This window comes from Halichoerus grypus, chromosome 7 (genome assembly GCF_964656455.1).
Source record: "Halichoerus grypus chromosome 7, mHalGry1.hap1.1, whole genome shotgun sequence".
NCBI classification, from domain to species: domain Eukaryota; kingdom Metazoa; phylum Chordata; class Mammalia; order Carnivora; family Phocidae; genus Halichoerus; species Halichoerus grypus.
The window spans coordinates 143,477,196-143,621,374 of NC_135718.1; the positions used below are offsets into that span (position 1 = coordinate 143,477,196).

General features: G+C 38.5%; 4 long non-coding RNA genes across 6 annotated transcripts; 1 reads left to right on the top strand and 3 right to left on the bottom strand.

Moving 5' to 3' along the window:
- Positions 1 to 11,260: 11,260 nt before the first annotated feature.
- Positions 11,261 to 20,612, bottom strand: LOC144382511 (uncharacterized). 3 transcript variants are annotated; one of them, XR_013449520.1, is made up of 3 exons: positions 20,591 to 20,612; positions 11,805 to 11,880; positions 11,261 to 11,494 (listed from the first exon to the last, which is right to left on the bottom strand). It is a non-coding gene; the product is annotated as an uncharacterized LOC144382511 (long non-coding RNA). The 3 variants fall into 3 exon arrangements; XR_013449518.1 differs by lacking the exon at positions 20,591 to 20,612 and adding an exon at positions 20,506 to 20,578; XR_013449519.1 differs by lacking the exon at positions 20,591 to 20,612 and adding an exon at positions 20,367 to 20,472.
- A 21,666-nt stretch (positions 20,613 to 42,278) lies between these two features.
- Positions 42,279 to 106,121, bottom strand: LOC144382512 (uncharacterized). The gene is made up of 3 exons (XR_013449521.1): positions 106,054 to 106,121; positions 96,170 to 96,219; positions 42,279 to 42,864 (listed from the first exon to the last, which is right to left on the bottom strand). It is a non-coding gene; the product is annotated as an uncharacterized LOC144382512 (long non-coding RNA).
- A 24,011-nt stretch (positions 106,122 to 130,132) lies between these two features.
- LOC118538306 (uncharacterized) lies at positions 130,133 to 134,212 on the top strand. Its single transcript, XR_004918549.2, has 2 exons — positions 130,133 to 131,427; positions 133,587 to 134,212. It is a non-coding gene; the product is annotated as an uncharacterized LOC118538306 (long non-coding RNA).
- On the bottom strand, positions 132,474 to 135,213 carry LOC118538308 (uncharacterized). Its single transcript, XR_004918552.2, has 3 exons — positions 135,000 to 135,213; positions 134,048 to 134,178; positions 132,474 to 133,032 (listed from the first exon to the last, which is right to left on the bottom strand). It is a non-coding gene; the product is annotated as an uncharacterized LOC118538308 (long non-coding RNA).
- Between the last annotated feature and the right edge of the window lie 8,966 nt (positions 135,214 to 144,179).

Sequence of the window (144,179 nt, forward strand, 5' to 3'; positions counted from 1 at the left end):
ATACCTAACTTTGTCAAGCCTGTTTCTTCATCTTTAAACATTAGAGTAAAAACATCTACCTCAATATTTTTTGTGACAAATAATTGAGATTATGTAACTGGCACATGGTGAAAACCCAGTCAGTGGTAATCACCATCATCATTACTTTCATCAACATCATCATTAATATTGAAAATAGACCTAAAGTTGCTTCATCTTGGTAAATTGTGGAAAATGCTACACATGCTATACTGAGCTCTTCCTATGGAAAGTTCAGTAACTCTCTTAGATTTTTTACTTGCAAAGTAGGGATAATTAATTCTGGGTCTTTCTTTTAGATAGTGTTTTGAGAATCAAATGGTATGTTGGATACAATCATTTTTAATAGTGTGAAGTGTCATATTAACCTTTGCAATAAATCTTTGCAATAATCTTCACAATAAATGTGTGAATGCACCAATTAGACCAAATTAGACCAAATAGGATTAGGCCAAATTTCTAGGTATGTGCATATGCTTATATGTTAATTTCACTCAGCTGCCAGTAAGGTTGCCTGACCCCACATGAAGGTTAGAGATATCCTGGCAAAAGAGACTGGCACCTTGTCTGTCCCTGTCACTAACAGGACCCTTCATGAGGCTCCTATTGAGTTCTGGGCACTGGGTTACCCATGCTGCCTTGAATCAAGATATTGTCTGTGTGAGCCACAAAGAGACATAGGCATCACTATTTGTCCAAAGAGAATCAGTTTAGAGCCAGGAGGACTGGATTCCAGGTTCTCTCCTGCCATAAAACCCCTATGTGCTAAGGGAAGGTTACTTGATTTCTCTGGGCCTCAGTTCCCTCAAGTGTACAATGAGGATGGATAATAACCACCTTATTTATTTCATAAGATTTTGGTGAAAAGCAAAGGTGATAATAACTATGAGAAAATTTTAGGAAAAAGTAAAGCACCATGTTGTTCTATTCACTATCAATAAGAGTTTAATCCTTTTCCATGCATTTTTAGAAAACAATCTTTTGCATCTAAAATTTGCACAAATAACAGCTAATTGTACTGAGTCAGCAGCTGAATGGTGTCTCTAGTTTGCCAAATTTAAAAATAGATGCTAGTCTTCTACTTAACACTGGGTTCAAGAGAATTTAGGTTTGGCAAGTGTACCCTTTGCATCTATTCTCATTTCTGTTTAGGGGCCTTCTTAAGACTGTTTAGAAAAACTCTGGGCAGAGAATACTTTTACAAAACAACATTTGATGAGTTGGAGTAAATGAATTAGAAACATATGGATCAAATTTCCCTGAAAATACATCAGGGTTGAAAAATTAAGTAGAAAAAAGCACTTAGCTTTATCCAAATATGTAAAGGCTAGCTTGGGAAACTTGACCAACCCAAAACCCCACTGCATTTTTGCACTGTGTATTGGCAGGATCTTGGGGTTCCTCTCCTTTGACTTTCTGTTTTGCTAACGAATTTCTCCCTTTCCAGTGCAGGAATTTACATCTCTTTCTCCAGGAATCTCAAAAGTGTACACATGAGAAACCTAACCCACTTACCATGAATATTATGTGTGTTGATGAAAAATATGTAGCGTGTAACTATCTTGCAATAAAATTAATATAATTCAGTGAACAAAATGCACAGCTTACATTTTATGCAGAATATTCTGTAACTAATAACTAGCATTTTGGGTATTAACAAAGTGATGGAAATAGTTACATGTATAGTGTTCAGTTCTGCTAAGTCCTTCTGTGACAGTCTGAGTAGCTCCACTATTTACTTGAAAATCCCAAAAGTAGATCAATTCAATCCTCCAGCCCCAGGGTCTCTTTTGGATTTAACCTGAAACTCAAATCATGTAAGCTGCCTAAATCTTTCCTCTGTTTTTATTCAGGGATCAATAAGAATTTCCCCAGTCGTTTATATCCAATAAGAGTGGTGAACACGAGCTGCCAATTAAGAGGGTGGGAGGTGACATTAACATCTATTCCACTTTCATGATTTCCTCATTTAGTCTAAATTCTTCCTTGGTCTTTGAGAAGTTGAGTCAATGGCCACATTTTTTAATCTATTCCTTCCAGTAACTTTAATGCGGTTCCCACATACACAAAGAGTACCACTGTGAGTACCATCACTGTGGTTAAGCTGAGATAGGGGAAAAAAGAGGATCGCCAATAATCACTGGTCTGAAAATCATCAGCAAAACTGTCCCTAAAACTTTAGATCTTCCTGCCTGAATCTTTATTTGTATGAATAGGAAACTCTATTGTGTAACAGGATTGGGGTAACGAGCTCTTCATCTCACTTTCTACCTATGCGTTCTCTAGGTCTAGGTCTGAAGGTCTATGGGATCTTGAGATCTCAGGATTTCCTCTGAACACAGTAGCTCTTGTGTGAACTCATTTAGCATTTATCTTAACCCGCAAGGTGCTATTTACTAATGTTCCATATGCATGTATCTGCCCAATCTGGCCATCAAGTTGAATATTCCAAGGACAGGAACCGTATATGCATCACTAAACCCACGAACAATGCACAGGGAGTGCATTCAAGATACAGCTTTTTAAATTATCATTATCCTTTGCTTTTTGTCTTGTTAATAATAGATAGCCAGCTTGTCTGATATATTTTCCACCAAATCGACTCAAATACTTCATAGAGAGTTTGAAGTTAATAATTTGAAGATACATTCCCAGATTCCACTACTTTTTAATAATATGATAGCTCTATACAATTTATTAATTTTATTACATTACATTATTTAAGAACATAAGATATTCAATTTCCCTCAAGTCACTTTATTATAATTTTTTATTCATTTATATGGTTCTTTGTTTTTTTTCTTTTTTCGTATTTTCTCTTCCTTATGATTTTTTTACAATTTATTTTTAATTGAAGTATAGTTGACTTATAGTATTACATTTGGTTCAGGTATACAACATAGTGATTTGACAATTATGTACATTGCAAAATGCTCACCACACTAAGTGTAGTTACCATCTGCCACCATATAAATTTATTACAATATTATTGACTATATTCCCTATGCTGTCCAGATGGTACTTCTAACAACATATTACATATGCTAGTTCTATAATACACATACCTGAGGTGTGTCCTCAATCAGAAATTCTTTCAACTCTGAACTTTTACAAATTTTCTCCTTCCTTAGATTATATTGATGTGGGTTGTACCATAAGCAACATGGTTCTCTTTTCAGGAAAGGTCCAATTTTATTTCATTTTATTTTCTGAAAGTAAGGTCTATTATTTTGGGTCAACTTGATAAATTGTCAGATTCAGTATTAGACAGTTGGGTAATGTATGTTTTATTTTGTTTTAATGTGCTGCATTTATTATACCCTTCTGTCCTGAACCGAGTGGCCTTTATATTATTAAAAATCTAATGAAAACAAAGTTCACAAAGAACCATTGTCAAAGAATACACTTATCATTTCATTTTTTTTCTATTAGGTGGACTTATAAGAGCTTATTTTTATAGGTCTGAGCATGAATGACAAGTTGTTTGCTTTAGATTTATGTAGAATTTATAATAAAAATGAATAAAATTTATTTTAAAACAAAATCTAAATTGAGTGGATTCATAAACCACTGCAATAAGAAGTTGATTGAATCTGAACCTTGACAATTTCTCTATGAGGTACATTTGACATCTTTCTAGTAGATTTGATTTACTGAAGCAAAATTTTAAATTAAGGTCAGGCAGGGAAAAAATAACAGCACCATTTTTGATACTTTTTGTTAGAAAATTCTTTATGTCTACATTATATATGTTCCAATTTATTTCAATACTTTTTTTTATCAACATGGTCAACAATAACAACTCATTCACACCCTCTTCTAGTTAACAAACTTGGGGATATTTACTAGGTTTCACTCTTCTCTTTGAGTCTATAGATCAGTAATGAACCATCTTAAACTTCACCTCACTCTTGTTAAATAGAGCTCGCTCATTTTCCTTCTCTCTGGTCTTTGCCTCCATATACCTACCCATTTAGTCATTCCCTCTTCCATCTGTGACAGGAAAAGACAAGTCACTCTTCTTTTCTAAAGCTGATAACTCCACAAGTCATTTTGTTTTTAGTTACATTTTCCTGTCTATGCTTTGTCTTTACCAGTGATTTCCTCCAAAGTCTGGAGCATCTTAAATTCTCTCTTCCTGCAGAAAGCTTACCTTCTACTTAAGTTTCTCAGGTCAGTCTGGAACAAAAGCAGGTTTTTGAAATCTGCTACCCCCTCAAAACACACACCCATCCATTCCCTTCTCCTAATTATCAAATTCCTAACACGATGGACTCTGCCTTGCCATTGCACTTGCTTACTCATGAGCGAACCCATTGTTGTTGGTCTTCCCCTTACCACTTGCCTGAAGCTGTTCACTCAAAGGGAAGCAGTGGATGCCTATTTTTTTCTCAACCTACATCCAGTTTTACTTTTTATAGTACTTTGAACTGTAAATGATCTCCCTTTCTAGAAATGGCTCCTCTTTGCCCTCTGCGTAAGAACACTGTTCTGGTCCCTCATCTCTTCTACCAATTGAGCCTCTCCTTCATTGGCTGTGTGTCCTCTTCCATTCACTAACTGGGAGCCTAACCCTAGGGATTTTGTTTTGGTTTGTTTTTTAAATCTTTTATTTTATTTTTTATTTTTTTAAAGATTTTATTTATTTATTTGACAGAGAGAGCGAGAGCACAAGTTGGGGGAGCTGCAGGCAGAGGGAGAAGCAGGCTCCCCGTTGAGCAAGGAGCCCAATGTGGGATTCAGTCCCAGGACCCTGAGCTGAAGACAAAGACTTAACCTACTGAGCCACCCAGGCATCCCCTAACCCTAGGTTTTGTCTTTATATACTTTACATCTATTTTAAACGTACTTTATCAGAATTCTTACTGTTACGGCCTTAAATAGTTTAATTGCACAGATGTCTCTCTGCTGAATATGAGCAGTCTTAACATCATGGCATCAGTTCCAAATTCCACTGTCTCCTGAATATTACCCCCTCAATGTCCCATCCAAATCTTCACCTCTCTATGACTAGGACCAAATTTATCATATTTCTCCCCTACACCAGTCCTCCTTTTGTCTACATAGCTTCCAGAATAAAATACCTTGACTCCTATTTTATCTGCTCTGATGAATCTATGAATAAATTCAATCAGTCGTTCCTTTGACATTTTTCTGTCCTTTCTTTTCAGACCCAGTGTATCCTTTACAATAAAAGCATTCCCCCTCAGTGTCTTTTACTGCTGGACCTTTCCCTGAGATGTCTTCTTCATAATATCCCCTACATATGGTACCGATCCATGTTCATCTTGTCCATGCTTCAAAGCTCTATTCATAAATTATCTTTTCCACAATATTTTTCTTAATCATGATAGTCAAGAGTGACAACCTTCTTTATAACACTTAATTGTAAAATATAAACTTCAATTACTAAATAGGAATATTTCCTTTTATATATATATATATATATATATATATATATATATATATATATATATAGCAACATAGATTGATTACCAAGTGTCTTCACATACAATGCATCAGGTAACCCTTACTTGTTTGTGAGTATTAGCTATTTGTATGCATATGTAGTCACCTCTATCGTAAACTTTCATGAAGATTTATAGCTTCTAATTCACCTCACAGTACCACATAGTGTCTTCCACCAAGTAGGCGTCCTATAAGATTAATCTGATGTATGAATAAATGAAAAAAATGGCAGTGAGCCATGCACCTGGAGAAATGGTAACATGAGGCTGGCTCTATTTTGCCCTCCCCTTTACCCAGGCAGTTTCTGCTGCCCACGACTAGTAGGATTTTGTTTGTTTTTGTTTTTCATTCATAGATCAACTTGCACTATCAAGTATAATTAAAGAACTCTAAACTATAATTAAATATCAAGAGAAAGTATGTACATGTGTGCTGCTGAAAACACATTTCTTTTTTAAAATTTAAAAAATTTATTTTTAATTTAATTATTTTACATTTTTATTTATTAATTTTTTCTTGAAGTATAATTGACCCACAATGCTACATTAGTGTCAGGTGTACAACATAGTGATTTGACAAGTTTATAGGTTATGCTGTGCTCAGTTCAAGGGTAGCTACCATCTGTCACCATGCAACACTATTACAACAACATTGACCATATTCCCTATGCTGTACCTTTCATTTCAGGATTCATTCATTCCATAACTGGAAGCCTGTATCTCCCCTCCCCTTCACCCATTCTGCCCATCCCCCACCCCAGCCCCTCCAGTAGCCATCAGTTTATTCTCTGAATTTATGGGTCTGTTTCCTGCTTGAAAGCACATTTCTAAGGTAAGTTGAGATGAGAACACCACTAGAGACTTCTGCTTGATGTCCTGCATTAGGTGAGCCCTCTTTAGGTTAGGAGAGGCACTGGGTAAAAGGAAAGGAGAGCAATCCCATCCATTTCCCTTCATCTGCCCTTCTTCTGCTTCCTCCAAACACACAAGGTGGTCACTACGGTTCAGAGGAAGAAAAGGAGGAAAAGTAAAAGAAACAAACTTTGAAAGGGCATGGCTCTAGTAGACCTCAAAGACAAATTTTGACTGCTTCATGACCACAATGTCTTTGGGTCCCAAACCGCTCAATCGTGTTCTTACACATACACTCTTTGTTCTGCCTCAGCACTGTGAAAGTTTGTACATCTCAGTCTGTATGTGTCAGTCCCTCTGGCCCGTGGGACCAGGGAGAAGCAGAGAGGGGTAGAGAGAAAAGTCTGAGACACAGGGTTGTGCAAGGCAAGGCTGCTCCCTGGGGAAATCAGAGAAGGTCCACAAATGTTTGGTGCTGAGCAGCCACTTGGTACACAAACATGTACACAAGAAATGAGTAAGAACTGATAAGGCTGGCATCAGAAAGATCTTTGGTTGGACCCCACCCCCAGGACATCCCTCAGGAGACCCCATGAGTGGGGGGAGAACCTGTAAAAGCAGGTGGTGGGAGGATCCCCGAGATTAATGCATTTGACCATATCGGTATTCCTAGGCGGGTGGCCACATAGAGGAAGTCCAGAAAAAAGAAGAGAAGTTGTAAACTAGGAAATAAAGGTTGACTAGAAGGGGCTGACCCAGGATATCAAATCGGAAGAGCTTGATGAGAAGGGAAACAAAGAGCAAACAGGGCAGAGGAAACAGAGGGCTGAGCCTGGGGAAGGCAGCCATATTTTAACAAACACTTTGTTTCTCTTCTTTAGAGTTTGGCAAGTTGTATTTATTTTAGCTAAGATGTATTCACAAACCACAGAAACACCCTCAGATAATACTTATATTTTCCTTCTTGTTAATCATTTTCCCTCTCTTTGTCCTCCTTTATATCTTTCATTCACATTGCTCTTAAATTGACATCATCATTTTCGTTCTTATGAATTATGCTTTTTCAAAAATCTTTCCTAGTGTTTGAGCTTGTTAACACTCTTTCTCTTTCTTCATCCCTATTTCTGGATAAACTTGTATGCCTGGATTTTTATTTAATCCACTTTTTGGCCATTCTTAAAAGCAAAATAAAGTCTAATACAGATATTCTTCAAGTCGGCATCCCTGATACTCCACTCTTGGTCACAGACATCTGTAAAGAAATGAGCATGGATCCTGATAACTTCCAGAATCACCAGGGCCTTGCCCTGAGAAACTCACATAGGCTCAGCCCTTGCTCCTCATTAGAGCTAACATAAATACTCATCCTTGGGATTCTGCCAGTTTTTATTTTCCTTTTTATTCACAGTTAAAAAGAGAGTCTGGCTGCCAATAGGTGTGATCCACGAAATATTTGCACAGCATAAATTATTTTTTCTAAACAAGAGGTGTGGCTAGAATGATCCAAAAAACCCATCACTTTCTCTCAGATACTGCCACCTTCCCATGATATTAATGGATTCAACTTTACCCTTGAAGCCTGGTTTACTGGAGGAGACAAGTCAATTAGGTGCATGAGGCATCTTTCCTTTCCTTCTTCTTTTTTTTTCTTCATAAAAGGGTCCAGCTTTCCCTTGATGCATCGTTAAAAAAAAAGAAAATCACCATGCCCTTGAACTTTCCCCCCTGGAGCAGTCAAAAGAAAATCCTAAAATATGTCCTTTGGCAGAGAAGTACTCTTATTCCCATGGAAGAGAAAAATATAAAATAAGAAATTTGGGTTATTGTTCATCTGAGGGCTGTATGGGTCTCCCAAAAGACTTTGTAGCAAATGTGTGCTTCCTGCAATCCAGGGGTGACCACTGTGAAACTGGCCAAGTCAGCAAAGAGGGGAAAGTCCAATTTCATATGGGAGGCCTGTCCGTAAAACAAACTTGGCTTTGCTCTCTTGTGTGTTGCCCAGCTGTTGCCTTTATGTACAAGTTGGGCACATCCCACCTCCATGGGGCAGCCACCGCCTCTAGGCCATGGGCCAGGGGTAATTTCCAGCAGCACAAGAATGGAGACAGGATGGGTTTGGAAGGAACTGCCATAGTGAATGAAGTGAGAAGATTGGCCAAAGTGGGGGAAAAGCAGCAAGCCAAGGTTGGGTTGGGGTCAGTTCCTGTGGATCTGTAAATCTCCTTCATGGATCATTAGTGCTGAAAAGAGCCTCTGGAGGTCATTCAGTATATCCCTCTTCTTCCCCTGGGTCACTTCAACACATGGTTTTCCTTCCGGGTCTGATAGATTTTCAAGAAAGAACATGATTTTTGCTTTTTCTCTCTCTCTCTCTCTCTCTTTTTTTTTTTTTATCTCCTGAATTCTCCATTTAATTCTTCTTGAGTACTGATATACTCTACTGATCAGGTCAATAAGCCAGAACTTCCAGGGAATAAAATCATCCTCTTTGGTTACTGTTCAGACCATGGTATTGTGTTAATCATCCAGCCAGCTGTCCTAGAAATATTCAGAAGAGCCAGAGGGTGTGAACAAAGCTGTACAATTCATTCACCACTCTTGGGAAAGCAACCTGTATTCATGAATTTATTTGGCAAATATTGATTAACGTCCTGCTATATGCCAGGCCCTTCCTAGGCACTGCCTCTATAGGCTGGGAATGAAAAATGACAACAACCCTCACTTTGTGGAATTTACATATCCTGGTGGATGGAGAGAGAACACCATCTCCAAAGAGACTATAGCGGGGCGCCTGGGTGGCTCAGTTGTTAAGCGTCTGCCTTCGGCTCAGGTCATGATCCCAGGGTCCTGGGATCAAGCCCTGCACTGGGCTCCCTGCTCCGCGGGAAGCCTGCTTCTCCCTCTCCCACTCCCCCTGCTTGTGTTCCCTCTCTCGCTGTATCTCTCTCTGTCAAATAAATAAATAAAATCTTTAAAAAAAAGAAGAGACTATAGCATCTCAGCTATTGTTGGCAGCTTCTATAAATGAATTATTTCATTTTAGCCCCACAACAATTCATTTGATAGATAACATTTTATTTTTTTAAAGACTTTTTTTTTGAGATTTTATGTTTTTATTTATTTTAGAAAGAGAAAGTGCATGAGGCGGGGGAGGGACAAAGGGAGAGGGAAAGAGAGAGAGAGGAAGAGGGAGAGAAGCAGACTCCCCACTAAGTGTGGATCCCATGACCCAGAGATCATGACCTGAGCTGAAACCAAGAATCAGATGCTTAACTGACTGAGCCACCTGGGTGCCCCAGTAGATAACATTGTATCAATGAAAAAACTGGTGTTCAAAGAGGGTAAGTGACTTGTGCAAGGCTGTACAAAGGTGAAAAGAGGTCTGCCTCGCTCATTAGCACTAGACTGAATATACAAGCATTATTGACCCAGAGAGTCTCCCAGTTTTGATCCTTGGTTCTCTTGAAAGTGCTCCTGGAGTAACCCCTTCTTAGAATAATTGTAATTTTATAGTTTGTTCAGTGCAGCATTGACTGAAAACCAACTGTGTGATAGGAACTAAGCTAGGGGTTGAAAAGGCAGTAAGGTGTGGCCCCTGGCTTCACAAAACTTTTATTACAATAAGAGACTTGGACAGTATGAGAGGGAAATGCCATGAGAAAGGTGTGAACAAATGCTAATGAAGCACAAAATGGGGGAAGTTGAGCCCATCCTGTGATATTCAAGGAGGGCTCCTCAAACATGACACCACCAGGGAAGAAGTGAAGTGTGTGTGTGTGTGTGTGTGTGTGTGTGGTGAGTGAGAGGGTAGCATGACAGCCAAAAGGAGAGAATGGGAAACACCAGGAATAGTCCAGAGCCCTGGAACAATATGACATGTCTGAGGAACTTCAAGTGGCATCTTTTAAACCTAGACTAGGAAAAGCCCTCCATATCTGTTTTTACTCTTCTTAATGTTTTTATCCAAACCTCTCACTGGGTAGGTTTGTTTTGCTTTAATCTCTAAAATGACATGGAAGAAAGTTATAACATGATTTGAGAACACCCTAACCTCCTTTCTGTTCAGGTAACAATTGGAGTTTCGTTGGAGAAGAATAAAATTGATTATTTCATTATCCAGTGATACTTTTGATGTCACTGCATGACCTCCAAGGCCAGAATTAGAGTGAGATTCCATCGTATACCAAAAACGAATATTTTTTCATAGCAGAATTTTTACATGTAAACTGCCATTCCTTCAAGCTAATTTGTGCAGATAGGGACAGCTTCTACATGCTGCTGTGGAGGAATTAAAAGAGGTGTCTATTTTTTAAGTAATTATTTTGTAGCATCAGATACTGATGTTTTCTGTTCAAATTGATGAAGCCACAGGCTGAGATCCACAGGCATGCTCTGCCACACTATATGTTTTCAATCAGTTCTACAAGGTTGTTATTTTTTTTTTTCAATGTCAAAACTTAACCCACACATGGTCTCACGAGGCATGGAGATGCCTAAGCCACAATGCTGGGTTGTAGGACCTAATATCCGTGTAATGATGGGATTGGCTGCAGGGCACATTTGGAAATAATCTTCAGCTTTTGGGATTGAGACTGAGGGCAGGAAATAATAAAACTGTGTGAAGCTACACTGCCTCCTCCTTCTGCTCCCAGCATTCTGCATTTTGAGTAGAGAATATCAACATTCCACCAGAGTCTAGAAAACATTAAGACTTGCCGAAAGATAGCAAAGTGTAGAGCTGAGCAGGGCAAGTGAGCACCTTGGAGAATGGAGTAGAGCCAAGAGAAGGGCATTTGGCAACAGTGGAACAGGGAAAGACAGGCTGCAACTGAAATGCAGATGTTGGAGGTCTCCAAACATCCCATCAAACAAATAGACGAAGGGAAATACTTTTCTAAGTAGCATGCACTTAACCCAGGGAACTCGATGACACATGATTTTTATTGAGCCAAGGAACTCTGTAACGTTTGTCAAAGGGCTGGACACTGTGATGAATATGAATAACATCTGTAGCTCTGCTAAGTGGGGTGAAAGGGATGAGCCTGACCCATCTTCTGGCATTGACTGTGGAAACTGACTCCTGGCAGGGCTTTTTCAAGAGGGTGAAGAGCCCAGTGGGTCAAAGGCCATTTTCTGAAGTATTTGGTCATCTTGCTCTGAAATATCACAACAAAGCATAGGTAAAAAAGAATTAGATCAGGAACCTTATTCAGACGCTACTGTGTCTACCTAAGGCCTTCACGATCTCCCTGCTATATATGTGAGTGCATATTCTATAATATCATAGCCACTGATTGATATTGTTATCTAGTATTCAACAAATTCTTCTGGTTAACACTTTCAGACAGAATATTTTTGACAGTTATTGGTTTAAAGAAGACCTCTGTAATAGACGCACTTACACACAGATATATTTTCTCTCAAGGCCTTTTCATTTGTGGGTTTCCAGCTGTTGAAAGTACTTACCATTAGCAAAGTGTTGGGATGAGGAGGTCCCTTCTGACCCAGCGTACAAGTGGAATAGAAGAAAGTAGAGGGAATACTAGGGAAGAGAGGGCAAAAGAGTAGTCAAAGGTATAAAGTCAAAGAGAAGTCCCTCTCAACTTCATCAAGATAAAAAGCTTTTGCTGGGGCGCCTGGGTGGCTCAGTCGGTTAAGCGGCTGCCTTCGGCTCAGGTCATGATCCCAGGGTCCTGGGATGGAGTCCCGCATCGGGCTCCCTGCTCTGCGGGGAGCCTGCTTCTCCCTCTCCCTCTGCCTGCTTCTCTGCCTACTTGTGTTCTCTCTCTATCTCTCTGTCAAATAAATAAATAAAATCTTTAAAAAAAATTAAAAAAAAAAAAAAAGATAAAAAGCTTTTGCACAGCAAAGGAAACAGTCAACAAAACCAAAAGACAACCAACAGAATGGGAGAAGATATTTGCAAATGACATATCAGATAAAGGGCTAGTATCCAAAACCTATAAAGAACTTATCAAACTCAACACCCAAAGAACAAATAATCCAATCAACAAATGGGCAGAAGACATGAACAGACATTTTTCCAAAGAAGACATCCAAATAGCCAACAGAGATATGAAAAAGTGCTCAATATTGCTCGGCATCAGGGAAATCCAAATCAAAACCTCAGTGAGATACCACCTCACACCCGTCAGAATGGCTAAAATTAACAAGTCAGGAAATAACAGATGTTGGCAGGGATGCAGAGAAAGGGGAATGTTCCTACACTGTTGGTGGGAATGCAAACTGGTGCAGCCACTCTGGAAAACAGTGTGGACGTTCCTCAAAAAGTTGAAAATAGAGCTAACATACAACCCAGCAATTGCACACTGGGTATTTACCCCAAAGATACAAATGTAGTGATCCGAAGGGGTACATGCACCCCAATATTTATAGCAGCAATGTCCACAATAGCCAAACTACGGAAAGAGCCAAGATGTCCATCAACAGATGAATGGATAAAGAAGAAGTGGTATATATATACAAGGGAATATTATGCAGCAGGATAATTTACAGGCCATCAAAAAAAAAAAAAGAAATCTTGCCATTTGCAATGACGTGGATGGAGCTAGAGGGTATTATGCTGAGCGAAATAAGTCAATCAGAGAAAGACATGTTTCATATGATCTCACTGATATGAAGAATTCTTAATCTCAAGAAACAAACTGAGGGTTGCTGGAGTGGCGGGGGGTGGGAGGGATGGGGTGGCTGGGTGATAGACATTGGGGAGGGTATGTGCTATGGTGAGCGCTGTGAATTGTGTAAGACTGATGAATCACAGACCTGTACCTCTGAAACAAATAATACATTATATGTTAAAAAAAAAAAGAAGAAGAAGAAGATAGTAGGAAGGGAAAAATGAAGGGGGAGGAAATCGGAGGGAGAGACGAACCATGAGAGACTATGGACACTGAGAAACAAACTGAGGGTTCTAGAGGGGAGAGGGGTGGGGGGATGGGTTAGCCTGGTGATGGGTATTAAAGAAGGCACATATTGAACGGAGCACTGGATGTTATACACAAACAATGAATCATGGAACACTACATCAAAAAATTAAATAAATAAGTAAATAAATAAGATTTTTTTAAAAAAAGAAGTCCCTCTCTATGGAGTATCACTAAGCCACTTGGGTGAGAACCAGTCTAATTACTGGTCCTGTGTTAAAATAGCAGGGTCTTCATCAAAAAAAGCTACTGGTTTATATCTGATAATAACCAATTTCTTCACAGAGAATGCCGTGTTGGTCACTTTATCCCCAGCCAATCCACAGCATTGATGGTTAATGTTCTTGAAAAGAAGTACAAACATATCAAAAAGTTGTTGCTGAGTCTAGCAAAATAGCAAGCATGCCTCTACTTTCTCTTTTATTCCCAAAGTCATTCTGAGGCTTTTAAAACAATACAGAAGATGGTTTTGATATACTATAATGAATGAAAGAGTCACCTCCAAATTCGACTTGGGTGGGGCTTTGTAGGAGCTTTCAGGGATTTGTCTTTTTTACTTCTAATTTTACTTGGATAGAAAGCTTTAGGTATTAGTACATTATAATCCCAATGTTACTAATATTCCTCCGCTAATATAAATATAGCTTCTAAAAGCTACACCTGTTTTATTTTGTAGAGAAAGTATTACTGAGGGGCGCCTGGGTGGCTCAGTTGGTTAAGCGACTGCCTTCGGCTCAGGTCATGATCCTGGAGTCCCTGGATCGAGTCCCGCATCGGGCTCCCTGCTCAGCAGGGAGTCTGCTTCTCCCTCTGACCCTCCCCCCTCTCATGTGCTTGCTCTCTCTCATTCTCTCTCTCTCAAATAAATAAATAAAATCTTTAAAAAAAAAAAAAAAAAAGAAAGTATTACTGAGGAAAGAGCTTGAATTCTACAACCAGATCTGAAGCTGAATGGTGCTATCATTTCCATCTTGTTTGACTTATCCCAATTTCTTAATCTCCCTGATCCTCAGTCTTTTCACTTGTAAATTATAACATTCACTTAGAATTATAACATCCACAGGGTTGTTTTGAGAAATAAATAAGATAAAATATGTAAAGCATCAAGAATACAGTAGGCACTCTGTAAACTTTACTGCTTATTAATATGCTCCCTTCCTTCAGGTGTCCTCCCAGGAACATAACAGGTATACAGCCCCAGTCCAACTCCTGTTGAACAATAACCCCAGAGACAAGTTTTCTTATCTATACCTACATGTTCATTGCCATCACCAGGATCTCAGTGCAAGCTCTATTCATCCTATGCTTGACTGACCACTCCCTAAATGGCTTTCCTTATTCTAGTTTGTCAACTAAATAATTCATCTGTCTTTCTCAATACTGAGCTTTCTCAAACACAGTATTTATCATGCCACTGTCTTTCTCAAAAACATTCAGTTATTCCTCATTTCATACAGTATCAAAACTAAATGTTGATTTCTGATTCCAACCATGATGGAGTAATTGGTACCAACTAACTCCCCTGCTTTAAACAACTAGAAAACAGGCGCCCAAGTGGCTCTGTTGGTTAAGTGTCTGACTCTCTGTTTCAGCTCAGGTCATGATCTCAGGGTCATGAGACTGAGCCCTGCATTGGGCTCCACACTGGATGTGGAGCCTGCTTAAGATTCTATCTCTCAACCTCTCTCTGCCTACCAAATATGTAAAACAACAGTTTTAAGAGATTGAAGAGCCATCAGCACAAGAATATGTTGTCGAAAAGTGAACAAAGAATATAAGCCTTTCTATTACCCCAGATATTTTTCCTGGAGGCATTTACTATATCCTGGCACAAAAGGGGGAAACCAAGGGATGCCTGGGTGGCTCAGTTCGTTAAGCGGTTGCCTTCAGCTCAGGTCATGATCTCAGGGTCCTGGGATTTAGTCCTGCATCGGGCTCCTTGCTACTCGGGGAGTCTGCTTCTTCTTCTGTCTGCCACTCCCCCTGCCTATGCTTACTCTCTGTCTCTCTCTCCCTCTCTTTCTGACAAATAAATAAATAAAATCTTTAAAAAGGGTGGGGGGGGTGGACCAAGCAGATCACTATGGGCTCTCTGAACTGAGGAGACAAAGATTAGAGTTCAGAAAGGCTGAAGCCGGGGCGCCTGGGTGGCTCAGTCATTAAGCGTCTGCCTTCGGCTCAGGTCATGATCCCAGGGTCCTGGGATCGAGCCCCACTTCGGGCTCCCTGCTCCGCGGGAAGCCTGCTTCTCCCTTTCCCACTCCCCCTGCTTGTGTTCCTTCTCTCGCTGTGTCTCTCTCTGTCAAATAAATAAATAAAATCTTTAAAAAAAAAGAAAGGCTGAAGCCACTGGAGTTTGTGGAACAGAGTACCAGTTAGGAGGTAGCTAAGCAGAGATAGAGCCCCTGAAATCCATATGGGGGCCCTTCAATGTTGGTTGAATACCAAGCTTGAATGTCATGCACAGGATGAGACTCCGTAAGTCCTGGCAAAGAACTACTAAAGAAAGAGAAGCTGTTGGAGAGTTGAGCAACTTCGAAAAGTGGCATGGTGTTAGAAAATGTTTATTTTCTGACAAACCATAGTAGAAGTACCTTGTTGGACACTGATGACACCTGCTAGGAATCCCAGAAAGGTGATGCTTCAGAGTAAGCTAAACTAGGTCTAGGGTAAAGGCTTTAGTGGACATACCGAAACAAAGTTTGAAAATATACATCAAAAGGATAAACTGGTCTCCCCCAAGGGACTTAACTGTCTGCCAAAATAAAATTCAACACTGTTTGAAGGAAGAAAATGAAATCCAAACTCTCAACAACGCAAAAATCACTGTATCTACACCTAAGTAATCAGACATTACCAGACATTTGAAGAAACAAGAAAATATGACTCATAAACAAAATGAGATAAGAGACAGAAAACCAAAAAAAACCCAAAAGATTTAAAGCTAGTATTATAAATATGTTTAAAGGTTTAAAGGAAAGCATAAACATAAAAAGAGAAAATGAAAATAATAAAAGAATCTCTAGAATCAGGGTAGACAACATTTGAAATTTAAAAATTCACTGTGTGGGCATAAGAGTAAATGAGACACTAAGGAAGAAAGACCAGTGAATTTGTAGATAGGGCAGAAGAAACATCTAAACTTGGGGCACCTGCGTGGCTCAGTCAGTTAAGCATCTGACTCTTGATTTCGGTTCAGGTCATGATCTTAGGGTCCTGAAATCAAGCCCCATGTCAGGCTCCATGCTCAGTGGGAGTCTACTTGAGATTCTCTTCCCTCTCAGTCTACCCTCTCCCTGCTCGTGCTCTCTTTCTCTCTCTAAATAAGTAAATAAAATCTTAAAAAAAAGAAACCATCTAAACTAAGAAAAGAGAGAACAAAGACTTAAAAGAAATGAATGGGGCATCAGTGACCCATGGAATAATATCAAAGTCTATCATACAGTTTCAGAAACAGGGAAGTGAAGGGAAAGATATTTGAAAAGAGTGGCAAGAAATTTCCAAATTTGATGAAATCAATAAACCAGAGATCCAAGAATATCAATGCACCCAAAGAGGATAAAAACCAGAGCAAACTACATCAAGGTGTATCATAATCAAATGACAAGAAACAAATATCAAGGAAAAAATTTAAAAGATCGCTAGAGGGAAAACAACACGTTATGTTCTGGATAAAAGGGATAAGAATAAGCACATATTTTTTAGACTAACCAAAGCTGAGATCATTTGCGGCCAGTAGACACAGACTACAAGAAATGTTAAAGGATGGTTTTCAGGCTGAAGGAAACAATTACAGATAGAACTCGAATTTCCACAAAGTAATGAAGAATGCTAGATAGGCAAATGTAGATTAAATAGAATATTTATTTCTCATTTATTAATTTTTAAAGAAGAGATTTGACCATTTAAAGCTAACTTGATAACTTGTTGTTGGGGATTAAGACATATGCAGAAGTAAAAGCTATAACAAAAGCGCAAAAGACAGGTGTGCAGAAATGGAAGCATACGGTTTGAAAGTTCTTATATTAAAGGTGAAGTGGTATAATGCTATTGGAATGGAGACTGTGATAAACTAAAGAGGCATACTGTGACTATTTCATAGAGCAGAACTATTTCATAGAACTTTTTGTGGTGATGGAGATGCTCTATATCTACACTAACCAAGATGGTAGTCTTTAACATACTGAGATCATGAGTACTTGAATGCGGCCAGCATGACTAAGGAACTGAGCTGTGTGTGGCTAGTGGCTACTGCATTGGACAGCAAAGCCTACAATAACCACTAAAAACGAAACAAAACAAATATACAAAAATCTATTCGCTAATAAGCCAATATAGGAGATAAAAGGGAATACCAAAACTAATCAAGTAGTCCCAAAGGAGAGAAAATACAGAATAAAAAGAGAACAATAATCAGATAGGGTAAATAGAAAGCACATAAACCAATCATGTTGACAATTATTTAAATATAAATGGATTAAACACTCCATTAAAAGGCAGAGATTGTTGGACTCTAAAAAAATGAAAACTCAAGACCTGACTGAATTGGCTATATTATTTTGGAAAAAGTAGACATCAGAGTGTGGAATATTGCCAGAGATAAGGAAGGACATTAAATAATAATAAAAGAGTCAATCAAGAAGATGTGTAGAACACTGCACACAAAGCAGCAGAACATAACTTCTTATAAGAGCACATGGAACATTCACCAAGATAGACCATATGGTGTGCCATAAAATATGTCTCAATAAATTTAAAAGGATTGAAACCAGACTGTTTTTTGACCACAATGGTATTAAATTAGAAATCAAAAACAGAAAGATATCTGGAAAATCCCTAGATATTTAGAAGTTAAACTGCATACTTCTAAATAACCGTAGGACAAAGAAGAAATCAGAAAGAAAACTGGAAAACATGTTAAACTGAATGAAAATTAGAATTCAAATATATTATAATTTATGGGATGATGTTAAAGTAGTGTTTAGAACAATGATTCCCAAGCTTTTTCTTCTCAAGATCCCTTTGCACTCTTAAAAAATCACTGACAGTCATAGCAGGTTTGTTTACGTGAATTATATCTATCAATATTTGCCCCCTAAGAAATTAAAACTGAGAATTTTTAAAAGATATTTATTTTGTAAAATAAAATAATAAATCTATTGTCTACTAACATAACTGAAATGCTTTTATAAAAACCTATATCTTGGGGCTCCTGGGTGGCTCAGTTGGTTAAGCATCTGCCTTTGGCTCAGGTCATGATCCCAGGGTCCTGGGGTCAAGCCCCATGTAGGGCTCCCTGCTCAGCACGGAATCTACTTCTCCCTCTCCCTTTGCCCCTCCCCATACTTGTGCCATCTCTCTCATTCTCTCTTTCTCTCAGATAAATAAATAAAATGTTTTTTTAAAAAAACTGTATCTTCCAAAAATTGAGAATGGCATTATTTTCTTTTCACAAATTTCTTTAATGTCTTGCTTATTAGAAGACACCAGTTCCCACATCTGCTTCTGCATTCATCTGTTGCCATAGGCCATTTTAATTGAAGTATATATATAAAAAAAAAAATCCAGCCTCACAAAGCCTTGTAGTTAGAAAAGGGAGGGCTATTTTTATAGCCTTTACAGATAATTGTGGATATTTTTCTTTGATAGTATGCCAGAACTTGAAAAATGGTAGTTTGAGCTTTTCTTACACCAGCTGCATTAAAATCCATTAACCTATTTTGCACTTTGAATGGATAATTTACCCATATATAATTTTGCTAAATTATACATTGGTCAGTTGGAAAATTTTTGCTACACTGAATTAAGGAGCTGTTCTGAATGTTGATGCATCATCTTATATGTTATCAAAAATTCCATTTGTTAATATCACTACCAATGTCATCACAAGAGAAGTAAGTTTTAAGCCCACCATGGCAGACAAAATTTTCCAAAATTCTAATTTTCACTTGCAAATTCAAATGTTATCATTGGCAACAAAAAAAATAGCAGCTGATTTCTTGAAGTTACAAGTCTTCTCCATTAATTTTTGTAATAATGACTGCCAATTATGCACATTTTTTACCAGTTACTTTTTTTCCCCAAGTGAAACTGGTGTTCTCTGAAAAAAGCAGCTAGTTCAGCTTGCAACTCAATCATCCAAGTGCTTTGCCTTGAGACAGCCATTGTACTTCAGTTTGCAGAAGCAGTGTGTTATATATGCTTCCCATTTCACCACAAAGAATATTAAAAAGATGAACTAGGCACTAAGAAAGCAAGCAACCCAATTTAGAAAAGACAAAAGATTCAATTTGACATCTCACTAAGGAAGATGTACAGATGGCAAATAAAGCCTACTAAAAATGTTCAGCATCATATGTCACCAGAGAAATGCAAATTAAAACATGAGACACCACTGCCCACTATCAGGATGGTTAATTGTCAATTGCTGGCAAAGATATGGAGCAACAGAAACTAATGCGTGGCTTATGTTGATGGGGATAGAAGATGTTACAGCCACTCCGGAAGACAGTTTGGCAGTTTCTTACAGAGCTGAATAGTTTTATCATACAATCCAGCAATCACATTTCTAGGTATTTACCCAACTTATTCGCAAACTTAGGTCTCCACAAAAACCTGATTATAAATGTTTATTGCAGACTTATTCATAATCACCAAAACCTGGAAGCAACCAAGATATCCTATGATAGGTATGATAGGTGAATGAATAAACAAAACTTGGGACATGTATGACAAAATACAACACAAATTCATGTTAAAAATACCTTCAGCAAATTAGTAATAGAGGTAAAACCTACATTTCGGTTAGGTAAAAACTAACATTTAGTAGTGAAAGATTGAATGTTTCAACCTAAGATCGAGAGCAAGTCAAAGATGTCTGCTCTCACCAACTTCACCTCAACATTGTACTGGAAGTCCTAGATAATGTAACGGGACAAGTAAAAAGAAGTAAAAAGTATCCATATTGGAAAAGAATAAGTAAAACGGTCTTCATTTGAAGAAGGCATAGATATGCACATAGAAAAATCTCAAGGTAGTTACAAAAAAAACTATTATAAAAACTATAATTAATAGGTGAATTTACCCAGGTCACAGGAATCAAGGTGAATAATCAAAAATCCATTGTGTCCTGAGTACTCCTGTTTTCATTCTTTTCCTCAGCAACTGAATTCCTATAAAACTGAAAGTCCACATGAGCCATACCCAAAACCACTTCTGTGTACCATGCAGGTTGCTGCCATTCTCTGCGTGTGATTTGTAGGCATGCACCACCAGCACCCGTCCTCCAGGACTGAAGCCCTCACTCACCCAGCTCTCAGCCAAGTCCTTCTCTGGGACTTCTTTTGGCTGAAGAAACTTGCCTTGCCCAAGGTCAGGCCCCTTTCTGGAGACAACCTGCCCCAGAGACTGGTTGATTCGCAAGCATGAAGTCCTGGCACTCTCGTCCCAATATGCAACAACCTTGCGTGGCAATCCCAGCTCTAAAGCTCCCCAAACTACTAATTAACTGAAGTCTGTATTGCAACTCATGTCAATTCACCCTCTCCCTCTGTCCCAGTCTGATCCTGCTTTCTTCACTCCTACACAGATGTTCTTCAGGACTCTCCTTGATAAATTTTCTGCCCAAATCCTAGATTCTGCCTCGCAGGGAATCCAAACATAGACTGTAAGCCAACTGAGGGCAAAGAACAATAATTATGTGGTTTCTAGACCCCTTAAAATTCACATTAAGCCCCCAGTAAACAGTATCACCGAGAGTCCTGAGCTGAGTGTGTGCCCACTGGGTGTGCCCTGGGTCAGGAGTTATGATACGTGCTTTAGGAGATGCCATAGATCTGGGTTCCCCTGCTCTATGACTCCCCCCCACAGGATGTACTGCCCTGGACAAATGCATGGGCTGCACCTGTGGCTAAGCTGTCCCTGAACTGAGTTTATTTCTATGGGTCATACCATCCCTTTAGAGCCAATGCAAAGCAAGTGGAGAGGATGGGAATTTCCAGCAGCAATTATAAGGTAGTTCACTCCACTCTCGCTAGTTCATTTTTTTCTCTCTGACTACACTATTAAACTAGCTTGTTTTGTTCGTATTTTCATTGCACTGACACTTATATGTCTTTCACTTTTATGGGGACCTGGTGGCATCAAATGGATTGTAGGAGTTTTGTGGGGTTTTTAGCATTCTTTTATACACATGTGTGCTCATGTTTGGTTTCAAACACAGTGGGCACTTCCTGAATGCCACGTCTCAATATGTTTTTGCCAAGTTGACACGTGAAACATGAATGTCACAGGAGCTCTTTAGGAGTGAACCTTACTCTGTATAACCAGAGAGATGTGCTTGTTTCTTTCCTGGGAATAATATGCTGTTTCTTTTCTGAGTACCTACTGAAAATTGGGACTATGGATTCCAGAAGCAAACAGTAATAACCTGCTTAATGTCCCAAAGAAAAGTATATTCGTACAGATGAGAAAGGCTTGCCCTGGAAGTGAAGAGACCAGAAAGTGCAACTTTTATCCATAGATTTGACCAATTATGATAGTTTTAATTTTTAAAAGAGCTTTCTACTGGGGCACCTGGGTGGCTCAGTCGGTCAAGCATCTGACTTTTGATTTTGGCTCAGGTCATGATCTCAGGGTCTTGAGATCAAGTCCCAGGTCATGCTCTGAGCTCAGCAGGGAGTGTGCTTGAGGATTTCTCTCCCTCTCCCTCTGCCCCTCCCACCACTCACGCTTTGTCTCTCTCTCTCTCTCTCAAATAAATAAATCTTTAAAAAATAATAAAAAAATAAAATAAAATGGCTTTCTACTAATTCCACCTGTATATGTAGACAAAAAGGGAATAAAATAACCTATTAGAAGGAGGTAAAATGCATATCATTAAACCCTTATTGTAAAATAGCATCTATTAAATTAGCATACTCAGTTGCTGCTCAAGAGAACGGCAGAGAACACAATCATTAGCAATCAGATTCTTCGTGTCCTGTGAGATGTGGTCAGTTATCTGGGTGATCCTACCTCGGCTATACCAAGATGGACCACGTTGGGTCTTGTCAGTAGTTACAAAATGAGGATTTTATTGATAAAGGCAATTTATCAATGGCACAACGTAGGAAACAAGGCCAAAGCTCAGGCAACATTAAAGTCCATATAAGTCAGCAAATAAGGGATTTTCCAGCTGGAGAAATCTTACATCATACTTAAGAAAGCAAAAAGGCAAAACAAACCCCTGGCAATTAAACTCACTTTTAACATAATAAAGAGATTTGCTGAGCTACCATTTACATTTCTGGCTAATTACCAATCATGCCGTGGGTGTCACAAGATCATTTTAAAGCGTTGTGCTTACCTCAGCAGTGTGGCAAATACTTCTGAGCATCACCATAGTCTTAACCTCTTAAAAGATATACAAAGTGAACTGTGTTTTCTTACATCGGGATTTATCCCCTTTTGACTACCCCGAGTTACATCAGCCTCATTATTTGGAGGATTGGGTTCTTGTAGAGCATAAAATAACCACTGCTTTGGAGATTAGACAAGCAGTTTTCTTGGGAACAATGGGGAGAACATCAGCAGATACTGGAAAATTCACCCAGTATGGGCTTTCACAAAGCTTTCCTTTCTTCTTGAAAATAACAACCCTCACCTCATTTAATACTTGAAGGTCATTTGCTAAAACATGGGATGTGGATTTAATGATCCAGTTTCTTAAAATAAACATAGGGTGCATAACAAATAACATCCCATGTACTTAGGGAGGGAGAAAAAAATCTGCAAACAGACACACAAAAGTAATGAAAATGTCACTGAAGGGATATAAACTGATTGTAAAGAAAAAATGCAAGTCCAGAATTTTCTGTTACCTGACACACCTGGAATCAAAACCTTCATTTCTGTGGCGTGGTGGTCAAAGACGGCTTTCTTTCAAACTTTACACATAACACATAAAAGGGCTGGTTATGAAAAGGCCACAAGACTGGAGCAGGGCATGATATCCGGTTATGTAATGCACGGAAAGGTAAGTGTGTGGGCATCTACACAGAGCAGCTGCATGAAGCCTTCCTCCTCTGAGAGTCAGGCATCCCTGTTCACCCAGGGTCTTACAAGACTCAGTCAGAACTTTCATGGCATCCGAAACAACACAAGACAATCACTTTGGAAAAGCCAACCAGGATGGTCAACCTATCTCCTCTCCACATGGAAAAAAAATTCCAAGGGAGCATTGTTAATAATGGGCTGTTGCCAGCAAGAGCTTTGCATAGCAACAGGGAAACCACAAACCATACCAGGTTCAAGTTCAGAATCTTGAAAGCTTATCTAAAGCCCTTCCCAACTTAGCGAGCTTTCAGAATAGAGCTGGAAGACTTGCAAGACAAGACTTTCGTGGTGATAAATTTTAGTTATCCCTGCTTCTTATTAGAAGCTAAATTTATCGATTAGACTGTCTCTTCTTAGAGCTTGTCATTTTTCTCTTTAGATTCATAAGTGCTGTGAGGCTTGCCTTCAAAACATTTCTTGCAGTTTGCACTGATAGACTGACAGAAATTGACAAATATCTGCCCCCAAGTAAAAACAGAAGGTCCATGAGAGACAAGATCGTGATTATTCTCATTTTTCCTCATAGTCCAGCTCCCAGAGAAGTCCCAGGCAGGGAATGAACTCTCAACGGTGTTTGTTAAATAAATGGAAGTGAAAAGAAAAGGATTTGTGTATGAGTGTTCCTACATGTGTACATGCATAGGCACACACGTACTCATGCAATATATATTTCAGAACTGGAAAGGGAAACCCAAGAAGACATTTTCTGCACAAATTCATACCACGTCTAATGAAACAAGATCCACGGACTCCTTATCTTCACATAAGTGCATGATAAGCCTGTTTTCAAGAGCATGCTCCATGATAGCCAAAGGAGAGGGGTCTTGTGGAAAAAGAACAAGCAATTGCCATGTCTGGGCAGGCTTCTTTAGTGGGGATGACCTGCTTCTTACCTTGTTCTTTTTGCCTTGTTAATGGAAAAGAAGCAAAGGATGATGAAAATAGAAAATGAGAATTTATGATAAAAGAAAAGAGAAATGTTCTAATAAGACTCCTTAAAAACTGGGGCACCTGGGTGGCTCAGTCGTTAAGCGTCTGCCTTCGGCTCGGGTCATGGTCCTAGGGTCCTGGGTCTTCAAAAAAAAATTATAAGACTCTTTAGAAACTAAAATCTGGAGTGCTTGGGTGGCTCAGTCAGTTAAGCATCTGCCTTTGGCTCAGGTCATGATCTCAGGGTCCTAGGATCGAGCCCCGTATCAGGCTCCCTGCCCAGTGGGGAGTCTGCTTCTCCCTCTCACTCTCCCTCTGTGCTCTCTCTCTCTCAAATAAATAAATAAAATACTTTAAAAAAAAAAAACCTAAAATCTATTTCTTTTCTCTTTCTGCATAGTCAACAAAATACTCAGAAAAGAACATTTCTCTCATAACAGCTGAACTTGGGATATGTGCAAAGTGCGTGTGCATGTGTGCATGTGCATGTGTGTAATATCAGTCCTAACTCTCTGATACGATGTCAGCTAGCAAAAGGTCCATTTTGCACAGGCTGACCGCCATCAGCCCTCCAGTGCCTAAGTTAGAGAACACACCGAAAAGCTGTCAATGCCTTATCTTTCATATGAGGACTGAGAAGGTTTGAACCAATGGGGCAAGAATGATCTAGCTGACCCTTTAACTGTCCAGGTCTCTGGTAGTATGGTTTATTTTTTCTTTCATTGCAAGAGCCTAACTGGGAAGAGTTAATGCTGACTTTTTTTTTCAAACCACCTATCAAAATAGCTTTATTTGTTGGAGAGTATATTCATCTTAATATTTCCAGTTGCTGCACATCTCAAGCCCTTTCCGTGTTGAGAGCTCAGAGAATGCAGGAATGTGCTTTACCAAGCACTTCCTCTTCAACTTTTAAATCCAGGCTTTGGGGTCCTTCACACTCAACTTAGCTGCAAACTTGTAAAATACATGCACAAAAAGGGTTGGTCTGGCATCTCAGAAGTCCAAGGAGCTTTCTCAGGAAAGCCTCATTTCTTAGAAATAGGAAAAGTTGTTTTTCCAACAGTAACATGCAATGGCTCCAGAAAAAAAAAAAAAAGGTGTTATCACAGGAAAATTATTATCCGCATTATTTATGACAACAGTGAGGGGAAACAAGAACTTGAATCTTAGAGGGATTGAGCTTGGTGAGAATCTCTGATTTTAAAAACATTCTATTTTGGCAAATGCGATCTTTCAGTGTCAATTTTTATATTTCTGAGAAGTAAATCATATCTTCCTAAAACAGTTAATCTCTCTTTCATTTAGAGAGATGAGCATGCATGCTTTGTCCCTCTATTTTGGCCAATTTTCTCAAACCAGTAACAGAATGAGGGATACCAAAATGAAATGTTAATCCCCTTGAAACCTCTCACTTCTCTGTTTTGATAGACTAAGAGAATGTTATAGTAAGTAGAAGACTTTGAGATCTTTTACTTCAATCTCCTCATTCTGATACCAGAGATGTGAAGCAACTTGGCCAAGATCACACAGCAAGGCAATCGTGTGTATATTTCTAATCCAAGTCCCCTGCTCCTTCCATTAAAATAAGCCACCCTCCCCACTCCACCTCACACATGAATTTTCCACACAACTCAATAGCCAGTTGCTACACAACAAATTAAACTAGACACGTAGGAAACCAAAATAAATATAATTTTAAAAGTATTTCATGTTCAAAAGGAAAAGTTCCAGGGACCTGAAGACGAACATGTATGGATAATGATTTCCCAACAGTGCAGGATAAATCTTATTTTTAAATCTTTTTTGATTATGTATTTAATACTTGTGTTAGATATGTTTATTTTGTTAGCTTGTGTAGCCTTTAACTTTTGAAAACAGTGAAGAACTTGGTGTTATATAAACAGAATGGAATTCTACAAACAAGTTTGGACAAAGGAATAGAAAACAACACAGCAATAAAATGTTTACCTGTAACATTTTTGCATTCAACTCTCCACCCCATTCTCATACTGTCTCATGCCTGGATGATCACAGCAGCTTCTTGGTTAGTTCTCCTGAGTCTACGGTTTCATTTCTTGAATCTCTCCTGAGCATGACTGAACTCAATGATGTTACTAAAATATCATTTTGAAGTCACTCTTCTGACAAATTAGAACACAATTTCTCGCTACTTAGACAATAAAATTTAACTTCTTAACTGAGATTCCAAATATTCTACACCATATCCCTCTTCAACCGTATCTTCCATCATTCCCTTATACTCAACCTTCATTTGGTCCAAATCTAACTACCTGCCATTTCCTACATGTACCTTGAGAATTGCTATCTCCACACCTCTCCTGATGGCACCTGCTTCTATCACACCTGCCTGGCTCAAGTCTACTTATTCTTCAAGGATCTGTTTAAAAGTGACTTTCTTTGTTCTGGTTTCATAAACACAGAAAGTATACTAGTGATTGCCAAGGTGAGGGGCAGGGAGTGGGCAAAATAGGTAAAGGAGGTCAAGAGGTATAAACCAATTTTAAAAAAGAGAATGTCAAGAAGGTAAATGGAGAACAAATATGACTTCAATGTATTAAAAGAAAAATGACTTTCTTTGATTACTACCTTCAGCAATACTCTCTGCCTCCTCTGAGACCTTACAGTTCTTCATTTACACCACTTGTGTTTTAGAGAGCTGAATCTGTTCCAGCAATTGTGATAAGAGCTTTCCATGGATTATGTCATCCCATTCTCTCAACTGTGGGAGAAGGGTACTATATTATTCCTACTTGACAAAAGAGCACACTGGTCTTCAAGAGGTTATTTGTTTAAGATCACACAGCCAGTAAATGGCAGAAATCATAGCAAGCCTAATTGCCTTTATGTCCAAATGTGTATATATCAAAGTCATTGACTTCGCTTCATATTCACTGACCCTGCCACAGTCCAAGACACCACTGTCTCTGCCTGGGACTCTTGCCAGGATTCTCTACTCCTGCTTGCTTTCCTGCCTCTTCATATTTCATTATCTGTACTTGTGCTTTCCAATACAGTAGCTGCTAGTCACATGGAACTATTAAGCATTTGAAATGTGGCTAGCGCATACTAGATTTTGAAGACTTAACACCAAAAAGAAGTATGTAAAATATTTAATTGATCATTTTTTTCTGCATTGCTTATTTTTTCAGCTTTATTGAGGGATAATTGACACATATAATTGTAAGATATTTAAAGTATACATGGTGGTGATTTGATACGCAAACACCTTCAGCACTAGATGCCTCCCGGCATCTGGTTAATTAACACTTCTCTCACCACACAGACTTATTTGATTGTAGTTATGTTTTGGTGAGAACATGTAAGCTCTACTCTCTTAGCAAATTTCAATGATAAAATACAGTGTATCAACCATGGTCACTGTGTTTGACATTAGATCCTTGGACCTCACTCATCTTATAACTGAAATTTGTACTCTACCAATCTCTCCTAATTTCCTCCACTCCCAAGTCCCTGGGAATCATGTTCCTATTCTCTGTTTCTAAGAGTTTGACTTTTTTATTTTATTTTTTAGATTCTACATATAAGTGATAGCTGTGAATTATTTGTCTTTCTCCTGCTAGCCTATTTCACTTAGCTCACAAAGGGGCCTCCCTGAAGAACAAAGATGACAGACCAACCTAGGTTCTTGATAATGTCATTGAACACCTGAGTAACTCAACTTAAATTCTATCTTCTCCAGTGTGATAATAAATACTCCTTAGTGTTTGAATTGGGTATTGTTACTTGCAGCCAAAAGCACCTTGGCTCCCATAATGCACCTACCCTCTACTACCTAATACATTCTCATTCCCACTTTGTGATCTTTGCACTCTGGCCTCTGCTCTAGGCTCTCCATAGCTAGCTCCTTCTATCATTCTAGGATCCAATAGGCTTTCCCTGAGAGGTCTCTCTAAAGTAGCCACAGCTTCCCAGCCCATCTTTATCTCATCTTGCTGTTTGTATTGTCTTCAGAGATCTTACTAGCATCTGATCTTGATTTTGTGATTACTTTTTAGCTTTCCCTCAATAAAATGTAAACCCCACAATTTGCCAGGCACAGAGAAGAGATTCAACAAATATTTGCTGGACAAACAAACAAACTGGAATTTAAGTAAAAGAAAGCAAATATATCACTTTTGCAGAAGAATCACTCTTAACCCTTCTCATGGACAAGTGTAAACAAATGGTCTCTATTTGGATTTATTCATATACAAATTTGTATTGGAACCACATAGAATATGTTGAGTCTTTAAAGTTAGGTTTTTGGGTTAATCAGTGTATCATTAAAAAAAGATTTTATTTATTATTCAGACAAAGTGCAAGTGGGGGGAGGGGCAGAGGGAGAGAGAGAATCTCAAGCAGACTCTGCTTTGAGCATGGATCTGACAGGGCTTGAATTCACGACCCTGAGATCTTGACTTGAGCTGAAATCAAGAGTCAGACACTTGACCAACTGAGCAACCCAGGTGCCCCAATCAGGGTATCATTTTTGCGAATTCCACCAAGAGTCAAGTTGCCTATTTAAGCTATATCCATATGAAACCACTGACAAGTAAGAAGTTGGAAAATTCAGTTAAACTCTATGCTTCTGCTTTCAAAGAGTGGTTAAACAACATATTTGGATTCTTTTCCATGTGTTTGGTGAAAAATCTAATAGTTGCATCAGATATCTGATTTATTTTTATTATTTTGTCATGGTATTATTATATCCTATATTTAAAAACAAAGCAGCACAATACAATAGTGCTGTAGTAAAAGTATGATGAAGGTAGGTACAAAGTCCTAAAACAACCCAGAAGGATGCATCAACTGACTAAGAATTTGGAAAGGATTCACAGAAAGGTGCTGGTGGAATCTTGTCATATAGGATGAGTAAGTGACCATCCATTAAACAAGGTGGAAAGAAGTCAGTTGGGTCTCTATGTAAGTGATTTCCAGCCAATTCTTAATGATCAGTACACTTTCGTGCATGAAATTATGTGATTAATTTATATCTTTCAGATCTCAGTGATTTAGAATCTGTTATGCTAGTTTATTGCCTGAGCTATCTGGCAATTGTGCATACACTTCCTACTTTTCTAGTAGAAGTGTTAATAAAAAGCAAATGACACAAGAGAAGGCATTGAACAAGAGGAAGAAGAGAACCTGAGTTGCCTGGGACTTGAATAAACCGCCTTGGATCAACAGGAGTTGACCTGTTTCATTTGACTGTCAATGTCAATTAATAACAGCTCTTCCCTGGATGCCTCCACAAAGTTTAGACCTGGGAACAGTGCCCGAGCAGAATCCCCTCTTCTCTTTTCTTGACAGTACTCCACAAAACCAAAATTCTTTCCATGTTTAGTCATAAAAGAAGGGTTATCAAACAAGTCAGAAGCATAAATATAGCCATGGTAAATGGGAATCACGAGCAGCATCTTCCAGGACAGCAGTGAAATTTTGACTTAAAATTTTCTCCCTATTCTTAGAAAATTGTTATCTTGATAGCATCTCTGGAAGCCTCAAATTTGATCTGGTGAAGCCATAAACTTTCAGCCAATATGACTGAGACTTCAGTATCTGGAGATTGGATGTGTGATAAAAAAAAAAAAATCAGGATGATTGACTACATTTTAAATATTAATCTAGATTTTTAATTTTGTGCATATGGCTTTCTCTCAATTCTGATTAGTTATTCCTCCAACTGAAAAGGCCTCATCTAGACATTTTGGCCTCAGGCTGATTCCATATTATGTTGCTGTAGTGAGAGTGATCTATCTAACGATATAACCCATTTCTCACTCACTCATATCCTGTCTAATAAAGGTAATAACTGTGTAACTCACTAACCTGCCAGCAAAAAGAAATGAAATCTAACCCAAAAGATTGCAAATGATACTGAATATTTAAATGTCCACTATGTGTTATAGTTTGAGAAACAATAAGTCTGATATTAAAAAGGAGTGAAAAATACGACAAAGTTGTATGGTAACAGGAAAAAAAAGATAATTGTAAAGAAATCAGAAAGATTCACCATAAATATCAACTTTATTAATTACTTTTCATGAAGTTCTGTTTTGGTAATAAACAACTCTGAAATTTAAGTGACTTACACTACAGAAGTGTATTTCTCGCTCCTGTGACCTGTCATCCGTGGACCAGTTTCTGTTTCATGTGTCTTCATCACTCTAGAATCTGGGCTAAAAGAGTGATGCCATCTGGTACATTACATTCTCATGAGAGAGAGGAAAGAATGATAGTGAAACCACAATACTCTAAAGCTTCAGCTGGGGGGTGGTACACATCATCTGCTTATATTCTGTTGGCCAAATCAAGTCATATGGCCAAGCTTGGTATCATTGGGGCACGAAGAATAACCTTATCACAGAAAGGTTACCAGGGAAGGAACCTGCATGGATGGGTCTCATGAATAGGGGATGAGAGGTAGCATATACTTGGGACCAATAATACACTCTATTGCACAACTCTTTCAGTTAAAGTGTAGGGTAGTCCCTTCCTTTGTGAACATCTTTACATCCAGAAAAATGGGAAAATAAAATAACAACTTCTTACCACTTGGTGACGACTTTGGTAATGTGTATATAGGAAAACAACTTCTTTAAATTCAGTTCATTTTTTTAAGTTAAATGTATTATAAAGTTGAAACACAAGATAATTGGTTTCACTGAGCTTTTTAATTTTTAGCCATTGAACAAGTTGGCACTGGGCTTGAGTATGTAAGTCATGCTGATTCTGAGAGCCTAATTCCATGAAAAACAATGTAAAGTGTCATATTTAATTATACATCCTTCTAGGGTTCTGAATCTGAAAAACTTCTGAAATATAATATTTTGGGGAGCCTATTATTGTACTTATTTAAAAATATTTGTCTGAGAAGGACATAGACTTCCCCAGACTGACAAAGATGGACAAAAACAGTTAAGATCCTCTACTTGATCTATGACTTTATGTTTTTTCTTCTTTCATTTCCTTTTTGGATTTACTCTCTCTTATTAAATTATAAGATGAAATATGAACTATATCTTTCTTCTTTTCCTATATCCTTCATTTTCTAGGTCAGTTAACATCCCTTTGGCAGTAAATAATAAAAACATAAAAGCTTATCTGTCTTGGATAATAAAGTGTCTTCTTCATCTCACCTAGCATTTAGTGCTAATGTGGAGTGACCTGAGGACTACATAATTTGGTGCTCAAAGACAATACCAAGGATTCAGTTTCTTTCCATCTTTTTGTTCTGAAATCCTCAGTATGTCAGCTTTGTTCTTTGGCAGTTCCAAATATCAAAACCAGGCAGTATAAGGTGTAAAGATAGTTTTGTCCTTTTCCATTTTTACTACAACTTAGAAGTAAAGGAAACCTGGCACCTGGGTGGTTCAGTCGGTTAGGCATCTGCCTTCTGCTCAGGTCATGAACCCAGGATCCCACATCGGGCTTCCTGCTCAGCAAGGAGTCTGCTTCTCCCTCTCCCTTTGCCCCTTCCCCTCTGCTCATGTGTGTGCTCACTCTCTCTCTCTCTCAAATAAATAAATAAAATCTTAAAAAAAAAAAAAAGAAGTAAAGGAACTAAAGGAAACCTTTCCCAGATACCCTCCAGAATACTATCCCTGTGTCTTCTTGGCCAGAGTTTTATCTCTGACCCATACCCACATTGAGATCAATTATTATTGGTATATCCAATATTGCTTTACTCCTTGACCTGGAGAGAGTCATTCGTTGTGAGTCTAATGGAAGAGGGTAGATTCCCAGGTAAAACATGGGGTAGGGGTGGGGTATTGGAGGGCTTTGTCAGCATGAAAAAATGGGATTAAGGTTACTGGCTGAAATACCATGTCTGCTGTGGTCCCAAAGACAAGATTTTCAATCATTCCAAATAAAGAGTATAACTGAAGAAATCATGTGTATAATTCAAACTGTAACAATCCTGAAGTATCTGCATCATTAAAGTAAAAACAGACTTTGGATAGCAGTAACTATAATGATCTGGTGAATCACTTCATTTTACTATCACAAACCCGGTACCACACAAATATTTTTCCAAGCAAGAACAGAGAGTGTACTCCTTCTTTCTTTATTTATATTTCACTTAGGCCCCAAAAGGATTTGAGCAGGCTCATTTAGCTTTGAACAAGGGTGGGCAGACAAATCTGAAGAATGAAACTAAATAAAATGGGACAATATTGACAATATTTTGTAAACACTGTTTTGTTTCTTTTACATAACCTTCCCAAATAACATACATGTATGAAACAGAAACAATAAAAAAAGACTATTTCAGACTTACAAATTGTCACATCAGCATTCTGTCTTCTTGTGGATAGAATGAAAAATAAATAAATAAAAGTAGAATTTTACTAACATCCTTTATTCTAGTTGTATAAAATGTTTTAAACCTTGTACGTCAATGTTAGTACATCAAGACCAGTGTACAGGACAAATTTGAATATTTGGATTGACTGGAACCAGATTGAATGTTGATTTATTCAATTCTGTACAGTATGTCCTGGTCATATGCAATATTCACTGCACCTTGTGAGATACTAGGGATACAAACCTGATCAAGCCAAGACATATGAAGAAAACAAATGTATCTCCATATATAATGTGACAGACTGTGATAAGTACTATACTGGAGGTAATTTAGAAAGGGATTCTGGAGTGCTCAGGAAGGAGTGATTGCTTGGACTGAGGAAGAACGGTACAACGTGAACTACTCCAGAAAGATAATGAACATATCCTTGAAGGAAAAGCAAACTAATTCTTGGCAGAAAAAAAGAAGGGTATTTCATGCTGAGCAAAGGCATAGGCAATGGCAAGTATGGTGCTGTTGCAGCTGACTCAGTGGGTCAGTCTTGGGGTGAGTCACACTCAGAGGAGTGTGCTAGGAGAAGCAAATTTCATCTTGATTTACAGCTCTAAAAAAGCATTAGAGGATCTCTAAGTGCTTGTCCACAGCATCTCTCGTCAAGACCCCCTGGGTTGCCCAGTTCTCAAGCTCCTACAACGTGAAGAAGTTCCCATTCTCCTACCTGAAAAGAATTCTGTCTCTGTCATCCATCCCACCCTGTTCTCACTGTTCCATTTTCTCCATCCTGTCTCACTCCAAGCCTTATGAATGTTGACCCTCTCTAGCTCTGGTTCCTTTTCTCCTGGGACCTGATTCAGGTGATTTGGACCTTTCTTTTCATCCCCCTTTCTTCCAACCACTTTGATGCACTTTTTTATTGCCCTATTTCCCAATTCTGCATTCCAAAAATTCAGAAACAGAATAATCCTCCAAAACTGGGGAGAAGGAAATGATATTAAGTCTCCTCTGTGCCGGAAGGCTGTGGACTCCCACAAATTAAACCTTTTGTCCCATCATATAAGAAGCCTAAAAATACCAAGCACCACCAAGCAGTACAGGGAGAGGGAAACCTGGAAATGAGATTTGGAAATTGCTTTGGGGCCAAATTGTGAAGAACCTGAGTCTAAAGCTGGCCCCACACTTCTAAGAAAGTGAACAGCCTCTTAGATCTGTGCTTTAGAGAAGTAATATCATAGCTGTATGGAGTTCAGGGAAGCAATAATTTCCAACACCCATCCTTCTGGGCTTCTCTATAGGGCATAACTCCTCCAGCAGATGGGCTTCTTCACTAATGAAGGATGTCCTTGTTAACTTTTCCAAGCACTTAAAATAAAGGGCCAAGAAATTAGGTTTCAACTAAGGTGGTTGTCCACTCTAACTTCCTGGCCTCTCTCTCAGGCTTCTAGTAATGAGAAGATGTATAGAATACAATTCGTTCCCATACAGTCTTACTTTCATAATGCAGAAGTAATAGCATGGTCAATTAATGGTTCCATCAGCTCTTGGCTCTATCATCCTAGGCAGGTTACTTAATTTCTCTGGCCTTAAATACATACTGCAAAACACCTAGAACAGTTCTCGTCAGAAAGGTGTTGGTCAACTAATATGTGTTCCCTTACTTCTGCCTTTCTTGCAGTACTGAACTGCAGGTATACATTACCTGGTGCCACAACTCAAGGGCACCAAAAAGAGGCAGGATTCATGGATCCTAACTGTTTGTCTCCCTACCAGGTTTTGGTCTCCACCAAGCACTTGTCTTTGGTGTCCCTTAGGAAAGAATAGCCTTCTTCAGATAGTATGGAAATCTTCATATGGAAGGGAGGACTGTCTTTCTAGAGGCATGAGGGATGTAAATTTCTACTGCTTTTCCTGAGAACAAAACAAAGTCATTAACTAATGAAAAACATTCTATCAGTAATTTTTTGTGTCTTTGGATGGACACTATTTAATTCACAAAGAATGTCTCAATAATGATAATAAATGATTTTAATGTACTCTCATTTTCTCAGGCTTCTCCCACCCCTCTGTCTGAAGCCAACTATCTGGTCTTCCCATCAATATCCCTGTTCTTTGAATATTGCTACACTTGGTTCCTTAGTTCCAGTCTCTGAGGATCCAGTTCCATGTTCATATATTAGTAGGATATAATGACTCAGTGCTACCCCACCTACATAGCACAATTGCATTTCCAATCAAAACTTCTGAAGGCACAACACCTGTTTTATTCCAAAGGTCTACTCTCCTGACCAAATCTCAGGCAACACAACAGGTGAAATGGTAAGAGCATAAAGGTTCTGGGACAGGGAAAATTTGTAATCATATTTATACAAGAAATACTTCCTATGCAGAGTCTGTTCTGATTTGAGGATTTTTAGAAACATAAAATATTAGTAGCAGAGGAGAACTTAGAAATCTTGTCCAACTTCCTCACTTTCCAAATAAGGAAACGAGATCCCCAGGTGAAGTCACTAGGATCTCAACAGAAATCTCTTAGCTCTGAAGGCCACTTTTTTGACCATCACTAGGATTCTTCATCTTTGGTTTCTATATGAACTCTCAATTCTGAGATATCCAAAGCAATTTCACACACAGTGGTTGCATAGTAAATATTCTTTGATGATGCCTGAAAGTACAAAATAGCAAAAATTATTCTCACCCATTTTGTTTTCAAAAAAGTAATTAGCTCTACCATTCACAGACTGATCACTGAGAATTTGCAAGTAGTGCCCCCAACATTGTCCTAAAGGCAAAAATCATTAGGCAGTCTGGAGCCATGCAAACCTTTACATTGGCTATACTTTGGGTTAGTCTGCTGTTTAACCATCAGGCATTCTGATGGCTGACAAGTCATTCTGACATAACAGTTGGGTATTGGTGAACATTGGTGTGTGTGCACAGACATCACTGAACATAGATACGTAACCAGGGTATGTGCCAGTGTATCCATGGTAAATGAAATGGTAGGGTGCAAGACTTTGAGAGCTCACCTGCACTCCATGTAGGACATTTGAGAAACAATAGGAAACCTCCCTCATCACTCCATCAGGAAGTAAAGATAAGTTACAGTAGCTGACAGCATCTTGAGTTGTGGGGATGCGGCTTCTCCTCGTAATGGGAATTACATGAATACCATGAGGGGAGAAACCTGGCTCCTGCTTGCTGAGTTATTTTAGCACTCTCAGAAGGAGTCTCCTCGTCTCTCTTGCTGTTAATTATGTACACTGCAGCAGCTTAATCTAATTATGACTCTCCAGTGATTGCATGATAAGACATTTGCAGGCCCACCTTTTTAGTTCCCTTTTTCCTCCCTCTGCCTCAACTCTCCTTCAGAAGTTACACTCAGAAAGCTTAGTAACAATTGGAATCTAACTACATTCTAACATAACACTTACATTCATGCTTCTGTTCACACTGTAAAAGGTAATCTTTGAATGGTTTAAGCATCTGGATTCTATTATGGCCAAGTATAGCACTTAAAATGGAAGAGACTTTTTACATTTGCGTGGAATTCAGGCAGCTGCCTGAGCCACCCTTGGGCCTAGTTGTTTCAAAGAGATTTGCAACAGGCTTAAGTCAGAAATGATAAAATTGTCAAAAAACTCTGGAATTCCTTTTGGAAGGCAGCTAAAAAAATAAAACCAAACCAAACCTCCAAAAGGAAAAAGGAAGAGATTTCTGCCTGCAAATTTTTAATAATGCAGTTTATTGGGTCAAATACTGAAACTCCAAATAGTGGCTGCTGTGCATGTCCAAGAAAAGTTTCCACTTTTTTCCTCTCAAATATAACACTGGTTTTACAGTCTTGCAGATTACAAATCACATGGGTTGGTGTTTTTTGTTTTGTTTTGTTTTGTTTTGTGGTTTTTGTTTTTTTTTTTTGGTAAGGATATTAGATTTTTCTTCCATTTGTCCTATTTTATTTAAATAGTCCAAACTTCTGCGGTTTGGTCATTAAAATCCAGTTGGCAGAAAAAGGCTGAACCTTTATGTTTTCCAGCTGCGTTCCTACCAGCTACACACAAGCATTATTAGCCATATGACCATGTTTACATCAGCCATGAGTGAGAGTTTCTCATGACCCATCCTGCAGCACACAAAAATGTGGGGTGCCTGAGTCTCATGGTCTCTCTGCACAAAAAGAAGGCAAAAACTTCCAAAGAATGATATTGACCCAACTGAGAATTAGCTGCCCAAATTGAGTGATTCCAACCTTATCTCTGGTGTGCACCCCTCTAATTTAGACAAGGCAAGGCACAGGGAATACACTGTAGGCAAATAAAAAGGTCTGGTAGGGCGAGAGAGAAGCAGAACAACAACAACAAAAAACACTCAAGTCACCACAGTGAGAAAGATGGGAGAAAAGATTTTGGTTCACGTAGTAGATATTCTTTCAGAAAAGTACATTTGACCCAAAAATATTTTTTTACAGAAATAGAAAAATCCATCCTAAAACTCGTAGGGAAAATCAAGAGACTCCGAATTACCAAAACAATCTTTAAAAAGAAGAACCAAATTAGAGGTCTCTCACTTCCTGATTTCAAAACTTGCTACAAACTAAAGTATGAAAAAACAGTGTGGTGCTGGCATAAAGACAGCCATATGGACCAATGGAGTTGAACGCAGAGCCCAGAAATAAATCCTCACATATATGGTCAAATGATTTTTGACAAGGGTGCCAAGACAGTCTTAAAATTCAATGAGAAAAGGACAGTCTTTTCAACAAATTGTGTGGGAAAACTAGATTATCCATTTACAAAAGAATGAAGTTGGACCCTTACCTTATACTACATACAAAAATTAACTCAAAGTGGATCAAAGACTTAAATGTAAGAGCAAAAACAAAGAAATAAAGGGAAAAAGCGTTATGACATTGGATTTGGTGATTATTTCTTGGATATGACACCAAAAGCCCAGGCTACACAAGAAAAATAGATAAATTGGACTACATCAAAATTAAGACCTTCTGTGCATCAGTGGAGACTATCAGTAGAATGAAAGGGCCACCCTCAGAATAAGACAGAATATTTGCAAGTCATATGTCTGGTAAGGAGCTATTATCCAGAATATATAAAGAACTTCACAACTCAACAACAATAACAACCCAGGTAATAAATGGGCAGAGGACCTGAATAAACATTTCCTCAAAGAAGATAAACAAATGACCAATAAGCATATGAAAAGGTGCTCAACATTACTGGTCATTAGGAAAATCCCTATCGAAACCACAATAATATACCACTTCATACCCACTAGGATGACTAGAATTGTCATCATATGGTAACAGAATTACCATACGATCTAGCAATTCTACTTCTGGGTATATACTCAAAACAATTGGAAGGGACTCAAACATTTGTATACCCATTTTCACAATGAAATCATTCACAGTTGCCTAAAGGTGAACGCAACCAAAGTGTTCATCAGTGGATGAATGGATAAGCAAAATGTGGTATTATTCAGCCTAAAAAGTGAAGGAAATTCTGTCATATTCTATGACATGGATGAACCTTGAGGATGTTACACTAAATGAAATAAGCCAGTCATAAAAGGAAAAATACTATACAATTCTATTTACATGAAGTACCTAGAGCAGTTGAATTCATAGAGACAGAAAGTAGAATGATAGTTGCCAGGGTTCATGAGTAAGGAGTTTCAGTTTTGAATAAAGAAGAAAGTTCTGAAGATTGTTGGTGGTGATATCTGCACAAATATATGAACATACTTAATGTCACTGAACTGTACATTTCAAAGTAGTTAAAACGGCAAATTTTATATTGTTATGTATATTTTATCAAATAAGAATCTATATTCACACAATTTTAAAGTCTCTCCAGATATCCCCAACTGAATAGAAAAGACAAAGTTTCCTATAATAGTAAAAGCTGGGGGCTGCCTCTTCTTCATTCAATATATAGCTGAGCTTATACAATAGATATTTCCCTGAGATATTCATTGTAAATTAATTTATTGTAAATCAGATTTTATAGTAATAATTTTTCTTTTTATTAAAAAAATATGCAAAGTAAAAAATTTTAATGACCCAGATCATCACCTCTTAATCTCCATTATAGATTTATATTTTTGCATATAATGTTTCCAAACTCAAAGACACCTAGCTTCCAAAAGGGATGAACCACAGATTGGCAACCATCTTCTATAAAGGGCCCAAGAGTGAATATTTCAGCTTTGCTGACCATTTGGTCTCTGTCTTAACTATTCAATTCTGTCATTGGAGCAAAAAAGTAGAAATAAACAATACATAAACTGATGGTGATAACTGTGCTCCAGTAAAACTTGCTTTACAAAAACAAATGGTGAGCAGGATTTGGCCATAGTTTGCTGACCAAGTAAACGCTCTGATTCATGCTAGAGGTTCTAAAAAAGCTGCTCAAAGGAAGTGGTAACTGAATGGAGTCAGGAAGGACAAGGAAATAAGGAAATGTTATTCAGGAAAAGGTGGTGGGGGTGGGGTGGGGATAAGAGTACAAAAGAATGGGGGAGACAAAGGGTTTTGGGGCAGAGAAAACTTCCCATGTGAAGACCTGGAAGTAAATGGTGCCTGGCATGTTTGAAGAAGCATACTGCTACTTCTGGAACTCACGGAGGGCATGGTGAAAGATAAGATGGTGGAGTCAAAATACTTAAGAGTATATGCAAAGGCCTTTCAGCCAACTGAGACCCAGAGGGTTATAAGGGCTAAGGGAGTGTTGGGTGAGGTAAAGCTGGACAATCTATTTTAAATTAAAACTTTAAAAGAGTTTTTGAATGTTAAACAAATGTAATAAGCAGTTCTGACCAGCCAATGTCCAGTGAACCGCCTCACCAAAAATAAGGTGTACCATTAAATATTGATCTGTTGAAGGGAAACACAAATTCTTAATTCCAACCATTTCCATTTTTGCTTGGAGGTCAGCTAGCAACACAGAATACATTTCATTTTAATTTCCCAGTATATATAGTATGTATTATATAGTTTGTATGTCTGTTCTATACTTTAAGCCTGACATTTGCTAGTAAATGACATAAGTTCTTCTGCAAAAAATGTCATGGGGGACATTTTGGTGACTTCCTTTAACCTCTAAGTCACTATTCTTCAAATTTTTGATCAATTCTCAGCAATGTGACTGCCTCAACTTGATTGCTGAGTTGCCTTAGACAAAGGGTAGGGTAGCAAGGCATAACCCTTGGGTTATAGTCCAACCTGGGTATGAAGGAGAGAACATGGGGAAGGACAGAGACTCCTGGCGCAGGCTGCTTCTCCACCTCTGACCAGATGATCACTGTCCCAGTGTAGAGAAAAGCAAACTGTCTGTTCACTTGCCTGGGATATTCAATCACCCTTTGGCAAGGCTTCAAGCATTTTTCGCTGTGATTAACTGTAAAGGGGGCATGGGATTTCACGGTCTGAAACTACAAGCTTAAGGATGTTCTTGGGAGGCTCAGGAGTGCCTCTGTTGGGTCTCAGGAAATGTGTCATCAAAGTTACTGTCAGGAGTTCCAGGACAGGACTGCATTTTTGTTCCTACATTACTCCACCCTCTGTGTTGTTAATTCTACTGCTTAAACAGGGAGAAAAGATATATATAGATATATAGATATATAGATATATAGGGTGATATATAGAGAGAGATATATAGATATATAGATATGACAGATATGTGTATCTATATATATATGTATATATATATGGTGATAAGTCTCTTTGAATTCCTGTTTATTGTTTGTTTAGACACATAAGCATCTGAGGCTAGATTAATGGAAGTGTATACCATATAAGTCAGAAAACATTTCTTGCATATCAATTGTGTCAGGGTGTTATGCTCACTGAAAAGACTCATTGCTAATTTTGAAAGGAGTTTGGAAGAGAGGAAAGAATGCCCACACCCATAAGATTCAGAGTGAAAAAGAGGTAAAGAGGGGCTGGACAGGCAGTAACTTGCTGGTGGCCATCCCAAAACCCATGGCAGTAGAAGGTGTGGGTGGGTGGGTGGGTGCCAAGAACTGCACCAAAACTGTGCCAAAATTGTTGCCCACATTATTTACTTAATCTTTATGAAAATTCTGGGGTATAGTTACCATTTTTAGTCTTCTTTTTCTTTCTTTCTTTTTTTTTTTTTTTTTGAGAGACAAAGAGAGAGCAGGGGGAGGGGCAGAGGGAGAAAGAGAGAGAATCTCAAGCAGGCTCCACACCCAGTGCAGAGTCCAAAGCAGGACTCGATCTTATGACCCTGACATCATGACCTGAGATGAAATCAAGAGTCGGATGCTTAACCAACTAAGTCACCCAGGTGTCCCTAACCTTCCTTTATAAATGAGGAAATTGAAGCCCAGAGGAGTTCCTGTTTCAGTGTGGGTCCTCCAAGAAGTAGAAGCTGACATAAGTTTAGATGTGCAAGAGATTTATTGTGGAAAGGCTTGTGAAAAATAACAAGAAAAGAGCAGAAGCAGGAATGGAGAATCTTTAGCTCACGAGGCAGGCTGGATAGTGAGAAAAGAGAGACAGAAGGCAGGACCGAGTAGGAAGAACTCAAACTACAGCATAGTTCTGAAAGTTTCTGCCAGGCAAATGGGGTGCCCCAAGTAAACATGCTCACTGGAAGATCCCTGGGTCAGGCACCATTAACCCTGTCATGTACAGTTATTGGCTGGGAGCACCCTAAGGGAAGTGTGTCCTCAGCACCAGCATGCTCCTGGATCTAAAGGTACGGTATCTGGAGGCTGCCAGCCAACTATACTCCCTGCAACAGGTTCTCTCGGAAAAGGTCTGAGCAGACATCCCCATGATGTCTGTGTGAGGTCATACAGATCACAAGAAGTGGAACTAAGACTTGATCATAGGCTGCCTGAGCCTTCACTCAATAAGCATTACACTTTGCTCTGAACAAGGTCAAAGAAATAAAAAATCAATACTTTTATATTTTAGATGGCACTTGACGCTATATTTACTATACATCAGGTTTGGCAAGTATTTCTTTTAAAGGGCCAAGTGGTAAATATTTTAGGCTTTGAAGGCATATAGAGTCTCCATCACAACTACCCAGCTTTGCTATTGTAGGGAGAAAACAAATGGGAGTGGCTGTGTTCCGATAAAACTTTATTAACAAAACAGACTAGGTCAGATTTGGCCCAATGGCCATAATTTGCCAACCTCTGCTTTATATGACAAAAAAACAGAAGTCAAATCAAAAAGAAAACAAAGGGTAGTAAGCTGAAGAAGATTAAGACATGAGGCTCACAAATATATCAGCTTGTTTCCTTCATAATATTTTTTGGCTGTTATGTACACTCACATACAGTCTCTATTTCCAGTCCAGAAGGAAACTAAGATATATACTTCTAATGGAGACAAAATAGAAAACATCCTTTTCACATTCCTGGCATATTCTTTCCCGGGCCAGGAAAATAGCCAAAGTGGGCTTTGGGTGACTTAGTGATATGGATTGCGAGGAGCACTCACGCTGGGGTGACTGTAAGGGGTGGATGCAAAACATGAAGTAAGAGGGAACTTTTATAAAGGTATTTGAGGAGGACTAAGAAGAACTCTGTCTGAAATTGGTGTAGAGATCATTCATTCATTCATTCATTCATTTAAATACTAATGAAGCCCCACTTAATCTTGACTCTGTGCGGATACCAGAAATGCTGAAAAGACTAAACATGGACCCTGCCAGTAATGAGCTTATAGCCCACTGGGGGAGAAGACAATACAGTATAATAGGAGTGTAATATAAGAAGGCACATAGCCTCTATGAATCCATTTCTTGGATGGCTCTCTTCCAGATGCTCTTCTGACCCCTGGGACAGGGTAAACAGATCTAGCTTCCACCAGTTTGTCTAGGAATGGATTTTCAGATCACCTTTCCTTTCCGACTATATTATCATGGCACATGAGGAGCATGTTGCTGAGCTGGTATTGATGCACAGAAGAGGCACTAGAAGGAAGGTGGGTCGTCTCAAGGCAGGTGACATGCTTCACAACTTTGCAGAAGGTTGTCTTAACTGGATGGAGAATCTGACGTGTATTTACATGACATGTATTCCCTTCAAAGGGAAGACAAGATCCAGGAAAGGAACTACAGAGCCATAACCTGTTGTAAGACCCCTTGGGATGGATGGCCACTCCTCATGACGGGGGCTCAGGCTTGTGGTGAAAGAAAGCTTTTCTTCATTTCAGACTGTATCAAGTTGCCTTCTGTAAAAACAAGAAAATATGTACTTAAAACTACTAACCACTTCACTGCACATAATGCCTAAATAACCAGTCACCCATAAAACTGTATATGCAACTAAATTTCATTTTTAAACATGATTACATAGCTACATGTTTACTCCCAACTGCACATCAGAGAAATAGAAGATACGTACATGCAAGAAATAGATTTTTTTAAATGTGGCCAACTCTAAACAAACATGGCACAAAAATGCCTAATTCAGTGCAATATTTTTGCTGTCCAGATCACATGTTGCATCAAGATGATAGTATTGTGAAAACATTGGTTAAAAAAAAAGTAAATCACATATGTTTCTTAAATTTTGTATCTCGAAAGACCATCTGGACTGTTGACTAAATTAAACAACAACACAACAGTCCCTGGTCCCATATAAACTGAGTCTCAATCTCGACTGTCAGACTATTGCTTTCTAATCTAGGAAAATTTTGAATTACAAACTATTCCCACTAAACTGAATTCACCTGTCTTTAAAGAATATATGCTTCCTCACTTTATTCTCTACCCGAAATTCAAGTCAGCCCTTTGAGTTCTGAAATATGAAAAGAATCAAAGCCATGGGTAGTTTGAGCTGTGATTTCAAAGTTCTGAAAGTGGAATGTAAGAAATTGTATTTGGAATTATGATAAATGAGAAATGCAACTGTATATGACACTTCAATTTTGGGGGCTGGTCAGTGTGTTCCCCAGTTCAGATGCATTACTGTACATACTACTGTAGGTCAATATGCTTTAGGTGATGCTCTCAACTCAGAAAAATGCACAGGACACATCTCTGATGGAGTTCTTGGCAAATCACTTGATTACATTCCCTGATATTCAACAGATGGCTTTAACCCACATGGCAAACAGATCTATTCAGTCAGTAGTTCACCATAACATTAAATTGAAACTAACGTAAGGACCCATACATGATATTTAATAGAAACACAAAGAATTATAAATGGCATAACTCCAGAGTTTATTATTGCCCAGTCAATTTTTGTGGTAGCATATATTCCACTGGCCAAATCAATGTGTATTTATTGTCAGATTCTCTCTTACTCTTTGGAACAATAAGCCAGTGGAATATTCCACATGAGCTTGATTTAGAATAGATAGAGCAGCAGACAGACCCTGTGGCTTTGGACATTAGTAAGAAGAGACATGATTTATGATGTCATTCCTGTTTACTATGATTCATTTTCTGTTAGGACTATAGCATTTTCTTCAAGTAGAAAGTCTTCTTGGGTTGGTATCTTACTACCCCCTTCTCTTCCCTGACAACTTTTCCCTCTTCTTCCCCACTGTTTCCCTCTCCATCACAGCCTACACATCTTACACAAACAAATTTCTCTTAAAAACTAACAAGAACCCTATGAAGAAGTGAGACCAGAGTTATAAATGGAAACATCCATCTTTGTCCTTACCAATGATTCCAGAACTTGTTTGTGATTAACTTACGGAAAAGGTAGAAGAAAGTAAAACAGATGGGAAAGTGCAGAGAAATCTTCCTTAGAGTGCCATTACTCCAATGACAAAGTTTTTAATAGATAAAAAAAAATTTAAGACATGATGCTCTTGCCAATTCTTAAAATTCTGCTTGTACTGTAATTAGTAAAGGATATCCACCTGCTGTTTCAATTACACAAAATAATCTTCTCCTTGGAGTTCCTCAAACTGTGTGAATAATGCTTCTATTGGCAATCAAGAAGCATTTAGGAGGCATCCCAGCAGTGGCTTTTAAGAGAAGATATTTTATTCCTCTGATTATATATTCTAGTTTATTTCAAAAATTCTCAGATCAAAGGGGATTTCAATTGATAAAGGCAAAATATACAAAGCTAAATCTACAAATCAAGTAAACTGCCTGATTATGATCTTTGGTCAAAAAGTGCTTGAAATACATTTTATAAATGTTTTAAATGGCTTCAAATATAGTATAATACCACATTTAGTAAGGAGCTTAATAAAATGAATGGGTTCAAACCCTACAATATATTCATATTTTATTATTTATTTTTGTATCATAAAATATGTACAAAAATGATATATATGGAAGTCCTAAATGATACTCCTAAGTGACCTGGCAGTGATAAAGAGAAATCCATCAGAAAGGAATATGTATAGCTCATCCCAAGATAGATCACATTCTGATTTAAATATTATTCCTGTTTCATCACTAAGAGATGAAGAAAGAGACTACATAGTAAATGTCTATACCCACATACTGCTGGTGATATAACAAGTCCAGATGAGATCGTACTTATCTTGGATGGTCCAGGCCATAAAACCTGGCTGTCACTTTGAATGGTGTCTTCACTTGCTCTCCTCTGTAGTTCCCTGAAGATAAAATGGTCAGCGAGGCTGTGAGTTGATACTGAATACACTCTCTAGAGGTCTGCTGGGGATCTTAAACACTCTAGTTCCAAAGTAGAACCAACTCATTTTGAAAAGAAAGCAGAAAAAGACTCTTATCTCACTCTATGCCTAGAGAACCATCCTTTCTTAGAGCAAAGAAGAATACACAGCCAGAATCAAACTCCTATGCCCAGGAATCCCACAATGTCAGGCTAGTAGGTACAGTCAGAGATGGAATAGAAAGGGCTGCCTCTTGCAATTCCTCCAGTCCCATACCTGAGTTTGCCCCAAGGCCATTCAAAAATTTATTCAAAAGCCTACAATAGATGAGTTCCAAATCTAGTGCATTCTGAAGTGTTTGGCCTATCCTTGAGGAATTTGGGGGCGATGCATGGTGACAACATACCTCACTTTAAAAAGTTGTGTTCCATTGTTAAAGCATGAGTCCTGATTTGGGACTCTGAAAATAACTTTACATTATGGTCCTATTTATTAAGGGGCATTTGGGAAAGTGTTTGTTGTAGACCAGCAGGACAGGGTCAGAAAAGAGCAGAATTTCCCATATTCCGCTTTAGTTTCATTTCTTTTTTCTCTTTGCAAACTTCATGAAGGAAAGATGAAGTTGTTCACAGGAACGAGAGAGTAAAGAAACAAAGACAAACAGAGTTAAGAAGTAATTGTACACTATAATTTGCTAACAAAGAATTTTGTAGGTTGCCAACCTGTGTAAATTATATGCAGTTGGGAAAAGACCTCCAAGCAGAGGGAAATATAATCACTTCATCTATTTTTTTCTCAGTCAGTGTTTCTAACACTAACTCTATTGTATGAGTGAAATGTACAAAAATACATTAGTTTCACAGATAGCCTTTGAACACACTGCTGTAAGCCCTGGGAATTCTACACCGATCACCTGTGTGGTTGGAGCCCTCTAGTGGCCAGGTGGACTCCAGGCATATGGTTTCCTGAACTCTGTTCCTGAAATCATTTAATCTTCCACTCCCATTGGGCAACCATGGGAAGATTGAAGAGCCTCTTGGAACACTTCTATAGCTCAAACATAAATTGGGAATTCTGAAGCCTACCTTCTCTGCCAACTGGCATTTAGCATTTCCACTCTTCCAAAGTGTTACCCCTTTTCACTGACTCTGACAGAATTTTGAGTAGAACCACGAAAAAGTGGCTCTCACATTATTGTAGAGAAGAAAGAGTTCTCCACGGAGAGAAAGGAGAGATGTATTCTAGCACAAATCTTCCACAAAGTTAGTTGTGTGGATGACTGATGGATGATTTGTCACAATCAATGTATTTCCCTATAGTTGGAAGAGAAATTTGAGATTCCTCAGAAGTTTTCAGGGATTATTTGAAAATCTGTTTCACAAAGTATTTTTGGACATACAACCAGGTTTCTCCCAATGGCTTCTTTCTCATTCTTTGGTTATTTCTTTTTGGGCTCCTTTATTAACTTCCTTCTATACCAGACTCTTAAAACTTGGAGCAAATTGGGACTCTATTTCAGGCCTCCTCTCTTCTGACTTTGTGCAGTCTTAAGAATCTCTACTATATCCAGTGCTTCAATATCACCTATGTACCAATAAACATTACATTTAAAGATTGTACACAGATATGTTTTTTTCAGTTCCAGACCTGCCTACTTGTCCTCTCCTTTTAGAGGTCTCACAAGAGCTTCAAGCTCAATATGAACAAAAGTGAATTTGACCCAAACCTGCTCCCTCTTCAGTGTTTCCAGTCAAAGCAAATGGTACAACCTACAAATATCACCCACCATCTTTTTTGAATTTTCCTCTTTTCTTGGGACACATTAATCAGCAAGCCATTAAATTCTACCTCTTAAATCTCTTTCAAATCCATTCCCCCTTTCTCTGTTTTAACCACCACGACTAGCTGAGTCCAAGCCATACACACTAATGCAATCACTTTCTAACAAAAACTTTCATATCTGCTCCATCTAATCCATTGTCTTAAAATGCACATCTGATTGTATCATTTCTCTGCCTTAAACCTTTTGATGGCTTTTATGAAAAATTTCCAAAGTCTTATTATGGCCTCAAAACCCTGCATAATCTGGACTCTGCTTATCTTTCCAATTTCTCTTCCCACCCTCCCCCTCATGTTCCTCTGTCCAAATATAACAACATTTACATTCCTTCCTGCCTTGGGACCTTCACTCAGCTATTCCTGCCTGACATTCTCTCTGTCTGCACTTACCTGGTTAATTAGAATACTTATCTAGCATTTTAAAATGTGTCTTTTTTGTTAAAACATTATGTGTATATGTCCTTTAGCTGAGCCATAATTAAAAGGAAAAAATTAAGCAAAACTCCTGCACAAAGAGGAGGCTGTCTCCCCTCACCTATAACTGCTGTGTTTACACAGATGGTGTCTTCTGAAAGGTTTTTCTTTGAGTTGATAAGGAAACTAAAATTAAACAAAGACATTTGATTAGCTGATTAATCAAGTTGAAGCCAGGACCCCTAAAGACAAAATTTAATTCTTACTCTATATCCCGTGTGGCAAGCTTCAGTTTTCTCTAATTTCCTTTCATCCAACATAGGGAGATAATAACTCTGCTGAGGTCAATTTGTTTTTACTAACTAAGTTGTCTTAAACACCTTACATGTTACTTTAACCTCTGGGTTTGGAAGAAATTCTCAGATGCTTACAATCATGAATCATTGGGAGAGGAGGTAGAAAATATGTCAAATGCTCTTCTCTTTCATTTTAAGTGATATTTCCACATTTGGTTTTCTTTCTTTGTTCTTCAAACTGTACAAATTACCTGTGAAAATTTCTGAGAGAGGGAAAACAGTTTAATATGTTTCCTACCCAGCAGTATTTGGTATTTACCTTTGGGAAGCAAGGTTGGCTGGTTTCTAATTCACACACAGATGAAGCCTGTTACTTCCATAATTTTCACCCATTAGCTTCAGCCTAAACATCACTTTCTCACAGAATGCTTCTCCAATATCTTCAGACCAGGTCAGGTGTTTCTTTATGCCCACAGAAATTGTTATACCTCCTCTACTAATCATCATCATTAATTTCTGTCTTTCAGATGATGAGCTCTACATCATGTCTATCTTGTTCATTTGTTCATACTTTGCACAAAACACAGTACTCTGGACATAGTCAGCATTCAGAAAATACTCGTTGAGTGAAAAAAAATGCAGTGTTTCCTGGTATGGACAGTAGTCTACTGACAAGACCATACAATAAGAGAAGAAAATTATTGTAAGAATGCAGTGTTTCTCACAGATACCAAATGCAGGGAGTGTGGTAGAGCCTGAGAAAGGGCAGGAAAAGTATCAGAAATACCACCAGGAATCATGTGTCTTGTCTTAGAGTCTCTTTCTCAGTCTCTGATTTTGCTTCTCGTCATACTTGTGCTTCGCCCATATTTCTCTATAGACTTATCCCTCTGTCTCTCTAAGTGTAGGGTATAGGATATTACCTCATAGCTCTAGGGTTTATGTGCTCTCAGTTCAAATGGCTGGTAGAGTCTACTACTCTTTATCCCAGTTTCAAACGCTAAGGAGAGGGTGTGTCTAGAATGGCTCAGAACCAATGGGATTCCTGTTCCAATCAGCTATGGCTGGAAACATAGTCTCATGGAATAGACATGATTTCAGGGGTCCGTGTATGTATGTGTGGATTGTGAAAGAGGCATTGAACATGGTAAATACCTCCAAAGTTGTCTCTACTACACCATTTGTATGAATGTTTGAATGCTTTTGGAATGCCAGATCATAAATGAAAAAATTAATGAAAATTTAAAAAGTGTGAAATATCATTGGCTTCTCTGCAGATGTTAATGAAACTTAGAGGAAAATATACATTTTACAGAGATGTATTGACAAATGTTTCCTCTCTGTTAAATAAGAAATGTGTTCATTACTACTTGCTATTACTCTTTCATTAAAAAAATCTGTAATTTTTTATAGTTTTCTTTCAACTTGTCTGGTGGCTTGTAATGTTTTCATGGTATTATGTACTAGTATATCCAGCTACACAATACTTGCAAAATATTGCTAACCCTTCCAAGCCATGTAGAAATTAATTTATATTTATCAATCTAATTTCTCAACGTGCCTTCCAGTGGACAGATGGTAGGCAATTTATGGAGGGACACTTTCCAAGAGTTTGTGCAAAAGGTGTTAAGATTTTGGTTCCAATTCTCTTCATCATGAATTGGTAGAATTGATTTTTCTCTACCTTGTCCAATTTTACTTGAGTATAGGATTCATACATGTCCCCTTCTCCTCACGACTTCTCTTGACATTATCCAGGAGAATTTCTTTATAATTCTCAAATAATTAAAAATATTGAATCTTGCTCATTTTTTTTCATTCTGGCTATATTTTCATTCAGATGTGTGGAAGATATGTGAAGGTGGGTTTTCAAGTCATTAATTAACATGCATTTATCAGACTTTGCTTGAAAAAATATGAAGTCCCTCATTTGATGCATTGTTTTTTTGTTTCAAAGACTCAGTTGTATTTGTCAAAGTCATGTAAAATGAAATAATTTTGGCCCAAATATTCCAAGAACTTCTTTTATTTTCTACCCATAATAAATTTTAGAATAAACAACCTAAATAAATTTGGTACTAGAATTGATGGATGTCTTTGGAAAGTGACTAGGATATAATTCCTATAATGTCATGTCACCATTTCAATAATTCATACTAATAGGACTGACAAATAGAGTATATTTACTTACAAGAAAGTTTAAGATTTCAAAAAAAAAGCCTTCAAAATAAAAATTTAGAAGAATTTTTAAATTTTGAAAGTGTAAATTTTTGAAATTTTAATTTTTAAAGTTATAATAATTTTTAAATAAATATAGAATTTGTTCTAAATTCAATTTAGAAGCATTTATCCCAATGCTGAAGATATTTTCAAGTTTGAAGCTTAAATCTCTATCACAGGAAAAGACTATAAGAAAATAAAATATAACTCTTATTATGGTTATTTTTGAATGTAATTCTCTAAATTCTAGGCTGAAATATATTTTTAGTAGTTTAGGTCTTGCGAATTACATGATGTGCCTTAATCATAACGTCAATATAATTTGTTTATAATTGTTAACCCAAGAGCCACACTCAAAACTGAAGAGCCAGCCACAAAGAATTTTACTGAACTGGAGCATCTACAAAATCACTTTATATTTTAGTATTGTGAATCATGTTATATAAAATTGTCAAGTTCTGGGCCAAGTTATGATCTCTAAATAAAACTGAATTTCAGTGAAAATAGTTTTTAAAAATCCAACACAAAAATATAGAATGCCAAGCATTTTAGATAAAACTTTACCTTTCTTATCTTTTTGGTAAATGAAGGAAAATGGAATAGGTTGAATGTACTACTACAACCACTAATTCCAGACATTTCTATTTCTATTATTTAATATATAAATATAAATAATGTATATATGATTTAATTGTTTAAGGTATTATTTAATCTTTACAACAGCCCTATAAAGGACATTATCATCATCTCTATTTACCTACACACAAACTGTGAGACAGGTAATAATCTCTAATTACATAATTTGTCAGGGTCACACAGCTAACAGGAGGCAGAACCAGGATTTGAACCATTTACCTTTGCTCTGAAGAGCGTGTGCTCTTATCCACTTACCCCCTTTTCCAAAAATAATACGCACAATGTTTTCTGTAACGATTTCTAACTTGGATTTTCAAATCAAATTCTCTCATCTAATTATTTCTAGCTACTTCATTGTTTTCTTTAAGCCTTGTGATTATGTCCAAAGACCTGAATAGCTAAGGACAAAGTGAAATATTTTTCAATATCCTCAAATAAAATTTTAGTGCCACAACTTCTTTTGTCAATATCATTTAACTCATTTTCAAAAATATCCAACGTGTTAATTTTTATTAAAACTTACAGGACTGAGGACTTTCATGATAACTATTTTCATGAACTTCATGTTTTTTTTCTGATTTTTTGAGGCTTAAAGAGAACAAACAAATCTATTTTTACTATTACAGAGGTGATGTTTATCTACAAGAAAACCAGCAGTAAACAGGTGAAATATATCATCAACATGTTTGTTTACTTCTGGGGTATACTGACCTTAGGGAAAATCTTTGGTGACCATTTTTCTAGTAGCTAATTAGAATCCTTTGTCACTTTTAGAACATTTTGCTGGCATACACATGAGCTCATTATGCAAATAAGAAATGAACACCAAATTTTGCATCAGATATTAAAACAGGGTGTTAAAATTGAGAAGATGAAAATCACCATCCCGCTTGGTTGGGATGACAGCCCCGAGCTATTACAGTACTTACTGTACCACCTGCTCTGAGAGTACAGGTTGGTGGACACATATTATTTGAATCAGTCAAGCTTCCTTCACCTGGAACTACCTCTCTTACCCCATGCCTCTGCTCTCTGGTTGAAACATGAAGCTTCATGTTTGGACAATGTGTTCCCATCACCTGGACAGAATTGGTTAGTCCAGAGTGAGCTCTAGAGTAATTGCAAGTCCTTTCCCAAGAATGTCAACTTTGGAGCTAGCAGATACAGAGACTGTGTTGCTTGGAGTGAATCTCATTAATGACGATGCTTGTACCTGGAGCTCATTTACTTTTCAGATTCTATGGCAGACACAGTCCTATCAAGATATTCTTTTTCTTGACAAGCCAGAAAGATTTGCTTCTTGTCACATGCAACCTAAATACTTTAATAAGTATGGAGCTAGACATTTGTGCAAGCAAGCAATACAGTCTGGTTCAAAATTCAGACTTACTATGGACTCTGAGAAACAAACTGAGGGTTTTAGAAGGGAGGGGGGTAGAGGGATGGGTTAGCCCGGTGATGGGTATTAAGGAGGGCATGTACTGCATGGAGCACTGGGTGTTATACGAAAACAATGAATCGTGGATCACTACATCAAAAACTAATGATGTATTGTATGGTGACTAACAACATAATAAAATAAAATTTAAAAATAAATAAATAAAATTCAGACTTAACAAAGATCACGTTTAAAACTTGACTTTCTGCAAGTGAGTTCGATGTGGAAGCAGCTATTTAAACAGTGGAGTCAGAACTGAAAACTAGCATTTTCCATTTTGCATCCTTCTGAACTATTTGTTTTGATACATGTATTTTTTTATACCATGAGCATACTCTACTTTTATAATTTAAAAATGAAAATAGAGTCACTGGGATTCTTGTCTAGCTTCACCACTTATCAGCTATATGCCCCAAAATGAGTTGCTTAAACTTTGTGAACTTTAATTTATATTCTTCTATAAAATAGTGATAGTCATAACATCTGGTCTATTTACAGTATAGTGCTGCTCTTCAGAAGTAGGAGACTAGAACCACTAAACTTGGCTTTGCTGGGGGAAGAGGGGTGACCCATGGACCACCTAGAGTCGCAGGCAAAATTCTATATACATGAATGTAAATTTTTTTTCATGGAACCTCTGAGTCTCAAATGGACCTGTAAACCAAAAGTTTCTATACATGCACAATAGACTGTAAGCTCTGAGGGAGCAGACTGTGTGATATTCATCTTTGTGTTCCTAGACATGTTTCCTAGGGCATGTTTGACTATTAGAGAATATTTTGAAAGCATGAATAAAGAAATGAATGAAATGAGATTTTATTGTGAAAATACTTTATAAACTAATAAACTATATGTAGTATGCAAGTATTATTATTACCATTTTCATTTCCTGGGCAATTCAGTACATAGAATTTCCCACAATTGTGTATTTAATTTGCTCAATTAAAGTCACACTTGTGAAAGATGTTACTAAACCCTGCTCTTTGAACCATACCCTTGGATTATGAAAGTCTCCATCAAGCTATCTCAAGGAAACTAGTGTATCTATTTGGTAATACTCATCAACATCAAGTTAGTCTAAACTCTTAACCTAAACTCAAAGTCTAATATATTAGCTAGATTATTATCAAATGGCAAAGAGTAATCTACCATATAGAATTGATGTTTGCTACACATAATCTCTCTGAATTGGTTATGAATCAAGAATGAGTGATAAAGGCAACATCTGTAATAAAATTAATAGCAACATTCTCCACTGTACAACACCCTATATGCATAAACTGAAAAGCAGTACACTAGACATTAGAAGGACTGGGTAATCCTTAGACGTTATAATTTTATTTTAGTAAACTCGTTTAATTCTCCATTTCTTCATCAGTAAACTTTTGAGCATTGGATTAGATAGTTTCTAAGAATTTCTTGCTCTATGTGTCACAAAACACTTTCTAGTCTCTAGCCTTTATTTTGTTTGCTCAATAAGCCTGGAAGATAAACAAGCCTGAAAAGATAAAATAATGTAGACTATTATCTATATTTTATAAATGATAAAAGTAGGCTACAGGAACGTTAAAATATTTCCAAAAGTCATGCAGCTAGAGCTCATCACACCTTGATACTTACTGTACAATAACTCTTTCTCCTAAGGTTAAGAGTAAGAAATTGAGTCTCCAGGGGACATAGGTGTTGGTTACCAGGAAACAGCAAGGAGGTTATTTTGTCAAAACAGACCTGGACTTAAATCTCAAATCCTTCACCTACCAACTGAGTCATCTTTCCCTCAGGAATTAGCCACCTAAGCTTCCATTTCCGTTTCTGTAAAATAAAACAAAAATATGTGTCTCCCAGGTTTATGGTAGCATTGAATGAGGCAATGTGTATATATAAAGCACCTGCCTTGGCTTAACAAGTGGTCGTCCCAGTCCCTCTTATCCTGGGTTAACTAATCACTCATTGTCTCATGGGTGCAGATCCAGCCTCCTCAATTAAAGGAGGAGTTTTGAGAATAGAGGGTAGATTTTTTCTCTCTTTCATATTCAAGCATAATGCTTAACTTCTAAAATGTGTCAACTTGGCAGATATCAGCAATCAGCATTCTTCTTCTTCTTTTTCGTCTACTTTTGGTAAAAGTGTCCTGATTCCAAGAAATAATGTCCAATAACGGAAACGTTTTTGAGGAATAGTCACAGGATCAAATCCAAGGGTCTTAGCACAGAGTGTAGAAAGACCAACGGGTTAGACCTGGAGATTTTCAGCCACACTGTACCTATGGATGACACCATAACCAGCATCAAACATGAAAGGCAATGAACTTTATTGTCATTTAAATGCATTCAGACTCACTTTATCCATTAAAAAAATAACCCATTCATAGGTACTTTATCTTTTCCAGCAAGTTCCCTCTACTTATACTCAAATGGTCCATGTTTTGTTTTTGTCTTTCATCTTAATATTTATTTTGCTGTGTTCTGCCTAAGGTGTTGCTGCTGAAATCCCTTTGTGGTGACACCAGATGTGGGCCAGTACTAATGAGAATGAGTATCCCCAGGGAGAGGTGCTCCTCTCAAACACCATTAGGAAAGCTGGCCCCACAGTAGTCAAGAAAAAGATCTACATGAGAGGTAATGACTCTTTGGCCAAGGATTTTGAAATTGGACCACAATTAATCATGATAGAAAAGCTCTAAAAATGAAAATCTTAATATAACAAGATGATGTATTTTTAAAAGTTGTCTTTTTACCCCCTTGTTATATGACTTCCCTGAAGCTCTTTGTGAATAGAAGACTGTTCTCCTGTGGAGTGATGGGAGATGGAAAAAGTTAGAACTATCCTTAAGACAATAACGCTCCTAAACAGAGCCTGGTTTTATCCAGCTTGGGGGAGGAGTTGGGGGCCAACACTTTGAGGGAAGGACCAGCTCTATCCTAAGGCTGATCGCATCCCCAGAATAGGAGAGAATTGAGGTTTGCAAGTTTTCCCCCCCTTGGTACTTTCCTGAACTGAGCTGGCGTTAAATCAAATCAGACGTTATTTCTGCTCTACCTCCAAACTTTCTTGGCTCTATGGATCAATAAATTCTATTTTTACCCCTAGGGGTCCAGAGACACTTTCCAAGGAGGTATATAATGATGGATGGTGTTAAGGGAGACAATTTCTAGATCTTGAAATTCCATATGTTTACTGTTCCTTAAAACTGATGCCTGAGAACTCGCCTGTGTTCACATCAGCCAGGTTCTCTTATTCCCAGGTCCCCTTACAGAATCATTATTTTCCTTGTGTACCAAAAAAAAGTGTAATTCTCATCCATCTTGAATCACATTGTGGTACATTATACTGGGATGGAAAACTCTTCAGGGCAGGAACTAGGAACATTTATGAAATATTTGTGTCTGACAAACCTCCTTTAATGAGGCACGATCAGCTCACATTAGAGGTTCATATCTTTTCTTGTCTAAAATGTATTTCTGCTAAGGGCAAAGTCTGTGCTTAAGAATTGGGGTTATCTGAGTCCTTGTTGAGATATTCTGAATTCAGAATATTTGCCGAATTCTATACTAGGGTCAAGATGATGTTAACTTTTGTTTAAAGACTTCCTCCTCAATTACATAAATATTGTCAAAAAATGCATCACCCAGATGGACAGGCTTTTGGAAGCAAAGAAAATGTCATCAGTAAGAAATGCTCAAGCCTGCAATTCCTGATGTCATCAGGCAGCAAACTCAGGGCAAGACTCTCTGCCTTTATCTCTCTCTCTCTCTCAGAATTAAAAATAGTCAAGGTTTATTAAAAATTTGCTGGTAAATTCCATTCTACTGCAAAACACACCCTCTCTTCATTTTCCCCATTCCCAATAAAAAAAAGAGCTTGGTGAATATTTTTATTCATCTCATGTCTCAGTTACATATTTTGCATGATTTTAAGGAGGAGATAAAAAGTTCCATAATCATTTCTTACATCTCAGCATTACACTTTGAAATAAGGAAAATAAGTTTAGAGTTATTTCACATTTTACCTCTTCTTAACCATTTACTTAGACTCATAACAGAAACATTTTCATTGATTTTTTTCCAAAAATCCCTCTCATTCATCAACTTTTTGATATGCTTATTTATCTCTACTGTATATTTGGTAGATTTGGCATAACTTAATAGGAATACCTTATGAATTCTATAAATAATACTCTTAACGAAAACCAATTAATTATCTTTTATAAAGCCCCCATACTTTTCAGTGGTCCAATGTCTTCTTTCTGTTATTGGCTTTCACTTAACCCTGACTCCCTCTGATGATAAATCATATCCATCCCTGTATCCATTAAACAATTAAGTGAGGGGAATCCTGATACATCTACATGGAGATGCATTTCCGATAACTTATTCCTTTTTATATTTGATAATTATTAATAAAAATATATTTCAATTTTTGTGATCAATTGCATAGAATTATTTTATAATAGTAATATTTACAATGAGAATTTTATCTTTGGCAACTAGTTCAGATTACAATGAAATATTTTATACATTAAACAAAAATTATAAGAGGATTCATAATTTTTAAAAATTCTTTTAGAAGATATACCAGCAAAATATTTTAATGTCCACAGTTCTAGCCCATGTGTATAATGATTCAGAATCATTAAATAAACAAATACTAAAATATTTAATATGTAGCTTCTGTATACCAAGATAATATTGCTAGTACTATTGCCAGTAGGGTGTATGTTTTGAGTTGGTATTGTTTCTCTAGAAATAGGGATGAATTTGAATAGAGTGATTGGTGTTTTCAATCTTCTGGTGACCAGTGCCTTCATGTATTTACATATTTGACAAATGCCTAGGGTGGTCAATTGTTCAGCAATAAGGAAAATCTTACATGATTATATAAGCATGCTGCCCTAGAACTTGGTCTCTTATTGCACAGTGAGGCTTATTTCTAAGAGAAATGTACCCACTGGGTCTTTCCTGGACAATTCATCATATATTATTATGCAAAGTAAAAGCTGGCAATAAAAAGCTCAGTTAGAAAAAAAAATGGAAAGAAAAATAGAGAATTGGATTAGTTTCAACTTTTTTTTATTTAATTTGTATTCTGTTATTTCCAAGTTTCTGTTTGGAAAATATGAAATGCCAACATTTTATATAATGATGTCATTGCTATAAAAATCATCTTTAAAATTTTTCCTTTGAGTTTTAGTTTAGTTAGTTCTGCAAGAAACTGAATCGAGGCACTTGAATCAGATCCCAGACTAAAAAAAAAAAAAAAGCAAGTTGCTCACCATCTTAAATAAAAATTGAATGCTTTGTTTTGCTTCATTTCTAGCACCATATTTGAAACTAGAACTAGTTTGTCTAAGCATGATCAGTGTTTTGAAAATTTCATTTTCTCCTAAGATAAGCCTTCACATCAAAGCTAACATTACATTGTTCATAAACATTAAACTCAACAAGTCAATCAATCTTGGCTGACTAGATTGACTTCTAGTGAGATTCTACTAATATGGCGTTGAAAATAGCTGTCTTGTCTTAACTGTTAACAGTACCATCTAAAGGAAAACTCTATTAGGAACAATAGAAAAGGTTAAAGTAGAAACATTTGCAACTTTCTATTGCACAGTATGCATCATTTGGTAAAATTAAGAAGTGCTGAAAGAGATGATTTTCTTTCTGAATTCATATTAATGTAGGCAGTAAATTCATATTAATCTCATTTAATCATGCTAAGGGGAAAGAAGTAGAAAGGAGAGAGAATAAAACCTAAGAAAAGGGTTCTCCTGTTCTGGGAATGAAGGATAGAATCAAAAAAACAGAGATGTTCCCTGGAATCTATTCCTTTTTTGTCTCAAACTTATGTCAGAATAAATATCTCCTCACCTGTGATTAGATCTGAAAGCCAGAGAATAACTGGAACTCAAAGATCAGGAAAGGGCAAAGGGGGATTGAAATCTAAGAGTCCCACAAACTATAGAAATACAATCCTCTGGTGTGGGGACCAATCTTGAGCTTGTGACCATGAGTCATGGTAACTGTAGTAGTCAGAAACACCCAGAAGGTAATTAACTCATTCAATCATATTCTCAATAAAAACTTGAGTGTGCACACATGCCAGTTATTGAGTTAAGTTCTAGGTATACACTGAAGAGAAGAAAAAGTCCTTGTCTCCTAAGAAATTGTAATACATTGCCGGAGACAGACAAGTAAACAATCACAACATAAGGACAAAAGGGGATGTATATAATGAATTAGGATCACAGGAGACAGACATCTTCCCAGCTTTGAGAAGACCAAGGGAGGTTTCCCAAAGACGTGGTGTACTGATAGAATTCTGAGGCTGAGTAGCATTTTATTAAAAAGTGTGGAGGAGAGGCAGGAGCAGAGAACTGGGGATTATAAGAGGAGTAAATAGCCTATATAAAGGCCCAGAGGAAAAAGAGATTATTGTAGGCAATGGGTTACTAGCAAAAGGTTTTAAGTGGAATATATATGGTCCAAATTTACCATTCAACACTTACCTGGGCATACAATGCTTGGAGAATAGTAGAAGGCAGCAAAGCTGGAGCACAAAGATGTTAGGAGGATGTTGAATTCATTCCTTTGTTTCTATTGTCTGAAATTTAAGAAACTCAATCTGGGGTTTCTCTCCTATTGGAGTGAGATCTTTCATTTGAAAATATAATCTCTCTGTCCACCAGGAACTACCTTTAATGGAATCTGTTTCACTGTAGGTCTTAGTCAGCTTGGGCTGCTATAAAAAAATACTACAGACTGGGGGGCTTAACAGAAATTTATTTCCTCACAATTTTAGAGGCTGGAAGTCCAAAATCAAGATACCAACATGGTTGGTTTGTGGCTTGTAGATGGCTGCCTTTTCTCTTTGTCCTCATGCAGCAGAGAAAGAGAGTAAGCTGTGTGGTGTCCCATCATCAGGGCCCAGCCCTATGACCTCATCGAAATCTAATTATCTACCAAAAGCCCCACCTCCAAAAACCATTACACAGGGGGTTAGGTCTTCAACATAGGAATGTTGGAAGGACATAATTCAGTCCATAGCACTGTAGTTGAGATATTAATTATATAACTAAAGTCCAAACAAGCAACCCCTTGTGGGAGGAGTTGCAAGTAATGTAGGCCTTTCAATTATGTCATTTGTAAATAAAAGACAACATTGTCTTATTCCTCATCGTTTTTAAATATTTTGGTGCTGGAAGATGGTCTGTTCAAATGGTCACTTATTCTTTTATAGTATAGAATAGTAATGTGCATAATAATAATAATAAAAAAAAACTTCCCTGGAGCTTTACCATGTGCTAATGCTGAGTAGAGATAATTATAAGGCACTATGGATACACACCAAAAAAAAAAAAAAAAAATGGACATCAAAGCCAAAACTGGGAGTTGGGATCTAAAGGATAATTGAGAATCTGGAATTAGCAAGGTAAAATGGGAGAGGAAGACAGGAAGTGGAGAGAGGAGGTAAATAGGGCCACAGCAGGTACAGTCTGAGGGTGAAGGAGAGGGTGGCCGGCATGGACAGAAGCAAGCAGTGCAGTCAGATGATGGAGCAGTTCTCAGTGAAGAAACTGATCAAATCGGAAATCAAGGAGGGGTTTCCACATCATAAAAGGGCTGAGATGGCACTCACTTTGTTTGTTCATTTCAACCTAACTCCATCGGGTCCTCCTTGACATCAGGGAATAAGTCCTTCAGGTCTGTTTCATCCCTTCATCCGGTACAGTGCTTTATAAATAGTTTATTAAAAACTTCATGTCAATTGGGAAACTCTTTTAATATCCAACAGGAAATACATAGGTTAATAACATTTTTTTTACCTTTTATTCACCTGCTTAATTATCATCCATTCAATCAACAGACATTTCCTGAGCACCTCCCCACATATAACGCATTCCCCAGACACTGTGGGGAGGAACAGAGGACCCGCACAGCCACAGTGCGATATCACGGTACAGGTTCCCATCACCATGATTCAAGGTGAATGCTCTTCCTCCCTTGCAGCACTAAAACAATCTGCACCGAGTTCATCTCCGACTATTTTCTTGTGAACTAGAGAAGCTTGAGCTTGATTGAGTAGATAGCAATGTGAAATAAATCCTCTTGGGGATTAAAATGGGTATCACGTTGTTGACCTTGTATAAATACAGGCAAATAATATCTCCAGGCAAATGGTAAATGTGGATATTTGCTCTCTGAGGCACACTACTTAAAAAGTCTAAGAATGATCAATTTTAGGAATAGACGTTTCTCTTGAAAGAAAAATGGTACATCTCTACCAAGTAATCAGAGGATATGTGAGTATGCGCTTGTGCGCACACGTGTGTGTGTGTGTGTGTGTGTTTGTGTGTGTGTGTGTGTGTATTCTCTACTACTTTTCATTTCTGAAACAGAAGAATTCTCAGAGGACCGTTTTCTGAAACACTAAAATTCTCAAAAAGGTTCCCGGAACAGCACATTACTATAACTTGACACCATGTTTTAGATACTACCCAATAAATGTTTGCAAGGCAGCAATAAACCTTGTTTCTAATAGTGGGCTTCATGCTGTGCCACCAACGTGCAGAGGAAATGACTGAGCAGAAAGCTCATGTACAGTACGCAAAGGCAGCATCAAAGACCTTCTGAGGCCAGTTCATTATCGTGCCTCTCTCAGGAGGTTCAGAGGCTGCCCTGATTCCTTCCTCGTTATAGGTCACTTATTTCAATCCTTTCTAATAACCCCTGAATATGGAAGCACTCAGCAAGGCCACATTTGAGGTAGTCAGAGGTGTTTGGTCCGTTGGGTTGAGGAGCTGAAAATTGGAATGCCTTGCAAGTCTCCTTATAATGAAAGTGTCCCTTCAGCCTATTGTTTGCTGACAGTCCTATGGCAACCGATATTAGCCAGCACTGTGAGTGCCCCAGCTTCAGGTGCCAGGTACAACCCAACAAGCTTAAGATTTGAGAACTCCATTTTCTTAAAAGCTTATAGAAGCATTTAGATATCAGGCAGAAGTCCACCTTTTAAAAGAGGAAATAAGTTTTTATTATGGACACCATTTTCTCTGCATTAGGGCCATGCACTCTTAACTGATATTAATTTGCTAAAAATTAAAGCAACAGTTTGTCTCCTAGTCAAGAAAGGGAACCTTGGAAACTCAGAAATGTGAGCCCTCATGCTTGGCACTTGTGCCTAGAAAAACATATCGCACAGGATTTGAAGCAAGTTTATCTGTGCAGTTCAGGTATGTACCCAGCAAAGTCAAACAACTCTAATACTCTCTTTGATTCTGGGTAGACTGTATCACTAATTAGGTTATAAGCTTCACAACTAAACACACTTGTATGACTTTGCTTTCTAACTAGGCTCTCCTTACTTTTAGAAATATTCAATGTTTCTTTTTCCTCAGAGTTGTGCTCTTCTAAAATCAAGCTGAAATGACCATTCTGATAATTTTGGGTTGACAAGATCTGAAAAAGAAGGAACATGAAAATTAAAACCTATGCTGAACCTATATGCTTATAGAGATTTTTACTTATTTCTCTGTTCTTAGCAATTGGTACAATGTCAAGAACCTAGAAGACATATAAGTCTATATCTTCAATGGAAAAAAAAAAAAAGCATTTACTCTTACAAAATGTTCATTGAGCTGCTGTTTTCTCATCAGTGAAAGAAGATGATGACATTTATCTTACAAGGTGAATCAGTGGGGAACGCTTTCAGTGGCAAGTAACAAAACCTGAATGACTTAGCTTAAAGAAGCATCTCAAATCTGGAGGTTGATGACTATGGCCATGAATTCAGGAACACAATAGCTAACAATTCTGTACTTATTTTGATCTTTTCTTCATGACGTTGCCTCACAGTTGGAAAATGGTCACTATAATTCCAGACATCACGGTCCATTCAAGTCAACCAAAAGGAAGAAGGGAGGTAAGAAGTGTCTGTATCCTTTTATCAAGAAACCAAAATCGTTTCCAGAAGTGCTCAGCAGATTTCTGTTGCTGTCTTCTCAGCCAGTACTGTGTTGAAAAGCCACCTCTGGAAAGAAGGGAGACTAGGAAAGCAAGAAACTGACTAGATCTTTACCATGGTTTGAAGAAATGGTGATTCATCGTCTGGAGCTGGTCACATTTTGTCTCCAAAGAAATTTGGGGTTCTATCATCAGGAAAAAGTGGGGGGTTAGAGGATAATTGTTGGGTAAGTACCTAATGGTGTCTCCTATAGGGGTTTTAATAAAGATTAGAGACCATATAGATAAAGTATCATAACATTAACTGGGACACAGAACTCAATAAACAGGAAGAGGTATGATTTACTTGATAACAATAAATTTAAAATAATAACTAAATAGTAAACATGAAATCTAAATGAGTTTGTGAGAATGTGGATTAGTGTAGTGTGGATGTGAAAGTTTTGATTTGTTTTTATTTGTGAAAATTTTATTTTTTTTAATATTATTCAGTCTTTTTTTAAATTTTATTTTATTATGTTATGTTAGTCACCATACAAGACATCATTAGTTTTTGATGTAGTTTTAAGTAACATACTAGCATCCATCTGTTCAGAGCTATCTTCATTAATTTTGGGAAGACAAATGAATGTTAGAATATATAGATGTCAAGTATTAAAATCTATTTTTCTGGGGAAGGGAGACTCCTTAGGCAGATGGGGTCCTGTTGTCACTCCCACATAACCCTGGGTATATTATCTTGGAGTTTGAGAAAGAGGAGTGAACAAATTGGTCTTGGGAAAACAGAAGGATCTATACTAAGGCTTTCTACTTGATGTTGAGAATTAATGAGTATGTCAAATTCACTTCTGCATGTTAGATAGGTAGGCTAGACTCAACCCCAAGATCTAGGTTATCTGAGAGGAAAGAAACTTTGGACTAACATTAGAACCCCTTTTAAAGCAACCATTTGGAAGCTGACCATGAGTGCCTTGGAGAAAATGACTATGTTTGTGAGTTTCAAGCACATTAAGAGTTTGTCTTGAAGTATATGAGTCACACTGTTAAAAAAAGAAAGGGCTTACCTTGAAGACTGAATCTTGTTTTCACAATGAAGGAAAAGTAATTAACAAGCCAAGGAAGTGTTTTATAAATACACGATGGGCAGTGTAAACAATCTGTCCTATGGGAATTCAGTGGAGAAAAAATAATTTTCCAGAAGGGGCAGCTTAAAAAGTTTATGGAAAACACTGGGTTTAAGATGGAATGTAAGTGATGGTTAAGACTTTCAAAAGTGAAAAAAGAAAATTAATTTTCCACTGAGAGGGAAAGTGTGTGAACAAACAAGTGGTTGTGAGAAAGCGTCTATCACATGTGAAAAATAGTGCTGAATCGGAAGGATCTGTTAGAGATTGATGGGAAATGGAAAGGTGGGCTGGCTCTAGGAAGTGAATTCTCCAACTGAAGAATTTGAATTTTTGTCCTTTTAACAAACGGAAATCTTTGAAGAGTTTGAGCCTTCATGATAAATGAGAAAGCAGTGTCTCATGTGCTGGTAGGATGAGGGATGAAGCGGGTTAAAGAAACTTAAAGCCCAGGGGCGCCTGGGTGGCTCAGTCGTTAAGCGTCTGCCTTCTGCTCAGGTCATGATCCTAGGGTCCTGGGATCGAGCCCCGCATCAGGCTCCCCGCTCCGCGGGAAGCCTGCTTCTCCCTCTCCCACTCCCCCTGCTTGTGTTCCCTCTTTTGCTGTCTCTCTCTCTGTCAAATAAATAAAAAAAAAAAAAAAGAAAAGAAAGAAACTTAAAGCCCAGAAATGGCTTGGAAATACCCTTTTCATACTTAAAGTATGGAGTCAACATCTGAATTTGGGGGTGGCAACAGGAATATAAAGGAAGAAATCAATGTGAACAATAGTACAAAGGAGAAAATTTTTCAGAAAAAAATTTAAAAGGAGAGAAATAATGACACCCAGATTTGAAACTGGGTGACTGGAAAGGGGATGAATTTATTGACTCAGGGAGACTGAGTGCTGTGCTGCTTGAGCATATTCACAGATTGGAGTTTACTTCTTGCTCATTTGGTTCTGCTTAGTGAGTTGACTCTCTTCTATGCCATTCTTCAAGGATTTAAGCTCCTCAGTAGTGTGGCTCCTCTTCACTGTCATTTGCTTCAGGCCAGAAGGGGAAAGAGTATGGAGGTGAGCATGGGGGGTCTCTAGGAGCCAGACCTGGAAGTAGCCCACATCCCTTCAGTTCTCAGTCCATAGACTGAACCTCAGTCACAGTCCAGACCTAATTGCCAGGGAGTCTGGGACATAGAGCCCAACTCTGTTTTGATAGACAGCCAGCAGCCTCTCACATTCCCTTTGTAAGAAGAATAATTTTCATAAAATAATTTATTTTCACATAAAGTAATGCAATGTTGTACCATTTTTCTGTTTAACTTTCTCTGATTTGAAAATCACCCCCACCCCTGCCAATTTTTAGTTGGCCAGTGTCGTATCCATTGCTTCGTTTCCAAGAACACACCTACTCTATCCAATGAGATGAGCCTACCTATTTTCTCAGAAACTCTTTATAAAGTTGGACAGTAAATATAGAAAATGATCCTGTTGAAAAGGAATGGAAGATAAGAAAAATATATCCTCTCTTTAAACATGAATTGGATCAGGTCAGTTATTTATATTTACTGCCAATGGCCTTTCTAGCCAGCAAATGTTAAATCTAACCAGGTAACCTGAATTCAAGGTTCTACACACTATGATCCCAATCTGTTTTTCTGGCCTTCCCCTCTCCACTCCCCATTACCTACATCACTAAAAAATCAAGCAGCATTATGTTACTAGTAAACTCTAGACAAGAACAAAATTAAATAAGAAATAGTTTAAATTTTTTCCTTGGATGCTAGTTATTAATGAAAACCTAGTTTAATTCTAGGAAATAGAGGAAATTTTTTTGTTGTAACTCTGCATGCAACACATGCAATTTGCGGGGTGGGGGGGAGCTCGGGAGTTTAGTGGCACTTTTAAAAAAATGACATCTAATTTGTGGCTTCTGTGTGGTTTGATACTGCAAAATTCCTTGTTTCCTGCAATTGGGGTTTGTTTAGGGATAAGGACAGGTGTGGATGGTGGAGGGGGTGGTGGATCAGAGACAAAAATTGGAGAGAGTGAGAGAAGAGATCTTCCCCCAAGTACTAGGATGAACACAGTGTTATATGTAGTGCTGGGGCTTGAGTTCTGGAGTCCAACTCTGGTTGGGGTGATAATTTTTCATCTCAGCTTGCCACCTAACTCTTAACCCTAACCCTAACTCCATAACTTTGGGCAATAATCCCTCCATACACCACTTCCATATTTGTAAAATAGTGAACACAATAGTACATACCTCACAGGATCATAATCAAGACTAAATAATATACAAGTTAGATGCATAGCATGATACATGTCACATAGTTAAACACTCCATAAAGATGAAAATGTCTTCTATTATTACTCAGAGGGAATGCAAAGAAAGTGCCCCCCAAATGCTTTTAAGATTACCACAAAGAATCCATATCCTTTCTCACGTTCATACAGAACCTTCTCTAATTGAAAGGTCCTATCTCAAAGAATGCTGTGACTTATAACTCGTATGGTAATATGAAATGAGAAAACTGTCCTTTGGGAGACTGCATTTAAGTCCAATGTTACCAAGACAGGCACGATGCACAACAAAGACAGACCCAAATGAAGTCTCCATGTTAAGAACTTACATTAAGTACAACAAAAGAGATAAATGCATTTTTGTGGTTTACTTTTGAGACCTCCAGTATGATAAGTTGGCTCATTACGTTTGTTTTTTTTAAAGGAACTGTATAAGACATTATCCAGTGAACTTTTCAATCCAATCTATTTGTGATTGCATCTTTGTTTTCAAAGAAACTATTTTTGGAATTCTTGGTTTAGAGTTCCAGCTCTTGGTGTTGTCAAAATTAAGTAGATAGAGATACTGGGCAGGATGTAACTGAATCAGCTAATGGAACTCATGTGTTGAAGAAAAATTACTTGACAAAAAAGAATTGAAGCTTGGGGGGAAAAAAAACTACCCTTGGGAATAATAATGTGATGGAGAATACGCCTTAATATGCTGGAATCTGAAAAGATTTCATATCATCTTCTCTCTTGAAAGGAAATTAAATTATAGGAAGAGGCTCTGCTATCCTAAAATAGTAGCCATCTTCTTATTTATTTTTAATTAAATTCCATCCAGATAAGCGATCTTCATCTTCTTTTATATGAGCTTGCTGACTTCCCCTGCTCGGATGCCAGATAAACAAAACACCTTCCAAATTCGATCCATTTGGGATAGCTACTTTTAAAAGCAGTGTTTTAAGAATCAGATAACCCATAATATCTTTGGTAAGGAAAGAGAAGGCCCTATTTATTTTGGTAACTGAAATCACCTCTGAGGTCTGAGAAAAAAAGTTGCTAAACAAAGGGGTATTTAATATCATTCTCTCTAAGTACTGGCCCTAGGAAAAGTAAGCAGCCTGCGCAATTGTCATTTTAAGGGCTCCATGTGAGCTCCCTACCCTTTTAAATAAGCAAACAAAGCAACAAAAACAAAGCCACTTATATCCATCCATTAGCCCTGCCAAGGTGCTCACAGTTCTTACATTCGTTCATTCATTCACTAGTTACTGAGCTCTGCTTGTGTGCAGGTGTCTGTGAGAAGCCCTGGGAACACGGTCCCTCCTCTCCATTCTGACAGCACTAGGCAACCCCTTGGTTAAAGAATGCTTTCCAAAGTGTGTTCCACAAATCAGTCTTACGGTGTCATATAAATTGCGATCTGTTAGTAAGGCGAGGAATTCTGTGAGCAAATAAGCCCAGAAAATATGGACTGAAATACCATCTAAACAGTTCTCATTCCTTAATACTTCCTAGCATCTTTAATGTGCCCCCAGTGCTGCTGAGTGCCCTGGAGAAGGGGGAATGAATGCAACAGGACTTGGGGAAAGCCCTCCCTCCAAGGGCAGACTCCGGTACCAGGCTTTCCCATTTCTTCCACCCTCCCTACATTTCAAGTCTATTGTGCCTCCTTAGTTGTGCAATAAATGCCAAATTTCAATTTTATTTTTGCCTCTTCATGGGCACCCCGTGCTAAATGAGTTTAAGCTACACAGCCCCCTACTGCTTGCAGTGCTTAGAGACTCTAGAGCTGGAGGAAAGGGCATGAGTCGGGGACACAGGACAGCCTGGACACACAACTGGCACTAAATGGAGCCTCAAAAATATTTGTTACATAAATGAACAGAAGAAAACATGGCGACTCACATTCCACTGCTGTCACTCTCTAGTTGTTATTAAAACATTCTGAGCCCTAGTTTCTTCACCTGTAATGTGGGATAATACCCATTTTAGGAGAAGGTGATCAGCCAGTCAGCTCTCTTCCCTTCCAGCAGAAGTAAATTTTTCTTTTCTTTTTTGGAACTACTTTCCCTGAGGTTCAGAGAACCCCCCCTGCCATGTCTCCTCTTGCTCTAATACAGATATTGACAAGGTCACTTTTTCCAAGTGTGGACTTTGCTATTTTTTGTATACTCGCCATCACCCAAACGTATAGAGATATCTGAAGGGCTCCTCACCAGCAAAAGAAGCCAGTGAGAACCAGAATTAAGGGATACTCCTTTCCAGACAGACACGGTACAGGAAGCATCCAGCCCATGAATGGAAAAAAGCCACCAGGAAGCGCATCATCGTAACACTTGAAGATGTCAGGAATAATGAGAAGCTTTTAAAAGCTAGGAAATAGCAGTAGGTCAGGTGTAAAGAAACAGACTCGGAACACCAACAGTCTTCTCAGCAGCAACACCAACACTGGGTGCCTGGGGAGAAATGCTTTCAAATGTCTTTACTTTTCATGAGGAAATTGCTGGAAGACAGGCATCAGCCAAACGAGAGAGAAAAACAAAAATAAAGGAAGAAGACACAGAACCCAGGAAACCATGGTTTCAGCCAAAAAAAAAAAAAAAAAAAAAGCTGGTAAGACCGAGGGTGACAATGGGTGGAGCAGGTGTCAAGAATAAGCAGTCAGACTGAAGCAAGGAAGCAGAAACCTCTGGAAGAGAGGTTTGCCTGAAGAGTGTGAGGACTCGAGGGACAGATGGCCCCGTTGAACATTCTGAAGCGGATGTGTATAAAACTTATGTAAGTGAAAATATTAGCTCTGTCATCATACGGCAATGAGCCAAGCACGTGTTATCAGTTTGCTAAGACTGCCATAATAAGGCCGGGTGACTTAAAACCACAGAAATTGCTTAACTCACAGTTCTAGTGGCTAGAAACCCAAAGGTGCCAACAGGGCCATGTTCCTTGTAAAACTCAATCTTTCCTCTCCCTAGCTCCTGAGGGTGGCCAGCAATCTTTGGCATTGCTTGGCTGGCAGTCATATCACACCAGTCTCTGCTTCTGTGGCCACGTGGCACCCTCCTTGTGAATGTCTCCCTCTTTGTGTGATGTCTCCACCTTCTCACAACGGCACCAGTCACTTGGGATTAAGGCTCATCCTAGTGACCTCATCTTAACTTGATTACATCGGCAAAGCCTTATTTCCAAGTAAGGTCACATTCACAGGTACCAAGGGTTAGGACTTCAACATATCTTTGGTGGAGGGGAGAAGGGGGACAATTCAACCCATAATTTCACTCATTGATGAATTTACTAAAATTAGTGCTATAGGTCCTGAAAGAATAGAAGGGAAAAGTCGTGCTGGTGTTAGGAGTTAAATCCCTATCTAAACAAAGTATCAACAGATAATGTCTAAAATACTTAAATCAAGAAACAGCAGGTGGAAGCCTATTATCTAGGACTATGGAAGCATCTGCTAGAAGGAGCAGTCAGCTAAAAGAGTTTACAGTGGTTTCTGTCAGAAAATGGGACAGGAAGGTCAGAAATTATGGGCAGGGAGCTGCTGGTTTTCATTATAAGTCGTTATTAGTTGAAAGCTTCACAAGATTGATGTATGTCATTAATAAAAAAAAGAAAAGAAAAACAAAGGACAAAAAAAAGGAACATTAGTGATGAAAATAGTTGGGTTTTTATTACTTCAAAGATTTTGGTAATTAAGCATATATTGAAATCTTCTTGTGATCATAAAGAGTATTTAAATAGTTACCCAAACACAGTAACAACACTTTGATAGTAGCTAGCACGGTATCCTGGAAGAGGACTGGCCTCATTTCAATTCTGCAGTTTGCAGATATGTAGCCTTGTATCCTCGCAAGGACATAGGCTGATAAGAAAAAAAAAAAGCACACTTCTTTATTTATTTGACAGAGAGAGGGGGAGCACAAGAGAGAATGAGAAAGATCGAGGGAGCCCAAGCAGGGGGTGAGGGAGAGGGAGAAGCAGACTCCCTGCTGAGCAGGGAGCCCAACACGGGACTCGATCCCAGGACCCTGGGATCATGACCTGAGCTGAAGGCAGACACTTAACCAACTGAGCCACCCAGGCGCCCCAAAAGTACACTTCTGTAAATAAGATGTGTGCACTAGAATAAATTCAAAGTTAGCTTCTAAATCTAATTTTATGTGGCTCCATGAAAAATAGAATGCGGAGTGCATAAAAATCCTTACCCACCACAAAATCCCATTCTGGTGAGCTGGAGCTTTGTAACCTAAAGACAGCATATTCATTTACCCATAGAAATGAATGATCTGAATATCTTTCTCAAAACTTTTAGGATTTTTGTGCCATATTAGATGAATCCACTTAAACTGGTGAGCTGCTTTGATTCATGCCAATATCTTTTAAATAAGCTTTTTTAGTAGTTTAGATTTGCAGAAAAGTTAAGAAGATAGTACAGAGAGATCCCATAACCCACACCCAATGTCCCCTACTATTTTACATCAGTATGTTACATTTGTCACAACCTAAAGCGTGATCGATCTATATTGAAGTTTATTAATTGAAGTTTATACTTTAGACTTGTTTAGTTTTCACCTAATGTCCTTTTTCTAAGATTCAATCAGGATACCACATTAAATTAGTAATCATATCTCCTTGGGCTCCTCTTGGCTGTGAGTTTCTCCATCTTTCCTTGTTTTTATTGACCTGGACAGTTCTGAGGAGGACTGGTCAGGTATTTTGTAGAATGTCTCTCAACTGAGATTTGGCTGGTGTTTTTCTCATGATTAGACTGGGGTTGTGGGTTCTTAGGAGGGAGATAACAGAGGCCAAGTGCCACTTCTCACACATCATACCAAGGGTATGTGCTATGGACAAGATTTGTCCCTGTGAATGTGAACCACCTAGTGCTTGTCAGGATTCTCCACTGTGAAGCCACTTTCTTTCCCCCCTTTCAGAGTTATACTTTCTGAAAGGAAGTCACTGTGCACAGTACACATTTAAGGACTAGGGAATCATGCTCCTTCTCCTTAAGGGCAATGTATTCACATAAATTGTTGGGGATTCCTCTGTATGAGAGATTTGTCTCTTCTCTTACATTGTTTTCATTTTATGAGACAGTGGTCATATTAGCATAACCACAGTGACTCTTACCATCATCATTCTTGGGCTGAACCAATACTCTAAAATTTTAAAACTTTGATGGGAAAAATAGAAACTTGAAAAAAAAAATCCATGTTAAAGCTGCAAATCATTTTCTCAGTTGCAGGCCATGGAGACAGGGTCTTTGGTGTTCCTTTCTTTGGACAAACTAGTGACATGGGCCTAGTAGTGATGCGTGCAGAGCAAAAACCGTCATTTGAAATGGAGATATCTGAGGGCCGCAGTTCTCAGGAACTGCCCTGTGTCACATTTCATGAAAGGTCGTCCACAGTATGGGCAGGTGTTGTGGGTAAGAATTTGCAAACAGAACCTCTAGGGTGCTATAAATGGTGTGTTTATTTTCTCTAGATTAATGTAAATCTGAGTCTATTTCATCTCAGCTATTATTGGGTGTGACAAAAGTCCTAGAGTTTCAAACACTCCTTCCGTGGTTACCCCTGATGTGAGTTATTTGTCCCATCCCACCTAGACCTTTCATGTCTGCTGGCTCGGCTGCCTCTGTCCCGAACTGGAAACAAGGCGTCTTCTCCAGGCAGTCATGTACCAGAGTGCAGCTTTCTGAGGCACACCGTGTAGTCATCCCTTTGGGGACTTGCCTTGCACCCAGGGACCGCCAGGGTGCAGAACATGGCAGCCCTGGGTGCTGTCATGAAGAAGGTGCCACAACCTTTGCCCCCTTCCAGTATCAGGAATCCCATTTGCAACTGGCTCTCGCACGCTCTGCCCTAATTTCCCTCCTGCCCAGGACACTTCACAGGCAATATTAAGTAACTGCAGTTGACACAAACAGAACGCTGACTTCACCAGCTCCTGCATTCTCTCCTGCAAAACGTTTTGGGGGCATGGGACTCCAAAAGGCCTGGCTGTATCCAGGAGAATCAGAAAAGAAAGCAACAGGAGCAGACTGCAAGTTAAAATCTCAAAAACAGTTCTCCTGCCACATTCTCGGCTTATAAATCTGTTTCAGCCATGATATGTGCTTCCCATTGCAATGTTCCCCACTGAGAGAGTGGACCCTAGGTCTCTAACCAGAGTTGGGCAACTCATCTCACAAATGAAAGATCGAGGAGGGCAAATCCCACACACAAAGCCCCCTCCTCTCCCCAGTCTGTTGGGGTGATGTTTCCCGTAGGCTCTCTGGGCCCAGTGAGAACTCAAACCTCCCCAGCCCTCCCAGCACCGGCTCCAGCTCAGCCTGGGAGCTCTGGCTCAGCCTTTGCTTAAGAACTCTTTGAAGATTTTTCTTTAATAGTCTTTATTTTTAGACAGTTTTAGGTTCCCTGCAAAACGGAGTGAAAGGTACAGAGATTTCCCATATACCTCCTGCCCCTACGCATGCACGTCCTCCCCACCACCAACATCCCCTCCCTGAGCAGTCCACTTGTTACAATAGCTGAACCTATACTGACACATTAGAATCACCCCAAGTCCATACTTCACGTTAGGATTCACTCTTGGTACTGTACGTGCTATTGGTTTTGACAAATGGATATAATGACATGTATCCACCATTACAGTATCATACAGAACAGTTTCCCTGCCCTAAAAATCCTCTGTATTCTGCCTAGTCATCTTTCCCTCCTCCCAATCTCTGGTCACCACTGATCTTACTGTTTCCAGTTTTGTCTTTTCCACAATGTCATATAATTAGAATCATATAGTATGTAGCTGTCTCACATTGGTTTCTTTCACTTAATAATATATATGTAAGGTTCCTCCATGTCTTTTCATGGCTTGCTAGCTCATTTCTTTTCAGTGCTGTATAGTATTCCATTGCCTGGATGTACCTCAGTTTATCCATTCACCTGCTGAAGGACATCTTGATAATTCCCAAGTTTTGGCAATTATTAATAAAGCTTCTATAAAGTTCCACATGCAGGTTTTTGTGTGAACCTTAAGTTTTCAACTCATGTGGGTAAGTACCAAGTAATATAATGGGTGGATCATATGGTAGTAGTATGTTCAGTTATTCAGTATATTAAGTATATTCAGTATTACTTCAGGTAACTGAAGTAATTCAGTATATTAAGAAGAAACTACCAAACTATCCTCCAATGGTTTGAGGTTTTTAATAATGGCAGAAAGTGCAGCTGGTCCCCAACCAAATCTCCAGCCTCATCTCTTCATCCTTGGAGCCTCTACTATAAAGATCAGGGGTTAGTTCTCAGAATTTAAGAGGAAGAGCCAGTGAGTAGCTGTCTTGTGAGTGGTCAGCCACACCAGAGCCACACATTCATCACTCATGGTGTATTCTGGCCTTGATACCTTATCTTCCTGATTATTAGGAGAAGAGGATGTCAATGACTGGGCCTATGTTCTTAAGAGACTAAAGTTGGTCCATGCTCTGGTTCTTCTTTGAGTTTCTGAGCCCCCATCCCAAATACCCACCCTCAGACATACAGCTAGGCTTTAGTTTCCACTTCATTATCTTACACGTTAGTAGATGAACCAAAAGGGTGTTTCCCTTCTGCGGCTGGACAGTGGTCCCTCCAGTGATGCCATGGCTGTGGAAGTCCAGCCTCTGCCAATGTGCCGCCATATCAGCAGCAGGTAAAGGGACATAGAGGCAAACGATATAGAGTATCTTGCCTCGGCTGTACAATTAGGGAGGCTCTGGAAGGAAATACGTGCACAGCTAGCTTCCCAAAGTCTAAAAAGTGGTAATCAGGGCTCTTAATTGCTATGCCGAGTCTGCAGGAGCCCCACGCAAGAGGCTCTAAGCCAGTGCCAGAACCCTAGGGGCCAGTTCCCCTGACTTGAGAAAGGGATCCATTATCTCCAATTCTTCCTCCTCCGTTATTATCTATAGAAGTTGTACAAAGTTCACTGGAGAGAGAGTCATTTTCAGCAAGGAGAAGAGCATGGATCTGAGCAGGGAGGTTGGGATAAAGACCCCCTGAGGAAAGACGCTGACCACTCCAAGAACAACCGTGTAAAGTAACAGATGTGAGTTACACACGGTGTTGAAATTTCATTCGTTACCCCAAAGACTTCAGAAAAGTCTTATTAAAATTCAGAAAATTCAGAATTACAGTATTCAAGATTTAATTCCACCAAATAAAAAATTTGAGAAGACACCGCTGTGTGAGCCAAGGTTGTAATTTAAACATGGACCTTCATAACTTACACTCTATTTTGATTGCATCCTCTACTTTTTCGTCATCCTGGGGAAAGACAATAGTCGTATTGCAAAATCAAGAATATTCTCAATTTCCATATGCTCCTAAAGTGGAGTTGGCAGCTGTTCATAGAAAGTAGAAATCACCCACCCTCCCCCTTAAAATTGTAATCTACAGTTTAGTTCAGAGCAGTTCAAACGTTGAATATTTTGTAAATCCCAAAAGTAGCCTACCCATTGCCTAATTTTTCTTCTCCAGTGACTTGCTTTATAATTTGCTAATGTTGGCTTTGTATGAGTAGGTTTGCCAATTGTTAATAAAATTGCTGACCACCTGCAAAAGAAATACTGAAATGTCATGGAAAAAACATATCTCAGAAAAGAAGAAAAAAGCACAGTAATTAGAACCATGTATTTTTCCTTACTGTGGCATCTTTTTTTATAACAAGAAAACCTCATTAGAGTAAATTCTGGGTTTCTAAGCTCTGGGAATTAATTGTTGTGTTGGGTTGTATATAAATAGATGTGGCCTGTTTTTTCAAAACAGCCAGAGGAATCTAAAAGTACTCCGAAATGTTGATTTTTTTCAGATTAATTTTTTAATTTAGAAATAATGTAATTTAGAAATCACTAAAAGGAATCCACTTTGAGCAAACATTGCCTGGGAAATCTGTACTGGTTGTGAAATTTGGATTTTTAAATAAAAATTCAAGTGAGAAGTAAACAATTTGCTTGGCAATTTGACATGGCCAACAAACCAGAAATACCTCCCAATATGATCTGAACTATTTCACAATTTTGGTGAGTAAAGTGTAATCTTCTAGTATTAATTTTAAAATAAAGGATTAAGCCCAATTATGAACTATTTCAGTCACCTTATTGATCCAGCTATACAACTGTCAGAATTGGATGGCATGAGTACAAAACAAGCTTTCAGCTATTCAACCCAGTGGCATAGAATGTTTTTCAGGGTGAAAGTCAGTGACATCACTGTAAGAAAATCAGAACATATGTGAAGAAAATGAGGATCCTACCTGAGAACCTTGGGGAAAAGCATGGTGTCAACTGGAACTGCATTCATAACCAATTCAACCATCTGCAAGCATTTGAGGAAGCCACTCAAGGTCCTGAAATATCAGGTAGATACTTCACAAGGCTGGTGTGTTTAAGACATTTTTTGCTATTGAAAGCGAAGAATGCTTAAGCCAGGCTTATATTAATTACATACTATTCTGAGAATAAAACCCAGACTTAGGCCCTAATCCCAAAGATTTGTATTCATCCTCAAGGCCATCAAAACTCATCTAGAGATTCTAGTGAACCAGAAGACATATGAGTATTGTTTGCCATAAGATGTACAGATAATAGAACAGAAGACGAGGACCAATAATTAGAGGATGGCAGAAGGACAGGGGGGAGATTTCAGGATGAGTTTATTTTTTCACAAAAAGGTAGATTTGGCTAATGATTCAAAATGATGTAAATAAAGGAGGAATTTAAAAATAGGAAACACTTGAAAAGTTAAAGAATTGCTAATTTTATGTGCATTATATTTTATTATCATTCATCAAGTAATCACTTACATTACATAGATGTACTTCTGCTTCACCTACAAAGATTTGATTGTACCCTCTCAGAATGAAAGAGATTTGTAACATAGTCTTTCCTAAAGTATTCAGATCACTCTGAGTTTTGAAGAAATCGCTTGGTGAATTGTCACAACCTGCTCTGATTGACCTCTTAGAAAGGCCCATATCACATTTTCTTCCCCAAATGAGCTATCAGATTTCCCTTTGAGAAATAGCTTCACTCCTAAGGTCTAGAGTGGGGATCAGAAGACGTTTTCTGTAAAGGGATAAAAAATAACATTTTCAGACTTCTGGGATTTTGGTTGCAACTTCTCAACTCTGCCTTGTAGTGCAAAAGCAGCCTTAGATCATATAGAAAAAATGGGCATGGCTGTGTTCCAATGAAACTTTATAAACACAGCAGACTGGATATGACCCATGGATCATAATTAGCCAGCCCCTGGTCTACCTAATCAGGAACTTTGCTTTACCTTCACATTACCTTCTTTCCTGAAAGCTAACAAGATTGTCCAAAGGCAGCAGGACAAGGTGGGAAAACAGATGCTACACACAGGGTCAGAGAGATATATTATGTCAGGACAGAGGACGCGTGGTCCCATCTATATCACTTATTCCTTTTGTCCAAAAGAAAGGTAGTTGGTGATAAGACATGTAGAAAAACTCGACAGTTATCAAGATGGTAAAAGCCCAGCAATGATGAAAGAATCAAAAACTAAAACAAGAGTAAACCTAAAAAGAATTCATAATAAAAGAGCAAAAATTGAAAGCTGTGATCAACTGAAGACAATCCCTACAGTGCACAAATAACTATTTTACCTCTGGAGATGACCGAAAGGTAGTGGTGGGGAGGGTGACATCCACTACCTGGGTGTCTACAAAGACAACAAGAACTTGATCCTAGCAGTCAAACTCCTCAGTAAGATAGAGTCACAGACCTAAGGAAATTCTAGTAACTTACAAATTTTGGTGTATATATACCAAATATTAGTCATCTTTAGTCATTCACTTATTCGGTCAGTAATAATTTGCTCTTAGTCATAAAAATGAAAACCTAGGAGCTTGCACATCATCCCTCCTTCCCACAAGAACCCATAAAGGAAATGCACATTGTTCATCAGTTCACAAATCAGGAAACCCCCAGATCATACTTTGAGAAAGAGCAATCTAAAAAGTTTTCACTTTCACGCCTTTGCTCACAGAGTTGATTTCTTCTAGAACACTGTTCTCTACTCACCCCTTTCCCTTTTCTTTCCTCACCTCCAGCACCCAGACATGGTGTCATCACCATCAGGGTCCAGGCAAGCCCTCCTTCTTCGCAAAGCATTGCTGGACATTTTCATTTTCTGCTCTTACCAACTGGAAGTAATTTGCTGGCCCCCATCCCCACCCCAAATATCCACAGAACTGTGCTTGACCCCTCACTTCATGGCATTTTTGATATTCAACTCTGTGTTATGGTTATAGATGTCCATGTTTTTCTTATAAGATCCTTGAAGAGTGTGGTTTTATATCGTTTTGCTATATCACTGGGTTTGGGCCGTGGTTTCAGAATAGGCAAATATCAATACATAAATGAAAGTCTTATTAAAATATATAAAGCAGTTATAACCTATCACATCAAAGGTATATGTTCTTTTCCAAAGACTGAGTTCTAATAGCCCAACTAGACAACTTCATTCCATGTATATGCTTATTTACTAGACACATATTAATAATTGTAATTCTTTATAAAATTATGTAGACTTTATGAAGAAATTTTTAGATATTATTTCACTGGAGCCTCACCATGACCCTGGCAGGATATCAAAGAAGGTTACAGTTAAAAAAACCAAAGCTCAGAGAGTTTAAATGCATCACTAAGACACCATACTTGGTAACTGGTGGAAAATAAAATTGAGGCACTATAGAAGATAGAACTTCTCTTTTTTACCTCTTTCCCTCTCTCTCTCCTATCTCTCTCTCCCTTCTTCCCTCTCTCCCTCACCCTCCTTTAGAGATGTTACAGATCTGTAAGTAAAATACAAATACTATCCTCATAAATCCCATCCTAAGACTAATATATTCTGAAGTATATTATATTTATACTAAAAATAATTAGGATTACTACACAATACACTAGATTTATTGAAAGAAATTACATGAAGGAAATTTTCATTTCTGAAAAATTAAGAATAAAGATAGACTCATGTAAAAGAATTTCACTCCAGATAATTTTTACTTAAATACTCATCGCATTTAATGAGAATATAAGCTTAGCATTGAGAATTTAGATTGACCATCACATTATTCTGAAAGAAAAGTCAAATCTACTAGGTTCTGATGTGAAACTTTCTAAAATAAATTTCAAATTATTTGAGGTCATGCAGATTTGGTCAAGAAAGTAGTCATTCGGTATTGAGATTTTTAGGGAGCCCTAGTTGGAGGACTGAGGACCTTATCACATTTGCCATCTGCCTGTCAAACCAATTGTTCATAATCATGGTGAACTGGGTGCATTTGTACCCCAGCCTGTTTCATATGGACTGTGCCAAGAATGGAACAATGTAGTGGCTGTCAGAGGATGGCGAAGAGCAAGAGGAGGACGTCTTCCCTGCATGTCCAGGTGACATCTTCATACTGACACCATCATTCCCTCCATTCCTAGCAACATAAATCATAGCAAGAGTTGTGGAGTTCTACCCATGCTGCTGTGTCATCTTATCATGGCTCCTACTTCCCAATTTGTCCAGAAGGACCACCTCTCCCCTTGATTAGGGCTGACACTTATGGAGGGGCATAACTAAGAGAGCAGGTCTTAGGCTCTCATATGGACAGATTCAAGCTTTCCTTTCCCAATAAGAAATGTGACATTGGCAAAGTTACTTGACCTCTCTGCCCTTGTTTTCTTATATATAAGGAGGAATTATAACATAGCCAACATATATTGAGGGCTCCTTATAGGCGAGGTATTCTAAGCACTAAAAATATATTAACTCCTTTAATCCACACAACTGTCACCATTAGTAACCCACTTTATTTTTTTTAGTATCCCACTTTATAGATATGAAAACTGAGGCACAGACTGTTTAAGTGATTTGCCCAAGTTCATAGTTCATAAGTGGCAGAGCTGGGATTCAAACGTGAGCAGTGAGTTGCCAGACTCCTGCCTGATCCTTTACCTCTATGCTTAAGTGGCTCCAGTTGTAAAGTGAATACAGTTTAAAATCATCTATTTGTCTGTGTGATTATTGGTCCACTGTCTGTCTCCCTTGCTAGATGGCAGTCACCTAACCTTGTTAATCCTCAATCACCTCACTTGTAAAATGGTGGCAATAACAACCTCATTGACTTGTTTGTAGAATTCAGGGAGGAAGTGTATGGAGAGCCTTCAGTACAGGGCTTGGCCACAGGGAGAGCTGAATTCCAGGTAGCTAATAGAATCTGTACTTCTAGTGCTCAGGTATATTTATTGTCCTATGGTTGGTTCCTCTGCTATTGTAATCGGATATACAAAGATGCCAACTCCTTTTTAAATATGTCATTACACTTCAGCCATCTTTTATAGTTTACAAAGAAAAAAAAAGTTTCTGAGACAATTAAAGAAAATTCTTACCATTTCAGGAAAGTTCTGTAGCTCCTGAGGTCCCCTTCCATCATGGAAGAGTTTTTCTCCCTGCTGATCAGACCATTCTCAAGCACAACCAAAAACATTTCCTCGTTGTATATGGTTGTAAGATCCACTCAGTAGAAACTTCACCAGAAACTTCCAGGACTCAGTCTGGGGAAATGAGCTTAACTTAGCCGACCACCCAGGCTCATAGTGAAGTGTTTATGCTCTTTTGTTTGGGCCAGAGGCAATTTTGGTTTGTTTATAGAGAAGCTGAGGCATAAAATGAAATGTAATGATGTCCATCCACATACATCTATGCTTCTGACCAAACAACCTTGGTGGATCTGTCCTAAGAGGAAAATTAAAAGGGGCTCAGGTATCTCACAGTTTATATCATTAGTATTTTTATAAGAGAAACTCTTCCTCTCACTTTGTTTTCCTCATGCTATCGGTTTTCAATTCTGTCTCTCACAAAGTTTTTACTCACATGTGAGAAGATTTATTGTCAGAAAAAAAAATGTGTGACTTGATTTTTTCCTTTTGTCCCATTCTTTTCAGTAGCAGCTGTCCTTATAGAAGCAGCAAGAGCAGGATTGTTAATATCAAAAGCAGTAAGGGCCAACACTTACAAACAGAAGCATGTTTCTAGGACCACTCCATCAGATAGATCCTTTTAGAGCAGTTCCCCTTATCCACGGGGATAAGTTCTGAGACTCCCAGTGGTTGCCTGAAACTGTGGATAGTACTGAATCCTCTACATAACTATGTTTTTTTCCTATACAAACATACCTATGATAAAGTTTAGTTTTTAAAATAGGCACAGTAAAAAATAATAAAAATAAAAATAAAAATAAATAAAAAGATAGGCACAGTAAGAGATCAGCTACAATAAGTAATAATCAAATAGAACAATTGTACCAATATACTGTAATAAAAGTTATGTGAATGTGGTCTCTCTCTCAAAATATCTTACTGTACTGTACTCACCCTTCCTGTGGTGATGTGAGGTGATAAAATGTCTGCATGATGTGGTAAAGAAAGGTGAATGACAGAGACATTGTGACACAGCGTTAAGCTACTATTGATCTTCTGACGTATGTCAGAAAGACCATTTGCTTCCAGGGCGTGGTTGGCCATGGGTAACTGGAAACATGGAAATCAAAACCAAAATTGTGGATAAGCAGGCACTACAGTGTTTCCAGATTTCATGAAGAAATAAGTCTTAGAGAAGCTATAATCTTCAAGGTAATATGGCCAGAGAGGAGCAAAACTATGAATCAGATCAATTCACTCTACTACCTGCCAGTCTCACTGGAACAATATGCACCATATTTTAAATAATCATTAGCTTTATGCAAATAAGTGTTAAATATCCTTAGATCCTTCAGGTTTCTGACTTGATCCTGTGGATTTTCTTGATATTCCTTGTCCTATTGATAAAAATCTTTTTTATCAGTGCTGTCAAAGCTGATACATATATTGTCTCTTGTAGATTTTGCACCCATCAATTACAACATTGAACCCAAATGGAAAAGTTTTGCTTCCTTTACAGATGTCAGATACAGTCAGATTTGAAATATGGCAAGAGGGAATGGATCTAGAGATAACATAACTATTAATTCAGTGGTCACCTCTCTTGAAAATGTCAGGTTGTTTTGTGTGCAAGCTTTTGAATGTTAGATGCAGACATGTTGCAGAATGAAGGTTGTATATGCAGCCATCCTGTGCCTGCAAACTGGATGTTGATTCCTGAAATGGACCATTTTCACCAAAGTTGCTCTGCCATTTAAGAAGATGAAAGTTGAAAGTTGCCCGGCCTCTCTTTTATCCCCCTACCCCTCCCCATGACCTCCCTGCAAAAAGATGACAGTGCCTCCATTTGTCACTGTTCACCTTGCTGATGTTAGAAAGGGGTGGTTGGAGGAGAGGCTCATCAGCCACCAAGCTCAGCTTCATTTTTTTTCCGTGACCATGTCTTTTCTGAGCTGCAAAACAGCCCTACAATCACTAGTTATATGCATGAGCTCAGAAATTTTTGAGAGTTTTATTTTCCATTTTAATTGCAGTTCAAATTTGTAGGAAAACCAGAAATGGCCAGATTTTCCATTTATAATATCCCAGCAAAGTTTGTGACCCAGGACAGTCTCTAAACACAAATTCCCCATTAGTTTTCTTGTAATTTTGGCTCTTAGGCAGGTACCAGCTATAAAGGCTGTAGCCATGATGGATCTGCCTGGGAACATGCTTCCAAAAATTTCCAGATCTTCATCTTGCCATGACTATTGGAAGACTTTGGCTTCACTCTAAAAGCCATAAAACCATAAAGCAGATCTGAGAAAAACCCACAGCTGCATACATCTGATGACAGTCTTAAACTGATTTTCCAAAGATAGGGAACTCAGCAAAACCCAAACTCCATGATGTCAACAACACTGGACTTTTACTCTTTAAGCCAATGGGTATTCTGTGGAAGATTTAATCCATGTGTTCCTGATCTACTTACAGTTAACTCATCAAAATGCCATTTGCTTAAGTGTTTCCAAAGTTGCATGAGCTTTATTTCTCAGTCTCTCAAATGGATGCTGGTGGGAATCAAGTTTTCCCAGGGTAACAACTTCCAGAGTCTAATATATTTTCAAAACCAAGACTTTGTAGATTTCAAGTAGCTATTTTAACTATCACTTACAAGGGCTCTTTCAGCATCAGTGTGTCTCCTCATTAAAAGCGTTGTAGAAAAACAGCCTTTCACCCCTCCACCAGAGTTAGTGGGACCAGCCCTTTGCCTGTCTTCCTACTTCCTGTGTTTTTCCACCTTCAGGAGTTTACAGTTTAAGAAGGATTTTGGACATGGGGATAAATAACTACCATACATGGCATAATCTTGCAGTGGCTAAAGATCCTGTAGTGGCTCCCTCTTGTATCAAATTAAAATTCATCAGTTTAACATTCAGAGTCTTCCAGAAAACCTATCACCTTCCCCCTTCCCCACACGAGTAGCTTTTTCAACCTCAACTTCCAAACTGTAAGCGTCATTTTTATTTCGCCTCACCTGGCATACTAATATGCCAAGAGTTCTATTGTAGCCTTCCTTCTTCTGTATGTACTGATAGCTACATGCAAGACTAATCTAGCAGGGCAAACATCTGGTGGGTGTGTGTGTGTGTGTGTGTGTGTTTGCTTCCATAGCAAGAACTGGCCTTCTCAGTGAGAAGATACTGTTACTAGTATTGGAACTATTTCACCTTTGAGAGAAAGTAAATTAATATTTCTTGAGTTGCTGAAGTGGGACACTACGGATTCTTCATCCCTTTTCTTGACAGACCACCAAATATTTTGGTAAGGGAGCAAAAGAAACAAAATGGGCTTTTTGGAAGGTATAAGACCTAAAGAGAGACAGGGCAGGAACTCTGAGGAAACATAGGAAGCATATGTATGCTTAGTGTGTACTTTGGATCTCACCCCTTAATCATGGCATGTGCGAGCGTGTATATATATATATATATATACCCGTACCTGAGCATCAAGACTGCATATACAAATCTTTGGACCATCACACCAGTCACCCTAGGAGTAAGAACGCCCATGCTTATTTCGGGGTTGCCCTGGGGTGCTTTTGTACCCCAAACAAAAGCCAAGTGGTAGTATTGAATTGAGCCCATTAAATAAATATGTATTAAGTGATATTGAGGTTACTACTATACAGTTAATGGAAAATTCACTTAAACATATAGTGTGGCCCCACCCTCAAGAAGCTTACAGTCATCTGACTTACAAGCATAGATCCTTAGAACTAGAAATAACCAGAAAAATCCAAGTGTCTCATTATTTATGTGAGAAAACTGAGCTTGGAGAAGTGATGTGACTGGCTTAAATCAAAGTTCTCAGAAATCAGAACTCAGGGTTTCTGATTCAATGCCATGCTTTTACATTATGATGCTTCAAGAACTCATCTCATTTTATAGACTTTTTCCCCTCCTTAGCTAGATTATGGGTTTCTTGAAGGCGAGGAGTAATGTCTCATATTTCTTTCACATTCAGCCCACCCAAGTATGTTATGCATAACTGGACAGATTTATGTATTCAGTAAATGCTTGTGGGATGGACAAGTAACTGAACTGATGAATGAATGGGCAATATTAACATGAATTGCTAAATGGGTGAAAAAGTTTAGAAAACCCACATTCTTTCCTCTTCGGTGCCTTTATAGTGATTGTCTTTTGGTCTGTGGCTTAGCAGTCATTGGTGTGGAAAAGATTTAGAGCCTTAGTTGACACAAGATGACTCAAAATGCTAATATAAACTTAGGTCTCATTAAAGGTGTCTGACCAGGGGAAATGCTACTCTCCCCTTCTAATGGTCCATGCCTAGCTATAAGTTTTTAAGGGAACTATTGACAATAGTTAATTTTATACAGTTGTCTCTAATGGAGCCTTAAAGACCTTAAACATGTCTTTTTCAATGTTATGTACTTCTCCTAACAAAATTCTTTCTCAAAATGGGATTGGAACTGAAATGTGTCTAAAAAGGGAAAGACTAGAAGGATGAATGGTTCAAATCCATGTAATACAAAGGATTGTTGAAGGAGCTGAGAGAGGTAGGCACTTTATTTTTATTCCTTTTTATTGAAGTATAATTGACACACAATATCCTATTAGTTTCAAGTGAACATCATAGTGATTTGATATTTTTTAAGTTTATTTATTTAAATAATCTCTATATCCAACATGAGGCTCGAGCTCACAACTCCAGGATCAAGAGTCTCATTCTCTTCCAACTGAGCCAACCAGGTGCCTCGCATAGTGATTTGATATTTTTATACCTTATGAAATGATCCCCTAGTTACCATCTGTCGCCATACAAAGTTATTACAATATTCTTAACTACATTCCCTGTGTTATACTTTATGTCCTTATTTATTTATAAAGATGACTTTTTTTTATAAGTGGAAATTTGTACTTCTTAATCCCCTTCACCTATTTTAGCCACACCCCAACCTCTCCCCCCACCATGAACCAAATTTGTTTCCTGTATCTATGAGTCTATTTCAATTTTGTTTTGTTTGTTTTCTTTTTAAGATTCCACGTATACGTGAAAATCATACGGTATTTGTCTTTCTGTGTCTGACTTATTTCACTTAGTATAGTGCCCTCTAGATCCATCCACATTGTCACAAATGGCAAGATTTCATAATTCGTAATGGCTGAGTAATATTCGATTATATATACATACCACACCTTCGCTACCCATTCATCCATCAATGGACACGTAGGTTGCTTCCATGTCTCCGCTATTGTGAACAACATTGCAGTAACCATAAGGGTGCATATATCTCTTCAAATTGGTGTTTTCATTTTCTCTGGACAAATACCCAGAAGGGCTGTCAGGCAGAAAGGGGTTGGATTTAATTTTACATGATGTCAGAGGATTGAACTAGTAACAATGACAGGTTAAATGCTACAGATGCTGCAGGGATGTGGATTTTGGATTAACACAAAGCAAAATAAATAAATAAATAAATAAATAAATAAATAAATAAATAAATAATTTTTTTTAGTTAAAGGATTATGTAAAAACGGAGCTGGCTCCTGAGGCGGATCATGCCTTGATGAAGATGTGGGAGCAGGGTCCGAGCAGCCACTTGTCTGAGGTCATCCACTGTACCTGACCTTTTGCATGGCTCCTTCAGACCTTGACATTCAAAGACGATGGCAGTTGGGGCTCTGCCACTGATGTGTCATTCAGTGCCCTACCTACGCTGCGTATTCCTGTTTCTACCCTGGCTTTCACTTCTATCCACCAACTTCCTAACAGTCCATCATTGTCCATGGAAGGCTAAACTTTAGCAGACTAGTAAAGCATGTCTCCTCTCTTGCTTGTCCTAAAAAATAAATTCCACTAAACCATGTGTGTTCTCTATCTTCCCTTCACCTCAAACTTAGTATGATTTTTAATTAAAAAGTCAACATCGCATAGTTCAAATCCTTGCTCCAACACTTACAACTGGGGATTTTCTTAATCTGTCCACCCCTCGTTTTTTCCTGAACTGTAAAATAGGGCTAATCATATTATCTGTCTCACTCTGCAATGCTATGAGGAGTAAATGAAATAATCCCTGTAAAGGGCTTAGGCACAGTGCCTGAAATGTAGTAAATGCTCACCCAGTGTTAGCAACTGTGTTCTATCGTTAATAAAAGAGACAAATTTCTTTGAGCTGCTTTGATTTAAGAAGACAATACCTTTCCCAGACATCTCTTTCCTGGGGCTAGTTATATTAGTATTCCGTCCTGATGGGAAGGAAGAGACATCATTGGCAGAGAACACCCAGTAGAGAAGCAGGGTGGATATGAGGTAAGCTGAAATGGTACCCCCTGCCAGCTTTTTGAAATGCAGATTCATCAATCTCTTTGATGTCCTCAGCCACTTGAAATGAACATCTTTCAGCATATTATTTGCTTTCTTAACCACATCACTTTTCACTGAGTTCAACATTCCTGTAGGATTCAAAGGATCTTGGTACATTCTTCCAAAATGAATTCAGAAGGTAAGTCAAAGAGAAGGGGAAACATCTTTGAACAGGACTCTGGGTTCACCCTGGGGCCAGGAGGAGGTGGGGGGGTGCTTTGTGACTCAAAGGGCTAACAGTAAACTCAGCCTCAGGCTTTCCGTGTGCCAGTCCTCTCTGCCAGTGGCCTGATGACTAAGGCTGCCAAGTAACCCGCCCTGCTCCTTGGTCTAAGTAAGTGCAGATGATGGTGCAGCATGCCTCCTGAAGGGGCAGGAGAAGAACCTCACTCACCAGGAGTCAGAGGGTCTCCTTGGGAGAGGAGGAATTAAAGGAGGCATCAATATGTTTGCTCTTTTAAGGGATACATGTTAATAATAGAATATTTTCTCTTTAAAGGTAAGCACATTAATTTATGCATTTTCAAATTTACAATCAAAACCCAGATGCAAACCTCACTCATCAGTGGCCCTGTTAGTACTTGTCCCTAGCACAGCCCTGGCACCTGCATATACTTCTCTGCTCATGTGGCCCTCTACTTCCTGGACTGTAAGCTCCTCAAGGACAGGAACTGGCTCTTACTCATTTTGTATCCCCAACAGGGTAAGAATGGACACAGATACCACAAAATTGGCTTACTTAACTATCTTAAATCTCTCTTGCAGAAGACCATGCTCTATGGCAGAGGCCAGAAAGCCCACAACAAAAAAGCTATATCGCAGGTTCTCTTAGAGTCAAGGTCCACTCTTGAAACAGCCTCCCAAACTGCCTCCCCCAAGTGAGGTTTGAAAACCACGGTATCAGGAGGTAGTGCTGTGCTCTTGCTGGCAGGCTCAGTCGTGAACACACCTGGCTTCTCTGTGACAGCCAGAGTCTCAGTTTCCAGGCTTAAGCTACATGGTATTGGCCTAGATTTCTGCCTTCCAGAGCCTTCTACTTGGTAGACACCTAATTTCTTGTATTAAATAGCTTTCTGATGAAATTAGTTCAATGCTTTCTCTTATCTGCAGCTGAACTCTGATTTGGTGCTCATCAACTGTTTGTGGAACGAATACACTGAGGAGACACTGGTTTTAAATCAATTACACCTGGGCCCCTAAAATCACCCATTTATTCTCAAAGGGGATGATTCATTAACAAGTTTAAAACAATTTCCGGAAATGCCTCTACTAGAATTCTAAAATGCAGTGAAAAGGAAAGGAAAAGAAATTACTGCAAAATACCACTCACAGAGGTGTGTGTGTGTGTGTGTGTGTGTGTGTGTGTGTGTGTGTGTGTGTGTGTGTTGTGTGTTTGGTCTGACCATTATCTACAAAATCCACAAGTGGCTTATTCCTGTCATTTAGTTCTCTTTAAAATGGGGTACCACTGTATTTTCTAAATGACCACAAAACTTAGGTAATAAAAGATTATTTATTCAAGTTTTACATTCTGAAATAAAGGGTTTGTGTGAAGTTGGGTAACCAGCAGAATTAGAGAGGCAGTTTCTTCAATCTTCAGATTTGGGTCAGAGGCTTGACCTCTGAGAACATATATTTAAGATGTTGTTTATCCTTGTGAATCCCATAAAAGGCCTTCGGAACCCTTGAGCTTCCCAGGATAAACCTAGGCTTGAAGCTTAAGCTCTTGGAGGCACAGTTTGACTTCTACTTGTGTGAATGAGAAAGAAGGAAAGGAGCTCTCCTCTGAATTTCTTGGTGAAAGAATAGCAATTGGACTGCTTGAACTAACGCTTTTGTGAGAAATTATCTTATAATTGAAGTCTCCTAGCTGAGGCTTATGCCTCTCACCCTGTCTGAAAAAAAAATGTCCTCTCCTTCAGCAGTGTTGTTTTTCAACTCTTAAGGCTGACTTATCAGCACTATCCCAGTTTAGCTAAGGATTAACTTGGCTTGCGCAGATGTTTCTGTGATGGATCGATGTGTTGACTGATGAGAAGGGCTCCAGTCTAAGAGGATATTGGAAGAGAGCTGACTTGCCTTACCGGGGGCAGGGCAGGGGGGCAGTTAGTGAACCCTTTCTACAATCATGAAATTATCAGCCGTTCTCTTAGGACATCCATTCTGATGACCCAAATGTAAGACCATACTAGAATAAACACTAAAGCAGAGTGCTAGGTCTGAAGTAATGGCCCAGCTTGTCTGGATCCCATGTCCCGCTGTCTTGGGAAAAAACATGCCTTCTTTCTTTCTTTTACTCTTTGCTACAAGAGATAATCAGTGAGCACCTATTATATGCCAGGCTGTACATGGTAGACATTGCATATTCCTAGGTGAAAAAAGTTGCATAGCCATTGCCATCATGACAATTATAATCAAGTGGAGTGAAGTAGACAACAAACAAAATAAACAAATAGGTATAATATTACAACCCTGGGAATGCCTACAGGAAAAGAAGATCCTTTGGGAGGAAAGAATGGAGGAAGGGATACATTTACCACTGCTGTTCTAGGACAGAGTGTCACTGTCATCTGGCTGTTGAGAGACAAAGATGGTGGAACTGGGAGAGATGAGGGCTTGTTCTGCTATTGGATGAAGCCAGAAGAGGGGATGTGGAATGAATCTTATCCCCTCTCTGGGACTGCTGTCACATTGCTATGAATCTTCCCAGTACTGCCTAGGGAGAGCTCATGGACCTGTGGCATGATCCTTCTTGATGCAAGAAATAAAAATTCTAACCAAACATATCTCAGACAGTGAGGGAGTTCAACAACTAAGATACGAGGTGATTCCAAGAGTGGCCCAGTGACTCAATGATGTCATTAAGGACCCGGGAGCTTGCCATCTTCTTGCCTCCACACTCAGCATGTTAGATCTTTCTACTTCAATGGCTTTTTGAGATATTTTCCTAAACAAAGATAATTTCTTCTCAAGAGAAAATAAAATGGTAGCTATCAGATAAAATTCAGCACTAAATTATTTACTGAAAAATTCTTAGCCTTATTTTAACTTACATCACTTTCACGGGATTAGTTTACAGGGTTATCTTCTTAATGATCAGTAATACTTCTGACATTAATTCAAAGTACTATTCCCATCTATTGTGACAGAACTCTGCTCAAGTATTACTGTCCACACAGTCTGCACCAGAATGCAATGTTGTGGGGAGAACTAGCACAGCCCTCATCTGTCCCTTTTAACCCTACCCCCAACGCCATATGTCACAGGGAACCCCACACCCTGATACATGAACATGCTAGCCCACACATCCGAACTCCAGCCACAGGTTATATTAAGAGTGGCCTGTGGCCATAGGTGTGCTTTGAGGGACTCATACCAGGGGTGCAGTCTTCTCTTAAAAGAAGAGATGGGGAAGAGAATCACACAGACCCTGCAAGCATGCTGGGCCATTTGAGCATGGAATTCTGGGGTCCTCGGTATCCAGGGGCAGGGCCACATTATGTCTTCAATAAGCCCTAGACACTCTTGCCTTCATGCTCATCCTTCCTCCATAAAAAAATTAAAAATTGCATCTTAAACTGCATTTACACAAAGACAAATATATCAACATTACATAGAACATATTTTCAATTTAAAAGTTCATTTTTTCATTTTTTCTTTCTGATTTTAAAAGAAATTAAAACATTTTTGCAGCCCTTAACAGTATCATGGGCCCTTGACACTGCACCTACTGTGTCTAATGCATAAATTAGCCTGCCTGGTGCATAAATTATAAGGTGTAAGGGGGATGTGCTTCAGGGGGACACATCCACTTGGCTTAGAAATTCATTGCCTCACGGGGAAGGCATGGCAAGAGCAAAGCTGGATCACTGGACCATGTAAAGCTCAAGACCCACATTTGAGTTCTTCATCCCCAAGTCTATGATGTTACTGGTTTATAATAAACCATGTTCATTCAGGTTAATGGTACATTTATATTATTCTAAAGAGCATTGAGGTAATACCTTTGCATTTGTATGACTAAAGGACCCATTCTGGTGGTTCTTCCTCCACAAGAGAACAGGTGGTCCTGAAAAATGAAACAACTTCTAGCAACTCAAAACAACAGCTTGCTCCTTCTAAATGGTAGTTTCTCTAGTTTCCATGCATCGATGCTTTAAACGAGCAAACAAACAAACAAACAAAAACCCAGACACCTTGGGGTTCTGTTTGGGATTAGGAACGCTGCTGTACTCTTTTCTTGATAAATTAGATGCACCGCCTTAACCAAGAAGGCCACGAGAACACCTGAGCATCTCTGGAGGCCTGTAGTTCATTTCTAACCTCCAGCGTCTGTAGGGTATGCTGAGCATTTAGTGCCATCCATGACACTGGCTGTAGCTTGATTCTCCTTCTCTCATTCATTTGAAACACTCAATGTTTCTCCCTGGAAAGGAATTGAAATAGTCTTCCACTGGTTTTCATAGATTCCAAGTTCCTGGGCCTATCTCCTCACTGCACTTTTGGATAGGATGTGAACCCATGAGTTAGTAAAAGTAGGAGTATCCCAGGGCCGGGTGAGCTCAGAGCCGGAATGTAAGTCCCACATTGGGCTCCACACTCAGTGAGGAGTCTGCTTGTCCCTCTGCCCCCCACTTTCTCTCAAATAAATAAATAAATAAAATCTTTTTTTAAAAAAAGATTTCTTTCATGTAATTTTGCCTACCTGACATGTAAGACTGTGAATCTTGCACTTTCCTCTGACTTTATTTCTCTTTACTCTCAGCTTCCCTCAAACTCTGTTTCACCTTCAAACTCATTTCTGAACCATGGATTGTTCTGTACCTCAGTCCCGCCCAGCCTCACTCTACCCTAGAGGCTCACGTGACCAACTCCTACTTCTGTAAGACTAAACCAGACATCAGCTGCCCTGCAGGTACTTTTCTGACCTTCTTCGGGCTTTCTGGACTCTGCTTCTTTTATCCCCCCTTTACACCTTTCACATACCTCCATTAGAGCACAAATAACATGAAGCTGTTATTAATCTCTTCACTAGACCACAAGTTTCTTGAGGACCAGAGTTGCCTTCCTCTTTTTATAACCAGTGTCTGGGTCCCCAACACCCCCTTGTTGCATGAATCCCTCAATTTCAAGTTCTACCTCTTCCATAAGATGTTTCCCCAACCTCACCAGCCCAGAACACTCCCTTGTATTCTTACTTCTGTTGCATTTATTTATGTTCTGCTTTGTGAACAGCACTCTTCAAAGAAACATGCAACACCCGGTTCATGCTTTTTTAAACATCATGTTAGATAGACCACAAGGCTTAGAACAGGATGGACACTAGTAAGATTAGATACTAATAGCAGCTACTTAGTAAATGTGTAACAGAACTGCTGTGAGAGAAGGAATAGCAGGGTCTGGTATTGTGGACGTGCATTGCTTGCGTAGTATCCTTGCTATCAAGAGAAGAATTCCGTTTGTAGCTTACGGCCCCGATGGCTCATGTGGGGCTTACTCCATTACCTGATTCCACAAATGGGCATGTGATCCATGCATACTAGAGAACCCCACGCTAGGGTATATTGATTGGATGTGGGGAGAGCATGAGACCCAAGCTGCATCAATGAGAGTCAGACCCGAAACTTTCCTACAAGGGCTAGTCCTGATTATCTTTTCCCCAAGATAGAAACTGTAAGGAAACTAAAGCTGTAATAGCCATATTGCCATTCACAATGGTGAAAGCTGTTTGAAATACAAAATCAAGAGTCCAACGTACAAAGATAAGTGCCAAGAGACAGAAAAATATAGCTCTAATATTATCATTTGAACTCCTAGGTTCTGCTTTGAGCCAGATCTGCTCCTGGATTTTCCGTCACATGAGCCAAAAATACCACCCTTTCACTTAAATTAAGTTGGCTTTCTGTCACATGTGGTTTTCTTTATAGATGTCATCAAGGGGAAGGTAAAAGGAAGCTTGGGTTAAGGAAAATAGACCTTCTTTTGGAATCTGTTTTTATCACTTTCTAGATTTTTGATCTTTGACTATTATAAAAGGTTCTCAGTTGCAGGCAAGGAAATTCAATTCTGGGTGGTTGAGTTAAAACAGGAGTTTCTTAAAAGGATACTGGAATAGAAGAGAAAGAGGTAAAATTATCTCTATCCGCAGATGATATGATTTTGGAAAAGCCAAGATAATAAAAAGAAAAGCCACAGCAAACAAGAAGAGAATTTAATTTTCGAAAGCAGTTTATAAAATCAACATCTCTTAATGAAATAGTGGATCTAAATAATACTCACCAATCGCTGCTGACCTGACAGAGAGACAACCAGATATTATATGATTTAATAGAGGTTCACAGTGCCACCTACGAAATAAGGTTGACAAATAAACAAAAATGAATCTGATCGAGCCTCTAGGACTAATGAATATCAATTTACAGAAAATGCATGGGACAGAGGGCACGATACATGATACCACAAGGATCCAATTAGTAAATCTTAACTGTGGGAAATGCTACAGGCAAACAACTTGGCTTCCTCGACTGCAAATTTAAAAGAAAGAGTAGGAGGGAGAACAAATTTATAGATTAAAAGACATTGTTTTGATCCTGACTTGAAGGTTTTCTTTAATGTATAAAAATATAAGATAATCGGAGAAATTCGAATTTAATGATATTAAACTGCTATAAGTGGGATAATGATACTGCAGTAATTTTTAAAAGAATATTCATGTTTTAGAAATAAAGATTGAAAATGCTATGGAGAAAATAATGTGAGGTCTGAGATTTGCTTGAAATAATCCAGGCGAGGGAGGACATGGGTAGGGGTGGAGACTGACATATGGCTGCTTATTATACTATTCTCTGTATCTTTACATATGCTAAATAGTCTCTATTAAAGCTTTTTTGAAAAAGATATTAGATAACTAAAAACTTATCTGGGCCAGAGAACCAGGCACAAGATCCAGCTTCTAGGAACAACTCAGAATCTAGTCTCAGAAAAATATGAGTAAGGAATATCCTGCAGCCACCACCAAGCATTGATTTTCTGCTCTACTCTTGGAGCCACCGAGAGAAAAAGAGATAGAGTCAGAGAGTCAGGCACAGAGACGGAGAGGAGTCACCACCAGAGAGGAAGAGCTCCCTGCCCCTCCTTCCCTCTCAGGAACTTCAGAGAGAAAGCCTGGAGCAGATGCCTCTGGTTATTAGAGTTTTGGGCATTGTTTCAAAGGAGGCTGGGAAAATGGGTAAAGTGAGCACCTAGTAGTTTCCGTTCCGATAGCAAGGGGGATTTACCTGCCCCATCCCCATTACTAAGAATTAAACAGTGAGCAATTCCCAAAATAATGGAAAGAAATTCAGACACTGGACACAAAAATAAAGAAACAATGTTTACCTCACCAGGCAAATAACAACCCCCCTGAGTTTCATCTTCCTCATCTGTAAGATTTTTGAACAACTGCTGTGAGGACCTACTTCCCAAAACTGCTATGAGGACCGAAAAGAATAACGTGCCTATGAAACAACACAAATGGTCACTCAGCAATCTTTCCCTCCTCCCTCTCTCCCCCTCCCTCCCTCCCTCCCTCCCTTCCTTCCTTCTTTCCTTCCTTCCTTCCTTCCTTCCTTCTCTCCTTCCCTCCCTTCCTTCCTCCTTGTCTGATTTCAGTTGCTACCTCTTTATTTCCTCAGGATAATATAATAATCCATTCACTTGAGGGGTACAAAGTAAATAATTTTTTTTTTAATTGAAATGGATTGATTGAATCCATACTTTCATAGGGGGGAAAAATGTTTCCTTTCCCCTTAGCTCTTCTTGTACACCTGGCTTCACAGCAAAAGAAATTAGCATTTAGAAATGCACCTCTGCTTCAGCCACAGGTGAGATATTAAAGCATTCCCACATGTACCAAATCCTCAAACTTTGATCAGCATGTTGGGAATGTTCATTGTCTAATAAAGCCATGGGCAGACTCTCTGATTCACTGAAGTAGGTACTCCTCCTAATGAAAACACTTCCCAGGAGAACACAGCCCTGCATTTCCAGTAGTCTGCTCAGTCAGGTGGGCTGTGGGCTGGATTGACTCAGCAATGGTTAGCTGACTTTTAATTCTCTTCTTCCTGCCTGTCCATTCATACCATGGACCAGAGGGAAGTGTCATCAAGGTAACCACGGCTGGGTCACTCTCTCCCACTGCCAGTCAGAAAGGTCATTTTGGAAGGGGGCTGGAATATCTGACCTCATGACTATAGGAAAATTTTGTGATTAATGGTGATTTTTATCTTTGGACTTCAAAGATTGACTCACACAGAGAATGAGCAATCTATAAGTCAGATATCCTACATCCTCGTCATTTTCTTCCATCAGTCAGGAATTCAGGGAACTAAGTACCGACCAGCTGTAAAAGATGTCTATCCTGTCAGCAGAAAAGCCTGCTTAATGGGCCCCTAAGAGGAATTGTTTAAAATGATGCTATGTGATTTTCCCCAAGATTTTGTGTTGAAACATGAACAACTAGAAAACTTAACACATAACTCTATATTTCATGCACAAAACAAGGCTCTTCTCTTATTTTTCCCTTCTGTGGTTCAGGTGTTTTGCAGCCACTTTAAAACATGAGACTACCTTTTATTTAATAATTGGACAAATATTTATTGAGGGTCTCCTACGTGTAAGAAACTATACAAAGCCACGGAGTTACAAGGTTGGAGAGATATGGTGCCAACACTCAATAATATCAGTTGTATTAGTAATCTCTAATATGTCTATTATATGTTACTTTTCACAGTGCTATTTAACCGGCCTAAGTCATTTGTAATAATGCTTATAATTCATTGTGATGGCCTCAACTTTTTTCAAAATCAGTTTACCACCTTCCATGAGTTCAGCCTGTCTTCGAGGAGATAATGTATTTAAGATGCTTAGCCTGTGAACTCAAGAACTAGGAGACCCTTCCCTCTCCCAGACACGTTTTACAGTTAGTACAATGAATTTTTTTTACTGCACATTTTTAATTATTTTTTTATTTAAATTCAATTAGCCAACATATAGTACATCATTAGTTTCAGATGTAATGTTCAATAATTCATCAGTTGCGTATAACACCCAGTGCTCATCATATCACGTACCCTCCTTAATGCCCATCACCCTGTTACCCCACCCCCCACCCACCTCCCCTCCAGCAACCCTCAGTTTGTTTCCTAGAGTTAAGAGTCTCTCATGGTTTGTCTCCCTCTCTGATTTCTTCCCATTCAGTTTTCTCTCCCTTCCCCTATGATCCTCTGCCCTGTTTCTTATATTCCACATGAGTGAAACCATATGATAATTGTCTTTGTTTGATTGACTTATTTCTCTCAGCATAATCCCCTCCAGTTCCATCCACGTCGATGTAAATGGTAAGTATTCATCCTTTCTGATGGCTGAGTGATATTTCATTGTCTATGTATACCACATCTTCTTTATCTATTCATATGTGAATTTAAAACAGCACTTGTGTGTTCACACCAGACATGTGTCCCATGCAGTTTTCCAGTTTGTTTAGCTAGGAGGATGCCATAACTTAGTGAAAAATTCATACAGCACCCTTCTTGTGTTGCCTTGACCTAGGTTCCTGGATGTGCCTGGGTGGAAGGAGCTGGGACTACATGCTTGATTTGAAATTTGGAAATCTCAGTCATTCCCCAACCATCAAAAATATTCACCTCATTCCCTTTTTCCACAATCATCTAAGCGGCCCTCTTTAATTGACTCCCACACCTGTTCATCATATAAAGAACAAAATAAAAGCAAATGCTGTTTAAAATTCCTCTTCTTCAACAAGGTCTTCTGTTTTGAAATTGTGAAATGGTCCCTGGTCTATTCTCTCACCAGCTGTGGTCTTTTATCTCCTCAGGAGAATAGTTGACATCACACAAGGCAAAGCCATTGTGCTTACAGATGCCATAAATATCTCCCCTAAATCCTACATGATAAATTTCCCCCTGATTAGTAAAGCAGATACCATAATGTGCAAGGTCGAGGGAAGAGGCTTTGATGATGCTAAACTAAGCCTCTGGAGATACCCCATCCCTCCCTCCTGAATTTCACTGTCCAGCAACTGGAGTCACAAAAACGATAGAAAATGCAGTCTGGATTATCCACTCTCATTGCTTGCTTCCTTTTTTAAAAAAAAAAAAAAACGGTTTTCAATTATGGACAGACTAAAATTTACTTATACAGAATCCAAAGCAAGTTGAATTTGTTAAAGGTACAAATGGGAATATGCTTCTTACAGAAATCACAAACGCTTTTTAGACCACAGCCTAAAAAGGGGGGGAAAAATCCTTTGAATGAAAAGTAAAACAAGGGCTTTCAGTTCTGTACATGAATTTGAAATTACTTTATCAAAAATCAAATTATTTTTGATTCTTGAGAAGACCTGTCCCTATACTGTGATTTTTTTTAAATAACAAGTTTCTATTTGTAACTATTAGTTGGTCTTTCCACAAAATTAGGTTGCTGGAAAGACTGAGAAGAGACAGAATATTCCTGGATCAAATGGAACTGGTGAGTGTGGAAATCCAAGGATTTGAGAAAGCATTGTCAATTCTTATAGTCTGACCAGTGGGAGACGAGATAATTCTGTATGTTTTTCTTGGTCTTCCTAATGTATGTTTATTCAAATGAAGAAAAAAAAAAGAAAGTAGACTATTGTCAGGGGGTAAAAGGTGAAAAAAATCATTTTTGTGTTTTTTGCTACGTGGACTTTCATTTGTTGTAGGATATAAGTTTCAGATAGTTTTTTGGTTTTGTTTTTATTTCTTTTAAGCGACAGCTCTTTGTGATCTGCTGACGAGGGTTGATATAGAAATAATAAAATAACGTAAATGTAGGCAAAGAGACACCCACCCAGATATTCATTCCTCCTTAAGCCTACCTCATTGACAGCCAGGGAGCATTTGGACAATGGAGAGAAAGCATCTGAATCTGGAAGGTAAGTAGAAGATAAAGGGTAAGCTTGGGGTCAATACAACAAAGAAGAAGCCGAAAACTTCTACTAATTTATCCTGTGGTCTGAGCTATCCATTTCTGCATGTAGGCCAAACCCCATTACCAGTTCAACTCCTCTCCCCAACGCACATCTCCTTCCCCACCCCACCTTAAACAGAGTATGACAGTGTACTATGCATTTAACTGAGGTATCTCAATTAAAGCATCAGAAATTTTTTAATCTACACTTTGCTTAGATGAAGGGATGGGTGGGGGTAGGTCTTGTCCATGCATAGCTGGGCTTTTGGTTGGGTTGATTCGTTATCATGGTCTATTCTCTGCGTGTTCTCCATTAATAGCTGGACGCTGTTTTCCTTGGCCATGGGGGCTGAGCTTGATTCATTGACTCAAGTACTCTAAGGTATGGCATGGAACATTTCGTGTGTGTTGGCTCTTCATGCACACTACTGCGGACTGAGGGAAACAATTATAAGATGCTCCTGCCCAGTCCAGCCTCCTTGGAGGAGGCAGAATCCCCTGGCCAACACTGCCACCCTGCTGATTCAACTGTCACTCAGACTGCCGTCAGAGCTTACTGGCTTTAGGCTGTAAGTTACAGGAAATCTTTCCGCCTGTACTTGGTTATTTATAGAGGAGTTTATAGGATTCTTCCACAACTCAAGGGAGGAAAATCAAACAAATGTCACCTCCTATTATCGTGGCAACTAAGTTCCACTCTGAAAATAGAAGCTGGAACCTTAACCCATTAACTAGTAAACCAATCCACTGACGTATTTAAATTTTAGTAACACTTTCACGTTAAAAAAAAAAATTCTTTCAAATTTCACCCACCCTAGAGAGTTGTTCCTGATTAAGCCCACCCTCCTTTGCACTCTCTGACACATCTTTGCATGGGACTAATGCTTTAATAATGGACTTCAAAATTGGATTATTCGTCATACTTTCCCATCTTCCTGAATCCCTCCTTCCTTCCTCCCTTATTTTCCTTTCTAGCTTTCACAAATACTAATATGAGGCTTACTATACGCCAGGAACTGTTTTAAGAATTTTAATCCATAGCAAACCCAGGAGGTAGGAGCCATTATCAATCCCATTTCATGATGGGAAGACTTGATTTATGATGCATCATTATCACTTGCCTATGCACGACTCTATTTTCTCCATTTACGAATTCTTTGTCATTTGGTCATTTCTTTGTTAGTAATAAAAGCCAACCACACAACCCAAGACTAGAACACAAGCAAGACTTACACCTACCTACATGATTCCCTCCTACCCCCATTACCCAGCTGCCTTGCTCTGACGTGCTGATTTTTATGTTTTTATTAATAATTTCCTTGCTTGTTCATAAAAACAATTTATGCACCTGTGCACGTTTGATAAAAAAATCTTATCGCTTAGTTTTAGTAATTTTGAACATTTTGAAGAGCACAATGCTGTGGTCATCTGATAGCTTGCTATCACTCACTAACACGTGATTACAGCTCACTCATTTCCGCTGGAAAAATATGTTCCACAATGCAATTTATTTCTTTGTTTCCCTGTTGATAGTCATTTGTTACCTGCTCTTGGTTTTACAAACATGGCTGTTTTGAGTATTTTTGTAATTTTCTTGAGGTGCACAAATGTACCAAATGCATCTTTGGTATGTGCCTGGAAAATTGTTGGGTCATGGAATATGTGAATGTTCAACTTTAAAAGATAATGCCAAGTAGTTTTCCAAAGTGATTAACCAATTTACAACAGCAATATATAAGAAACCTAGTTGATCTATAAATTCTCCAACTTTGGTATGGTTTAAATTCTTAATTCTTGCCCATAAACTGAGCATGAATTGGTATCTGCTATAGTCTCAGTTCACTATTCTAGATCTTGATTTGCTAGTCTAGACTGCTGTAAAGAAGTTGGGCATCCTTCTATATGTTTTTAGCTGTATTTTTGTCCTTCTGTGAATGTCTATTTTTGTATTTTGGTCTTCCATTTTTAATTTTTTGTTTCTATTGAGCTGTTTGAACTTTCCTTAGTATTTTATAGGAGTCTTTACATATTGTTGTTACTAAAACTTTACTAATTATATCATTTGTTAGCAAATGATTTTCTCTTATTTTATAGCTTGCTTTTTTTTTACCTTCCTTACCTTCTATAAGAATTCTTTTGATGAACAGCATTTTTTAATTTTAATAAAGTCAAAATCATAAATCTTTTCTTTTATGGGTTATATTCTTTGTGCCTGTTTAAGAAATCCTTCCCTACCCCAAGGTCGGAAAGATATCCACCTATATTTTTATACTGAGTGTTTTAAAGTTTGCTTTTGACATTTAAGTCTCTAATCCATCTGGAGTTGATTTTGGGGTATGGTGTAAGGGTGGGATCCAAATTCATTTTTTTTCCAAATGGACAACCAATTTTTCCAGCTCCCTTTATTAAATAATCCCTCTTTTCTTCACTGAAATGCCAGGCCACCTCTGCCCTCATTAAAGCTCCGCATATGCATGGATCTATTTCTGGGCTCTCTATTCTATTCCATTGGTTCACCTGTCTACACCTGCATTGTGGTATTTTGGTAAGAGCACAGGACTTGGAAGCAAGAGATCTGGCCAGTTATGACCAAGGGAACTTGAATGGGTCACCTGACTATTCTGCTCAGTCTTCTCGTTTGTAACACATGAATAACAATTCCTACCAAACTGATGCTGTGAAGATTAAAGACATATCTGTGGAAGTGCTTTGTAACGCACCAAATTCTATGAAATATTCTACATTGTTATTTGCTTTATAAATGTTCTCAAAGTGTTTTTTTCTTTTTTTTTTTCCTTGTCTTTTAGAAATCTTTTGGTTGTCAGTAACAGAAAACCTGACTTCCACTAGCTTTAAAAATAAAATTTAATGGCCCACATAACTTAACTATTCTGGTAGTAAGACTGGCCTTAGGTGATGCTTTAAATAGTGACTCTTTAGAGACTCAGAGATTCCAGATAAACATTTTTCCACCTCTTTTCTCTGAATCCTGCAGTTGCCTTCATTCTGAGGCCTTATGGTCAAAACATGGCTGTCAGCGGCTTCTGGGTCTGCATGCGTCCTAGTTCTCAGCTCAGCCAGCCTTAAGACAGCTCCCCTCCAGGTGGCTTCCGAAAAAGAGAGAGGTAATTTCTTCCTCAAACATTGTGGGCAAAGTTCTCTGTCTCACGTCTCATGGAGCTCATCTAGGGCGGGTGCTGAGTCCTCATTCAGGCAGTGGGAGCACATGATGAAGGTGAGGGTGGGGCCCCTTCCCTCCAGCCTAGCAACTATGTGCAAGGGTTGAAATTTTGGTTACTGTTACTAAGATGAGGCAGAGAATGAATACTTGGGGTGGGGGCTGGGGCACCCATAGCAAGTGGTCATTACTTTTTTATTTTAACTTTTTAAACAAAATAACACATGTATACGGTCACATATCAAGTAGTGAAGAAGAGCTTAGAATGAAAAATCGCAGGGACCATAGCCCTCCTCCCAGAAGGAAGGTCTTCCAACGCCATCTGCACTGGATTCCCCTGGTGACTCTAAACCTCTTTGAAAGCTCTGTTTCTTTATGAAATGAGCTTTATACACTCTAATAATTTATACTTCTCCATCCTTACTATTCATTTTGAATTTGATAAAAATAGTTATTTTTTAAATATTTTATTGTTTACCTTTGTGATTTTTTTTTACAGTGTATCTATATTTCTTTTCCCACCAATTTAATTAGTATCTCAATTCCTTTCTCTGGAGCTCTTTTCCCTCCCGCCCACCCCCTCCTCCCTTCACTTCCCCTTCTGTCAGATGTAGTTTGCTTTTGCATTGTCAAGATGGTGAACGTTCATGTTCTGTCCTTCAACAATAAATAGGACTTTCCTGCTCTGTACATATTACATGTTGAATTTGCAAAAATGTTTCACCACCAGTCCAATTTTGTGCTAGAATAATATTTCTTTTTCTGAGCGTCTAGTTTTACTCAAAGTAGACCCCCACACCAATTCAAGTAACACATTCACTAGCAGAAATGTTAAATAGAATTTTTTTTGTATTTTAATTTGTGTATTATTGGGATCATAACTTTCTACTCCAGATTAATTTTTCTTGGAGTTTCTAACTATCCTTTTTTTGGGTTGTTTTTATCCTTTCGTTTATAGCTTCTATTGCATGAAATTCCATTTGTCTTTTTCCCACAAGAAACCTCTCTCATGGGTTACTTTGTCCTTTTACACCAGATGGGAGTTTTTCTTTCTAGGCCTTGTCATGGGAGTCATTGGGGGCTCCTCTTCTCTTCTGTCTTGTGTTACTTCCCCTGTTCTCTGAATCCCATGTCTTCCATTTCTAGTTTCCTCCCGTTGTTTGACTAAAGTCACAACTTCACTGACTCCCTAAAAAAGCATCATTAAAAGGTAAACATCGCCATTCTTTGTTGTCAGACACCCAGACAGAGATAGACAATGCTTCCAGCATCTCAGAAGTCCATACGCAAATAACTCAAGGTATCATCAGTTAGTTTTGCCTGTTCTTGAACTTTATGTAAATTTAATCATACAGCATATACTCTTTTATTTGTCTGGCTTCTTTTACTCAACATAATGTCTGCAAGGCTCATCTATGTGATTTGGAATATCAACATTGGGTTCTCTTTTTAACTGCTGTAGAATATTCCATATTCCACAATTTACTTATTAGGTTTCCTGTTGATGAGCATGTGGGTTGTTTCCAGTTTGAGGCTATTATGAAAAATACACATGTGATCATTTTTGTCCATGTCTTTTGATGGACATATGTACTAATTTATTTCAGGCATGTATCTAGAAATGAAATTGCTGGGTCACTATATTTAATTTTATAAGACACTGTCAAACTTTTTCCCCAAGTGGCTGTACCAATGTACACTCCCACCAGGAATGTGTGAGAATTCCAGTCACTCCATGGAATTCTCAGCACTGTCAGTCTTTTTAATTTTAGCCATAATAGTGGATGCAAAATGGAATTTCATTATGGTTTTAAATTGCATTTTTCTGATGAGTAATGATATTGATCACTTTTTTCATATGCTTGAGATGCTTTGGATAGCCTCTTTTACAAAATGTCCGTTCAGGTGTTCTGTCCACTTTAAAATCGAGTTGTATGCATTTCTCTTTGTCATGTGGAAGGCTTTATATATTCTGGACCCAAGTACTTTTCAGATCTATGTATCATGAATATCTTCTTGTATTCTGTGACTTGCCTTTTAACTCTCTTACGGTATATTTGTATGAACAGAAGTTTTTGATCTTAATGAAATCCAGTTCTCAAATTTTTCAGTTATGATTGGTGCTTTTTGTGTCCTGTTTAGGAAATCTTTCTCTATTCTCAAGTTTAGGAAGATATTTTCCTGTAGTTTCATCTAAAACTTTATTTTTTTACCTTTCATATTTAAGTTTACAATCCATTGCAAATTAATTTTTGTGTATGATGTGAGACAAGGTTCATTTTTTTCCCATAAAAATAGGCAGTTGCCCCACCACAATTTTTATTGAAAAGGCCACTTTCTCCACTGAATCACAGTACTGCTTTTGTTGCAAATAAAGTGACTTGATATGTGTGAGTCTTTTTCAGGACTATTCTGTTCTGTCTACTAGTCTAGTCTTAGAGCAGTAGCACTCAGCATTAACTACTGCTTTTACTATGAATCTTAACATCTGATAGTTTAGGTGTTTTAGTTTTGTCCTTTTTTTTTTCCAAAATCGTTTTGGGATTCTAGGTCTTTTATATTTCCCCATACATTTTAGGAACTACTTGTCAATTTCCACAAACTATCTTGCTGTTATTTGACTGGGATTGCATTCAATTGACAGTTCAATTTGTGTAGACTTGTGATCATAACAAAACGTGATTCCTAATCCATTACTATGGTACAGTTCTCTATTAAACTTCAATTATTTAAACATATTTATTTTCTCTCAGCAATGTTTTATAATCTTAAGCCTTGAAAAATCTGCATTAGATTTATTCCCTAGATATTTGATAATTTTTTGCTGCTTTTGAAAATGGTATTTTAAATTTTATTTCCCATTTATTTCTCTCTAGGGTATAGAAATATTTTAATTCACATATTGATCATGTATCTAGTGTTCATGCTAGCTTCATTCGTTATTCCTAATAGTTTCTTTATCATTTCTTTTGGATTTTCTATTTTCCCGATTATTTCATCTGGCAGTAGCAATGGTGTTTAATGTTTCTTTATATTCTTCTCATGATTTTTCTTAGTTCTGCCTCTTTTGCTTATGTACTGGATGATTTCCTTAGCTTTACCTTCTATGAATTTTAACTCTTGTTTATAATTTGGGGATTTATATTACTAGTCTGTCATTGCTTTTTCTGGTCCTCTGATTTTTTTTAGAGTATTCTTTTGTGGATGCAATACAATTTCAAATCACTCAAATTATACTATTTTGGTTGTTTTTGCTTCTTTTTTTCTCTATGATCAGGTTTTGTTGTTTCATTTTTTAAATCTTTCTCTTTTATTCCATTTGTTTTCATATATCTAGTGATCCTTACTTGTCCCCTCGTATCTAAGAAATAAGTGCTTAGCTAATAAAGATTTCCTCTGATGTTACGTCTCTTTTCCCTTCAGTCTCTCTCTTGAATGAGAATATGCCTGACTACTTAGCATGAGATAGAGTAAAATGTGCAGCTGTTCAGCTTTCCTTTACACGAGTGAAAAGGGAAACACTCTCAAATGATTATCCCTTCTATTGTAAGGACATAAGGAGAAGGACTTAAATCCACGATGTGAGCGTGCATTTTCTTAAAGGGCTTATTCCATTTCTTTAAGGAAGAAGCTGCCATGTTTGGATAAGAAATGATGACCTCGATGCCTATGCCAGGGGAGGGAGGTTGACAGCAACTATTTGTAGTTCGATCCTACAAACATATGTACTGTCACGTCTCTGAAACTCCCTTGAAGTATATTCTGAGCAGCAGCTTCACCACACTCTATTTCCCTCAAAATGCATCTATGCACTGTTCTTTCATAGGTGTGTTTGTTACCTAGAAACCTCTCTTCCCCCTTCTACCTTATTTGCTTTGCTTTTTGTATATACAAATATATATACACATATATGCATATAATATATATATATATAATTACACATACACAAGAATATGTATAATATGCAGGTTTTGTGTGTATATAATTTTTTTATTGAGGTCTTGACAAGAAAAAAAGAGGAACAAAAGTCTGCTATCTTGAACTGGATACTTGATTTTTTTTAATACTATATAGTCAACCTACAAGTTTAAACTTCTTCAAATGGGAATAATACTAGTTTTAAAAAACTATTATGGAACTACGTCATCGTTGGAAGATCTTTCTCCATTGATCTCTTATGTCTCTGCACATTTTGCCCGACGGCCTTTTGTTCAGGATTATCTTTCCAAGGATGTTTGTATAGTGAACGGCCTTGGGAAACAGAGATAATATCTCCTTTGGGAGCAGTGGACAGGCTTGTTTGCTGTCCAAAATAATGATAATGCCTATTTCCAGGATAAAGATTGGCACGGTTTACTAACAACTCATGATGAAAGACTGAGGTTTCCTCAACTCAGTTCCACAACTGTGTACAGCATCCACCTGGCCTGGTCAGCATCTCCCTGTGGGACTTCAGGGGCAAAGGGAATCACATGAACATGAAGCTCTACTATCTGTTCCATCATGAGGAATAGAGTCTTTTGTCTCTGACCCAGAAGTCGTGGGTCTTCTGCCATAATCCATGAAAGGATGGCAGGCTAACTTGTTAGCTTACACATAAAGCCAAATCTCAGAACCACATATAGGATAAAAGAAAGGTCCAAAAATGAGATTGCAAACTAACCAAGATACCAAGCCTTAGTATAATACGAGTTGAAGCCATTAATTCCACCTTCTACAATTTGGTTGCTGTCTCTCTCTTTGACCATGAGGGTTTATGACATTTATTTTAAATCCCATCGACAGTTATTTTAGAGGTGTTTCTAAAAGGATTAGAAATAATTGTTCTAATAGTATTCAAGCTGGTACGATTAACTCAAATCCTACATAAATGTTATAAAGTTGACATGTTAAACACCAGAAAAAAATAGAAATAAGATCTGTTTTTTAAAAAAGTTATTATCTTGGGGGCACTGAGGCTAACGATGTGTGCAGAGAGAGGCTTTTTTGAAACTATATGTTTTTCACTCTGCTGTGAAGCTTCACTGTTTTTGTCACTTGCAGATATTTAGTTTATATATTGATGCTAAGATTAGTTTAAAATTTTATTGTATAGGGGAAAAAAATCATTGGAAGCATAAAAACAAAGCAAACCAAAATACCTAAATATGTTTTTTTTTAAAAAGGTTATATCATAGTAGAGGGAAACATTTGGGGTGATATTTTCCTATATGCAGAGATTTTGATTATAAAAATATTACAAACTTAATTTTGAGAGTGGGGTAGTAGGGAAAAAGGAATCATAAAAAAATCAATCTGAGATCAAAGATTTACCTAAACCACCGTCTAGGGGATATATAGCGGCTAGTTCAGGCAAAGGCCGGTGTCCTGCGCCATCTTGCCCCTTAACACACAAATGAAAATTTATGTTTCTAATATTGACCTAAAGACTCTAAAAATCCCCAGACATCAAAGAATGATGCAGCTATGTTTACTACATGAGTCTTTGCTAAAGACACCTTATAAAGATTATTCAAAAAGCATTGAAATAAGAATGATTGTCTGACTAACCTGCAATCAACCATATCATTAAGTTACCCAATTGTTCCAGTCCCTTAAAATTCTGTGTAATTACAACCTTCCCAGTGTCTCATGCTCACCTCCCTAGGACTCTTTGCTAGTGTGTTCTTCTGTATATTAAACCACCAAAATACAGTACAGTGATTCAAAGCTGAAGAAGAAAACCCAACTCTTCTCTATACTTTATGTGACACTGCAAGATCCAATTCTTTGAGAATCTGGTAGGAGACATGCCCCAACATTTTGAGCAGACTGAGTTATAATGGCCTAAGATGGTAAAATTAATTTATTGTTCCAAAAGCACCAGTGATATTCTTGGATATCTCTGCCCTTATCAAAATCCTAATATATGAGCAGCATTTTGCAAGACATGACAGAGGCTATAACAGAAGAAAACAAGACCTATCTTTGAGAAGGTTACCACTCAGAAGGAGAGACAAGATATAAACATTGCAAACCATAAAAAAGTATATTAAGTTGCATTAGGATCCTCACACAGAATGAACTATGTGGGAAGGGAGAGCATAAATGTTCAAGGGAATCAGAAAATACAGTCAGGAATTTGAACTATATCCAGCTTTTTATGCAACTATAATAAAGGTCTCAGCTTGAGACTAAAAGAGATTCAGATGTGTCTGGGGACATCTGGCAAAAGGGCAGTGTCAGCCTCTAGAAATTTATTTGCATGAAGACTGACAAATCTTTTGGGAGAGAAGTGGTCCTGAGGAGGAAGGATCCATGCACGATGAAGTGACTCAGGAAAAAAGCCTTAGTTATTGGATGAGGACAATGATTCTGAACACAGCAAGTCTGAGATTTATCCCTAACTTACCCCCCGTTGGGCTTCATCTGATATTACAGAAAGCAAGCAATTCTAAGTAAATGCTGAAATCGTTGTTTTATTTTGTGACATAAGCACTCTTCTTTGGGATCCCCCTAGCAGAACTTAACAGAAAGGGATAGTCTCTCCCTACCACTTTGTCACAGGTAATCACACAGGGTTGGGATCCTGAGGACACCAGCATGGTGCCTGACAGAGCCAGTGCTGTGCTTACCATGTCTCATGAGTAGTCTGAGGGTGGTCAGTCAGGAGGAAATGCAATGCTTTTGGATCAGCAGCAGAGACAGGGTACCCAGTAGTGGAATAGAGGCAGCATCTGAGACAGGCTTTTATACCCAGCTCAGCATCAGCAGCTACTCACAGGAAACTCTGAATCAGCAGAACCACAAGTGAAAATGCCAAGCCTGGCAGAGCAAAAATGTGTTTTCATGCCCAATAAAGCAGCAAAAGCTCAGCTTTAGAACAACTATTCCCAGGGCACCTGGGTGGTTCAGTCGGTTAAGTGTCTGCCTTCAGTTCAGGTCATGATCCCAGAGTCCTGGGATGGAGCCCCACATTGGGCTCTCTGTGCAGTGGGGAGCCTGCTTCTCCCTCTCCCCCTGCCCCTCTCCTTGCTTGTGTGCTCTTTCTCTCTCTCTCTCTCTCAAATAAATAAATCTTAAAAAAAAAAGAAGATACTGTTTCTGGTACCATGACATCCGATCTATTTGTGGCCATCTGAGACTGCAGGGCAAAATCTCCAGTAAGGCAAGAATTTCCAGGGGTGTAGGGGACCTATGTCAGTATAAGAAGGCATGAAATAATGATATTTAAGTCTTTAGTGTTAGCAGACCTCATGGCTATCTGCAGGAAGGAGTAGCCTTGAGAAATCTAGGCTGTAGAATTCGTTATTTCTCAAAATATAGAAGACCGTCTTTAGCTGTGATGTTCAAGATTAGGTTTCTAATGAAGCCAAAAAGGACACTAAGCATGTATAAAGAAATAGTGTCTAAATGCTAAATGCCAGGATGGTTAGTTATTCTATAGAAGCCTTAGAGAATCACAATCTGAGGATGTTATAATGGTAGAAATCAGGTAGACCAGTCCTCTAATAATCAAATAAGAGAGTGAGACCCAAGAAAAAGTAAGCCAACTACTGGGTGGCTGGTGGTGGAACAGGCAGCAGAACAGAAATCTTCTGACGTCCAGTCCAGGGCTCTTTGAATGACACCATAAAGACTCAGGGAAACCAAATGAGAAATAATAAGCCTGACCTTTTGATTCCTAGAAAGTGTCAGCAAATTACCTATAGCCATTCTCTACAAATAAAAATCAAGCTGGGAATTTGTTTAAGAACTGTCAAAATGTTCTCTCCTTGAATGTGAATGTGTTTATATATGTTTCTGTCAGTTCACAAATGTAAATTCTTGAATTGATTTCTGATGTAACTTCTTAAAAATTAAACACAGCATTAGAATTAGCTTCAGAAGAGAAAAAGTTTGCACTGTTTTTTTGTTTTCTCTTAGGAACGGGTGAAGAAGGCATGGTGGGAAATGGAGAATGAAGGAATGCAAGCAAAAGCGAGAACAAGAGTGAGGAATAAAAACAGAGGAGTAAGTAGAGAGGAAAGAGCCAAGTGAGACGTTTGGAGCCTCCACACAAATGAGATGGGTGGATAGAACTCCATCAAGAGATTATTGAACATGAAGTTCATCTGTTTTAACTGGTGTGATTTACTTGACATAGTGACAGACCGAAACGGAAATAATAATCATCTGTCAAACAATCAGTTCGCCTATTTCTTGACTGTCCTGGCCATTGTTTTCTTTTTTTAACCTAACCTGCCTGTTTCTTTGACCAGTCAAGTCAAAACATACACCCAATTTGTACATGTCAACACAAGCTCTCTCTTGAGTTAATGGCTCAGAGTGTGAGTCACTGTCCTGAGAACCCCAGATCCTAACTCTTCTCCTCTTCTAAATTAGAATGAGATGGCCTCTGTTTATACTTTCATTAAATAGAACCACATGATTACAACCTTTCCACTGGGGGTTTTTAGCAAAGAATTTATTAGCATGAGCCAGTATCCTTGACTGCAGGGCTGCTTTGGTTGTGAGCCATAAGTGGTTGAGATACACTTGATTTGCTGTTTTTCCTCATGAGTTCTGGTTTAGTGGATTGTTTCTAGGGGCTTCTAGAGGCTTGTGTTCCAGCTATATCTGTTACTTCTATGTTATCAGATATTTTTCTTTAAAGCCTAAATGTCCTTTTTCATTTGTCATGGAGAAAAATGATGGACAGATTCCTGGGAAGTGGTAGTGACTTACTAATCTGTGATGTTTTATTAGATGTGATCATCAAACTGGAATCTTTGTTAAGGGTGTCTTCCTTTTATTTAAAAGGTCCTCTCCCCTTTGAATTCTTCCATATCCTTTGAGACCCAGCCTCCGTGATGGCCTTCTTGATTATCCCCACCCACCTGAAAATCCACATACTCTTGGGAATTAATCTTTCCCTCCTCTATGTCCTTAGCACTTGATTTCTGCATTCTACCATATATCATGTTGCCTTTACAAATGTGACAATTCCCTGATGATAGGAAATGTGTTTTAACATCATCACATTTCTGACAGAGTAATGGATACTTGCTGAATTAAATTAAAATGCCGAAGGCTAATTCCTGAAAAAGAGATAGGGAGAAGAGTAGAGTGGGGTCAGTGGTAGTAGAAGGGAATGTAGAGAGAGAAAGACGATGGGACAAGATGCTTTGGCATTTTCATGGAAGAGGATACAGGGTGTCAGGAAGCACTTGCAGGAAAGACAAAAGGATGTTCAGAAAGTGGATCATCAGGATAAAAACAGAACAGGAAGAGGTCAGAAATAAGTAAAGTGCTGCAACTGTAGTAAATGGCCATAACTGATGTCCTTGATGGTATCTCCTGCCTTGTGGAAAGAGAAGGAAGACTAGGGGAGCAGTGAAGGGCAATCATTCCATCCCAGGGATACCTCTACTTTCCCCTTCCCCCAGGCAATCCACCTTGTTTCAAAGGGTCTCCAGCCTCAGTGATGCCTTGCTGGTTTTGTACCCAGTGCCTAGGTAGACATTCTAACCTGTTCTTCTTCCTATAGCTCCACCACCAGGTCAGAGAAGAAACTCCCTGGGTCTTTTCCTCCTTTTATAGATGGAACATAATTGTTCTTAGATTACAAAAATATGCATTTAGCATGTATGCATGGCCTTATTTTTCATCTATAACTTAGGGAAGTAGATAGATGATAAATGATACATAGATAAATAGAGAGATTATGTGATAGAGGAGAGATTTTTTTTACTTTCTATTTCTTTTCTCTTATGATAAGGTAATAAAATTCATTATGAAACCTTAAGAAAGACATTAAGTCCTTGATAAAATTGAGAAAAAAATGTGCTGTTCAGAAGCAACAAGTGTTGACGATGAAACAACAGGCCAATCCCTAGGGCCCTAGAATGAAAATACAGGGATAACAGCAAGCATCCTGAACCAAAAACTCTCCTTTGGGGATTTATATGGAATAGAAGGTCCTCTGTCCTCAAGAGCTATCTCCTCAGTCCTATCTCTCAGTAGCCTCTGTTCCTACTGCCTCATTGCCTCCCAATCTCCCAATCCCTTCTCCCAAATGGGAACCACAAAGAGGAACCTGGATAGGCAGCTGTCCTTGACCCAGCCCTGCTGACAAGATTTAGGAAGGAAACAGAAGGAAGCCTGTTGTTCTGTTATCTCAGGGGAGGCTGAAACCATTTTCAAATGGCTTCATAGATATTATCTTATTTGATCCTTGCAATAACAGCCCAGTAAGAGATGAAAAGCAACTTTCATTACCTGTCCTCGTCCCCCTATTCAGTTAAAGAAACTTAGAGCAAAAAGGCTTCTGGGAATTGTTCAAGGTCATACAGTCAATGAGGGTACAGCCTGGCCTTTTGTCACCAAAGGTTGTGTTGGTTTTACCACTTCTTCCTACTTTGGGTTTCCCCATGATGGTTCTATGCTATTAAGATGGAAACTGTTTGGGGCTACATTATGGGTCAAACAGACTTTGGTGAACTGGGCTGACCTGGAGAACTAACCATCAGGCATGTCTTTATTTCACTGGAAAAATTTGTTCTGAGTTCTCTACAACTGATTTACATACAATATTTTAGTACACAGCTCATTTTAAATTGAGGACTGACTGTACTAAGCTTCTAGCTTCTAAGGATAGAAAGATAGTCCTTTTTATTTTTCCTGTTCTGCTTTTGGAAACTACCAACAAGGGTGCCAATTAGCACCAGATGGGACAGGGACTGTGTGATGTGGAACTCCAACCACTGGGAACTGGAATGAGTCCACTAATGTATTAAGCAATCGAAGAGCCAGAAGTCAGGCAGGATTTGAGTTTGGCACAATGTAAAGCTCTGATCTGTAAAGGCCCAACTTTATACACAGAATCTGTCCCTTCTCTACTTACTGCCTATGAGGAAGAGCAAGAGAACCAGGAATTTGAAACTCTAGTACCCTTGAGGCCATAGACCTTTATGTGTGCATTGCCTTTCTCTCTGAATCCTTTATCCACTTTGAACTTGAGCTAATCTTTACAGAATAATTAAGTAAAAGTGAAAATGTCTATTGTCTTGGAAACTTGGATTTCTAGGTATACAATTCTTACTTAGCTTTCTTTACATTTCTGAACACCTTTATTTTTGAAATTATAATTTTACCTATATACAGTCAAGTGTGGAATTAAAGCATTACATAGGTAACTTGAACTTAAAGGTAACTCCGACTTAAATGGAACATATTTATTAAAAACATAGATAGGTGAAGGAACATAGGAATTTCTATCACTATTATCAAGCTAAATGTTTATTCTTATCCTCACCTCGCTAGTTGTGTGCCTTGGATGCAAATGAATAGACTACAGCAGTCCATTTGGGTTGCTGAGTTCTGTACTTACCACTCACTACGTAATCCATCGACTTTCCCAGGTAGTGATCTTGGTCACCTTGAAGACAGCTGAACACAAGACAAATCGAACACAGTTTTGTCTCAGCTTGATATAAACCTGTATTTAATAGAAATGATCTAAGTTAAGCCTCATCCATAAAATTAATAGGTTGGATTTGAACAGTTCTTCCTGACATTTTTCTCATTATATACCACAACACAGAAAATGGTATTATTCTGGAGAGCCCCTTGAGCTAAAGAGATGAGATAGTTCATGTCCAGAGGAAAACAACTGAGAGCTGGAGGCACTGTAGGCCCTGCTACGCCAACCCAAGGGCTGAGGATATCAATATCTCAGCATACCCGGAGCCCATCGGTAACACACCAGTGTGTCAACACATACAACAGGGCATTACCAGGGTGGGAGCTCTGAAGTTAGGGATATTTATGGGCCCTTTGGGCATTCCAGGACTACTTTTGAGCCTAAATTCCCTGGGACATAACCACCGATTTGTGATTTGGACACCACAGTCCATAGTCTTCTAGATCAAAAACTGATCTCAGAATGTGAGTCTCTTGGTTAATAGCATTGATAAGACACCTAGTGCTGGAGCAACCAACTGTCCCAGTTTGGTCAGGACTCAGGGGATTCTCAAGACATGACTTTTAATGCTAAAATGAGGAAAGTCCTGGGCAAACCAAGAAAGTTGGTCCTCTACCTACTAGGTATTAAAATATTGTTAGGAAAGCAAAGAAAGGCAGAGACACAGTTTCTGTTTTCAAGGGCTCGAGTCTTTATTGTGGTCTTCTCAGGTCATTGGAGCCAGAGACAGCAGCACCATGAGTTGGTCATTGACTCCAGGTCTACAGTTTATAAAGCAGGAGCCTATGACTTCTCTTATGAAATGTTTTCCTTTGTAGAGTTGTTTTTGCCAGTTCAAAGAGGAAATAGTGGGCTGAAATCAAGAGGCATGACTGAATGACTAGTGCTAAGCAAATGATTCGTGCAAAGGCTTCATTGGAAACATTCAGACTCATAACAATAGTAGCTCTGACATGACTTCCTTTTGCCTGAGAATCTCATAAACATGACCTCTAGGCTATACTTTTGTTCAGCAGCTGCTGGTCCTTTAATTTAATTAGAAGCTACAAGCAAGCTTCTTAAAGAGGCAATGTGTGTACCAAACAGTGTCCAGAGGACACTCTGTTCATAAGATTTAAGATAGTCAGCACTGTTGGAATTACATGTTCTAATATAAGATGGGTGGACTGGTGTGGGAGAAATAAGAGCCACCATCCCCCTCCTCCCCCACCCAGACTTAAACCAAAATTGTTTTTGAGGTTCAAAAATATTCACATGACAGCTTTCTATGTTTGGCTGGAACAGACTGAACTGCAATGCCAAGAAAATGGTTTCTTCTATCTTTTATGCTAATGCAGATGTCACAGGAATTTAAAAGATTCTACAGCCCTGGCTATCCATGCTCATGTAGAGCTACTATGTCATTTTTAAACATGTATTGCACACCTATTATGTGCACAGAACGTGAAGGGAATGAGAAATTAGTAAGATGAAATTTTTCCCCCCGTGCATACACCATGTTTTGAGGGAAAAGCCACCTAAGCAAGTAACTTTCACACAGAGCAAAAATAAAATCAATACAACAGAAATGTGAAAAGAACAAGTGGCATTTGAGTTGCAGCATTTGATAGAGTAGGGTTCACCGTGTCAGTAAAAGGAGTGAAATTGGGAGTTCTAAAAATAGACCTACGGGAAGCATTTTCTCTTACAATAGCCCACCAAGACAAGTATGCCCTAAATTCCAACATCCATATCACATAGGAGCTCCCTTTTATGAATGGACATTGACCTTGAAGTCAGATAGACTTGAACTTGAATTCCGTCTCTGCCATGTATTAGTTATGTGAATCTGGGCCAATTATTTCACTTCTCTAAATCCACTCTTGCACTATAAAAGGAATTAATACAGGGAGCTTGGGTGGCTCTCAGTTAAGCATCTGACTTTTTATTTTAGCTCAGGTCATGACCTCAGGGTCGTGGGATCGAGCCCTGCATCAGGCTCCCTGCTCGGCGTGGAGTCTGCCTGAGATTCTCTCTCCCTCTCCCTCTGTCCCTCCTCCTGCTCTCTCTCTCTAAAATAAATAACACCTTTTTTTAAAATAAAGGAATTAATAACAAAACATTTTTATTCATGTAGAAAAGGCAAAATGAGATAATATATGTAAAATTGCCTTAGATCTTATACAAATTGTGTGTGTGTGTGTGTGTGTGTGTGTGTGTGTGTGTATGAGAGACAGAGAGAGATTGAATTCTCTGGGCCACTTACCCATCTTTTTCTGTTTCTGTTTTTGTTTTTGTTTTAGGAAACTCATTGTGTATACTCCAAACTTGAAAGTTACCATAATGGGATGGCTTTTAGTGGGCGATGTGTAAAATCTCTCACTTCTTTTATTATTATGGAAACCACCAAATACATTTAAAACATAGAACTAGTCAACTTAGATCCACTGTTTAGTATCAATGTCTTGTTATATGGGAGATGTGGAGTTACAGATGGGTAGAGGAGATGCTGGGGAAAAGGAGAGAAGAGCCCCAAACTTAAAAAGGCAAAGCATGAATCTTACTCCAGGTAACTCAGTCTTTAGAATTAAACAGAACAGATTGCATTTTTAATGCCCAATATTTTAATAAAAACCAGGACCTATTCCTCTTCTATGTGTCTTTTCTAGTATCTTTGGGTCCTGATATTTGGTCTAATGTCAACAGAATGTTTGCTGGGAATACCAGGCACAGCTTAATATCACGCCACTTTGTTCTGGTGGAGAAATTGTTGTTGGAAATTGCCATATGGCTTTTGCAACATGTGCAACATTTTGGCACACAGCAGTGATATGATTGCAATATTTTCCCCCTCCTGAACGTATTCCGATTCTCACTTGAAAATCTAATATGAGAAGAACCAAACAATCGTTCCAGGATGGCAGGTGTTGATAGGATACCTGTGAAAGTCAACTCTACTCCACCTCCTTTAGCCATTATTTCCACTGCTTAATTTCTTTTACTATTAGTAATATTTTTTCCAAATACCTATTTCAGCTTTTACTTCCTCAACAAATATCCATCTTTAGCAAGGACAAAAAACCACACTCTTATTAAAACTACAAAGACAATATTATGTTTTCCTTTTTAGACTCAAACATGGAGGAGAGCCACAGAAGAAGTACAACCGGGTCAAGGAGGAAAGAGATGCAGAAGTGAGAAAGGAGAGGAGAGGGCAAGCATCATCTCCATTCCCTTCCTTTTTGCACCCACACTCTATTTTCTTCATATCTCTGGTCAATTACAAGTCCATTGTGGGAAGTTGCCATGACATCCTCCTGCTTCCTGTTGCACTGAAAGGAGACAAGTGCCCAAAACACATTTCAGTGTTTGGATTGGAAACTTCAGGTGTTGAGATACCCCATGGAATGATACTGGTAGATCAGTAACAAATCTATCAAGTACTTTTTTTTTTAAGTATCCACATAAGTTTCCTTGTGCTGAATAAGTCAAATACTTTCAACGCTGGTTCTGTCATACTTGGCAGAGTAATGCTACATTTATTGATTTTTTTTTTTTTTATGGTTGAGAAGAATTCTATGATCTTCAGCAAATTTGCTTCATTCTATTACTGGCTGCAGCTCTTTACGATTTTTCTCTAAATTATCACAATGTTCATTGTCATCAGTTTAAATGGTGGTTATAGTAGGTAAATTATTTTTATGAAATGCTAAAATTGCTTTTAAAAAACCTTTAAGAAACTAACTAATGAATACAACAAATACGTGGAGAAAATAACCTACATCTATTCATTCATTTATTTATCCACTTATACAACAATATATATGAGCTCTTACTATGTACACTGTAATAGGCATTGGGAATACAGTAGTGAAAAAGAGAGAAAAAAGAGATAATCCTTCCTATCATGAATTTGACAATCTTCTGTGAAGTGATAGACATACGACATAATAAATAATTGAATTATACAGTACTGTGAAGTGATAGTACTATAGAGAGAAATGACATAGAGTAAAAGAGATGGAAGGGGCTGGATGGCAAGAGTGTAATTTTAAATAGAATGATCATGGGTATCTGAGAAGGTGATGCTGGGCAAAGAATTACAGGAGGTAAAGGAGTTAAGCCAAAGTATATCGGAAGGAATACTATACAGACAAAGACCCGAGGTCAGAGCATGCGGTGTGTTAGTTACAAGATGGGATGGTTAATTTTGCATATCAACTTGACTAGGCTAAGGGTGCCAAAGTTATTTCTGGTTGTGTGTGAGAGTGTTTCTGGAAGAGATTAACATTTGAATCAGTAGCCTGAGTAAAGAAGATCACCTCCACCAATGCAGGTGGGCATCATACAATTCATTGAGATCCTAAATAAAAAAGGCAGAAGACAGGCAAATTTGTTCTCTGCTTCAGCTGGGGCATCCATCTTCTCCTGCCCTTGGAAACTGTCACTCCTGGTTCTCAGGCCTTTGGACTTGAACTAAGACTTAACACTACTGCGCTAACCATGTGAGCCAATTTTTATTTCCCATTATAAATATCTAATAAATCTCTCTCTCCCTTTCTCATATGTATATGTGTAAGAGAAATATATATATATATATATATATATATATATATATATATACTGAAGAACCATGACCAATATTTCATGTGTATAGAGAGTCAGACACACAATTTACCATAGCATTTGAAAATCAAACTAATAAAACATGTTCTAATAAAATATTACTCTATTTCCTTCCTTCACATTAGGCTAAGAAAAATTTTATGCTGAGCAAGATCAATGTTCCCTCTGTTTAGGTTTATTAATTGGTATGCACAAAACACCATCACAACATAACACACAGCAAGTGTTACCACTATTCAAAAGCAGATCGTTAGTTTTTGTTTCCCATTGTAATGTAATGAATATATACATACAAACACTGAGATGTTTGCTGCTGGAAACAAGTAAATGTTGGAATATATTCTATAAACATTGCATAAGTTATGATATAAAGTTACATTTTATAGGCAATTTTATTGGTCTTATAGCCATCAGCCAAAAGTCTCAGGTGCTTGGGTAAGTGGAAAAATAAGCTACTGTCTGTAGAATTTTCAATAAAACAGTCAAAAAAGAGGTTGATGTTAAAGAAAAATTGAAATAAAAACAAATATTATTTTAGAGACTCAATGATTTTTTTTCATTTTTACACTATATCATGCATATTGGACCACTTTTTAAGTTTATTTCTCTCAAAGGATTTAGAATTTTTCCGAAATATCAATTTGGTCTGCAAAGTTGAGTTTAAATTAAGATTTAAAAAAATATTTCAAACTCTTATAATTGCTAATTATTTTTTAATCATGTCTTTATTTGGCATTTTGCTTACCTGCATGAAAAACCTCAAAAAACACTTTAACAGTGGTAGAAAGTGATTTTTGAATTGCCAGCAGAAGGAAAATGTACATTTTCAAAGGGGACTGTAAGTAAAATTGATATAGTCCTCTTCTTTTTCCAAAATAAAGAAGAATTAATTACAAATAATTAAATTGGGTTTCTAGGCTGAATGATAACTTTTGAGAGCTGACATCTGATCACCGAGCTCACCTATCCAAATAAACGTAGTATTAGTTAGTCTGTTTTTCTTTCATTATATTTGAAGCTAGGAAAATATAGATGGAATAACCAGTCTCTCACTGACAACCCTGTTTTTTTCCACTGCAAGTGAGCTGCAAACATTCTGTACTCTTTTTTTATGTTTAAACAAAAGTCTAAGTTTTATGTTTTTAAAGTTTACACACACATTTACACACACATACCCATACACACCTAACCCAAGAGAAGATAAAGTTAAACTTAAGTGACTTCCTTAGCTTAGAGTCACTTCACTGTACCCCCTCTTTTCCCACATCAACATCATACCAAGCTCAGGGCCTCCACGATGATTTTCTCTTGCCTCCCCTCCATAAACCTCACCCCTCTGAGCACCAGGTTCTTCAAGTTCCTCTCGGTAGCTGGTTCATTTGTTGAAGGCAACCCATGCAAACCTGATATGCATATGTTACTTCTAACACGATAGTCATCACTAGGGTTTTTGTGAGACAATTACTGCAGTGTTCTAAGAGAATGAAGTGAAGCAGGAAGAGCTTATTAGAGAAGGAGGTCCAAAAAGGCAAGTGAACATCAGCAGCAAACACTCTCACTGACTTGGATCAACTATACTGCATGCTGAAGGACCTCCTGGATTCAGTCCCAAAGAGAACTGGAGAAAAGTCTGGCAGGCACTTCTTTGAGCTACCTCATTAATATAAACTTGTAATGTTAGACCAAAAGTCTTAGTCTTCCTCCACCTCAATCCCCAGCCCCAGTCACAGAAGTAACTACTGTTCAGTATCTATGTATTCTATGCCTACACAGAAAGGATATGTGTGTGTAGAGTGTGTGTGTATTTGTGTGTGTGTATATATATAATCACACCCCCACCACCCACCACCAGTGTTATTCTAAACAATCAGACTTTGAAAACATTTTTTATGGATTATTAGGTCCTTTGTATTGCATTGGAGAGACTGGCAGACAGGGAAAAGGATGCCAGGCCAAGACTAAGTTCAGAAGTGGGATCTTCTCCCATGGAAACAGGAGGGAGAAACAATATAGGACTTCTTAGGGAATAAAAAGCAAAGGCATGTATCAGGGAAGAGGAGCAAAGCTAACAACTGTGGCTTTTTATGGAATCCTGGCCCTCACTGATCTCTGTGCTGCTGAAAGATGCATGCACATCATAAAGACAGTAGTCCCAGAGTTCTAGGAGCAGAATAACAGCAAAGCAAGTGGTGGCCCACAGTGACACGGGACATGGCTGTGAAGAACAGAATACGGAGAGTCAGCTGCCAAATGGATGAACTTGGGAAAGGACTAAGACAGTCTCCCAACTTCCCAGATATGCTAGAAGAAAGCCTCCTTTGGGGATAAGTTGGTACTTGGGAAACAGAAAGCATACCTAATAATTTAGTTTACAAATTGGGGTCCATTTAACATTATATTGTCAACGATAGGGAGAAGAAATCTTTTCTCCTCTCTACATTCTTTTTTTAAAAGGTTTATTTATTTATTTTGAGAGAGAGAACATGAGGGGGAAGAGCAGACGGGGAGAGAGAGAGAGAGAGAGAATCTCAAGCAGGCTTCATACCCAGGATGGAGCCCGACGTGGGGCTTGGTCTCACAACCCTGAGGTCATGACCTGAGCTGAAATCAAGAGTCGTTTGCTTAACCAACCAAGCCACCCAGGCGCCCCTCTCCTCTCTAGGTTCTTAACTTGGCCTATAGATGTGGTACGCTACAGGCAGCTCACACTGGTCCATGAGGGCCAATCATGAAATTTTCAGAAATTTTATAGGCCAGTTGTTAAACATGGTCATTATTGAAAATTAAAGGATATAAACCTGCAAATAAACAACTTACATGAAAAGCAAAAATAATACATCTTCAAAACCCAGTACTTCCTAATTATTTTCCTACATTTTGTATTATCTGTGCTTATTGTATTATCTCTGATGAGGTTATTTCCATCTATTGCTTCTGCAGGAGGGAAGAACTATGCTCTGCTGCACATCTCTTCCCAACTTTGCCTATAGTTACATCACATTTGTCACTTGAAATAAGCCAGAGTGGGAGTGTATACACCACAAAAGTTGGCCAATGCTATAAATCAAGCTTCAATTTGTTTTGTTGGTTGTCTAGACCACTGGTTGTCAACTAGGGTCAAGTTTGCCCCTCACATGCCCACCATTTGGCAATGCCTGGGGAAATTTTTGGCTCTTACAACTGGGAGGCGTGGGTACTACTGGTATCTAGTGGGCAGAGACAGGGGTGATCCTATTGCTCACAGGACAACCTGTCACAACAAAGAATTATTCAGCCCAAAATGATAACAGTGCCAAGGTTAAGAAACCTGGGTCTAGTCCTAACAAAGTGATGTAGAAAATGTTAACAGTGCAGGTTAAACTTGCAGCATCATATCTGTACATATTACATTGGTCTGTACCTGCCCCCCACCCCCAACCAACTCCTGTCACCACACAGCAACTTCAGCCAGCCTCTGTCTTCCAAATGCCCCACTCAAAAGGCAGGCATCAGTCCCTCTGTTCTCAAACGTCCCCAAACTCTAAAGAATCTACAGCAAGTACTCTTGAGTGATGTCCCACCATGCTCCACTCTTGCACCACAGCAATATCTGGCCCATGATTCCACGTATTGCTCTTGGGGCCCCATCTGACTTTGCTTAGTAGAGAGAACTGCAGGTACACTCTCTTTTCCATGAACTGCCTCCAGAAGAGTCGTCCAATAAATCTCTAATTCTGTTATACAGATTCCAATTAGCTAATGAGCAATGGATTTCAGGACTGGATCTGCTATTTTATGAGAGATGAGATTGAAGGTTATGTTTAGAATGTGCCTACTTATAAGTTCTTACTCTCAGCTTTTGGGGCTTCAACCAAAATTAAATAATAGGAAAATTCTCATGCCACATCCTAGCATATGTACTTGAAGAGTGCGATTGCAGGAACTGGACAAAAGGAGGCCCTGTTTATACAAAAATATTTAATAATATTGAACCAAGTTTACTGACATTACCGCAAAACTATACAGTGGACTCCAACCAGGGTTTCTAAGTTTGTACAACTTAACTTGGGAGTGGCCAATGTGGCTCAAACCAATTAAGTATCCGAAAGGATTCTCTGGTCTGGTGTTTAGACAGAGGATCCTGTGCAGATGGAAAAGTCAAGATAGAAACCAACGAGGTGCTAGAGGTCAATCGCCTCTGGACAATTTAGGCAAACAGATTCAGTGGTTATACCGGTAAATTATCCTACTGAGTAAGTTAATTCACACTGTGGCAGAAGTTGAGTGTGGATGACATATCCCACGTGGTTCTCTCTCCGTGGCTTCTTCCTCTGATTGCCACAGAGCCACAGTCAGAGTGTTACATCTTACCTCAGTCTGCACAGAGCAATGTTAGTTTCCTATAAGGGAGCACAATAAATGGTTATTTGCACCAACTTCTTAAAATTCATCAAAACCAAATAACCAAAAGAGTAGAGAATAAAATAAGTGGATTTCAAAAATCCACATTTAAAAAATAAATTCTGTGAGTCAACAATCTGAGAAAATGAAAACCAGAACTAAACAAGTAAAGATGTTCTTCTTCCTTCTTTCCAAAATGTAAGTAGTTTGTTATTTTCTTTCATAAAGCACTCCATGAAGTAGCCTTTGGTAACTGCCAACTTTAGAGAGAGATTTATTAGAGGCAGAAAAGTTCTAGTCCCTGTCTTGCCAAAGCAGCAAGCATAAGGAATTTACTTTCCATAACAATTTATTTACATATTTTTTTAAATGCTTCAGTAAGAACATACACTCTAGAAATATTTCATGACAATGGGTATAAGACCCTAAAACCAGAAATAATAAGTGTTGGCAAGGACATGAAGGAAAGGGAACCGTTGGTGAGAATGTAAATTGGTACAGCCCCTGCACAAAACAGTATGGAAGTTCTGAAAAAAAACTGAATATAGAACTACCATATGTTCCAACAATTCTACTTTGGATATGTATCTGAAGGAAATGGAAACACTAAGTTGAAAAGGTGTCTGCACCCCCATGTTTATTGAAGCATTATTTATAATAGCCAAGAACTGGAAACAACCTATGTCTCCACTGATGGATGAATGGATAGAGAACATGTGGTAGATATATACAATAGAATATTATTCCGCCATTAAAAGGAAGGAAATCCCACCATTTGTGACAACATGGATGGAACTTGAGGGCATTGGGTTAAGTGAAATAAGTCAAAGGAAGATGAATATTATATGATCTCACTTATATGTGGAATCTAAACAAACAAGAATGAACTCATAGATACAGAGAACAGATTGGTGTTTGTCAGAGGCAAAGGGATGGTGAGGAGAGAGTAAGATGAGTAAAGGTAGTAAAAGGTACAAACTTCTAGTTATAAAATAAGTAAGTCCTGGTGATATAATGTACATCATTATAGTTAACAATACTATATCGTAAGTCTGAAAGTTGCTAAAAGAGTAGATATTAAAAGTTTTCATCACAAGAAAAAAATTGCAACTGTGTATTAATGGATGTTAACCAGACTTATTGTGGCGATCATTTCACAAATATCTAATCATTATGTTTACACCTGAAGCTAATATAATGCTATATGTCAACTAGATCTCAATTCTTTAAAAAAAAAAAAAGACCCTAACTATAAGTTTGGGAACTTAAAAGGTCTCATATATTGAAAACTAAAATATTATCCAAAATTGTCAGAGACGTAGTGTAACTGTCAAACCACAAGTCATTGTAACTTAAAAAGTGCTTTCTTCCTTGTTATTAATGGCCAGTAGAGACTCAAGCAGCAGGCATACAAATCTCGACCTCCATGGTTATTGCCAGACTCCTGCCTCCTTCTACACAGGTGCTTTCCATGGTTTCATCTGAAGGTGTAAGAAAACTAAACCAATGAGTGGAAGAACAAAAAGTTGTATTTAAAATTCATATAAGAAATACATTTTTAACAGCTATTCAAAAGTGGAATGAGCACAGCATACTACCCACTCACAGAAAGGCATGAAGTACTGAGACCCACCATAGCGCAGAGGAACTCCTCAGTGAAGGAAACCAGATGTAAAGGCCACAGATAGATTCTATTTCTATGAAGTATCTAGAATATATAAATCCACAGAATGCAGGCCAGTTGCTGCCAAGCACTGGGCGGAGGCGGGAATGGGGAGAAACTGCCTCATGGGGGAAAGGGCCTCATTTTGGAGTGATGGAAGTGTTTTGGAACCACACAGAAACGGTGGTGGAACAGCACTGTGAATGTACTAAATGCCATGGGATTGTTCACTTGAAAATAGTTAACTTGGTAATAAGGGAAAAACCAGAAAATTACAAAGGTGGACTTAATAGCTTGAGAAGTTTTGAGTTCTCCATCCCTAAAGTTGTTCGCTGCAGCAGAGGCCGGAAGTTCATTCATGAGAGACGCAGCGGCAAGAACAAAGTCAAGGTGGGGACTAGATAAACCCCAGGTCCTGTCTAGCTTGAGACTCTGATATTGTGTGGCAATTTGACATGCTCCCAGCTCTTAGAATAAAGACAAAACTTTCCTGTGACCCACAAGTTCTTCCTGCTCACGGCCCCAGGCTCACCTCACCACAAGCCCCCCTCGTTCTAACTGCACTGCTTTCTTGCAGCCCCTCATACCATGATCCCACCCTTCTCCCGACTTTTGCACATGCATTTCCGCTCTCTAATATGTCCTTCCCTCTTTTTTCTTATTGTGATATAACCAACATACAACATTCTATTAGTTTCAGGTGTACAACGTAATGATTTGATGTGTTTACATGGCAAGCCCTCCTCTCTTTATCTGGTTAATTCCCACTCACCATCCAAGCGCCATGACTTCAGAGAAGACTTCTCTCATCCACTGCATCAAGACAAAGAGGATCAAGGATGGTGGAATAGAGAGGAAAGAAGAAGAAAGCAGGAAGCTCATGCAGAGGCAGAAGAGACAAGACCAGAGGGTGTCAAGGGTTAAGATCCATCAACTGAATTAGAGGGGGTTTACCAAATACAAAATTTCTCCTTTATTTAACTTTCCACAATTTCTATAATTTGCATAATTTACCTAATGTACACTACATATTAAATTTTATCATTTTCAACACTGTAATGTCATGTTCATGTCTGCATGTTGCTTAGAAACAAATTTTATTCATCTTCCTTTGCTACATCTTACCGACTCCGATGCCTTATACATGTCAGCATTCTCTTTAAATAAGTATGGAATTTGCTGGGATCTCTTAGGTTTTCAAGTACACTAGCAATACCCAAACTTGTAAGATACTTAAAGGGCTATGTATTACACTTCTTTGAATCTTTCCTAGTGCTTTGCAAAGTATTAAGCACACAACAGAGCTCAGAACATTTTTTTGAGGAAGAAACGAATGATGAGTGAGTGAATGATTCCAGGATAACTCTCCCAAAGAATTTGGTTTATTCAAGTCGCCAGCAATTTCTAGGAGCGTAATGAATGCCCTCCAGTGTAAGTCTACACAAAATCTATTTAGAAAGGCAAGCCCCAGGCTGGAAGCCTCCTGGAGAGGGATGGTTATTGCTCGACACAGCTGCACCCTTCCGTGTGGTGTTGCTCTGTAACCTCGAAGGGACCGCCCGCTGTGGATCCTGGAAACGCCAAGAGCTCCTGCCCATGACAACGAATGACTTTTCCATAGTTCGCGGTTGCAGTTTCAGTAATGGCCGTAGTTGGGGTTTGTGACTCAGCATTGCCTTTCATCTACGCCACCTTCCCCAGTGAGAAGCAGCAGCAAGATGACCAGGCAGCTTCCCAGTAAACCTCAGCAGGAAGTAGCATGGCCTAAGAGAAAGAGCATGGGATGGAGCTGGGAATCTTGGATTCTCAGTCTGACATGTGTGCCCATCACAGCTCTACTGGGACCCGAGGAAACAAAAGGCACCTGCTGGTTGGCTGAGCATCTATTTGTTCTGGACACTTTACGTGCCATTTACTTGATCAGCGCAACAGTTTTACCTTGAGCTAACATGGCCTCATTTTCGCAGATTGAGCAACAGAGTCACGGAGAGGCTAAACAGCTTGCCCCCCAGGGGGGTAGGGGGGGGCCAGATATCTAGGATGTAGTCTATTCAGAATTTGTACCTGGGTTTTTCTGATAAACTTATCTTTTTCGGGACCTCAACTGATCTATAAAATAAAGAGATTAAGATGCAAATGATTTAACATCTGCATAATCTTTCAAAGACTACTTCAACTTCTCTCTAATTTGTACCCATTACCACAGGAAGTAACCACTGTGGCAGGAAGTTGAACAGAAACTGACAAAAAAAAAAAACAGACAAAACCAGAGACACACTAAAGTGAGTTAATGTGTTTGAATATTGGTTGGGGACAAGGCAGGCAATCTTCGTACATATGCCTTGCCTACAGCAAGAAGACGTTTCTAATAAGGTTAAATATAACATTATAGTGATTCAACGGTCATGTTCATTTTCTAAAATGTTACACTGCCCTATCAAGTTTGAGGACTAATGAATGGACACATTTCAAGCACGCCATTAACACCGAGAAAAGGAAACTTCTGCTTTGTGCCTATTCACTCATATGTAAGTCCATCTAAATAGGGGGAGATTAATGTCTTTCTCAGATGAAGGAGCTAGACAGCCTGGTAAGCTTGTTTCACTGGAACATAACAAAAACACTGAAGCCAAGGACCAGGCGGCCACGTCTCCATAGGTAAAAGAGGTGTCCCCCCCGCCCTTCAGAGGGAGAATAATATCCTCTTCCCCCAAACAGAGGGAGAATAAGATCTTCCACTTCATCCTACTTATTCTAGGGATCAAAAGCCCATGTCAGCCTTCCAAGATGTCAAGCTGGCACTCACAGAAGCATTAGGATCACTTAAGGAATACATGCAATAAAAAGAAAGAGAAAAAAGGACTTTGGAAAGCCATCAAAGACATGAGAGAGGGCATTCTGTGGCCAGGCAGAAAATGATAAAGGATCCCGCGTTTTATGTGCTTGAGAGAATTGAACCGCATCATTATTACATAGCCATGCGAAACCCCGACTCAAGGGCCATGCTGCCTGTAAGTACAATTTCTAGAGGGAGACTGGATTCACAGGGAAGACTATGATTTGTTTGGGATTTTGCCCCCAAAGTGTAAGAATAGCTTAGGCATTAGGTATTCCTAATTTGTTATAACTTGCGAGCAACTGGCTAAGTTGGCAACCGTAAAGAGGCTGGGACTGCATTGGAGTCTAATAAAAGCCCTAATAAAAGTTTTAAACTAGTTCACACATCTGCAGTCTAACAGGGGGGTATTACCTAATCTGTGCCGTTGCATGGCAGCCCCACCCACCCCGCTGGATGCTTGCTAGAGAATGAGGGTGGAGAGGGTATTGGTGCAAGGCTCCCCCCAGGTGGAATTTACAGCTTCTTCGAACCACGGCCAGCTTCAGAAGAACCTTGGGGGGATTTATTTAAAGAAATATAGCTAATTCTCTTGGGTTCCCATAATTTGCACTTGCAAAACTTCTTTGAACGAGGCTGAAGCTTGCCTCTTCCATGTAGAGATATCTTCACTAGGAGACACAAACTGATGGCTGGCATTTTAATGCCCCCATGCAAAAATAAACAACAAGCCCCCAGGGTCCCAGCCGAGGTTCAGAGAGTGCTCCCCTGCAGTGTGAGGACTGCGTGATTGCACTCCAGAGGGGAGGGAGGAGCAGGGAGCCAACGGCTGTAGGTGGGAAGCCCAGGATTTCTTCCCACACTTTGAAAATTAATCTAGAACCTTGGGAAAATACAAAAGGCAGAATTTTTAATTAAAATTTTAAAGCTTTGTAGCATATTGATATTAAATGCAAAAAAAAAAAAAAAAAATCTTGTCCCATTCCAGAATAAGTATTATATTTTTCTAAGAGAAAATGTGTGTACCATGGGCTGACATTATGATATGTTTCATTAGGTGATTCTAAAGGTTATTCTTGCTCCATGCATAAACCTCATATGGCCACATCGCTGGCTGGATCTCAAGAGGGTGAGCGTGGCCCTTAGCTACTAACAGTAGCAGCCTTCAAGACCTATACCCACCAGGAGCACACAGATCAAATGGGCTCTTAGAGTCTAGTCACACATTTATGTTAAAAGGGAGAAAAGCCAACCTTTTGGGATTTTTCCAGAGCTTCAAATAGTCTCCCTTCTCTCAGCTCATCAAGCTTAAAATGGTTTCCTTTGTTAGCTTTCAGCCACCCTTGCCTTCCAGACTAAGGGGATTTGAAACCCTCTCCCCAGGTTAGGGAAGATACAAAGGACTTTTTAGTTCACCATATTTTCCTGAAAGAAAATCTCTCTGTCTCATAAAAGCAGCCCCAAACCACACAAAAGTGTGGGGGGCAGTGGGAAGGAGAGAGCCCAGGCCCAATGCCATTCAATCAACTCTCTCACAGGGCTGAGAACTGCCAGGTGTCCCCAGTCAGAGGATTAGCATCAGGTGAATCGTGGTGCCAGACAATTAGCAGAATAATCTACCTTATTCTAATAAAGAGACTCATTGCAACGCATTTATTGCCCTAAAAGTGAATGTGTTGATCAGGCCTTTATATTTGTGCATGCACTCTCAAAGAAAAAGAAACTTGCTTTCACTTTGATGGAGAGTATCATTCTCCACATCAAGCCAAGAAAGAAAAGAAAGAAAGAAAGAAAGAAAGAAAGAAAAGAAAGAAAGAAAGAAAGAAAGAAAGAAAGAAAGAAAGAAAGAAAGAAAGAAAGAAAGAAAGAAAATAGAAAGAAAGAAAGAGAAAGAAAGAAAGAAAGAAAGAGAAAAAGAAAGAAAAGAAAAAGAAAGGAAGGAAGGAAGAAAGGAAGAAAGAAAGAAAGTAAAGAAGCACTTTAAGTCCACTGAGTAGCCACAACCAAAAGTATGTTAATTCCACTTTAAAAGCTCTGTCCTATAGTTGCCTTTTTTTTTCTTTTTTTCTTCCCGCTCTCTAATTCACAGAAAGGAGAATGGCCTGGATTCATAAAACATTTCTTCTTCTGTAATGTTTTCATTTGTTCTGCTTGTGCAATAGGTAGCCTAGTCCCATTTGGTTCTAATTTGTCTAAAGGATGTCTGAGGTACAGAGGAAATTGAGACTTTAGAAGGTTCTTTCAGACAGGTAGTGGAAGAGTTAAGATTCTAATCCAAGTCTATCTTGGTCAGGAACCCACACACTCTGAAGTCCTTCATGATGCTTCTTCCTGCCCAGCAGCACATAACAGTCCCAGAAGATCCCGCTCAATGTCTCAAAAGGCAAGGACACTGTTCAAGAAAAGAGAACCCCCTCATCTTCCCTAAGGGCAACTTAGAACAATAGCCCACGCCCCACCCCCCAACATTTTCTGGCTAAGAGACACGGCGGCACAGGGCGGAGCAGAGGCAGTGAGAAGGCTCTTCAGAGAAAGAGGTATCTACACGTGGGAGTGGGCCCAGGGGAGCCGCTGGGACAGGGGAGCGAAGCCAGGTAGGAAGTGGAGCCCAGTATAAACTCCCACAGCTTTGTATGCTGACTGGCCCCAGATGCCAATGAGAGGAATTAATATGTATTCAAAAACATGGCCTTTCCATAATAGAAGATATTTTGTTGCCAAGTTACCAAGAATGTCTGGTAGTGTCAGAGCTGGGCTTGGCCAAATAAAACTCTTCTTGTGGCTTGCTACTATTATTTTTCAGTGGCAATCATGACTCAGAAAGCAATCCTTAAAATTATATTTTATCACCTAGATATTTTCAGACAAGTGTCCTTGAGTTGTGATGCCTCTCTTGTCCTGAGTTGGACCCATATTATTTTCAGTTTTCTGTAGCCACCATATTTGCCATTTAGAGGAGACACCAGCCACATACCATTCTCTATCCTAGGCTAGAACTTTGACCCCATCGTCTGGCAGAGGGGTTCTCAACAGTGGCTGCAAATGGGAACTCAGTGGAGAGTATAATCATTATGACTACCATAGTGAAGAGTAAAATGCATCTAGTATCCTTGGTAGAGAAATATGTAAACAAAATACAATCTATTCACACATTTTAATAGGATTACTCTCCATGCTTACCTCTAACCTGTAACAAAACTATCAATAATTTGTAAATGATGTGAGTTTTCACTAGAAAAGCAGCTACAATAGAGTACAGATGAAGAGAAGATGACTTTCTGAGTCAATAGCATAGATGGTTAAATGCAATTTCATCCCCTCCTGACCTCCATACCTCGGAAAGATCAGTCAGAAGCTATAGTACACATTTATCCACAAGTATGATAATGTTGGAATAAAGGACACACACGAGTTAGGCAAATCATTCTTCCACTTTGGGACTCACTTCTTTTTTTTTTTTTTTTGGCTTGTTTGTTTCACAGTCATATCTATTTAATTAGATGTGAGAGTATCCTGCTTGCTTATTTTGTATATAATTTGCTTTTATCATGCCTTTGTACAAATAAGGAAAAGGTAACCTCTCTGGACCATTCATTCCTTGGGAAGAGGAAGATGCATTTTTAAGGAAGAGAAGGTGCCTACCCCTTCCTCCAGGAAGGACTGAGCACACGATGGATTTCAGCTCCCATCTACTCCCTCTGTTGGGCATTTATGGGCAGTGTATGAAATGCATAGCCTAAGCATGTAGCCCTGAGGAATCGCCCACAGTCAATTCACAATTACTCTTTTTCCATAGTGTCATTCAATGGAAGGTCTCTGAGGAACATTTCTAAACTCTGCCATAGTGTTTTGGTTGAGACAAGGCTTGGGAAGTTTCTAGCATTTAGTGAAAAGGGGCCAGGTACGTTAGATGTCTTGTCAAGTTCAGGAAAGTCCCAAACTACAGATAATTGTTCTACGTTCTGCAGATTAAAAAAAAAAAAAAATTTAACTGGTATGATTAACTGAACCTTGATCCTAATTCTTTATACATATAAATTAAGGAATTTATTTAACAGTTTTTATTAAATTTTGCAAAAATGCAACTACTGTGTAAATCAAGAGAAAACTATTTTGTTGCTTTGCAACATCTACCACTAAAAACAACTCAAGTCATAGAATTTGCATTTCTAACACATGTATAAGTCTATGTTCGTAGTTGTTCCATTCATGATAACTGAACATATGTATGAGTCTATTTCTTCATATCTTACTTCAAAACACCATAAATAAAGGAAAATGACCATGGTATTCTGTTGACTATTTGAAATTAGGTTTTACAGCTTTGCCCATAAAAGTCACCAATGTGCCCTTAATCCCTATTTGTTTTTTTTCTAATTAAGTAACAATATCATTAAAATTTAAAAAAAAATTTACAAAGAAACATTCTAATAAAGTTGTCAAAGATATGCTATATTTCCAAGGAATCTTATCTCTGAAATGTTTATAAATAGTCTTTTAATCAAAAAAGAACAAATCTTAAAGAGTAGTACAAATGATTGCAAAATGTGGTAAGCTACACAATCTTGGAGAAAAAAGAATCTTACTAGCTGTACAAGAATTTACTGGAGTGGCGATGGAAAGGAATATAAATACAAAGATTTTTTTTTTTTTTACTTTTTCATTAAGCAATGTTATTTCAAGAAGAATTGACGAGATAGCAAACAGTGTTAAAAAATTAGCCACCGAATAATAAACTGCAACAAGCAAATTTTTATGACAAGTGTATGAAAGCATCCTATGTCATAAAGATCTACTACTCACATACCTAACATTTGCAAGGAAAGAAAAAGTTGTAAGAAACTATTATTTTCAAAATTACTGATAGAGGACAAATAAGGATGTCAGTAGTTGAAATTCTTAAAAAAAAATTAAACAAAAAAATATCTCACTTCCAATATCATTCCTTATACCATAGATAGTGAGACTAGCTATGATTTGTCAACAAGGCCTTATAACAATGTAAAGGATCACCATGTTTCAGCAGTTCATTCTATTTTTCATGGATAACTAGTAGATAAGTGTCTGGGTGAAACATTTCACAAATCAGTAAATACTTTCATCAGTCTTTAATTAATAAAATTAAGACTAATCCTTTGAAAGACAGATTATTTGGAAACCTATAGAATAACAAAGATATTAAAAGGCTTATCTGACCTAATAAATAATCTTGTCCTACATTTGAGATGGTTGTCAAAGGAAACTGCTTATAAATATTTTGCTCACTATTTCATATTGTTGCAGAATTATTTCATTCAGTCAGTGAAAAATTTGTGACAAATTGAATACCAAAATTAAAATATTGAAAAATGTACTTAATTTTCAGAGTTATTGATAAAAAAGGTAAATGAGGTGATCCTTTAAATGCAAGGAAATGACATTAATCACATTAAAGTAAAAGGAATTTTCATAGGAACTATCAAGAAACAGATTTCTTTTAAAACAACCTTTGTCACTGACCATTTTCAGAGTTCTTCCCAGCTGTTGAGGAAGGTTAAATGTAATAATAATAATTTGGAAATATATTACTCATATGGCTGCTAGCAAAAGATGAGATATGAAGATCTGAATGAGTTTCCATTAGTGATTCCGTGAGAATCATTTATTTGAAATGGAAAATGAGCATGTCAGCCAACATTCGCACAGTTAACCTGAGAATGGAGGAGCCAAAGATCTGAGTTTCAAAGTGGTTGGTATCTTTCTCATTCAGACTTAAGAACATCTTTTAACATTTCTTGTAATACCTAGTGAACAAATGCAGCTTTTGTGTTTTGTGAAAATGTTTATTTCATTTTCATTTTTGAATGATGTTTTTGCTGACCTAGGATTCTTGATAAACAGAAGAGGTTTTGTTCTTGTTGTTTGTTTTTTGGGTTTTGGGGGGTTTTTTGTTGTTGTTTTTCCAGTATTTTTAAAATGCCAATCCTTGTCCTCTGGCTACGTTGCTTCTGATAGTCAGTGGTAATTGTTATCTGTTTCCTGGCACATAATGTGTCTTTTTTCCTCCAGCCACTTTTTTCTTCTCTTTCTCACCAGTTTTAAGGAATTTGATAATAATGTGCCCATTTGTATTTCAGTGTGAATCTCCCGTTTGGAGTTCATTTGGTTTTTTTTGGACCTGTGTGTTTATAATTTTGATCAAGTTGGGAAAATTTCTGAACATGTTATTTCTTAAAGTATTTTTCTGTCCTCCCTCTCTCTTTCCCTGGAACCCCAATTTTCACTTTTGCTACACCTTTTCCACAAGGGTAACCGGGAACCCGCTTTTCCATGCTGAGTACACTTGGATTCGATTCTGGATAGCGAACGTTACAATGCCGATTTTCTTGATTTCTGTTGTCTTGTTTTAAAGAGCGTTGAATTTTGTTCCAGCAGCAGTTAAACTCCCTGTGGATTAGCTTGGTTTTTTGAGTCTTATTATTAAGGTTTATTAGGTCAAGACTTGAGTAACTAGTTTGGCCCTACTTCTAAGGCCTGGCTCTTCTGGGGTCTCTAGTGCTCCAAAGGTTTCATGAGGTCTTTCCATTCTGGACTGAATTCAAACCCTTCTCAGGCCCATGCACGCTCAGTGAGTTGTGCACCTTAGAGCTCCTGGGTACTTGTTCCTTCCCCAAGAGCTGTTTATACTCAGCCTCTTAGGGCTCCATCCTAGATTCCAGGGAACTCTTATGCAAATTGCTGGAGCTTTCTCTGTATTTCTTCTTTCTCTCTGGGGCTCAGCCCTGCAAATCCTAGCTCTCTCAGCCTCTCTCGGCTCTCTTCTGTTTCTCCAGCTCAGCAAGATGGCTGCACTCTGTGGAGGCTCCCACTGCCTGTGCTTGGTCCAGAGCGGGGCTTGGGACTGAAATCCAGAGCAATCACAGGACACACACTTCTTTCCCATCTCTCGGGAATCCCAACCTGCGGCTGGCTCTCGTCCAGCATAAGAACCCATTTGTTTCCTATATATGGAACAGATATGTGTTGTTTACGGCAGGAAGGCTATTCCAATCCTCGTGCCTCAGTCGTGACCGGAAGCAGAGGTAAGTTGCCTATTAATTTTAATTTTCCTCAGAAACATATCGTAAAACAGTTTTCTACAGCCTCCTGAATGTATGACTCTTTTTTTTTTTTCCTTAATCCACCCTCTGCTCCCTACCACCTGCCAAAATATTTGGCCTTGAAAGTCTTAATAAATACCAGAAACTGAAAGTATTCCCCAACACGTGGCAGGAATTTAAGCTAGAAGATATGTTTTCTGTGCTACTCTTTCACTACTCTGCCCTAGGTCACTCCATATGAATTATTTTGACCCTCCCCTTACAAGTAAGATACAGCTCATTTGCTGGACTGTCATGCTTCCTCATTTCTCCACTTTGTTAGTCCACAAGTTTTCCTTGGCATGTTACCCCAGCTTCAATTAAGGTTACTTCTCTCTTTATTTTACATGAATGAGTCTAGGTTACAACCTATCCAAACATTAGTTTCTATGTTAGTGTCACTCATATTTCTGCCATTTCATTTGCCTGCCCCTCATATAGGGAATGGTTTCTTATATTTTTCCTTGTTGAGAATCCAGACTAACTCATCTGATGACGTGATCGCATCCTCTAAGTAGTCGAATCCAAGCATTTACGGAAATGAAATGCATATGATTTTGTTATGAATTGCTTTCTTTTAATTGCCCTTTTTGAGGGTATTATATTTATGCAGATATATACTAATTTTTTTCAAGTTATGTGTGAAAATAGATGATCTTGTTTGTTACTTTTCTTTCCACATTGTAAAAGGCATATTACAAAATATTGGCTAGAAGAGGACTTTGAGTCTTATAGGGTTGGAAACCACTGATTAACTTATTTAATGCAAATTAGTAATTGCTTTCCACGTTCAAGGCATTGTCCTATGTGAAATATAAAGTTGAAACGGATGTCCCCGAAGAGTTCACAGTTTAATAAAAGATATACCCTGGAGCTTCATGGACATAGGGCTCACATCTATTTTGTTTCTACAGTATCCCTTGCTCCCAGAATAGTTACAGACACAGAGAGGGTGATCAATAAATGCACCTTGAATTAGTGCAGGTAGGTTTTCAAATCATTTAATAAAGGGCAGTAAGTAAAAAATACCCCAATAGTGGCACGAGTTTAGAAGAGGGAAATATCAGACCTATAGTGACCACAACAGGCCTCTTGCAGGAAGACCATGGTGCATAAACTAGATTGACATATGGGCAGTTGATGTGGGCTTTCCAGTGGAGACGAGCCAAGGAGCACAAATGGAAAAGTACCTGGTATGTTGGAAGAATGATTAGTAATCAAGTTTGTCTGGACTTTAGTCATTAAGTTCAAGTAGAAGCGTGAGGAGAGATGAGGCTTGAAAGTCAGGCTGGTATCCACGGCCAGATTACAGAAGGGACTGCACCATCGACAGGAGGAAGCAGGGTTCACTTCCAACACAACAAAAATAATGCTTTGGGAGATTAATCTAGCTTCAGCGTGTAGGGAAATTATGTTGACAAGAGACAGGACTTAACCTGGAGGACCTTCTCCCGATCAAATGCCCACCAAATACGTGAACCGCAGAAAAACCTCCTTTTTGAAACCCGTAAACCTCAGAATGACATTAGTATTTTTCATATCCTGTGCCTGCAATGAGGAGATAGAGAGAAATTAGATGATGTTTATGTCATATTCAGGTTTAGGGGAAAAGGTAGACTCGGTGTTTGAAATGAAATAACAACAAAATGGCATGTGTTGGTCTTCCCAGTAACTTGAGCATTTTTCTACCTCTCATTCTTGACTGTAGAAAACGTTAATATCATCCTGGGCATTCCGCTATGTCAAGTCACAGTAGGTTAAGCTTCAGGAAGGCTGTCCTCAAAGAGGTTGCTCTATCAGAGAGGACACATTCCGATAGCTTGGCTTTTGTTACTAATAAAAAACATCTGAAAATACATGATCGGCCCAAAAAGAATGTACTTTGCTATTTTTTTATTTTTGATCTTTCCTGGATGCTTTATAATTTCTTCTCATAAATGGAGATTCTGGGGTTTTTCATTTGCTTTGGTTAATTAATCCCATACACGTTGAGGTACCTGAGAGAGACAGACTTTAGACTATCAAGGCATCCTGTCCTCCCCAAGAGCTAGGGAGTCATCCAACCTCTAAGATGATGGCTAACACCATCTTATTTATTCCAGGGCCTGGGCAGCGAGATGCCGTTTCCCTCCGCAGACTCCAGCGGGGATGACACATTGAGGCTGGAGTGTGGATGAGAATTTGCACTGGTCAGAAGAGATGGAGAGTCTGTAATCTTGTGGTATAACATTTGATTCTCGGCGCACACCACAGAAGACCATTATGGGCCCCAGAAATCCCCTGGTTACTTCTACTCCCCCACCCTATGAAAATAATTGCTAGTTCATGCCCAGAGATTCAAACAGCCTCGGCATGAAACAACTTCAGTGTCCGTCTTAGCGCACTTATTTGTTTAAGCCTTCCTTCCCAACTTCCAGAATACCCCATCAGTCAGAATTCCAGGCAGTGCTTAAAATGTGCAAAGTTGCTAAGCTTTCATCTCTGGCTATTTTGACTCAGTCCCAGTCTCTTCCCCTAAGTGGGGTGTGATTTTTATTTTCATTCTTTCTCAGATAAATCATACCTTTCTTCCATGTGGTGTCTCCTGGTTCAGCTATGGTAACCAGAAATAAGGCCTCTTCCAAACTGAGGAGAGAGAGGGAGGGAGAGAGAGAGAGAGAGAGAAAACAACCTGTTGGGGGTTTTCTTTGAAATCTGAAATGGGACAAATAAAATGTTTAAACATTAAGTGGGCAAGAGAAATAAGCAGCATTCTATGAATGGAGGGGGTGATTCAAATTAACTTTGGCAATTGAGATATTAATTCTAATAACCCTAACTTTAACTAACCTTTGGTTTGGAACTAATTAAATTACAGCCGACTTATAGAAGTAATAATAAGATGATAAACAAACACAGGAATATCTCCCAACCTTTGTGTGATGTTCTTACTTATCTCTTTTGAAAGAAATCGTAAGTAGAGTGAGTTCATTTATTGGTGTCAGACTGAAGCAGGACAGTATGGTATCCCAGAGTTTCAACTATTAGAAAATTGTCAAGTAGAGGCTTAAGAAAGCATAACAGATGCCATGAATTAAGTCCTTTAGCATGACTTCATCTATAAAATTATCAATAATAAAATATCTCAACTTTATTGTGCACTTACCATGTGCCAAGTTAAGTGCTTTCCCTGCATTTTAAACACTTAATTCTCATAGTCTTTTCATTACATAATCCCACCCAATTTACAGACACAGCAACTGAGCCGGGAAAGGTGAAATCGCTTGCCTAACTGAACAAGTGGGCAGTGGGACTGGGACCTAACACTAAATCCTTGTTCTGAAACACATTGTCATTTTAGTTACTTTTTATATATATTGGTTATAATGCAGTATGATTTTTAATCATATTTCTAACAGTATTCTAGAGGAATCTAGCTGGGTGTTTTAATCATCTGTTTAACAGGTAGAACTACATTTGTTTGCAAGCAGCATTAAATACACTTATATGGTTGGAACAGATTAAGAGAGGCTCACTGTCTGATCTAACACGAAGTTAGGATTCAGGCTGCTTCTGTCCATTCACCATCCTTAAGGCAGAGGAACGCCATCTTCGAAGTGTGCTAACCACCATTAGCTCTACGTTCAAGTCAGGAAGGAGAGGAAAGCTTGCATCAACAATATCTATCCCTATTGTTAAAAAAAAAAAAAAAAATTAATGCTTTCTCAGCAGTCCCAGTAGTCTCCTCTTATATCCTACTGCCCAGATCTGTCCCAAGGCTACACCAGGCTGCAAAGGAGGCTGCAATATTTTTGGCAGATTCTATAAGTGGAAATAGGCAAGAGAGAAAGGGGTTGGGGAATGGGCAGGGAGTTAGTCAACCAACAACAGTATCTGCCAACAGTAAATACTCAATAAGAAAGTATCTTAGTTCAAGCTGCTGTAATGAAAATACAATCGACTTAGCTTGAGCTCCTATAACAAAATACCATAGGCTTAAGCAACAGACATTTCTTTCTCATGGTTTCAAACACTGAGATGTCCAAGATCAAGGTGCCGGCAGATTTAGTTCCTGATGAGAGCCCTCTTCCTGGTTTGCAGATGAATGCCTTCTTGCTGTCTCCTCACACAGTGGAGAGAGAAAGACCTTGTCTCTTCCTCTTTTATAAGGGCATTAATTCCATCATGCAGGTCCCACCCTCATGACCTTATCTAACCCTAATTACTTCCCCCAAATCCTCCTTCCAAATACCATCACATTGGGGATTAAAGTTTCAACGTATAAATTTTGAAAGAGGAACACAAATAGTCCATAGCAGAAGGGACTATTTGATCAATATTTTTACAGCTTTTATTCACTGATAATAGAATTCTTATAAAGAATATTTTTTAAGAGACAGAGTCTTGTGGGAAGCAAAGAAAGAGTTTTCATTTTGGTAACAGTCCTGAGAAATGCCTGCGTGCAGGCACACGTCCGAGGCAGAGAGTTAAGTCTATCTATCGAGTCTGCACACAGTTCCCTCGACAAATATGGAGAGGGAATGGGAAAATGATTCAGATTAATATGCAAACAACTGTAACATTCTATGAAAGAGTGGCAAGCAAAATGCAAACTTCAGAGGAAGAAGAAATTATTTTTCACTGGGGCAAAAGTTTTGCTACATGAAGGAGTTATGTGCCTATTTCGTAGAGAGGAGAAAGAGACCCTCAAATATATGTCTCTCTAATGGTAAAACTTCAAATCCTACGGCAACTATGTGTAAGAGTGTGTAAAAACACCCCAAATTGCTGGATGAGTAAGAATTTCCTGACAACATTTAGGCAGCGTGGCATTACCAGCACATGGATTGGTGCATAAGAATTCCCACGAATGAATGTGAACATTCTTGATAAGCTCTCCTGTTTCCGTTACACCATTGGGCACCTCTGGGATTTTCCTCTTCCTTAATCATTTCATCAGTTTGAGAATCTAGGGTGTTTAGGGACAGAGAATTGTTTGGCGTGTTAGAGAAACACATAACATTTTAATTGTGCTTGGAGACAGAGAGACTCAATGAGGGAGGTTAATTAAGAAACATAAATAAACTAGGAGTTCTGTTTTGCCTCACATCATATCATTATGGTTCAGAATGAACTGTTGAGCTTTATTACAAGTCAAAGAAGCAGTCAGAGTCACTGATTTAGGAGCAAGACTCAGGGCTATATGTAACATATAAAGTGAATAATGGAGGTAACTACTCTATTATTATAATTATTGTTTTTTATTGTACATTTACTTTGATTATCATAAAAAAAGCCCTACTTATGGGGCATACTCCATGTGCTCTGGCCGTAATCCATGAATACACCGTAACGTTTTTCATTTAATCTTAAACATAGGAGATGGATATTCTCAGTAGCTCCATTTTATAAATGATGAAAATAAGGCTCAGAAAATTCAAGTGATATACCCAAGGTAATATACTCTTCTCTGGGTACATAGCAGTTGCTAATAGCCATGAAGTGACACACTTTCTTCTGAATCATGACTTGTCAGTTCCCCAAAGCAATTTTTTAAATCATTGTGTAAACTTTGATATTTCTGCAACTCAAATTAAAGACAAAAGAACTCTGAATTTCAGGAAATTTTGGCAGATTACAGGTCTAGAGAGAATTATCTTAGAAACAAGCAATTAAATGTAAACATGTTCCTATGAAATATTAAAATGTCCATTGAAACTGTCCTTTGGATACATTTATTAATACAGCTGTCAATACTACATGTGAATGCTTGTTTTCATAGCAGCATAATTAATGGTGCTAAATTTCCATCTATGTGCAGGGGTTGGCAGACTTTTTCTATAAAGGCTATATAGTAAATATTTTCAGCTTTGTAGGTCATAGAGTCTCTATCACAATTATTCAGCTTGGCCTTTGGAGTGCAAAAACAGCAATAGACAATGCCTACAGGAATGAGTGTGACTGTTTCTAATAAAGCTTTATTTATAAAAACAGGCAGGGGTGGACCTGGATCATGGTCCATAGTTTGCTAACCTCTGTGTTAGAGAACTAAAATAATCCCATTGAGGACATTCTAAAAGAGTACCGCAATTGCAAGCAAGGAAAAAATAGATGTATTTGAATTTTAAGCAATACCTGAATCTTGTGTTTACAAAAGGAGGAGATCAACATGGTTTTCTTTTTTACTTTCGGTTGTATTAAACAATGATTAAGAGGAAATGGACTTATGTTAAATGAGAAAATATTGTGTAGATCATAAGGAAGACTGTCTTAGCAGTCAGAGTAACTAAACATTGGAAAGTACTTCAGAAGCAATATTAGTACACAAGATAATCTTTTTTTTTTTAAGCTCTATGACACACCTGTGGCATAAACTCAAGACCCCCGAGATCAAGTGTCACATGCTCTACCGACCGAGCCAGTCAGGTGCCCTCACAAAATAATGTTTAGAAGAACCAGAGGAAAACTCGGTATCAGTCAATGTATACATATCCAATCATGCAGGTCCTGTTGGATTGATTCAAAAATTTAAAAAAACAAAAGTGAAACAAAGAAAAGCAGATATTACAGAATTAAATCTATTTATGAGAAATTACTATGTGATTATTTATTAAAATTATTTATTTCATGGTGTGGAATACACTTCCACCATTGAAAGCACCTAAGTTACTTCTATAATTAAAATCTATATGGCAGCCATCTCTGGAGATGGCAAAGAAGAAAATTGATTTAATGGATTTAGACTTAATTATCTGAAACTATGGAATGAATTCATATAACCTCTTGAAATTAGTTATAGCTCTTTTAGCTCTATTACTTCATCGTTTTATGAGGCAGACATATGTACAATATATGTTATATATATGTGTACATTACTTATTATTCTCTATTCTCTATATAGTATAGAGTGTGTATATTATGTATTCACACTATATATGCTATATATATACTATGTATATGCTGTATATATAGTGTATGTAATGTATGCAACAAATATGCCATGGATGGATAGATGATAGATAGATAGATAGATAGATAGATAGATAGATAGATAGATAGATATTGCATTCTACATATACTTACTATGTAGAGAATAATAAGTAATGTAGAGATTACCAAAATTCCCACATCATTTATCTGATATCTTCATATCAACAAAAAAGGCAAAGTAACTTGAGCAAAGATAATCGTGACCAGAGTTGTAGTGGAGAGACCAATTCAACACAGTTGTTGGATGGTTGGAAGCTTCAGTCTCTCCTTCCCCAACAGATGGCATAGAAGGAAAAAATGGGACTCCCATCAAGTTGTATGCCAAATCATTTATCTTTTGTAAAATGTGGGAAAGCTGTTGAATTGGTAAACAAGACTTTTGTAAGCATGCATAAAGCATATTCAATATTTGGTGGCAAGGGATTTCCATTAAGCTTTCATGAGAGTTAATAAATCAACAGAAACCACTTACCGAAACATTTTCATGGGTCCTGTGGAATTCTAAGCAAATATCAGGTTTAAGAATGAAAAGTCAGTTATATTTTCAACATAATCTAACGTTCAAAGAAGTGTAAAAGATGCTTAAGTGTTAATATTTTATGTTTCCCTGCTCTCAGCAGTAATTGCAGCCCATTAAAAAGAACGCTAAGCCATAGCTGTTAGCTCTGGCACAGGCCCAAGGAAACACTGAACCTTCACAGAAGGGGGTTAATTGCTACACGAAGAGGTAATTTATTAAGGAACACTGAAGCCCTGTATACTCCCCAATATGAGGCTGAACAGCACAATCTTACGTGAATATTACATTTGATAATCAAGGCCTTTTCTATGGTACACTTCAGAACGAGCTAAGCTAAACAAAAAGGGGAGGTGGAGGGAAAAAAAGAAAGAAAAAGCTCCAGCACCCTTTTTCTCTATGGCTCCCATAAACTCGTACTTGGTGCCCTCCAGTCTGTCACTCCCCCCACCAGGAAAGTTGGCTGCTCCATAAAATTCTTGGTGGCTGATGAGAAAGGCTCATATAACTATCAGATTGAGGGGTGGCTTCTACTGTTCGTTATTTGCCTAGATCTGCTGCTTCAGTACTCTTCTGCCCGTTAAACTTAATTTCCAGCATTTGTCAGAAGTGATGTCTTCAGAACCTTATCATATCGAACTAGCCTCCATTTCCATCAAGTTTAGACCAGTATCATGTGTCTTATAAAACATGGCATGCAGAGCAAATAGTGGCCCCCTCATCCCCTGCTGGACATCTCCCTTTTGGCAGAGTTTCCTCCTCGGTCCTGTGGGTGCCTCATGAGCTTATGTTTCTCGTCAGTGGCAAAGGTTCATGAAGCAAGAGTCCGCAAGCAGATGGGAGGGCAAGGTGGCTCTGAGGAATCATTGGACCCAAAGAGCTGATGGTTTTCTTGACTCTACTGACGACAAATTCTGGAGTCTCCAAGAGAGTTCATTTTACCTCTTTGTCTCTCTTTAACATCTCTAACAGCACACTGACATCGAACAGAAAAATTCCCTTGAAAAATAGGGGGAAGGAGAAACAGGGGTTTCTTCAACATGCACCACTGATGTGTTCCAGTTTTTTCCACTTTGTGATGTGGTCCTTTAGCCATCTCTGGTCAAACCCTTAATAAGTGTTATGGAGCACTCATTTTGCTCCTGGCACTGGGTTGAGAGACATGATGGCAGAAGACCAGTGTCATACAGCACATGGCCCAGCCCTTAGAGTGTCCACTATAGAGGAAAGAGTAAAACAAGGATTTATGTGAAACAAAGTACAATTGTATAGTAACCACCACAGGAATAACAGTAGAGCAAGAGCAATCCCAGCAGATTTTGATGGGCCATTATTCACCTCCATTGTTGACCTTCTCTCCTGCTTTACTTTTTCTTTTCTCCTCCTCTGCGACCTTTTCAACAACTCAATGGCCTCTTCTTGTCCCTGATCTGCATATGCTCCAAGCCTTTATCTGGACCTTTCACCACCCACTTAACACCATCCAACCTTGAGGGGCTCCATGATCAAAATTATGTCTCCCACTGGGAACCATTCTCCCTAAAGCCCTCCTATTTCTTCAGTGTCAATCAGCTGAGTGTTGGGGGAAAAAAAATACCCATTAAACTAGTTCACACAAAGTTGTAAGTGACTCAAGCATCCTCCACCTTCATTCCCCTCTTCTCCTTCAAATAGTCCAGGGACAGTCCAGATTTGAAATATTCTATCCTATTCTAAGATCATACCATGACTGTGCCTCAGATGATCGGGATGCTAAGTGTAAAGCAGGGGAGAAATCGAGATAGTTTTCTTTCTCGACTTCAGGGAACCATCCATCCCACAATCCCCAAGTTCCATTACTGTTCTTGATCCTTTTCTATTTAGAATTTGACATGTAGGCTGCTGTACTTGATAGGTGATCTTACGGAAAAGGAGGAAGGGAACCACTCTTTTTATAGAGCAAAGGGAACAGCGCGACCTAAGTCAAATGAGCATAATGCTTGTTCTGCTTTCTAGCACCTGGGGTGGATGTTCATTAGAGACCTCCAAAAGACTGAAAGTGGTGGTTCCTGCTGAGGAGAAACAAGAAACTTGGATCTCCAAAGATACAGATCCATGTGACTTCCTAGGATCGTCAAGGTGCTTTCTGTGCTCCCCTTGTTTCTCTATTTGGAACTCCGAATTCTCATCTTGGCTATATGTAATTAATACTAAGCACAGTAATTCACATTTATCAAAAACAATTGTAAAAAACAGTAATATTTTTAAAGTTTTTTTCAGCCAGTTTTTTTTTCATTCTTTTTACCTCACAGGTGCTTTCTAAATCAGATCAGTATATTACACATTTAAAGCAATCTCCCTCCTGCATTATTTCTTATCTGTTTTTGAGAGCTTGTTTGGAGGTTCTAGCAGGGGAGCGCAGCTACTCATATACCCTTGACCGAAGAACAGTCCTCCTCTGTCAGGGAAGGTCGTCCTCTTCAACCAACATGGAGCGGTGAGGAAGGAAGGGGACACACGCCTAGCCAGCCAGATCAGCCGAATCAGATCGCCAGGGTTGATCATCCTAGGCAGATCTGGGGAAAGTCATTAAAGATCACCATTAAGCTCACAAAATGAAATCAAACATACACACACAAACGTACACACACATTTCAAGGGTTAAAGTCTTCTTGTTTGTTCGTTTATTTTATTTTTAGAGAATGCCTGTGTTGGATCTTATTTTCTGCAAGTATTCCATTGAGGAGTGTCTCATCTTGAAGTTTATCTTGGAATTTATCTAAAAGGAATTTTTTTGGTCATCAAGGTCAACGCCCCTTTTCCTTCTCTCTCCTTGTTTTCAGTTTTCTTTCTAAGGAATTGGAAGAAAATGCAGGCAGATGAGTAGTTAAGTAATCCCAGAGCTGTGCATGTCACCTGGACCACAGCCAGGCACATGTAAAGGTCTTCACTTGCCAAAAACACACCAGGGACCTCTTAAGCAATCAAGAATTGCTACATGTGTGCAAGAGCTAACATCTTGAACACAATAGAAATCTGTAATTCAATTATCCTCTGTTTCTCATGCATTTACCCTTTGAGCATCCTGACATGTCGGAGCATGGAAGTCCAAACTGGAAACTGCTGAATGCTCCTCCTGCGCGGGAACGGGCAGCAAGGTCATTCCCTCCAGTTCACAAATGAGCATAATGAGGAGAAATGGAGACTTGGCTCTCCACTCAATAAGCCCTGGGGAAATAAGAAGGAAGAGAAAAGGGAAACAGAATAGAAGGAAAAAGCAGCTCAACAAAGGATAGACTAAAATCAGAAAGGATAGTTAGAATCATGAAAGCAAAGAGAAACTCAACCAAGGGTTAATTTCTATTGCTGATAGAGTTCTCTTGGGGGCACTGATACATTCTTGGGTAGTGGTCCTCAAAAAAGGAGAATTTCTTTGCATGCGATAAGAAGGACTTATTTTTGCTGCTGGCATATGTTCCACCTAAAGGAGATCAACTGCCTCCAGTCTTTCTCACAAGCAAGCATTCTACTTCTGAAAACGGAATCCTAAAACACACAAGACATTATTCACTACCTGCATATGATATGAGAATCAGAGAAAGTATCCCCCAGCAGTTTTAACTCACAGTTATTATAGTGGGCCAAGTCATTTTCCATAAAAATGAGTAACTCCCAGAAGGAAAAAAAATGAATAGAATGTGCTGATCTTGAACACATAGTATTTATATATTTTATCACCCATAGACCTTACAGAGCTAGGTTTTTCTCCTGGGATGTACTGTTAATATTTCAACCTCTGTATATGCCAAATGGAAACAAAGATTGTTTGAAAAGGTAAATACAGTGCTGTCATTCTTCCTGGCACAATACAGACGCAATATATTTAACTAGAGTTACTAAGAAAACTGCGGGTTTTTTACAAGATGTGGCAATATTATGCAAATGATTAATTCCAATTAAATCCTTTTAAGCATGATGTGTGACTCGGGGTTCTTTTGATCGCAAGTGACAGAAACCTAACTCAAATTACCTTACAGGGAATTGACTGGTTGATACTGAAACATCTCAAGTTACCAAAGGAAGGGTTAAATAACCAAATTATTGGAAGAACAAAGATGTTGTTGGCCCTCAAAAACAAGTGGACTCAGAGGTCCAAAACAGCCAGGACTTTATTTTTGTGTCCACTATCTTTACTTTTCTCTGTGTGTTAGCTTTTTCCTCTTTTAGTTCAATTTTTTTCCACAATTCGGGAAACATAGCCCCTAGCTAGTCCAGGGATTTAAACCCCACAGCTTTTAATAATAGAAATGGTTTTACGCTCTTCCTTATTTCCAGTCAAAAATTCCAGGTGAAGGGGAGCCTGGGTGGCTTAGTTGGTTAAGCCTCAGACTCCTGATTTCAGATCATGATCTCAGGGTGGTAGGATTGAGTCCCACGTTGGGCTCCATGCTCAGCGTGGTTTCTGCTTGTCCCTCTCCCTCCCCCTCTGCACCTCCCCACCTCCCCCCTTTGTGTGCTCTCTCTCAAATAAATAAATAAATAAATAAATAAATAAATAAATAAAATCGTTTTTAAAAAAGGCATTGCCCTTTCTAAAAAAAAAAGAAAGAAAGAAAGAAAAGAAGAAGAAGAAAGAAAAAAAGGAAAAAGGAAAAAGAAAGAAAATTCCAGGTGAAGAATTCTGATTGGCTTTGCTGTATCAGGGCTCATCCTGTAGCCAAAGAGTCACCCCTGCATCAGACTATCAGAATGTTCTCTCCTTGTGCTTGGCATGCACATGCATCCAGAGGTTAATAGCCAAGTGAGAGTGAGGGTTCTCCTCCTCTTAGTTCAGCACCAAGAGCAGCATCATGATAAGTCATCCAGGATTCGTAAGATCCATGTGGGAGTCCCAGCTGGGCGACTTGTGAGCTGGGTGACTTGTGAGCTGAGACCTTCAAAAAAATCACCACCTCTTTGAATTTGAGTTTCCTCCTTGGTAAAATGGGGGGAAAGGAGCCCTTTCTCAAAAGAAATGCTAACAGATGTGCTGACACTGATGAATCTTATGTCAAATGAAAGAAACTACAAGCAATAGAAAGCATGGTATATCATTTCACTTCATGCAATGCTAGAAAAGGCAAAACTGTCTGACAGGGATAGAAACTCAATCAGGGGCTGCCCGAGTTGCATGGTGGAAGGTGCTGAATGAAAAAGGCATGAGAGTAAAAGGGTACAAACTTTTAGATCC